Raw genomic sequence first — 140,000 nt, forward strand, 5'->3', positions numbered from 1 at the left:
ACCTCTGGTTTTCTTTCAATTTGCATTTTTTGCAAATTTGCAAATTTTGCAAATTTCTTTCAATTTGCATTTCTCTTATAGTGATTTAGAAGATTTTTTCACATGACTATAGATAACTTTGATTTCTCCTTCTAAAATGTCTGTTCATATCCTTTGACCATGTATCAATTGAAGAATAAATAGCATTTTTATAAATTTTATTCAGTGCTCTATATGTTTAAGAAATGAAGCCTTTGTTAGTGATGTTTGTTATTAAAAAATGTTTTCCCAGTTTTCTAGTTTCCTTCTGATCTTGGTCACATTGGTTTTGTTTCCTTATCATAATTATTTAAACCATACCAAAGAAACAGTATTTTCTCTATCAGTTAATGTATGGTTGTTAGATTTCCAGTTAATCTTTCAAAATCTCATTAAATTTCTTTTGTAATATTATATTGATTGGAGAAGGGAGACATGCACTATTTGTTAGAGGCATTTCTTTAAAATGTTTTAGAGGCATCAAAACTCTTCCTTTTTTGAACTTGCTTAATTCCTCTAGTGTTATTTCCCATTCATATCCAAGATCTCTACAGACAATGTTCATCTTAGTTAATTTTCCTTTATACTTTAGTGAAAGTTGGGGGGGGGGTTGTTTTTGTTTTTTTTACACAAAATTAATTAGTTGCAGTGCTGTCACATTTGGAAGCTCTTAAAGACTTTCAAATGTGCAGTTCATTACAATTTCTTTGAGGCCTTTTGGACAGTTAGAATTGGTTACAATCATGTCATTTTTATTACTAATAGTCAAATAAACTCAAATACAACTCACTCAGCAGAATTGTAAAGGTTAAGACTTCTAGTTCCTCATTGTAGAATATCACAGATTTTAAGAAGCAGGAGGACTCTGGAGAAGTCATCTATCTGTTCAAAGTTATCCTCTTCTGTGTTAAAAAAGTATTATCAACCTGTTTCAGAAAGGAGTTTACTTGACAATGACAAGGGGGATAGGCTGGATCCTAAATATAGTTTCACAATTAATAGTATCCTATATAAAAGCAACTTTCATTTTGATGCTGGTATTTGAATGTGTACAAAAACTTGTAAGTACTTTTTCTTTGACTGTGAAAGATCTTCATTTTTAATTGCCTCCTTTTACAAAGGTTGTAATATTTTCCAGTACTGTGGGTTACTAAGTTATTATATCTAACTGAACAGTTAAGAGTCTTAGGTTTGTCCCTCATCAAAAGGGGAGTTAATTTCTAATGATTTTAAATTAACAGAAATCTTAATCATATTATTAGTTTTTTTATTCAAACAAATAAAATACTTCAGTAAGACACTAATATTAAAAAATTTAAATCTCAATTTTCACAAAAACCATTTATTGCCAGGATTGCAAGTTTCTGAGCCCACTGTTACCAATCAGTTTATGCTTTATTTTTTTAATCAACTCAAATTGAAAAATGATGGTGAGACTATTGGTGAAATACAATCATGAACATCACTTTGGTTCAATTAAATGTAAATTAAACAACAATAAATTTTATTTGACTGACGTAGAATTATATACATGCATATATCAAATTCTTGATATATAAAAGACTGTTATGGCTTTGACAAATCCTTCCCTAATGACTGTGCCACTTTCACTCTCTTAAAGGTAGATTATTATCTTTTATTATATATAATAAAATTTGCCTCAGTGTCAAATGAGCAACAGTTTGCATTAGAATTATTCTTTGATTTGTATTATAATTTCTTGATTACAAATATCTGCTTTTATTAAAAACAGTAATAGGAATGTTAGATAGAAATGACATGAATTGTACTACTGTTAAAATGTAAAAAACACAGAACTATTAAATGGTCAGAAAAACCACATTTTTAATCAGGAAAGGGATAGTCCATAATATCTAGGCCTCCACACAGAGTCAGGAGCTCAAAACCGCAAGGAAGGTCCTGGCACTCTGGCTACACCATCCCTGGAAGTGCCCACCGCACTAGATTGACAGCTCCAGAGAATAAAAGAAATTGGGAAACATATTTTGGGGAACTGAGGAACTGAGTATAGTTGATTGGCTTTACAAAAGCTACAAAGAAGATGAAGAGTACTAGACAGTATAGTCAGGGAGAAGCTGATGTTTTCAATGGACACAAAAGGGAAAGACCCAGTCAAGGGCTAGGCTACTTTCCAATCTCTCTTCCACAGCTACCTTGGAAAAGGGATTTGACACAAGAGAGAAACTACAGGGACAAAAAGGGTACTTAACACATGATTGAACTACTTTAAGGTCTATTGTTAATCCAAACTTGTAAAGTTAGGCTTTCCCTAAGAGAAATTCTTATGTGACAAGATCAACCTTGAGGTTTTCAACTTTCAAGCTAACTGAATGGGGGAGGGAGGGAGGCTTTCAGATCCCACTTGGCAGCAATTTTGGGGTTTTCTAGATTCCACATTGATATTACTAAAGTAATTTTTTTCTGGTGAGAATTCCAAATTTCTGAAGGTATAACTTTCTATTTCCTTTCAAATTACTCAAAGGCTGTCCATTTCCTCTGCTTTCTTAACCTACACTACTATCTATACTCTTGTTAAATTCTGTCCTCAGTAACTCTTACCATAATTTTTCATAGCCTGCACTGAAAATGATTATGTATCACTTATTGTTTCAGTTGCTTTCTGATTTTAAAACAAACTTTTCTCTTTCTGGGATTCACCTTCAATCTCAGAATCCCAATGTAGAGAGCTTGCTTGATGTCTTCAGGTTGGTTGTCTAAAAATAGTAAGCAACTGAAGGGTAAATAAATCCCAATTTTATTTATTTTTATTCCTTTGGTGACTGAATGTGTTCTAAAATTTACCTGTTCTGCTTTAAAAAAACAAACATTTCCATTCTGCCATAAATTCTGTCATTCCTTTGAAGTGTCATCTTTAAGTATTATATAATTAGAAAATCTTGAACCCTTGGACTTTATCTCCCAGCATTCCTTTCCTCTTTAATCTCTACCTTTTGTGCTTGCATACTGTATACATAGTTGGATGTTTTTCCCATCCTCTCTCTCTTTTCCCATGACCAAAGCTCTAGCTTTTATTTCCTTTACTTCAAGTTATTATTATTAATAAATCTTATTAAATATAATACTTGCGGTGTTTGGATATTAAATTTTAATATTGCAATATACTTTTTCAAGAATTTATAATATATATCAAAATTAAAACCAATTCCATAGAGTGGTACCCAAAAACTTCAGATTTGGTGACTTATAAACTGAAGTTACTTTGGAAGTATTGTGTTGATCAAAAATTGGAAATGTCTGGTTTTGTTAAGATTTGAGTAGTTAAAGAACTGATTTCAATCTTTAATTATCCAATCCAATCCAATTATCCAATTACTTTAATGGTAAATAGCAAACTTATTTAAGTTCTGAGTACTGTAATTATTTAAACTATTAGAATTTTACTCTAATTTCAGTAGAGAAAATTATTTCTTTTTCACAAATTTAGTGTTTAATTAATTTTTGATTCTGTCTTTCACCTTGTTGATCTCCAATGGGGCCAGTGTTGAACATATTGAAAGAAAATTAAGACTTATCTTTCCTGAAGACATTAAAGTTTTACCTTTTTACAATCTTCTCCTGGCTGATAAGGTTAAGATAAGCTAGGTTGAGTTATCAAAACCAGATAAATGCTTGAAAACCCAGGCTAGTACTGATTAGCACAAGGCCCAAATAAGAGACATATCCCTGGAATTTTTTTTTTGGTGGTAGATTAATAATTAATATTGTTCAGTGACTATTCTTAAATTCTCTAATATGAAAAGAAGTTACAATTTATGAGCTGTACTGGGTTTTTGGTCAGAAGCTACTATAAAGTGGAAATTGCTGATATTACAAAACTTTCTTGTCTTTATAAATTTTGTTTCTCTTTTAAAATTTTTGCTAAAAAGTCTAGGGGCCATAATCAATTTAAAAACCCACACAGAAACAAAGATAGTTTAGCAAAATCTTCCTCCCTAGTTTCCACTAAAGAAATGAAAGTTAAGTCTCTATTAGATAACCGAGCTGGTGAAATCCATTCTTCTAGTCTTTTTACTAAAGGTAATTCCCTTGTAAATATAGGGGGTAAGGACTTAGCTTTTTCCCAGACAAGTGGAGGTTCACCTCTGCTTGTAGAAAATTTAGTTTGAGGCCCAAGAAGGAGTCCAGCCTCCAGCACAATTCCACAAAATGAGTTCTGAGAAAAAAACAGTCTCAGGGGCTGGAGGCCCTCACTTGTGTCCCATCTAAGTCACCTCCTGTGGAAAGGAAACTAGACTAACAGTTGATGGGGGAAGGGGCAATAAATATTACAGTCCCGTTTGTAACATTACACTATGAGGTAAATATGACAAATGTAGGTGTGAAAACAGGTTTCTTACTTGACATAGTTTTTGTTCCCAATGGCAGTTTCTGGCACTCTAATATAATATTACTCAGTTGTTGTTTTTTTTATTGTTACAAAAATAAGCTCACCAGGGAAGAGATTTTAGCACATTTCTACTTGACTTGTTGTGGGGTTAACATGTAGCAACAGAAACAAACATTATCCTTTCCAACTTTCAAAGCATGTTGAGATTCATTTTTGTGGATGTTTTTTTCATCTAAACTCATTTTTTTAATAGTAAAAAGAAAAGTAAAATAAAATACTCAAACACATGGAAGACAGAAATATACTTAGGGTAGGTTTTGTAGCAACAACTTGAATATCAGACCATTTTAATTGTTTGAACTTTCTCTTTGAATATTTGAATGATTAAAAATTTAAGTAATCAATTATGTATGATTAAAATAGAGATCCATGTAATGCCATGTCTTTGTATCTTAATGCATTTCATAGTTTGTGGCTATATTTGTGCTTACACGGATATTAAGAAAAAAGCTTTAAGGTTGTGGTTTGGAGCTGGTTGCACAGAGAAAGCTAAATGTTAAAAGAAAAAGAACTGGGCAAAGATATAAGTAAAACTGATTTTATTGTAAGAGCTGCAGGTCACAAAATCCTGGGATTACAGATCTTATATCAGGAATGGTGAACCTTTTTTTTTTAATATATTTTATTTGATCATTTCCAAGCATTATTCGTTAAAGACATAGATCATTTTCTTTTCCTCCCCCCCCCACCCCCCATAGCCGACGCGTAAGTCCACTGGGCATTAGATGTTTTCTTGATTTGAACCCATTGCTTTGTTGATAGTATTTGCATTAGAGTCTCTCCTCTGTCATGTCCCCTCAACCTCTGTATTCAGGCAGCTGCCCCTTCTCGGTGCTTCCACTCCCATAGTCTATCCTCTGCTTATGAATGGTGTTTTTTTCTCCTGGATCCCTGCAAGTTGTTCAGGGACATTACAAATGGTGAACCTTTTTAAACCTATTAGGGATCCCATGCCATGCCCCCCCTCCCCACTGAGTACAGTGTCCTACCCACTCCTGAATTGGGAGTTGGGATAGGGCAAGGCCAGGGATAGGGTCTGGCTTCTGGCTGGCCAAGTCAGGTCTGCACACTGTGGGGAGGCTCTAGTGCCCCATATCCTCCCCTTGTAATTGTGGGGCAGGGCAGGCTACAGGCCCTGGGCTGCCCAGGCTCCCTGACAGGAAGGTGGAGGGAGTCTCTAGTGCCCCACACATCCCTCTTTCTGTGTTCAGAGGCGGGGCCAGGCTCCCAGCCAACCAGTAAAGGGCCTGCATGTGCCCACAGAGAGGTCTCTTCATGCGTTTCATAGGTTAGCCATCACAGCCCTGTATGGTCTGAGACTCTTTTATAACACAAATATAAGCGTAGACAGTACTGAGATGAGCAAGTCTCAGGCCAACACTTCTCAGGGAAGCCCATAGTGGGGATTTCCCCTTTTGGGAACCAGATAGTCAGCAAACCACAAGATAATCTCTCTATGACTCCCCTGTGCTATGACACAATTCTCAGTGTTTACGGTCAAAATTTCATGGAGAGTTAATCTTAATTATTGGCACAGCACTCTATGATTTTTTCTTGATTATTCTTATTACTATATTATCATATATATTACATAAGAGATAACATATGAGATAGTTCATTATTAATTTCTTACTGATAATCAGTTACCACTTATCACATTGATTAACAAAATATTATAAGCTAATTACATTTCTCCTTATATAAAGTATTTGTAAGTAGGCACTCCCTGCCCCCAATAACTCCCTTCCAGCATTTCACATAAGACTGTGATTAGTTCTCCATCACACTTGAATACTCTTAGGAAAGACACAATGGTAGCTGGTTATAAACATTGAGAAGACTAACATTTTAATTTTGGTTAAGCATGTGATGTTTCTGTTTGAAACCACTTCTATTTAAAATCTCTCCACAGTAAGCAGAGCCAAAGCTTGGTTGGAGATATTTCAAAGACATAGTAAAAAACACCAGACATTTATGTATAGGACCTAAATTCTACCCTCATATTTATCTTTTTACTTTTAAGCCACTCAAAGAACCCCATGCTGTGGTTCCATGTTCTCCTCAAATCCCACATGGTCTTCTGTCTCTTCAATTTCAATATAAATATTTTGTATAATTCTCCATTGCTTTGCATAGATGCCTGAACATATTTACTAGATCTGGAGATCATTTTTCCTTCTTGTTTTCTCTTTTGAGTTTTTCATGGTTGTTGAGCTTTCTTCTTGAAATCTTTTATACTTTCAGTCCTTCTCTCCATTTACTTTCTGACTCCCTTCTCTCCAATTGTAGTTTTCCTAAGAGCTGGATTGCAAAGTATCTTAGCCTCTTTCAAAGGAGACAATTCATGGTTCAATAGCCTAGGACTCTGTCCCAGTTGACTTTTGGGTCTAGTGAGCACTCATTGTTTTTCAGTTCTCAGGTGTGGCATTGACAATTCAGAGCTTTACAGAATTATTTTCCCTGGTTGCATTGTTGGTATTAGGTTATAGGCACTGTCAAGTTTTTGTTCCTAAAGGGTTGAGGCCAAGCTAGCCGTTGAGGTCAGAAGAAACTTCCACAGCCTAAATCTGGAGTCTCCCCAATACTAGGAAGAGGAAGGGGAGACAGGTATGTCCTTAAGGGTAAAAGTTTTAGTCTGAGACGGGTCCTTAGGTTTTCTAGTGCAGTCTTGATGCCAGTTCCACAGAAAAAGGGAAGAGCCCTTAGTGCACTAAGGATTAGTGTCAGTTGATGTATTTTAGGTTTTGTTTTTTTGTTTTTTCCTTTTATTCTGGGTGTCCCAGATCATAGAGACAGCTGAAATTGATTTATCTTTGGTACATACTTTATTTTGGAGAGATTTAGAGGGCATGGGAATCAGTGAAAAAGTCTCCATCTTGCTCTTGCAGCATAGAAGTCTAAAGTTGAGAATCCTGTGAATTGATGAGACTCCCCCCCCCCCCCCGCCCCCTTTGGAGGTTCCTTTAAATAGATCCATTTTCTTTGCTAAGATTGGGTCATTTAAGATTGGGTCTTCTAATAGTTTTGTCAACTTGAAATCTGGAGACCCCAATTCTGCCCCTATCCCCAAAGAACTCACCCCAGGGAAGTCCAAGTCTTGGCCATTTCAGAGTGAATAGACCTTTTAGTCTTGGAAATTTCCACTATTTTATCAAAGATCCATTTCCAAGAAGACCAAGTTCCCAAGAAGACCAACAACTGTGCAGGAATCATCTTTTTAGTATTTATAGTAAGTAGGTCACTTCCTGATACCCCAGGCTCTGCCTATGATTTCTTTCCCAAGCTGTTTGTATCCTGTCAGTGTAGTTTGGACTCCCATTTCCTTGTAGCCATGATAATGGCCATCAAGCATACTTCCCTGTCCTTAGTTGCCCAAATGAAATAATATAAACCCCCCAAATTCTGTTGTTCAGAGAATCATCTAGCATGATGATCCTCTCAGAGTTTTTTTTTTAAGAAAATTTTTTCATGGTTACACGATTCATGTTCTTTCCCTCCCCTCCCGTAGCCAAATGCTCAATTCCACTGGGTTTTACATGTCCCATTGATCAAGACCTATTTTCATATTATTGATAACTGCACTAGGGTGATCATTTGGTCCCCAAACTATTTACACAGGGCAGGGGAGGGGGGTCAGTTCACTAACCTTCAGACCATTGGAGGGCCGGACTATAAAAATAAAATGAGCAAATCTGTATACGTCTGTCTGGGATAGCGGCGACTGCAGCGCTGGCTGGGATGGGCCTGTCACACCTTGCACAGGCCCATCACCGCCACCACTATACCAGGCAGCAGAATATACAGTGCGGAATCCCCTCCCCAGATCACCACTCACCATGCTGACATCTTCCATTGGGAAGCCACATGATCCTTTGCACCGCGCCTCATTCTCAGAACAAGATGCCAAGCAAAGGATTGTCACTGGAAATAGTACTGTGACATGAGCGACGGATGCTGCACTTTGCAGTGCCACCACATAAAGTGCTCCTCTCACTGACCATCAAATCCAACCACCTCTTTCAAGGTACCCCTTCCGGAAGTGTGGTGGGAGCTGGATAAATGGCCTCAGGGGGCTACATGTAGCCTGTGGGCCATAGTTTGGGGACCTCTGATTTAGAGTCTACATCCCCAATCATTTCCCCATAGAACCATGTGATCAAGCAGTTATTTTTGTTTCTACTCCCACAGTTCTCTTTCAGAGATACTGTTGCCAGAGTGCAAGAGCCTTTGGCTCTGTGTGGTTTTTAGGTGCTTGACTCTGGGTAGTGCTGAATATTGAACACTATCTCTTTCCTGATTAAAGACTTGGTTTTTCTGACTACTTTAATAGTTTTTTTTATCCCCAGGTTTAACAGTTTGGACTTATTTTTAAAGATATTCCTCTTTATCTTTAGGGTTCTCAGTTTTGTGAAGATAAAATTCTGCATAACTTTCTTAATTTCTTTTATTAGTTTCATTTTGATTAGATTAGCTAAAAGTTTATCAATTTTTTTTTTAAACCCTTACCTTACACCTTAGAATTGTAAGAATTGTATCTATGTATTGGTTTCAAGGCAGAAGTGCAGTAAGGGCTAAGCAATGGGGATGAAGTGACTTGCCTAGGGTCACAGAGTTAGTGTCCGAGGCCAGATTTTAACATAGGACCTCCCGTCTCTAGGCCTGGCTCTCAATCCACTGAGCCACCCAGCTGCCCCCTCAATCTTGTCTTTTCAAAGAACCAGTTTTAGTTTTGTTTCTAAGGGATTTTTTTGTTTCCTCTCTAATCTTTAAAATCTCATTCTTGCCAATGTTAGGTGATTTTATAATATAAAATGTATATTTTAAATGTAACGACTTTTCGTGCCAATGGACCCAGGCTTCCAATGCCGAGGGAGTGGGACTGTCTCTGTGCATCAATTTTTCCACTTAAATCTCCTTCACCACGCACAAGTGTCTTTGTGCACACTCATCTATCATAGATGAAAACACACAAAGACAATCGTCATCCTCGGTTACCGAGAGACTACTACTAAAATGTATATTCAATTCATTAATCTACTTTTTCAATTTTGTTAATGTATGTTTATAGGTACATTATTTTTCTTCTAGACTGTTTTAGCTTCATCACAAAAATTTTGGTATATTGTTTCATCATTGCCTATTTCTGTGATTTGTTCTTTGACCCTCTCATTAGGATTTCATTGTTAAGGCTCCATTTGGGTCTTTTTGTGGTCCCTGAACCAACAGACATTTTTATTATGTTATATATGAAGTGCGACACTTCATAAAGCTAGTCCAGACATCCAGAAGTTCAAATTAATGGAACCAATATTAATCTTATTAATAAACATACCTACTGGGCAGGGCAGATTTTCCTAGTGAATGCCGCTCCAAACTGAAGTTACAGTTTTTATAGGTTATACGATACAAGCCTATTTCCTTTCCCTTACAGGTTCTTATTTGTCAAACAAGCAAACCTTATCACAAACACCTATGTGTGTGGTCAGTGATAAATGGATAGCACACTGTTCACTCAGGGGTTATTTTCACATACACTTAATCACTTATCCATAGTTAGCTATGTGTTACTTTGCATTCTATTCCAACATATTTATCCTGATTTTCCTTTGTTTCCTGGGTCTTTTCCCAGCCATAGGATAATTGCATCCTAGCCTAGTGCTGTAAAGATTAAAAATTTAGGGGATACTGAGGTAGGTAGAAATTTTCTCTCTGCAAGAAGTATTATATTTTTTAGAGGTTTATTAAAGGTTAAGGATTAAAGAAAATACAGAATAAGAAAAACACGTGCCTAGGCCAGAGGCCTAGACAAGATAACTTCACACTCAAAACACAGAAGTCCAAAAAAAAGACAAAAGCCTTTCCAATCAGGTTAAATACCTTCTCGATCTCAGCCCACGTGAGAATTCAGTGAGATTACAAAGCATTTTGGGGAAGTGGAGCAAGGAATTGTGGGGATTGAAGTCCTGGATTCGAGTCTATTTTTACACCGCCTACATAAATTTCCTGACCTCCTGGAGGGACTGGGTCAGTTTCCTAAAAAATGCAGGAATGGATTAATCTGCTTTATCTACTTCAAATCGACTCTATTTTCCACTTCACTTATTCAGACTACTTCAATATATCAATAAATTTCTGACTTTTTTCACATTTTTATAATATCTCTGTGCTTAAAAGCAGTAAATTTTTAAAAAGTTTTTAAAACTTTTTTAACATTGGTGCTGAGAAATATGTATATTCTTTTGCAGTCTCATTTAGAAAATACCATGTCTTTTAAATCTAGTTCCTCCAACAATTTGTTCAGTTCCTTTTTTTTTTATACTTACCCAATATTTGGAGGATATTGAAGATTATTACTATGGTGTTACTATGACTTCTGGCAGCTCACAAAATGCTTCCTTTATGGGTTAAGGCATTTGGAACATACAATTTTATTGTCAATACTGGCATGTAGATGGTCCTTTTGGGCAGAACAAAATTTACTTGTTTCTCTTTTGTTTGAGTGTTTTTGGCAGATAGCATGATAACCCATTGGTGGCAATTTCCTGGGGAAGCAGGAAGCTTATAGTTTCCATGCTAGTGTTTAGTAATGGGTTGGAACCATCATAATTAGAAAGCACTGAAAAACAGGAACAGGAACAAGGCAACGAGTTTTCTTCTGTTGTCCCTGTTATAGTCAGGCTGCTTGCAAAAAATATGGATGGCAAGCTTCAGACTAGGAAGACGCAACTAAAGTTACAGGCTAAAGGGAGACAAATCATATAATAAAGAGGAACTACAGATACTTCTGATTAAGCAAAATGAGTGGAAATTTTATGAAGACTCAGCTGACTTTGCATTATTGCTCAATCAGGGCTAATGATGAATCAATTTTTAATACATTCCTTCTCCCCATTTTATTCCTCCCCCTTCCTTCTTCCATACCCCAGGTTCTTTTCTTACTGAGATAACAGAGTTTTGACCACTCAGAGTCCTCAATTTGGTCTAGGAATATCATACATTCCTCTCTTTTCCCTCCCACAGGGCCATGTGCCTTGTATTCTCACAAAAACATTGCTTCACCTTTAGACAAGGTTCAATTCCTAAGGCCCCAGCCCCACCTTTTCATGGTTACCTTCAGGGTACTTAACCTCCTAGCCAGCAGCATTTAATCCCTCCCCCTGAATTTCTTTTGTTTGACTGGAGTGCAAGAGGTTGCAAAACATCTCTCCTGGTTTTGGTTTCTACCTCAAAACGCTTCAAATAGCTGTTTTTGAAAGCCCAGCCTTTTTTCCAGTATAGTTAAGTTCTGATTTGCAGGGTAGGTTACCTTGAACTACAACCTAATCGCCAATGCTTTCTGCATTCTTTTGTTATTCCAATTTCCTTTCCTTTGTGTTTGAAGGTCTTTCTCCCGGAACTTGTTTCTGAGTTAAATTGTTAAATTTAGCCTTTATGTTTCTTAAAGTTTGCAACTTTGAGTGTTTTTTGTTTTTAAGGCAATCTGAATTCTTTCAGTTGGTATTTTGCTTTCTGCGTTCAAAAGTTCTGAGCAGTTCTCTTGTATGAGGTCTTCCATTATGGTGTTCAGGTTTTTTAAAATCACATTCTTCTGTATCTTTTAGGATTAGTATGTTTTGTTTATATAGCATAATTTCCCTTTAATGTTATTGGGTTTTGCTTCTACGCTTTTAGGTTGTCCACTTTAACATATTTTCCCCCAATCTAGTATTCGCTTTTCTTTGGTGAGGCTTGTTGCAGATTCTACTTCTATTCCACTCTTTCTGTTCAGGACACAAATTCTGCTCTCATCATGTTCTTTTGAAACACTGAGGAATATCAGGTTGAAGTGCTTGGCCATTAGGTTCAAACATGAAAAATTCACAGAGGCTCTTACAGAGAAAAGCTTTATTATTGCAAAAGTGAGTGGGCTTGTCTCAGGGAAGATCTAGCCCCTTGCTGGAAGGTTGGGAGAGCTTTTATTGGGTGTTAGCATATAGGAAACTGGGGCATGATCATTGAGGGTTTCTCAATACTCTAGAACACAGGAAGAGGATTTCCTGGAACAGTTAGAAAAACAGGATGCTTGTGGTTGCCCTAGGTGTCAGAGCAAAGGCTGAAATGGCCGTCAGGCAAGAGGGCAGTCGTATCAATGTTATGGTTCCAAATTCTCAGATCCAAAGGATCCTCTGTTTCATTACTTAATGTTGAGATCATTTCCCCTTGTTTTGCAATTTGTTCATAGATACCTACTCATTTAATAAATTTGGAGGTAATATTTCCCTTCCATTATTTTTTCACAATGATTTGCTTATGTTTTTATCTTTTGTCTTCTTTCTGGAATCTTTAGTAATTTCAGTCTTCCTCTTATTCCCCCCATTGCTCTTTCTGACTCCTCACTGATGGCCATATTCTTGCAGGTTGGCCCAGGTAATCCACCGTTCATCAGCCTGTGCCACAAGTGACTTTTGGGTAGACTGAACCAGCTTCAGTTGGATATTGAATTTTTCCCTTCAGGTTCAGAGTACTTCACATACTCCTCTACCACCTTCCCCACACCTGGTATCCTGCCTTATTCCTTTTGTTTTTTAGTTATCTTCCAGGAAAGGCAAATTAGAGATTTACAGTCCTGGTGTTATGGAGTTGTCTGTCTCAGAGCAGTCTTGACCCTCAGCAAGCTTCTATTTTTTAAAAATACTTGTTTTTTTCTTTTTTCTTTATTTAGAATATTTTTCCAAGGTTACACAATTCATGTTTTCCCCCACCCCCTCTTCCCTCCCAATTCCCAGAGCTGACAAGCAATTCCAGTGGGTTATACATCATCATTGTTCATAACCTATTTCCACGTTACTCATATTTGCAATAGAGTGATCTTTTAACACCAAAACCCCAATCATATCTCTGTCAAACCATAATATGTTTTTCTTCTGCATTTCTACTCCCACAGTTCTTTCTCTGGATCTGGATAACCTTTTTTCTCATGATTGTCCTGGATCATGGCTTTGCTGCTAGTAGAAGTCTAGTATGTTCAATTGTGAAAGCTTCCATTTCTAAAGGGCTGCTGCATACTGGCTGGGCAAAATTCCACAGCCTGGAGTCAGGGTCTCCATAATTTTAAGGCCTAGAAGGCAGGGTTGGGTTGAAGTGACATAAGAGTCCCTGATCATTGGTTAAGGTATTAATCATAAAACCTGCTTTTCCTTGTAGAAAGCAAACATCAGGAACGTGCCTTCTCATAGGAAAGTCAGTCTGCTAAGAGACTAGAATCCAAAGCAATATATGGTCAACGTACCCTAGAGGATGACCCCAGTATTAGTATAAGATATATAATGGAATGTCCTGAACACCCATGCTAATGTCACATCTGCCTTCTGTACGATAAGGCTTGCTTGCTTGGTCATTCTGCCCTGGTCATTAAGGCTATATCTCATTAATGGTATGATTTACAGCAATATATCATTTTCGACATTGTATGAGCTTGCTTTACATTTTGCATGTATGTAACCCTATAAAAACTGTAACTTGGAAAGTCTGCCCTGGCTAGTAAATGCATTTATTAATCAATAGAGTGATAAACACCGGTTCTAATAATTGAATTTCTGGGTGTTTGGACTCACTTTATGAAGTACCCCACTTCAAGGTTTTGTTGCAAGTCATTATGTTGGATTTTAGATCAACTAATGAAGTCTCACTGCCAGTAGTAATTTGAGGGTTGGCGTTTAGACATCATTTCGTAGGTTTGAGGGTTTTATTTTTCATCTTTCATCATTCATTCTAGGTATCCTAGACCATGTTGACAGCCGAAGTTGCTTTGTCTTTTGAGCATCATTTGGAAAAGTCTTAGAGGTCATAGGGATCAGAGAAAATGTTTTGAAGTGGTGCACTTCATAAAGTGAATCTGGACACCCAGAAGTTCAATTAATGGAACCAATATTTATTTATTACTGGCCAGGGGAAACCTTTATAATGAAAGTTGCACCAGACTGAAATTGCAATGAAGTTTTTATAGGGTGCAAGGTACAAAGCAAACAATGTTCATTATGAAACATAACCTTGATGGAGCAAGCAACCCTTATCACCTAGAAGCTATATTGGTCAGTGGTGTGGGGAAAAGGACATTCCATTGTATATCTTATCCTAGCCTGGGAGTTACTTTTCTCATGGATCCTGACTATTGTTTTTGTTTGGAGCTGATTGACCTTCACAGGAAAGCTCAATTCTGATTTCTACTTTCCCCAGGGAAAAACAGGTTTTCGGGTAAATGATTTGAGTTTACCTCACTTCAGTTTAGTCTTTCATCTTGTTGTCCATGTAACCCAGAATCCTTCTAGGATAAGTTATTTACAGCTGTAAACTTTTTGAAATTCTGTTGTTTTTAGAAGAAGTTGGCAGGTCTTTTATACTGTTGTTTTCTTACATCTTTAGTTTCTGAACTAGGGCATTGTACCAGGGCCAGGCTCAGTTTTCTGCTGTGCTCTTGGGTAGAAGAGTCGGCCATTATTAGTGTCACCCTGGGTCTCCTGGGGTTTTTGTCTTGACCCCATCTTTGTCCAACATCAGGAGGTCTACAGTAAGTTCTACAAGCAAGGTCAAAGAAAAGCGAAACTTGGCCATAGGGTCAACAAGAGTTAATTCTAATAGAAGAATCAAATATCCTCTCAGACCCTTAAGGTGCCATCCTTGACTCTTCATTCTTCTTCATTTTCTGTATTCAGTTATTTCTTGCTGACTGTTCTCATTCATTCTCATTCTGGCTTTCATCACCACTCTTCAGGACTATTACATCAACTTCCTAAATGATGTTGTGAGGCACAAGGAGAAATAAAGTGGCTTCTGTCTGGCTCAATAATTCTACCCTATGTCCAACTGAGGGCCTAAGTTTCTCTTACCAAAGTGTCCTACTTCCCTTGAATTGCCTAATACTCCATTTCTCAACTTCCCAAACAAAGCAAGTAGAAAAAAGGCTTCCACTTCTTTGCCTATGTCACCCTACAGCTGGAAAAAAAATTCTGCATATCTGTATCTCCTAAGCTTGTGTAAGATCCTATGTATCTGTACCTCTTTTTGTGGAGTTCTTGTTCTTTCCCACTTAGTATGAAAAGTCCCTAATAGTCTCTCTGGTTCCATTCCTCTCCCCTCCCCAACATAGCTAGCAACTCTTAATGCCTAGTTTGATAGTTGCCTCACTACTGCCTCTAGAATCAAATACAAGATCTTCCGTTTGGCATTTAAAGCCCATCACTCCAGTTTACCTATGAAGATTCCTTTTTTGTAGCTGTTAGGTTCCAGGCTTCTTCTGGTTTTTTATACTTAATAGTTTTTCTACAAGTCTGACAAAGACTGTCCTCCAAGCCTGAAATGCATTTCAGTCCCACCTCTAACTCTTAGAATTCCTTTGAATTAAAGACTTAGACCAAGTACTATTTCCTTCATTTTTCTTATTCTCTCTCCCTCCCACCCCTTCCCCCAAGCAGCTAATGCCTTTCTTTCCCTATTATCTTAATTTGTTTTGTAAAGGATTGTAAATGTGAAATTTGAATTATCAAGAATATCTTGATTTGGTGGAGATTCCTTTTTATCCAGGAAATAAAATTATCTGGGAAAGAGTCAGTTGAAAAAAGCAGATAGTGCCCCAGCACAGGCCTGATATACTGAGGTCATCTTGCCCTTTCTAAGACAAGCAAGTCAGGGGCCTCCCCACAACTGGAACCTCCAACTAACCAACAGTCCTGAAGACCCACTTTGGGCCTCTGCTTCCCACCCTGAGAACTTTAATAGCCCTTCCTGCCATCTGTTTCCCTATTTTGTTTGGATGACGCAATTGTCACCTGCTCCATTTGAATGCTCCAATCCACACGTGTTCCAATGTTAACGTATTACTCAACCACACAGAAGGTCTAAGGTCCTCTTCAAGCAACATAGTGCTGCAAATGTATGCTCCTTTTCTCCATAAAAGGATTTTTGCCTGACTCCTTTCATTTTTTGTGCCTCAGTTTACTTAAGTGACTCAATGGCAGAGCTCCTTATTTGAAATCATAGTACCACATCCAGCACCTAGATGCCTAAATAGATACTAAAGATAATGCATTTTTCTCAACAACTTCATATCAAGACTTTGATAATGTAGGAGCAGATAAGCAGTTACAGTAAGGGCTTCATTTCCATGGTGACTCAGAGAAGAGTGAGCTCCAACTGGGACAATAGAGTTTGTAGAAATTCTATTGTTGAAATTCTATTGTCCCATTTGATGCTGTGATGTGGCAACACAAACTCCCCTAACACATAACACACAGTTGTTTCCACTGTACCACTTGGGCTGTGTACCCACATACCCACCCACACCAATAATAATCATGCTAGTTGGATCCATCGATGGATACACTGAAAAGTTCTGCCTTCCAGTTGGCGTCCCTTTTGTCCGCACACAACACACGCTTCTATTGTCCAGCTTGAAGCTGTGTTCTCTGGCACACAAATTCTCCTTATACATAAGCCACACAAAATATGCAGTTATTTCTATTGAACCACTTGGGCTGTGCACTCACACAGTACCCACAACTCATAATTGTCCTAGTTGGAGCCGCGCATATATACAGAAAAGTTCTATGTTCCATTAGAGTCACTTGCTTGCACACACAACGTATGCATGTTTCTACCGTCCCAGTTGGAGCTGTGCCCACACTTACCTATACACACAACACACAATTGTCCCAGTTGGAGCCGCACATGCATACACACATATGAATTCTATATTCCAGTTGGAGCCCAGTTCGCACACGCCCACAAAGTTCTACTGTCCTAGGCGGAGCTGTGTACACACACATGACCATACACATACACAGAAGCCCTGAGCATGTACCTGTCCTCTTTACACACACACACAGATTTACACTTCTCAGGTAATTTCCTATTGGCTGGATGCCAAAAAACCTTTTCGGGAAAGTCTCCCCATTGGCTTGGAACCGTGGGCGGGCCAGGTGGAGGCTGCCGGAGGATGCCCCCGGAGGCGTGCTTTTATCCCAGTAGCTCCTCAGAGTTAAGTGATTTCTACTTGCGGAGGTCCTCAGCTTGCCGAGGAAGAAAGAATTAAGATTCCGAAGGAGTTGGAGAAGGAGGGCTTAGGGGCGGCTCCGACAGCGTTACCGTTCAGCTTGGTACGTTGGGGCTTCCCGACAGAACAGATCCTCGCGCCGTCTGGCCGTTTAGAACGGCGAGTTCGGTGCGACGGTTGGAAGTTGGTCAGCCTCTGGCCGCTGGCGGTTAGCGGCACTGGGGGTGTTCCGGGCGCGGGTGGGGACGGAGAGGCGGAGGGGTGGGCGTGCGTGCGTCCTGGCGTCCTGGCGCGCGCTGCCCCGTCCCGTCCTTTGATTCCTCGATTTTGTTCTCTTCGGCTGAGGGGCCCCAAGGGAGTCGGGAAAATCTCCACCAGCACCTGTAGAAATAGATTTTGGAGGGGAGAAAGAGGAATGGCCGCCCTCGCCGGCCCGCCGACTCCCTGACGGCCGGGTCAGGTGCTGCGCTTCCTCTGCCCGCTTCTGGTCCTTGGATGAGCTTCCCCCCGTAAGGGAACCTAAAATTGGGGGCGGCCGAGACGCCTCCTGGGCAGCTTTTGGACTCCGACTTTGAATATCCTTTCTAGGTAGGCGAGAGCCCTGATGGGCGTATTTAGAACTCATCTGTGGTTTCTCGAACACACCCTCACCCCCACCCCCTCTTTTCGGTTCAGACTTGGAGGGGGGGGGGGACCACGTGTGTGAGGTTTAAGTTAACCTAATCATGGGCTGGAATAGACCTCCGTCTGTTTAAACTTGTATGTGACACCTAACCTTGAGTGCTTCTGAAATCTGAACTTTGGCTGTGGAGGGAGGGAAATATAGAGGGAACTACCTGTATCTTTTCAAATGGTAATAAGTAAAAGTTGAATTTTTCAAGAACGTCTCTTATTAGGTAAAATGGACTCTGTCTTTTTCTCGAGAATGTTTTCAAAACAGTTTTCCTGGAATTTTAGGTACTTTCTTACTGAAGAAGGCAGGGTTCAGTAATACAATCGCGGAATTTCAAAATTGGAAGGGAACCTCAGTGGCCATCTAAGCCAACTAGTACTTGAAAAAGAATTCTCTACAACATCCCCAAACAAATAGTCTGAAGGGCTTGAACAGCCCTTTTGAAGACCTTCAGGAGGGGAAACCAGTTTTCTTCAAGGTGGCCCATTTCAATTTTGGTAATCTGATGGTTAGAAAATAAGTGAACACTTTCCCTTGCTCTAATCGTAAATTTTGCAATTTCTACCTATTCTTCCTTTTTCTGAATGCCAGAGCCAAAGAGAGCAAGTCTAGTAACTATTTTTTCCAAATCTTTTCTACAGACAGAATATCCCAGACCTTAATATTGATCCTTGACCCTAAAAGACCTTTCACAGAAAGAATTAGGAAGTTCAGAGAACCCTTCACGTCTACAGGATCCCAGTTAGGAAACCCTGTTCGAGTCTGTCTTAGTACCAGGCTGTGATCAAGCATTTTTTGAAATCAGTATTTCCCAAATTTGTCTCCACTATCAAAGTGTTTTGTTTGTTTTGTTAAGGTACTACAGATTCTGGAAACTTAAATATAATTCTCCATAATACAAATAGTAAAAGTTGAAATAACAGCAAGAATCAAATATTTCACCTTCTGTGTGTAAAGAAAGAACTAAGGACTGGGGTATGCGAAAGAAAAAAGTTAAGGCCTTATCCTCCAGTAACTTTGCAAGAAATCTAGATAAGGAAATAAAAGCCACATTTTTGTTTTTAATAAACATTGTCAGAAACAATATTTCTATTACTGCTTACTTTGGTCATAGTACAAAAAGAGGGTATCAAAAGGCTTATCAAGAAAAATATGCAGATTTATGTTGTCATGTCCATTTTTCCAGTAATAATTTTTCTATTTTAATTTTTCTTAGAAAAAATTCTGCATTTCTTATCTACATTGCTCTGCATAGCACCATTATTTTACCTAGCTCAAGTATGTACTATAATGTATTAAATATTTTTTTCTTGGTCTGTAGACCAGCAAAAACAATACTTTATAATATTGGTTTTTTATAAGATAATTTTTCCATAACTAGGTACTTATATGTAAAATTAATAACTGGAGTTGAGAAATACTTTACTTAACTTTTTTTTCTGTTATGCTTAATTGGCATTAATGTGTAGTAGAAAAAGAACTAGCTCTGAGAGTTACAGAATCTAAACTCAATTTCTGGTTCCAGTGGTTACAGTTTTGGTGATCTCAGGCAAGTCAATTTCCTTGGACCTCAGTTTCCTCATTTGCAAAATAAAGTGTGTAAAATATTTGACTTTTGAGGTCCCTTACTGCTCTAGACCTATTAACTTTTGATAGATGATGATCTATAAAAATCGTGAAAGTTAAAACTTAGGACTAGATCTTGAAAACCCAAGATGAAAGCTTACATCAAGAAAACTTTGAAATGTGATGTCTAGGCTTGGAATGGAGGAGTAACAGTTGATCTCCAATTTTAAAAATAGATTTATTTTTCATGTACTTCAGTAGACAATTAAAAGAACATTTTTCTATTCCATTCAGTAATCTTTTATAGATCCTTTTTTCCATGCCAAGTCTCAGGGGTTTATTTTTGACTTGGACCCACATGGCCTATTCTAGTCAGTTCAACATATTTAGCCACTTCTGTAGGTCTTTGGGTTAGCTCCCATCCCAAGAACAACAAGATTACACCTCCTATTCATTTGCTTGATTTCTCTGACAATACTTTATTCCATAACTTCAAACTGTTTTCCTAAATTCAGATCACCAATTTCTGGACATTCCCTAGGTTTGATGATGACCTACATTTCTTATTGATCTCTCCAGACCCAGTGGATTGCTTTTATTTTTGCCATTTATTTGCCTGTTGTCCCAGTGTGAAGAAAATGAGTTGAAATCTGCAAAAATTGTGTTCCATATTGGTCTAAATACAAAGCTACAGATGAATACAAAGTATATCCATGAGATATCTTAAAATGCAAAAAGAAAAAAGTAATTGAAATACTATTGAAAATTACTCCAATTAGAGCATGGCTTTTTTTTTTTCAATGTTACTGGAGAGGGAGAGAATGGCCTATATTTGGACTGATAAACAGCCACAAATATTTATATAGCACTTTTAAATGTTTCAAAATACTTTACATGTATTTAATCCTCACAACAACTTTGTAATGAAGTACTATTATTATTCCCATTTACAGACAAACTGAGATCCGTTAAGTGACTTAACAGGCTCTGAAGGTCTGATCCAGGTTTGGAACTAATGTTTTCTTTATAAGCAACAAATATTTATTGAAAACTTTGTGTGCATTGTCTTTTAAGTTACTGCAGAAGAAAATGATAGGGCCCTATCCTCAAGAAGTTAAAAAAGACAGAATGAGAACTTGAACTGATTGATAATTCAAGATCAGAACATTCTTAAAATGAGAAAAAGCTCTAATAAACTCTGACACATCTTAGTACCTTTTCCTAAACCTTTAAAACCAGAGACTCTCCTTCAGTAAGTTTCAAGTATTATTAAGAAGTATTCATTGTATATCTTCCTAGGGAATTTCATTTCAGAAAGAAAAGAAGGTGGTTTAGAGAGGTAGAAAACAGTTTTTCTCCTCATTCATGAATATTTTTTATTATTTTGATAACAATTTCAACATAACTAGTTTCCTTTTTAATCTTATGTATTTTTTTAGTGTATTCAGAAACATGAGTGCATAGACTTTATGAAACCACCAGAAGGGCCCATGAAACAAAAAATTAAGTCCCCCTGCCTTAAAGGAAAAAAGTGATATGGATTATATTTTGGAAGCTAGCCATTTCATTAATGAATGTTTAATTATATATAATAAAGAATCAAGCATATAAACAAGAAATGATTGAATTGAATCCGAGATCATAGCATGAGAGTTCACTTTCATCTGGTGCTAAATAGATGTTCTGTTGAAAAATTTCAGGTTTATCAAATTGTATTTTTAAAAATTTACTCATTACATTTTGAATTCCAAGTTGACTGCCATTTCTCCCTCCTTCCCAACCCTGCACTTGAAGCCAGTATGCTCAAATACACATACACAGAACCATACAGTACATAACTTCCATATGTCAAATTCTTTCTTTGGAGGTAGATAACATTTTCCTTCAATAAGTCCCTTGTAGTTTAATTAACCTATTACTCAGAATAGCTTAGTCATTCATGGGTATTCTCAAACAATATTGCTGTTAATATATACAACATTCTCTTGGTTCTACTTGTTTCATTTTGCATTATTCCATAAAATCTTTACATATTTTTCTGAAACCATTCCCCTTGACATTTCTTAAAAACACAATAGTAGGGGGCAGCTGAGTAGCTCAGTGTATTGAGAGCCAGACCTAGAGACGGGAGGTCCTAGGTTCAAATCTGGCCTCAGACACTTCCCAGCTGTGTGACCCTGGGCAAGTCACTTGACCCCCCTTGGCTAGCCCTTACCACTTTTCTGCCTTGGAGCCAATACACAGTATTGACTCCAAGACTGAAGGTAAGGGTTTAATAAAAAAAAACACACACACACACAATAGTATTCTTTCACAATCATATACAACAGTTTATTTAACCATTCCCCAATTGATGGTCATCCCCTCAGTTTCCAGTTCTTTGCCACCACAAAGAGAGCAGCTATAAATATTTTTGCATGGTCATCTTGGGAAATAGACCTAATATTAGTATTGCATAATTCCAAATTGCTCTCAAATGGTTAGATCAGTTCACAGTTAAATCAATAGTGTATTAGTGTCCCAGTTTTTCTGCATCCTAATTGTCATTTTCCCTTTTGATCTTTTTAGCCAGTCTAAAGGTGTGAGATATAGTACCTCAGAGTTGTTTTAATTTCATTTCTCTTGACATTTATATGACTATATAGCTTTGATTTCTTCTCCCCAAAACTGTCTATTCATATTTTTTGACCATTTGTCAATTGGGGAATGACTCATTCTAAGTTTAATTCAGTTCTCTATTTGAGATCTCAGACCTTTATTCAAGAAACTGGCTATAAAAATATTTTCCCAATTTCCTGGCTTCTAATCTTGGTTACATTGGTTTTTATTTGTATAAACCCTTTTTAACTTAGTATAATCAAAATTATTCATTTTATATCCCACAATGTTCTCTACCTTTATTCGTAAATTCTCACCTATAAATCTGATAGGAATATGCACCTCTAATTTACTTACATGCCATGTATCCATTTTGATGGTGTCTTGATAAATGGTATAAGGATTTGGTCTATACCTAGTTTCTACCAGACTGCTTTCCATTAAGTGGCTTGTCAGGGTCTAGGAATTTTCTGGGTTTTTTTCCCAGCAATTTAACAAATAGTGCTTATCCCAAATTCTACATCTTCGCATTTATCAAACATGAGGTTATTACAATAATTTACTGATGTTTATTGTATACTTCTATTCTTTTGATCCACCATTCTATTTCTTAGCCCCAGTACTTAAATAGGTTTGAAAAATACTGTTATATAATACAGTTTCAGATGTAGTACTGCTAGACATCTCTTTCCCTTACATTTTAAAAATTAATTTCTTTGAGATTCCTGAACTTTCTTCCAAATGAATTTTGTTATTTTTTTCTAGCTCACTAAAATAATTTTTTGGTAATTTAATTGGGATGGTACTGAATTGGGATTGGGTAGAATTGTCATATTAAAAATATTAGCTCTATCTATCCATGATCCAATGGTTTACTATTTCTCCAATTATTTAAACCTTATCTTATTTGTATAAAAGTCTTTTTATAATTAGAGTCATTTAGTTCTGGGGTTTGTGTAGGCAGGTATAAACTCCTGGGTAATTTATATGGTCTGGGTATTTTAAATTCAATATTTCTTACTAGCTCTTCTTGCAGGGGTTTTTTGATGGTATATATAGAAATGCTGCTGATTTATGTGGTTTTATTTCATATCCTTGGCTAAAATTATAGATTGTTTCAACGAATTTTTCCTATTATTCCAAATAACATTGGAATTAGTTGATCTTTAAATGTTCGGTAGAATTCACTTGTGAATCCATCTGGTCTTAATGCTTCTTTCTTAAGAAGCTTGTTTTTGGCCTGTTCAATTTTTTTTCCTAAAAAAGGTTTATTTAAATATTTTTTCCTCCTATTAATATGGGTAATTTATATTTTTATTAAATTTATTGACACATATGTAATTAGGTAAAATAACTCCTGATAATTACTTTAATTTCATCTTTGTTAATACATTCACCCTTTTTATTTTTGATAATAGTGATTTGGTTTTCTTCACTTTTAAAAAATCATCTTAACCAAAGCTTATTTTTTAAATGTCTAGACTTTTTGAAGAAATAATAATAATTACTATTTCTGTAAGATTAAGATTTTACAAAGTACATTACATATGATACTTCATTTGATTCTTATAACTTGATGAGGTACATTCTGTTATATGTATTTAACAGATTAGGAGAGATTTAGTGACTTTGCTCAAATTCAAATAGCTAATAAATATGTTAAAATTTAAATTCAGGTCTTCCTTTTATTTTTATTTTTAAATTTTTTTTTCAGTTACAGAAATCTATTTTCTCTCCCTTCCACATTTGGAAAAAGGAAAAAAATCAAATCAAATCAAAATCCTTGTTAACATTTAGCCAAGCAAAACAAAATTCCCACATTTGCCATGTCAAAAATTCTACACATTGAAGCTATCATCTTTTTGTGAGGAAGTTTCTGAATTTCCTGAATGGCCCTATGAAATTATTGTTCATTATATTTGTCATAGACCTTCAGTCTTTCAAAGTTGCTTTTCTTTACAAAATCATTTTTATTTTTTATATTTTATACTTATTTTATAATTTTTATTTTTTATATTTTATATTTAACTTATTTTGTTTGTTAAATTTAAATCTTCATGGGGGCAGCTGAATGGCTCGCTGGATTGAGATCCAGACCTAGAGACAGGAGGTCCTAGTGGCTCAAATACTACTTCCCAGCTGTGTGACCTGGGCAAGTCACTTGACCTTCATTGCCTAGCCCTTACCACTCTTCTTCCTTAAACCAATACATAGTATTGACTCTAAGATGGAAGGTAAGAGGTTTTTTTTTTTAAAATCAAGTCTTCATGATTGTGGGCCTTATTGGGTCTTACCTACTCTACCACCTACTAATGTTAGAGTTACAGAAGGCTGGAGATGAGTTTTGAGAATTATGCCCAGATTTGAAGGGATTTCTTGTGAAACTTGTTTTTAATTTGTGGAGTCATACGTTTGGTATGAGCAAAACTTTTTTGCCACTTTTTTTTGGGGGGGGGTAAAAATGTATTCCTTTTGCAACCTTCATAATGGGCTTTGTTGTAGTATTCTGAAGGTCACTGGGAGATAGTCCCTTGTAGACCAGAAACAGAACATTGTATTGGTTATAAAATGAGTTCTGAGTCTAGGCTAGCTGTGTTGAAGGTGACAAAGAGTTTCCATTGTATTTATGCTTTAGAAATAGACAAATACTACAAATCATGGTTTGATCGTTTTGTTTATTGTGTAGACTTAAAATGATGGAGAAAAAGTTAATACAGATTAAATTTTAAAGTGTCATATGTACTTTTTCCAGAGAGCCCCCATCAATTCAAAGGGAACATCCCCATTGGACTGGATTCAAGAGCCACTGGTATGTGTATTGGAAGCCCTGATCAGTTTGGCAGTATTTGGTCATTGAGTAGCAAGACTTTAAATAGTTGATTTATATCTACACAAATGGATTGTTAATAATGCAAAAATTTGTTCTAGTTAATTTTTAAAGTTCACTTTGGTTTTTAGTTTTTAGGATAGAATTATGGTATTTGAAGGCTACTAGGTCACCTGCACTAAAGGAATTTCTCTTTAGATTTCTCTTTTCCATTTCTAACTCTTCTCCAAGGTGAGGATACTGCCAGAGAAACATAGACTTATGAGACTGGTTATTATTGGAATAATTGTTGGGAACCCCAGTCTTGGTTACTCATGAGTTGGCTTACTTTCAGTTTCAGTGGGGTGCTTTGATGAATCATAGTCACAATTATCTACTTAGCAGTTTAAGGACTCCTCTAAGGTCATTCTCATTTCCTGGGGCCCTTGGGATAGTGTGTTATAGGAAAGAATGCTGACTACAGCTGGGAAGTCAGAGCAGTTGGAATCCAAAGGTCCAAAAGATTCTCATTTCATAAAGTAGAAGCCATAGAATTTGGGTGAGGGGGCGGTGCTATGCATAGTTGGAACCAATATTAAAGGGGATTGGAATTTGGGGATCTTAGCTTGTAATTGTTTTAATCTTGAAGGTTAGAATGGATGCTTTGCTGTTGCTTTTTTTTTCATTTCCACCTTCCCCAGAAACCACAAAGTCTTATCTATCACCAAATTCTCACAGAAGTGTTTCAGGATTTCAAAATGAAAAGATTCACTAGAGCAGCAATTCTGAAAGCTTTTCGTTTTCAGGACCTCTCACTCTTAAAAATTACTGAAGGCTGTAGGCATTAGGTTCAAATGTGGCCTTAAGATACTTCCTAGCTGTTTTAAGTTAATCATAATTGCCTAGCCCTTACTGCTCTGCCTTAGAACCATTGATTAATATTAATTCTAAGATGAAGGTTAGGGTTAAAAAATATCTATAATTGAGAATTCCCCCCAAAGAGTTTTCTTTATGTGGGTTAAATATATTGATATTTACTATATTTCAAATGAAAATATCTTAATATTGTTATGAAATGTTTTCATCTTGAAGACCAGGGTCCCTGGATCACAATTTGAGATAAACTTCATTAGAGAAAAGCCTTCAGAAGTAGGGATAATCTCAAGCATACAAATTCTATTTAGTAATGTAGTGAATTTTGAAGCCCCTAATGATTACACATAAAGTTTACTAAAGTCTTCTCTGGAGAAATATGGACATAAAGACTCAGACAGAAAAACTCTTTATTTTTTAAATTAAATTAAATGTATTTAATTTTTTTCATATCGTTCATTTTTTTGTGAGTAGTCTTATAAAAACAAAACACACAAACAATAGAAAAATCACATTCATTCATCTGCATTCTGTCTCCCCCAAAAAGTTCTTTCTCTGGAGGTGGATAGCATTCTTTGTCCTTAGTTCCTTAGTGTAGTCTTGCACTCACAGGTTTGGCCGGTCCTGTGCGATCCTACTTGGGGTAACAAAAGAGAATGGACACTATATGAAAAGCATGCTTCACACAAAGTATATATAGGCAAAAACCACAGGAATTTATGACTTTACATTCCAGGAACCCAACCTTGGTCCTGGGATAGGTAGGTGTTCAAAGGTTAATCCACATCTTCTTTTAATGCAAATCCAAACTAGGGGAAGAGAAGGCCCACCTTACCACAATTTGCTTTTCACAGATGTTATCATACTTCCTTTGTGTTTACTGTTCCAACCTTGGTCCTGGGATGGGTAAAGGTTAATCCACATCTTTGTCTGATGCAAAAGAGGAGGCCCACTTCACTGCACCTTAGGATCTTTGTATTGCTGAGAGTAGCTAAGTCTATCAGAGCTGATCATTCCATAATTTTGCTATTACTGTGTATAATGCTTTTCTGGTTCTGTTTATTTCCCTCTACATCAGTCTATCAAGGTCTTTCCAGCTCTTTCTGAAATTCTCCAGTTCATCATTCCTTACATGATAATGGTATTCCATCACCATCATATACCACAATTTGATTAGCCATTCCTCATTTGATGGACATCCCTTCAATTTCCAGTTCTTTGCCACCACAAAAAGAGCAGCTATAAATATTTTTGTACACGTAGGTCTTTTTTCCTTTATGTTCTCTCTTTGGGATATCTAGTAGTAGTAGTATTGGATCAAAGGGTACTACTATGCATTGTTTTATAGCCCTTTGGACATAGTTCCAAATTGTCCTCCAAATTGATTGGATCAATTCACAGCTCCAACAGCAATGCATTAGTGTCCCAATTTTGCCACAACCCCTCCAACATTTATTTCTTTACTATTATATTGGCCAGTCTGTTAGGTTTGAGGTGGTACCTTAGAGTTGTTTTCATTTGCATTTCTCTAATCAAGAGGGATTTAGAACATTTTTAATATGGTTATTGATAGCTTTGGTTTCTTCATTTGAAAATTGCCTATTTATATCCTTTGACCATTTGATTGTGTTCTTTGAAATTTGATTTAGTTCTTTATATATTTGAGAAATGAGACTTTTATCATAGAAATTTGTTATAAAATTGTTTTCACAGTTTCCCTTCTAATCTTGGTTGCGTTGGACATGTTTGTAATTGTGTTCATATAATTCCTTTGTCTTGGCAAATAGATTCCCCAGGTATTTTATATTGTTTAGAGTGATTTTAAATGGAATTTCTTCAACTCTTGCTGCTGGACTTTATTGAAAAAATATAGAAATGCTGATCATTTATGTGAGTTTATTTTGTATCTTGCTACTTTGCTAAAATTAATTATTTCAACTAATTTTTTTAGTAGATTCTTTAGGGTTCTCTAAATACATCATCATGTCATCTGCAAAGAGTGATAGCTTAGTTTCCTCTTTGCCTTTAACCCCTTCAATTTCTTTTTCTTCTCTTATTGCTAAAGCTAACATTTCTAGTATAATATTAAATAATAGTGGTGGTAATAATGAGCATCCTTATTTCATTTCAGATCTTATTGGGAAGACTTCTAATTTATTCCCATTGCAGATGATACTTGTTGATGGTTTTAGGTAGATACTACTTATTATTTTAAGGAAAGGCCCTTCTATTCCTATACTTTTCCTAGTGTTCTTAATAGAAATGGGTGTGTATTTTGTTGAAGACTTATTCTGCATCTATTGAGATAATCATGTGATTTCTGTTAGCTTGGTTATAGATATGGTCAATTATGCTGATAGTTTTCCTAATATTAAACCAGCCTTGCATTCTTGTTATAAATCCTACCTGGTCATAGTGAATCTCCTTATTCTCTTAATGAGAACTCAACAGAAAGGGGCTTAACCATATAGTGCTGCCAGATTCTTTCTTATAGATTCAACTGATTGGGGTCTTGACAGGACACAGCTATGGGAAAGTACTAGGGTAGGAGAAATTTACAAAAGCTATATTCACCGGTGTTCTGCCTCCTGGAGTCCCTGGCTACATGTTATCAATTCTATTTCTGATAATAGGATGTTAGAGAAAAAGGTTTCAGCACCAGGGGTCAAGATAGCAGACATAATGAATCATTGTATATATGTTTTATTATATATGAGAGAACAGAGCAGTAAACTCAACTTTCCCCTCATTCATTAAATGTATTACATTCTTATAGGCGATTATTTATATAACTGTATATGTACAGAAAATTTGATGGTTTGGTAAAAATGTGTTTGTTCATCAGCTCTTTGTGTAAATGTAGTTTCCTAGGACACTGTAATCTGTTTGAATTGCTTAAGGACAATGTAATTTGTAGCTTCATAACAAAAATTTAAAAAGAAAGCATTTTAGCAAAACTAATGTATCAGATGATTCTGATTTTACATTAGCACTATCAAAATGACTGAATCACTTAGTGAATATTCTTTTTGACCCCAGTGGCCCTGTAGGCCACTTAGAAGATAATGATATGGCAGCTGCAGAAAAGGATAAAAAGTATACATGCATCTTATTAAAAGCAGCTTGTTTTACAAGCTGGTTGGCAATCTGCAGGTTTTTAAAATGCTAAAACACATATTTCATTTTCCTAATCTTTACATTTTGATTGCCAGAAACTCTATAGAAAAAGTACACATTTGTAGTAGGGAAGGACCATCTATCCTCATTGAATGTACCTACTGCAGCCAGGATCACCCACCTGAACATATCATCTGCTAACCATACATTCTATAAGAATTAGCATTTATATAGCACTCTAAGGTTTGCAGAGTGCTCTACCTTTATTATCTCATTTAAATGCTATGATATTTCCTTTTAATGAGTGAAAAATACCTTTAGTAAATAGTTCATCTTTTACAGTTCTTTTCAGAATTACGTCTTATCAAAAACATTGCTGCTCCAGAGCCACAGCAATGTTATTGATGATACTTTTAGAATTCAGTTTATTAGAAAAGACTATGTTGCCAACCTTGTTCATATACAAATAAATGGAGGTAGACCAAGCCTGTTGGCGTTGGAGATAAATAAGGCAGCCAAAACTCATTAAGTTACTACCTACTTCCCAAGGAGCAGATGCTATTGCAAATAATTTTGGAAGTGAGAATAACATTAGAGCAATAGCTTTAGAGATGGTGTTTGTTCTTGAAGCCATGACTGACAGTCAGTAGAAGATTAACTAGATACTATATTTGTCTACCCCAGTAACTATAAACTGGAGATGTGTCTATTGTTGACACTCTCCCCAAAAAGAAGCCATGAGTATTGACCCTAGAGAATCTTCCTAATATTCTAACTGCTCTCAAGCACCAGCCCTACATCCCAGCACTGAAAGTAGAAGTAACTAAGCTAGAAGCTGCTGGTAAGAAAAATATATCACTTAGCAAAAGTAATAGCCATGAAAGGAACTAGCTGCAAAAATGTCAGCCATCAAGAGCCAAGGGCCACATTTAGTACTAAATCTTTGGGCAGTTTTCCTGTTACTGCTTATAACAAGCTAAGAATAGATGGCATCTGGAATGTTGAATGTTAACTTCTTTAGGGCAGGGACCATCTCATTTTTATCCTCAGGACCTAACATTGTGCCTGGCATATACTAGATACTTAATGACACTTGTTGATTCTAAGCCATATAAATATTTACTATCTTGTGGGGAATTTGGCAGCTTGATGTAGTGCTCTGACAAGATACCAGTAATTTTTATGTTGGTGATAGCAGCTACCCTGCCTAAGGATGTATAACAATATCTTTTTTTTTTCTTTACCTCTTTCATTTACTCCCAGATATCTTCGGATGCCCTTGAGAAGAAGAACTTTTGGCAGAAGGTTTGCAGAAAACAGCATCAATTGCAGGATTGAGTTGAAGGCGTGTGATGCAATGGAAAGAGCACTGGATTTAGAATCAGAGAGCTGCGGTTCAAATTTCAGATTTATCTTTTATTAATACTTGTGTAAACTTGGGGAATCTACTTAATCTCAGTGATCCTTGGTTTTCTCATCTACAAAATGACAGAGTTTAACTAAATAGATGGATCTATCCTAGAAAAATCTAATTCTAGATATCGGAGCAGGGCAGCATCTGAAAGTCTATACTATAAAGAATCTATAGCATTTCCTCCCATAGCACTAGTGAAACAGATTCTCTTTTGGTTCCCACCAAAATTAAAAGCTATTCAGTTTGATTCTGTAAACTTAGTTTATCAAATGCCTGTTACTGAAAAGGATACTACTATCCTCCCAATTAGGCTTACAACTTAGATGTCATCTTACCTCCAATTTCTTAACCCCTTCATATCCAATTCCTATCATATCCATTTTCATAACAATTTTTCTATATGCTTACTTCTCTTGACACTATACCATCCTGATGCAGGTCTCATCACCTGAACCATTACCATAACCTTCTATTTGGTCTCCCTCCCTTAAGTTTTTTCTGCTCCATTCAAGCCTCTACTTAGCTGTTAGATTGATTTCTAAAGTGCCAATTGTACCATAAATATTATTCCTATCATTCAATAAATTTTAATAGTTTCCTATTATCTCCAGAATCAAATGTAAAAATCTCCATTTGGCTTTCACTGCCCTTCTAAATCTGATCCCTTGCTTATTTTTCTAGTCTTATATCTTGCCCCACTCTATGTACTCTGGTACTTAATCCTTGTGCAAGATACTTCATCTCTTGACTGCTTGTCTTTACATTTGCTAATTCCCTGTGCTTGGAATCCTCCCCCCTCACTCCCCTTTCCATCCTCTTGACCTCAGCTAAAGTCTCACCTTCTACAAGAAGCTTTTCCCCATCTTCCTTAAATCATAGTGCCTTTCCTCTGAGATTACCCCAATTTCTCCTGTATATGTCTTGTTTGTACATATTGTCTCCCTATTTGTGAACTTGAGAGCAGGGTCTGTTTTTTGCTTTTCCTTGTATTCTACCATTTAGAATTAGTGCCTGCCTGTAGTAGATGCTTTAAAAATGCTAGTTGATTGACAGTCTATGTAAGACATATTGCTAGATGTTAGAGAGAAAAACCAAAAGAAAAATGATCCCTTAGGGATTTTGATCTACTGAGAAAGGGATATAACATATACAGTTATTATATTAATGTAGCTAATACAATGAGTGAGAATCTTGAAATATGGTATGATAAAGGAAAGTTTTACCAAAGAGGCAATACCAAAGGGAATTATATATATGTACATATATATTATAAAGACTTTTGAGAGGTGATAGTGTAGAAGTGAAATCCAAAGGGGACAGTTTATACAAATACCAAATAGAGATAGGATATTACATTTAGAAGAAGAGCAGTTTGACTGGAACAGAGATATTGTGAATGGGAGTTTATTAAATCTTCCTTACAGAGATCTTTAAACACTAAACTAAGAAATATGTATTTATCCTAAAGGCATAGGGAGCCATTGAAAGATTTGGAAAGAAGGGAGTGAAATGATTAGACTTATATTTTAAGAAGATTATTTGAGCAGATGTATAGAAAATGGATTGGAGAGAAGAGGGATTGGAAGTCCAGGAGATTAAAGCTACTGTAGTCTAGGCAAGAGTTGATGAAGACCTGACCTAAAGTAATGGCTGTGTGTGGAAACATGAAGGTAGAATTGACAAGATTAATCAGCTTTTAGATAAATAAGTAAAAGAAAGTCTAGGACTAACCTTAATGTCTAAGAAGATAATACTATCGAAGAAGGATCATCAAGTTGAACTACCTTATTTTATAGTTAAGAAAACTGAGCCTTAAGATAAGATTAAGCAACTTGGTCAAGGTCACTTTGTAATAAATGGTAAAGCCAAAATTCCAACATAGGTTAACAGATTTCCAAATCTAGTACTCCTTCCACAACATCATTTTCTGTTATGCAGCATATTACCTCAAAAGGGGATGAGATACTCTCAAGAGAAATTGCAACGTTTAGAGGAGGGAAGGCATGAAAGTTCAATTTTTGGACAGAGATGTTAATGGCATCTGGGAGGAAATGCCCATTAGGCAATTGACCATAGTATGGTGAAGATCAAAAGAAAGATTGGAACTAGATACATAGGTTTGGTAGTCATCCTGAATAGATGTTATATTTGAACCCATATGAAAAGATGAGAAGATAAAGGAAGAGAATCAGTCAAGTATAGAGAATTCTTGCATTTGTAAATTTGCGTTACACAAATTTGGCTTTATGTAAAGAATTCCAAAAGAAATCTGTATTCCCAAAAAACATTAACTTTATTGTATATTATTGTGCTCTCACTCTTCGCTCCTGCCCCTTGACTTGGTGTCCTCTGGCCTCCCCCAAAAACCCCCTAAGTAAAAGCTGAACAACAGATATGTAGATAGACTGCTGCCAGCAGGATCCAGGCTACCTAAAGGGGAGGTTTTTGTCCCATTCCACCCACTCACTATTATGTCCTGCTCCTATGTATTCACCTTCCCTCCATCTATGTTTGGTTACTATATGTCCTCTTCTGTCTGCATCCATATTCAGCCCCCATGTGCCAGCACCCTGCCCCTCTGTGTTCTTCTCTGTTTTAGCCAGGCTACCAGGTGGCAAGCCTTGGCTACTCTTCACAATAGTCCATTTATATAAAGCAAGAGCCATCTGTATTTATCTGTTATCTGCTATGTGCTAGCATATATGAAAATACAAAGAATGAAACATTTCTCACTCACAGTGGTTGTCACAACATTTGTGGTTAAATGGAAGTAGACAACACTACTAAAAGAGTAAAAAGAAGAAAAGAATTATGACAACATTAGATTACGCCTACACTTGAGAGTTTTTATATGGGTAATGAGTTAGCAAAGAATACTGAGAAAAAAATCTAGGAGGCAAATGTAGAGCAGTATCAAGAAAACCTAGCAAAGAGAATATTCAGGAGTTAAAGGTAGTTATCATTGTCAACTGTAGAAGGTAATTGAGATGGAGTAGGACTGAGAAAAGACAATCAAACCTGGAAATTAAGAGATCATTAGTAACTTTGGAGGGAGCAGTTTTAGTGGAGTGATGAGGTTAAACCCAGATAAAAGGTTGAGTGGGAGAAGAGGAAGTGAAGGCATTGAGTGTAGAGAACTTTTTCCAAAGACTGGTAGAAAAATGGAGAAATCTTGATAGGAGGTTGAAGAAATGGAATTAGAATGTTTGGGTGAGTATTTACATGAACATTAAAGTTCTGTAGTTTAAGGTCATGAATTAAGGAGGAGAGATTATGAAGTAGAGTTGGTATAAAGATTAGGGCTACAGATTGGAATAAAGGAAAAGATATTTTTGAGATATGGGGTGGAGCAATAAGGGAGTTCAAGATGGCTGCCCTCTTTTCTCAGGAAAATTAAAGTCAAGGACAATTTATATATGTAGAGGACATTTCTAGATTAGGGAAATATGCAACAGCCTCTGAGGGGAGAGATTCAAGGAAGTGTAAAAGGATTATTCACTGTGAGTGCAGTTGAAAATGAATACCATGGCAGACTTCTGCCAGTTAAACTAGATGAACAGAGAGGTAAAAATAATAAGGATGATCCAATATTGGCAGATCATGAGTAGTCAAATAGGAGGGTAAGAGAGTGAAGGGAGGGGATAGTTGAATTAGCCATGAATTTGTTGGCTACATGGAGAAGATAGTTAAGCCACAGTAAGGCTAGTGAACTGAGATCCGAGGTTGAAAGATGGAAGTTTTAAGATAAATAGAAGGATGAGAGATCAGAAAGAAAAATTGTACCATTCAAAATTATGGAGGTAATAAAATTCTGAGTAATAGAAATAAGATTTGACCATCCCTTTGAGAGCCTGAGATTATATCAAGATATATACTTGTTCACAATACCCTCTTAGCCTCCACCCAAGGTCTGTACTGTGCAGACATGGTGTTAGATCTTTTGAACCCACTGCTAGGACAATCCCTGGTTCTATTTTGGGAGCATAGAATAAAGACTGGGAAAAATAATGAGATTTAATCACAAATTGGCCCAATTAAAAGTTTCCAGGATTCCTTTAACCAAACATTTGAAGCATGTCTGAAACTCAGAACTCTCATCCTTAGCACTTTTCTCCAATAAGGATAAAGTAGTTTTCCATACTGATCTTGAATACGAATATGGAATCTTAACAATTGAACTCAGTCCCTTGGAAAAAAGTAGAAATGAAAGTAGAACTTGGCCTCATTTTATATTTGAGGACAGGAAAGGAATTGACCAAGTGATAGAATTGGCCTCATTTTATATTTGAGGACAGGAAAGGAATTGACCAAGTGATAGAAATTAATAAATCATTCTAGTTCTTATTCCTTTTTATTCTTCAAGTCAAGTATTCTTACTACTCTTATTTCATGATCCCTTTCCTATTCACTCTTCAAGCTAAAATTCCCTCATACTTTCTTAGATCACTTTGGATTTCTTTATCCATTCCATCTTATATAGTTATCTGTACACATATCATGCTTCTTCAGTATACTGTAATCTCTTTGAAGACAGGAGTTGTATTTTTTTTAATGTGTAGACATTTTTTTTTAAACCCTTACCTTCCGTCTTGGAGTCAATATTGTGTATTGGCTCCAAGGCAGAAGAGTGGTAAGGTCTATGCAATGGGGGTCAAGTGACTTGCCCAGGGTCACACAGCTAGGAAGCACCTGAGGCCAGATCTGAACCCACGACCTCCCATCTCTAGGCCTGGCTCTCAATCCACTGAGCTACCCAGCTGCCCCCTTCATTTTAATAGTAATCTAATTTCATTATCACAAAGGAACCAACACATCAGGATCCTAACATCTGAATCACTCAGAAAGATAGATTTGGGAACTGTAACTGAAATGGCACAAGTATCTGTCATTGAAATCTCTGCTTTTTTGCCCCTAATGCTATGTTTAATTTTTTTAAAAAAGAAGATATTTTACTTTTTCCCTAATTATATGTAAAAATAATTTTTAGCATTCTTCTAAAAAAAAACATTCTTTTAAAAAAAGTTGAGTCTCCCTCCTTCCTCCACCTTCCCTTGCTGAAACAGTAAGCAATCTGATACAGATTTTACATATGGAACATTTTATTGGTCCCTTTGTGGAAGAAAACTTGAACAAAAGAAAAAAAAATGAAGCAAGAGTTAAGTAGAGTAAACTTTGGTCTGGATTGATATTCTATCAGTTCTTTCTCTGGAAGCAGATAGTATTTTTCATTATGAGTCTTTTGGTATTATCAGGGACCATTGTATTGCTTCAGAAAGCAAAGTTATTCAGAGTTTTTCATAGTATAATATTGCTGATATTATTATTGCTGTGATCCCATTTCTGTTTACTTCACTCTACGTCATTTCGTGTAAATCTATCCAGGTTTTTCCAAAATCATCCTACTCATCATTTCTTACAGCAAATTAGTATTTCATTACAATCACATAGTACAAATTACTCAGCCATTTCCCAATTGATGAAAATCTCACTTTTCTCCTTCATTGTCACCTCAAAAAGAGCTGCTATAAATTTTTATCCATAAATCCTTTTTTATTTTTTATCTCTGGCTTTTGTGATGACCATTCCTGTTCCTGGTGATGGAGACAATGGATGTCTCTTCTGATAACTGAAAATTATAAATAATGTCAAAAGAAGTAAATTATGAAGTCTGAATTGTTTTTTTGTTTTTTAATTTTTTTTTAAACCCTTACCTTCTGCTTGGAGTCAATACTGTGTATCGGCTCCAAGACAGAAAAATGGTAAGGACTAGGCAAAGGGGGTCAAGTGACTTGTCCAGGGTCACACAGCTGGGAAGTGTTTTGAGGCCACATTTGAAACCAGGACCTCCTGTCTCTGGGCCTGGCTCTCAATCCACTGAAGCACCCAACTGCCCCCTGAAGTCTGAATTGTTTTAAAGAAGTGTTATTAGTGCTATTGCTGGATCAAAGGGTTATGTACAGTTTTATAGTCCTTTAGGCTTAGTTCCAAATTGCTCTCCAGAATGGCTGAATCAGTTCACAATTATTTCAACAGTGCATTAGTGTCTCAATTTTCCCAAATCTCCTAATGTTTGTCATTTTCTTTTACAGTCATAATAGCCAATATGAAAAGTGTAAGATGGTACCTTGGAGTGGTTTTAAATTTTCATTTCTCTAATAGTGATTTAATGATTAATAGTGATTTTTTTTTCACATAAATATGAATAGCTTTGATTATTTCATCTGAAAACTAACTTCATATCCTTTGAGTCTTTAATAATTGGGGAACTTATATTCTTATACATTTGACACATTTCACTATGTATTTGAGAAATAAGACCTTTATTAGAGAAACTTGTAAATTTTTCCCAAAGGTCAAGCATTCTCCTTACCACATTACCCCTTACTCCCTCCACTGTAAAAGTTCTTTTGTCCCTCTTCCATGTGGGATATTTTCTCACCTTCTACCAGTGCATTAATCTTTCTCATCCCTTAATTTTTTTTTAGGTATAATCCCATCATATTTAACTCATACCTTTGCCGTCTGTCTATATATACTCCTCATAACTTCCCTAATAATGATAAAGTTTTTAGGAGTTACAAGTATCTTCCCATATAGGGAAATTATAAATAGTTTAATTTCATTAAATCCCTTATGATATCACTTTTTTACCTTTGTATGCTTTTCTCAAGTTGTATTTGAAAGTCAATTTTTCTATTCAACTCTGGCCTTTTCATTAGGAATGCTTAAAAATCCTCTTTTTCATTGAGTGCTCATTTTTTCTCCTAAAGGAAAGGATTATGCTCAATTTTGTTGGGTAAATTATTCTTGATTGTAATCCTATCTTCTTTGCCCTCTGGAATATCATTCAAGGTCATCTAATCCTTTAATGTAGAAGCTACTAAATCTTTTGGTATCTTGACTGTGGCTCCACAATATTTGAATTATTTGTTGGGGGGGAGGGGGTGACTACTTGCAATATTTTCTCCTTTACCTGGGACTTCCGAAATTTGGTTATAATATTCCTTAGAATTTTCATTTGGGTATCTTTCAGAAAGTGATTGATAGATCATTTCAATTTCTATTTAACCACCAATTCTAGAATATAAGGGCAGTTTTTCTTGATAATTTCTTGAAAGATAATGTCTAGACTTTTATTTATTATAACTTTCAGGTAGTCCAAATTCTTAAATTATTTCCACTTGATCTGTTTTCCATGTCAGTTCTTTTTCCAATGAGATATTTCACATTTTCTTCTATTTTTTTATGCATTTGATTTTGTTTTATTGTTTCTGTCTCATGGAGTCATTAGTTTCTACTACTGAATTCTAATTTTAAATAATTTTTTTCTAAAGAGAGATTTTGTGTCTCTTTTCCCATGGGGCCAATTCTCTTTTTTTAAAGGATTATTTTCTTTAGGTTTTTATTTTGTTCCTTTACCAAATTGTTGACATTTTTCCTTGAGGCTTTGAATGCAGCAGTATTGACTTTATTTTCTTCTGAGCTTTTATTTTGATCTTCCCTGTCACTAAAATATCCAAGTTATTTCTTTTTTGTTGTTGTTGTTTGCTCAAGATTTCCAGCCTTTTTTTTTGTCTTTTAACTTAAAAAAACTCTTGAAGTTGAACTCTGTTCCTATGATTAATGGGGCTCTTTCCCAAGAATTAGGGTTTTTTTGCACAGCTGCTTTATGAACTAGCCCTAAGGATCTATAAGTTTTTAGTTCCTCCAAGGTGGTATAATCAAAAGAGAGATGTTTGCTATTCTGGCCAGTACTCTGATCTATGAGTGACCACCAGCACTCTTTTCTACCCTGGAACTATGACCAGGATACCCTGCTCCCCTGTAGCCACAAGCTACTGGGATGCAAACTGGGACTACAACTCCATGTATGGGCAGTACAACAGAGTCTGGCACCTAGTCCCAGCAAAGGGACCCTCGTAATCTCCTTCTGACCTATTGTCTGACCCCCTTATTATTCATGGGCTGAGAACTCAAGAAGCCATTGCTGCTGATTGACCTGCTCCCAAGGCCTATGCTGGCTTGCCAAGGTGGGACCTTGCACTAGTGCACTGGCTTGCATTCCACTCCTACCTTGGTACAACAGATCTTTCATGCCAACTTTCAAAGTTGTCTTGAGCTGGAAAATGGTTTCACTGCCCTTTTTATGGGTTCTACTACTCCAAAATTCAATGCAGAATATCCTGAGATAATTCAAAATTTGCAAACATCACAATCACAGAAATTAAGAACTGCTTAGAAGTCTCAAGAGTTTGAAAATAAAAATTCATGAGAAAAGCAAATAAGCATTAAAATACTTTAAAAAAAACAAGGGAAAATACTGTTTAAAATGCCCAATATGGAGACTACATCAGAAAAATTCCAAAATCCATTGAATGTTAACTGAAGTAAAAAAATCCACATATACTATGAAATTTAGATTAGAATTGATGGTTGATTATTGATTTTTTTTAAAACCCTTACCTTCAGTTTTAGACTTAGTACTTTGTATTGGTTCCAAGGGAGGACTGGTAAAGGCTAAGCAACAGGGATTAAGTGGCTTGCCTGGGATCACCCAGTTAGGAAATGTCTGAGGTGAGATTTGAACTCGGGACTTACCATCTCAAAACCTGATTTTCAGTATACTAAACCATCTAAGTTGCCCCATAATTACTGATTAAGAATTCCATCTAATCACTAACTTCAAATTTGTGAATCAAATTCAGACTTGATTGCATAGGCCTCATTGGTAAAAATGTAATGATTTATAGTGCTTTTGCTGACCATGGAGAGATGGAGGAAAGGTGAATCAACCTATGAATAAGATGTTTGCTCACTATGGGACCTTTCAGGGGATGTGAGCCAATTCTGTGATAAGCGATAACTACTATGGAACATACTAAAAGAACTATCTTTTTCATCTCTAAAACTCTTTTTTTAGTCATCTCTAAAACTTTTTTCCCCATTGCTATGGATTATGGAAATCTCTTCTCTGGATCAAATCCACCCTTTATATCTGTGTTACACCAATCACAGTTTTAGTAATTATTTTTGTTTTTGCTACCTTTCAACTATATAAAAGAGCTGCTGTCAAGTACATCCTTGACTACTCAGAGGCTTGGATCCTTTTTTATTGGTATCTGCTAGCCATACACATAAATTGATCATGCTCAGTTTTTTGTCTTAATTTCTCTATCAGATTTCTATTGCAAAAATACCATACAAGCAGTACAAAATATGTATTTAAAATTATTGAATTAAACTATTAGGAAAACATTTTGACTCATTTGAAAACCTAAATCATAATGCACCAGTTTCAGGATTACTCATATATCACACAACTTAGGGGGGAAAACCCTAAAGGGTGAAGATGTTCTATTTGAAGAAATTGTGAGGGGCATCTAAATGACTCAGTAGATCGAGCCAGGCCAGGAGTCAGGAGGTCCTGGGTTCAGATCTAGCCTTAGGACATTTCCTAGCTGTGTGACTATGGGCAAGTCACTTAACCCCAATTGCCTCATCCTCACCCATTCTTCTGTCTTGGAACCCACATTTAGTATTGATTCTAAGATGGGAGGTAAATATTGAAAGAAAGAAATCGTAATAGAAATTTAATTGGCTTGGTGAAAACAAACTGAAATATAAATGACAAAATACCAGCTAGCAAGAAAGTTCTCAAGATTTAATATGTCTAAAGACATAATTAAACTCATTTCTCTAGGTAATATGATGATATGTCTAAAGATGGAATTAATAAGACCTAGTTTTGAGTTCCACTTCTATGAATCACACTCCTGATATTTCTTAGCTGTGTGACTGAGTTACCTTTTCTCCATATTCAGAGTAAGGATAATGCCCAACAATTCTGCCTCTTATTATGAAGCTTAGATAAAAAATAAATATAGTGTTTTGTTAACCTTAAAATGCCTTGTAGAGTTCAACTTATTAATGTTATTATACCAATAAAGAAAAATGAGATGATATCATGTAGTGAAAAAGGGTGTTGGAGTTTGAGTCAGGAAAGCCTGGGTTAAAATTTTGCCTTTGACATTTGTTACTTGTAATAAGTAAATCACTTCACCTGTCTAAGCCTCAAGTAGCTCTAAAATTATTAAAACTAAATTGTAATTTGCCTTAGGGAGAGGGATTCCATCAGCTATAATTCTCATTCTAGCAGAAAATAGTAGTGATTATTTAAGAGAAGGGAAAATCTTTTGATAAGTGAGCCTTGGTGAAATATTTCTGGGGTGTTCTTTAGACTAGCAGTAAGCTATTCCAAAATGTAAATCATAAAAATGTGGATGTGGTTGTCAGGCAAAACTGATTTTTTAAAAACTATATATTAGTTGCATAAATAGTTATTTACTCAGGAAAGAGTCCTTTTGGCTTGTTTTACAACAGCAAAAGTAGATGAACTGAAGTAGACAGTTTTTATGAGATCTTTTATCCCCTCAAAGTGGTCCATTAGTGAAAAAGTTGGAAAATAATCAGAGCATAGTGCCCTTTGGCCTTTAGGTTACTTTTCAGCCCCTAAGGAATAATTCAAATTACCAAATTGAGTGATTGTCCTATGAGTCTATCAATAGACTGAAAATCTAGTGTACATTTTTACTACTTTGTTTCTTCTATAGATACTTAAGATTGCTTGCCCCTATTTAGGAGGTAATTGATATTGCACAGAGATTGAGTTACCTGCTAAAAGTGGCATAATCAGGTAGATTAAAAATATGGAGTTTTACCAAACTTCTTCAACACTTTGGTTGGCATAATTGTGACTATATCCTTTCCTTAAATGCAGGGACCATGCTTTCCATTTCTTCTCTATCCTCATCATATATGTCTAGTACAAGTACCTTTTCTTTGCTGTCTGAAATGGATGGAGATAAATCAATGTTAAATGCTACTCATCTGTATGGGGAAAGGTGTAAAGGTAGAAAGAGCAATGGATGACTAAGCTGAATGGACTGGGTGAGTTCTGTGGGGAAGCTAGAAGTCATTGGAAGTCAAATATTTAAAAAGAATGCTTTCAATTTTAGGAGATGAAAAATGGCAAGTTCAGGTCCACCTGCCCAGAAGATACTAAAAGCTAAAAAGACCATGCCTACAAGTTTCCAGAAACAAATACATATGCATAAATCAGGAAATATTGAGACACTGAAAGCAATAGATAGGAATAATGTACATAGTGGAAATCAGCAGTTAAGGATGGATGTTATACATAAGAAAAGTGAAAATTCTGATATGAAGAATTTCTTACTGGACTCAAGGAGAAATACCATACTCCCTCAGGAAAATGAAACATTTCCTCAGACTTTAGCACTATCACTAAAAGCAGTAAAGAGCAACTCAGAGATGAACTTTGTCAATGAACAAGTTATTGATCCAACAACCAGGCCCAGTGAAACAGAAGATTCTTGCAAGAAACTTTTTATACAAGATTCAAGTGACTTACAGAAAACTTCATGTGGTTCTGAACACAAAGCAAATGAAAAAAAAATTTCATTTGAGCAAGCTAAAGTTGATTTGAATCCAAAACCAAGCAGCAGCCCATCTATTTTGTTGAATGGTTTAATTAACAAGCCAGCTTATATATTAGGCAGTCATATAGAAAAAACTTTTAATGGTATTTGGAATGGTAAAGGAAATCACGTACGTCCCAGGTTAGAAGTGACCTCACATTTGGATTCACCCGTCTCACAGCAGAATGAAGCCATTTCAGTTATACATTCAAACATTCATCTTAAGGCTAACAAGACATCTAATTTGAAAAGACCAGTTGAGGTCAGGAAAGATACAAGTGATTTTTTGAAGACACAAGAATACAATCAAATCAATTGTTCAAGTAGAATAGACTATGGAAATACAGTCTCTACATGGCATTCGTCATTTGAAACAAATAGTAAGTATTTTATTCACAATATAAGAAAGTCCCATTCATTTAGACTTAAGTTAACCCTGACATAGACAAATATAAAAAATATGTCAGTATAATAAAAAGCATTTTATTCTTTATACTCAAGAGTCAGTGGGATATAGTGCATAGAAGCAAATCTTAGAGTTAAGAAGATCCATGTTCAGGTTCTACCTCTGATAAATATTGGCTTTGTGACCATATGGAAGTCAGTTGAACTTTTCATTTCCCCAAACAGTTCTCCAGGACCATTAAAGTAGATAAGATGGTACACTGCAAAAGCACACAGAATTTAGAGTTAGAGAATCTGGGTTCAAATCCTAGCTCAACCAATCACTGTATGACATTTAACCTCTCTCGGTCTTAGGTTTTAAAATAAGGGGATTAAAATGAATAACTTTTAAGATGCTTTACATTTCTAAATATATAACCTTATGATCCTAAATTTCAGGCAAACTTTGTTACATACCTAGAATTTCCAACACTGATCAACTCACAGGCTCAGATCTGGCAGAAAATTCTATATAGAACTGGATATATGTATACAATTCAAGGATAAGTATATTTTGAAGTAGTGAACAAGAAGATAAATGTGGGAACAGTATAGAGTGAAAATCTAGTAATTAGGACTAAGGTTTCTTATTTCAAAAATCAGAAAAATAGGGGTGGTATCTGCTCTAAGGAAGATTTTTATTTTGAATTATTTTGTTTTTGCAAGTCCCCTTCTTCATCCTCCAAGTCAGTCAGTGAAGCTCAAAAGAAAACTTAAGAGGTACTATAGCAGCATGATTCAGTTCTCCAAACATTTAATCATATCTTGCTTACATGATACGATTTGCCTTTAAACGGCTTATTAAAAACATCTCGCCCATATTTTTATAGCTTTTAAATATCACTTGTAAGAGAGAGAATGAAGAGTTTATTTAATTATGTTATGAATATTATCTTTTCCCAGAAAATACATCTCCAATTCAGCAGCAAGTTGAATGTGGATGTACAGTTACATAATTGCAACAACCAGGCCAAATATTTATTTCATGAATTTCTTTGGGCCAACTTTCTTCAATCCTTAAGCAAGATAGCAAAGCAGTAATTCACAAGAGACTGCTTTTGTGTGTGTGTGGAGTAAATTTTATTTATCTGCATCTTGTCAAGAATTTGAGTAATTTCTTAGTAACACAAATTTAAACTTAAGTGGCCCTTACTTATATGATTGACTTAATTTTTCTCTTGTTATTATTAACCTTCAGTAGCAGTCAAAATCTTGGAAGAAGTTTAATGTCAGTAATACCTAAACTTTAAAGATTAACTTGTAAAGTATTTTCCCTAAACAATTCTTTTGGAAGAAAAAACTTTTAAATATTTCTGTTTTGTTATTTTTCTCTCTGTTGATTTCTGTAATTCTAAATGTCTAATCTGTAGACGATTCCAATTGGTCCCTTCATAAAGGGAAACGTTAATTTCATTTCCTTTCTTTCTCCCTCTCTCAAAAGATAACACCTCAAAGAAACGGGCTCTTTCAGGAAACAAAGAGAATATTAAGCGCATGAAAACTTCAAATGAAATTAATGAGAACATTTGTATAGTTGTGGAAGAAGAAAACTCACTGTTTGAACAGGTAAAATTGTTATTTGTAATCTATACCATTTACTTATGAGTCAGAAAATTTTCACTTGACATCCCCAAAGAGTAAAATCTTTGAGATTGCAGCTGTGTATTTCACTTTGTGCAAACTTGATTTAAGGAAATATGAAACATAAGTTACTGTACACATTAAATGAGGGAGACAGAAGATGTGTTCACTTTACCAAAGGATTAGGCATTGGTTTTTTTTAATAACAAACTTTCCTACTACATTTAAACTAATTCTGTAAATGGTAATAACTTATCAATCATTGTCAAAGAATAGGGTGTTCTCCATAAATTAACTCTCTTGTAGCTCTAACTCTATAACCCATCTGATCTGTCTGTGGAAGGGAAGGAGAAGCTTCTTAATCTTTTAGTTATGGTAATTAATCACCTTCATCTTATTGATCTTTTTCTTCATGTTATAGTCATTGTTTATATTTTTTTTATTCTACTTATTTTACTATCAGTTCATAATCTTTCCTTGTTTCCCTGAATTTCACATATTCACTGTGAATATTATTGTAGATATGTTTACTTAGCAAAATTTGTTCTTTCCAGTTGGCATGTAGTTTGTTTCCAATTTTGGTAGAGGGAGAGGATTAGGTTGCTGCTACAAAAATGTATTACTATAAATATTATTTCATTTTCTTATAGTATATACCCAGTAGCAAATCTCAAGATCAAAAGTTACACAATATAATGAGTGACTTTTTATTACAACATAATACCAAATTGTTTTCTAAAACGGTTGGACTAATTTGTACAACCCAGTGGAATTGCTTATTGACTCTGGGAGGGGGTAGGAAAAAGAGGAGGGAAAGAAAATGAATCATGTAAACATAGGGAAATATTTTTAAAATATATAAAAATAAATAAAAAATAAAATGGTTGGACCAATCAACAGCTCCATTAAGAGTGTATCATTATTTCTGACTTTATATAGCTTATCTAGACCTTTACTAGTTGAGATTTTTTGTTTTCTTACTATTTTCATTTTCAAATTGTATTTTCTCATGCCATCTCCTTTCTATATGTCTTTGCATTGGCTATGCTCACAGGTCTGGATTCTTATTCTGCCTCCTAGAATTCCTCCTATTCTTGAGACACACAGCTCAGGAACCATCTTCTCAACATGAAGCTCTTCCTGATTTCCCTAGACAGTTAGTGCCTCCTTCCCATATTTTAATTTATTTTGAATTATTGTGTATTCCTTATATACGTATTTATTTTCTTGTCTTCCCCATCAGAATATATGCTTCTTGATAATGGAGATTATTTCATCCTTTATATTTGTGTCCCATCTAACACAGAGTCTGGTACATAGTAGGTACTTAACAAATGCTTGTTGACTAATAACTGGTATGAGGAAGCAGCAATTTGCTTCTGCATTGCAATATTAATCTGGAGTACTTTTTTAATGGCTGCTTGATATTTATAGTCTTTCTTTTCAAAACTTGATTTCCTTTATGTATCTACTAGGGAATGACTTCTATGATTACATATTTGCATTAATTCCACATATATGTGTACTGTATATGTGTGTTTGATAGCAGATTTCATTCAGAAATACTTAATGCAATGGTATTTTTCCCAAGCGAGAGTTTCCTTTCTCAGCTGCAAGAATTTTATTTGTTTAAAATCATTTAATTTTATATAGTTGAAAATGTGGGATTTAGGGGAGGTTTTTGCAATTATCTTTATTTTATTGTTTGATTTAGCAGTCTAGTTATAGTCTGAAAGATACTTCTTTCCATTCTCCAATTTATTTTGATGAAGTTGTTACATAGTTGTTTTAGTTGTACCCAACTCTTAGTAACTCCATTTGGGGTTTTCTTGGTAAAGATACTGGAATGATTTGCCATTTCCTTTTCCAGCTCATTTTACAGATGAGGAAATGAGGCAAACAAGGTCAAGTGACTTGCCCAGGGTCAAATAACTAATGTCTCCAGCCAGATTTGAATTTACATAGATAAGTCTTCCTCACCTAAGGCTCTGCACAGTTCATCCAACTGCTTCATTGTGAAGTAATCTTTTCTATTAATATTTGGTGTCCATTTGAAACTTAATTTGGCAAGTAGTATAACATGTTGCTCCAATTTTTTTTTCCACAAAAGGAATTTTCTCCCTTTCTCTTCTCCCACTCATAGTTTTTTGGTATTTTTTAAAATTTGTTTTTATTTTTTTAATGTATAAAGGAAAATATATAGGAATACAAAAGAAGCCAGTTATGTCAAAATACAATTATCACATCCTAGGGACAAGAGTTCCATGATTTAGATAAAGAATTTTGGTTAGCTGCTATGAGAGAATGGATAATTACTGTCAACCAAAGGATTTAGTTTATAACCAAATTCTGTCACTTATAAGCTCTATTACTGTTTATTTTAATAACTTAAATTTTTTTTCAATTACACATAGAAATAATTGATAATTGTTACCTGGCATTTTGTGATTCAGATTCTTCCCCTCCCTTTTCCCCCTCTTCCTGAGGTGGTAATAGTCTAATATAGGTTATACTAGTGCTTTTTTGCAATATACATTTCCATATTATTCATGCCATTAAAAAGTGTAATAAAAAACTCAGGAAGGAAAAAAAATGAGAAATGAATGCTTTGATCTGTGATCAGGCTCTAAGAGTTCCTTCTTTGTCTGTGGATAGCATTTTTCATCATGAATCCTTGCATTTGTCTTAGAACCTTGCTTTGCTGATAATAATTTAGTCCTTCAGAGTTGATCATGGAATATTATTTCTATTACTGTATATGATATTCTTTTGGTTCTGCTCACAAGTTGTTCAGCGATTCACCAATTGATGGGCATTTCTTCTTGTTTTCAGTTCTTTGCCACTATAAAAAGAACTGCTAAAAATATTTTTATACAGACAGTAACTTTCCCTTTCTAATCTCTTTGAGATACAGATCTAGCAATGTTATTGCTGGATCAGAAGGCCTGTCTACTTTTATGGCCCTTTGGGTGTGGTTCTACATTGCTTTTCAAAATGATTATTATGAGAGTCAAGATAGTGGCTTACTAGCAGCAATAGCTGAAGTTGCTCTGACTATCCTTCCATACTAATATTTTTGAAGTCAAAAAGACAGGAATCCAAATCCAGTGGTAAGACTGAGTCATAGGGTTCTTCTGCTGAACACAACTTGAAAGGTAGACAGAAAGAATGGATTTTCATAGGATAAGGGAGAACCAGAGGCATAAGTGCACACAGAGGAGTGCTAGGAGACCCCCTTCCCCACTCCCCCCCTACCTACCATGCTAAGTTCTAAAATAGAGTGTAGGCTAAGTTTAGGATCCCAGGAGAGGAGCTACACCAGCAAAAGAGCACCTCATACCCCTCACTTGAAGTCCCAGGCCCTGGCACCAGCCTGCAAGTGGGTTCCAGAAGTGCATCTGGCAGGGCCGTTCCAAGCCTCTAAAGCTGGCCCCAGAGCAATTTAGCTCACCCTGACTAATCCTGTAAACCAACAGAGAAAAGACAGAATTGTTGAGCAGCTTGCAGAATTGCCAGCCCCAAGACAAAAAAAGGCTGGGAAAATTAGCAAATGGCAACAACAACAACAACAAAAAACACGTAATCTTCAAACTTTTATGGGAAAAAGAACAAAGAAAAGAACCAATAGAGGATGATGAAATCCAAGAAAATCTTTTTTAAAAAATGGGAATTGATCTCACACTGAAAGCACTCAAAAAATTCAAAAATCAAGTAGGACATGTTGAAGAAAAATGGAGAAAAGATGAAATAATGCAAAAAGACAACAGCTTAAAAAGCAATATTGGTCAATTGAAAAAGGAGATACAAAAAAATCTAATGGAAAAAAATTCCTTAGAAAACAGAACTGACCTACTGGAAAAAGAGGCAAAAAAATCCAGTGAAAAAAAGAGTGCCATGAAAAATAGAATGAGCCAAATGGAAAAGGAGGATCAAAAAGTCTTGAAAGAAATTCATTCTTTAAAAATTAGAATTTGACAAATGGATTCTAATAACTTCACAAGACTTATCCAGAAACAACAAAGCAAGATCAAAAGAATGAAAAAATAGACAAAAATATGAAATATCTCATTGAAAATATAACTGACTTGGAAAATAAATCCAGGAGAGAGATTATTTTAAAATTATTCGACTACCTGAAAGTCATGACCATAGAAAAATCCTAGAAATCATATTATAAGAAATTATCCAAGAACATTGTTCTGGTGTTCTTGAACAAGAAAGTAAGATATTGAAAGAATCCACAGATCACCTCCTGCAATAAGTTCCCAAATGACAACTCCCAAATCAAGTTCAAGAGCTCTGAGGTCAAGGAGGAAATACTGTACGCAGACAGAAACAATTCAACTTTCAAAATGGCTGTCATCAGTTCACACTTCCTCCCATTGTGTATTCGTTTCCCAAATTCCCACATCACCTCTAACATTTGTCATTTTCCTTTAATTTGCATTTCTGTAATCATTGGTGATTTGGAGCATTTTTTCATATGACTAAAGATAAATTCTTCCTTTGAGAATTGTCTGTTTACATACTTTGATCTTTTGTCAGTTATGGAACCATTTATAGTTTATTTTCTTGGATTCCTCAAACATGAAGCAAGAGAGTTTATTTAATTTTTTTGATTTATTGTGATAAAAATCAGATAAAGAGAAACTGAGGTAAAAGAAATCCAAACATAACCAAATTTATAAGCAAGGCTAGTAGTTGCCATTAAAAAAAGTAATCTGAAGTCTTGGAAAGTCTATGATAATTCTGACAGCCAGAGAAGTCCTTTTTATATAGTAAAAAGATATATAATATGAGGTGCTAAAAATAGTTTTGTGATGGAAAATCAACTAAATATATATGTAATTGTTCAATGGCAAAGGTAAGAGTGTGCTTACATAGAGATTTATTTATAAGAGGAGATTTTTAGAGCCTAGGACAGCAGGGAAAGCAGAGTTCATTATTATCCTCTGGAAAATCCTGTATTAAGCAACCCATGACTTATTACCAGGTAGTCACATGACAATGCCTGATAATTGAATGTCTGATGACTCGATCACCCCTTCCAAATAAGCTACAGCTCAGAAAAATGGGGAAGTTATCCTTTTTATTAAGTCAAAGTAGTCAAACTGTCTTTTAAATCAAACTAATAAGTATTTTTTCTAGTAATTAAGACAACTGCACTCTTAATTATTAATCTAATTTCATAATTTTTGATTGTACAAACTAGTGGTGTTGAAATCAAATAAAAACAGGGGAACTGAACCATATAAGGATCCTTGTAGGCATGTATTATTAAAATGACATATTAATATTATCTATTTTAATTGTACTTTTATTTCTTTTATAAAATATTTTTATATTTTAGTATGTAAAATACATTTTAATTTGGTCCTTCTGCATTCAGGAGTACAAGCTAAAAACTGTATTTGACACTTCTGGTCTAAGCTGCTCTATTTTTTTTTCCTTACCAAAGTACCAAATAGCTTTGTTGTATATTGATTTTTTAACAAAAGTTTGAGCTCTGGAAGTCATATACACTCCTTTATTCTTACTCTATGAAAACGGTTTCCTTGAGATATATTGTTCTCAAGAACCTATTGCTCCTCCAAATACATCATATAATTTTCCTTGTAAAGCATTACATCTATAAATTATTTTAGGTAATTATCTTTCTAATTTTAGTGGTTTGGTTGAATCAAGGGACATTACTATTTTTGCAGTTATTTAAGTATTATTCCATTTCTTCAGGAAAAATGGAGACAAGGAATGTTTTGTAATTGTGCTTATTTAATAACTAAAATTCATTTTAGTTTTAAAGTTTGCTTTTAGGTAAGGAATCTAAACTGCAACTTTTTTTCTTGCTATAGTCTTTTTTTTTTTAATGGAACCAAGATAGAGGAAAAAATACTGAGACCTATCTAAGCTCTCCAAAATTCCCTTCCAAACACTTTCAAATAATACCTTACAAGAAAATCTGTAGTGGCAGAACCCACAAAAGGACAAGGTGAAACAATTTTCTAGTTCCAAACCACTTAAAAGGGTGGCAGGAAAGGTCTGTCTCCCCAGGGTGGGAATGGAGTGTAGTTCAGTACAGATGTTGTACCTCCATGATAGCAGCAAAGCTGCCAGCCCAGATTGTCAGAAGCAGGTCTCAAAGGGCAACTAAATCAGCAGCAGAAGCTTCTCAGCTCACAAAAGGTAATTGGTTCAGATTGCTGGTTAGAAGGAGATTTTGGGGTTCCCTTTGTAGCACTGGGTGTGGGACCTGTTTAATTGCCCATATGCAAATTGAGGTCACAGCCTCAATAAGGACGAACACTAAACATTTCAGTTTGTGGCTACAAGGAAGCAGGATGCAGTCCCAGCTCCAGAGTGGAAAAGAATGCTTGTGGTCACTCACAAATCAGACCACAGGCCAGAAGAGAAGCAAACACACCTCTCCTTATATCATGCCATCTTGAAAGAACTAAAAACTTAAGAGACCCCCAGAACTATCTCTGAAAACAAACAAAAAAAAAAGTGAACTTGGAGTCAGTGCTCTCTCTACCCCAGGAGCAGAAACAAATTTTCACATGAGGTTAAAAGCATAGAAATAGATTTATAATGAGCAAATGACCTCAACAAAAATCTAACCATAGAAAGTGTGATGACAAAGAATGTAAAAAAAATAAAATGATAACAGAATCAAAATAGCTACATCCAAACCCTCAACAGAAAATATGAATTGGTTTCAGTCCCCCAAGGGATTTTTGGTGTCCGCCTGGGCAAGTCACTTACATTTCTTGCTATAAAGCTCAAAAAGGATTTTCAGAATTAGGTAAGAGTCGAGGAGGAAAAATTAGGGAAAGAAATGAGAGTGATGCAAGACAATTCATAAAAGGAGAATCAACAGCTTGGTAAAGGAGGCACAAAAATCCACTAAAGGAAAGAACTTTTTTAAAAACAGAATTGACCAAATGGAAAAAGTGGTACAAAAATTTATTGCAGAAAATGACTCTTTAAAGAGTAGAATGCACTAAGGAAAGGAGATACAAAAGCTCACTGAAAAAGATAATTCCTTAAAATTAGAATTGTGCAAGTTGAAGCTAATGACTCCATAAGATGTCAAGAAATAAAACAAAACCATCAAAAGTGTTAAAAGATAGAAGAAAATGTGAACTATCTCATCATGATCAAAATTTTTGAGAAAACTTTTTTTTGGAGAAATTCTCATTTTTTTTGAGAAATTATTATTTTTTGAGATTCAGCTTTTGTGAAATTAACAAAGAAAACTGCTCTGATATTCTAGAACCAAATATTAAATAGAAATTGAAAGAATCCACCAATCACCTCCTGAAAGATCTCAAAATGAAATTCCAGAGCTTCCAGGTCAAAGAAAACATTACAAGTAGCCAGAAAAAAAAAAAAACTTACATTTCATGGACCTTATTATGCTTCAGCTAAAGTTAAAAACCAGGTAGAAGTTATGATTTCTGACAAAGTAAAAGTGAAAATTGATCTAATTAAAAGAAATGAAAGAAATTACATCTTGATAAAAGGTACCATAGACAGTGAAGCAATATCAATATTTAACATGTTCACCAGGGCAGCTTGGTGGCTCAGTGGATAAAGAATCAGACCTAGAAATGGGAGATCACTTCTAGTTGTATGACTCTAGGCAGGTCACTTAACCGCATTACCTAGGTATAGTATCTAATAGTATCATATAGTAGTTAAGAGAAATTAAGGAGGTGAATACAATTTTTGAAAACTTAGATTTGATAGTCCTGTATAGAAAACTGAATGGGAATAGAAAGGAATATTGTATTAGAAAAGAATTGAAGACTGACATAATGTTCATCATTTGAGGAATGACCAAACAAGTTGTGGTATGTGATTGTAGTGGAATACTATTGCGCCATGAAAAATGACAAGCAAGATGGTCACAAAAGAAAAATCTGGAAAGTGATTATGAAAGGGAATACTTTATTCTCTTTGTCTATTTTGAGTTAATCAAGAAACCCTTTTTTAACCCCTACTTTACACTTTTTTAGCCATCAAGTAAGTGAATTCACAAGTCACTTACTTGGAGAGCTCCACTCTTTTAACCCAATCAATCAGGAACTTGTGAATCCTTTGATAAGAGATGACACCTTCAGAGGATGAGAGGTAGATCCTGTAGACACTGCCCCCCTGGGCAATGCTAGACAATTTTGAAGCTGTGATTGGCCCCTATGAAGAGGGGAAGGGACAGAAAGTGACATGGAAAAAGAACTATAAAAAGTCCTGAAAGTCTTTGGTTTGGAGCTTCGGCTAGTGACCTGCTCCTTGGAGGTGACTTTGGACTTGGATCTCAGCTTTAACTTGGGACCTTGGTTCTTGGGTGAGTGGGCTGGCCTTCCTTTCCTGGCTTCTGGAGAGAGATTAGTTCTGGAGAGGCCTTCACATTTCGGAGGAGGCTGTGTGGATAGAATACCAGGTCCTCAGGTCGATGGTTAACAAGCCCTGTCAGACGGAGCTGAGCACTAGAACAATATTTACAAAGTTTGATAGCCTAGACATCTTCTCTATCCCCTTTTTACATTTCTCTACTTTCATTCTTTCTAACTCTTTGTAAATAAAGCTATTAAAGTCATTTTGACTTGAGCTATAATATCTTAAATCAGCAACCACCATATTTTAGAATTCTTATATATTTAGTCAAACCCATAAATTTAATTCCTTACATGATGCAGAGTAAAGTGAGCAGAACTAGAACATTATACACAATAAAAGTAATAATGTATGATGATCATTTATTATCACAAGTGCATGGATCTGAGAGAATCATAACAAGGAAGGAACTGATGGAGTCTAAATGCAGAGCGAAGCAAACCATTTATCACTTCATTTCCTTCATGAATTTTTTCTTTAGATAAATAATTTGGGTCTTTTGCAATATGTTAAAAAATATGTTTTGTGTCATAGCACCTATATAACCTCAATCACATTACCTGTTCTCTCTGGAAAGGAAACCAGGGAAGGAGAGAACATGGATCCAAAATGTCAGAAAATGATTATTTAAATTGTGTCTCTATGTAATTGGGGAAAAAATATTTTTTTAATTAAAAAAACTGTAAAAAACAAACTTCATGGAGCTATGGTCAGGATAACACAAGATTTAGTAGCTTCTACATTAAAGAATCAGTGGACTTAGAAATCAGATATACTAGAAGGAGAAGGAAGTAGGATTGCAACCAAGAATCACCCAACCCAGCAAAACTGAGTATGGGGAGGGGGTATATATAGCATTCACTGAAATGGAATTTTAAAGCTCTTGGTGAAAAAATAAGAGCTCAATAGAAAATTTCACCTTCAAATATAAGACTCAAGAAGCATAAAAAGGTAAATAGGAAAGAAATGTCATAAGGGATCCAGTAAGGTTGGGAAGATGATATTTGTAACTTTCTAGAACTTTATTGTTATTAGGGCAGTTGGAAGAAGTATATATATAGAGAGAGAGCATAGGTGTGATGAAGTGATTTCTAAAAAAATAAAATGAAGAGGAATGGAGAAGTAGAATGGGTTAGATTATCTTACCCAAAAGAGGTGTGAAAAAGCTATTACAGTGGAAGAGGACGTTGGAGGAAGTTGGAGATAGGTAGTGTTTGAAACTTAAATCTGATTGGAATTGGCTCAAAAAGGGAGTAATTCTCAGTCAGTTTGATCTGTTTTACTGTACAAAGAAGTAAGGGGAACAAGATGAGTGACAGGTTAGGGGAGACAGATTGAAGGAAAACATTGGGACAGAGGGGCATTCTATCTTTTTTTAGTTTTCTTCAATAATATTATTTCTCCCCAATTGCTTGTAGAAACAATTTGAACATTTTTTCCCTGACATTTTGCCATCCAAATTCTCTCCCTTCTCATCCCCCTCCTTCAAATGGCAGGCAATATGATATATGTTGTATTTGTTGTATCAATCAATAGATATTTCCATATTTGTCAATTTGTGAAAGACACATCACACATACAAGAAAAAAACTCAGGATGAAAATCAATTGAAAAATGGTGTGCTTTGATCAGCATTTATATTCCATCAATTTTTTCTCCAGAGGTAGAGATTATTTTTCATCATGAATCCTTTGGAATCTTTTTGGATCATTTTTGTTGATATAAAGCTAAGTCATTGGCAGTTGATCGTCATACAGCATTGCTATTACTTTGTCCAATATTCTGATTCTACTTGCTACACTTTGTATCAGTTCACATAAACCTTTGCAGGTATTTTTTAAATCATCCTGCTTGTCTTGTCTTATGGTCAATAGTAATCTATTCCAATCATATACCATAACTTGTTTAGCCATTTACCAAATGAAGGATTTCCCCTCAGTTTTCAGGATAGACTGGATGAAGGGAAAGAGAGGATAGGCTAAATGGAGGAGGGGAGTAGAGAAAAATACACAGTAATCTTAGCTGAAAACATTTTACAGCAAATTTCTCTGATAAAGACTTCAATTCTCAAATATATAGAAAATCTTAGTCAAATTTATAAGAACACAAGTCATTCCCCATTTGATGAATGCCAGTGAACATGAATAGGCAGTTTTTAGATGAAGTAATCAAAGATATAGTCATAAAAATGCTGTAAATCATTATTGATTAGAAAAATGCTAATTGAAGCAACCCTAAGCACACCTAACAGATTAGCTAGTATTTTAGAAAAGAGAAATGTGTTAGAGGGGATGTAGGAAAATCAAGACACTAATGCACTGGTGAAGTTGTGAATCATTCTAGAGAACAATATGAAACTATGCCAAAAGGCAATTAAACTTCGTCTACCCTATGACTCATCGCTACTAGGTCTGTATCCAAAAGAGATTTTTTTTTAAAAAAGGACCTATATATTAAAAAAATATGGCAGTTCTTTTGTGGTGGCAAAGATTTGGAAATTGAGAGGATACCTATTAACTAGGGAATGGCGGAACAAGTTGTATATGATTGTAATGGAAATGACGAGCAGAATGCTTCAGAAAAACCTGGAAAGACTTATGTGAACAGAATCAGGAAAACATTGTACATGGTAACAATAATATTATACAACAATTGACTATTAATGACTTGGCTATTCTCAATAAACACCTAAGACAATTCCAAAGCACTGGTAATGAAAAATGCTCTCCACTTCCAGAGAAAAAAACTGTTGGAGGCTGAATGCATTTCAAAGCATACTTTTTAATTTTTTCTTTATTTTTCTTGTCTGTGTTTTTCCTTTCACAGTATGACTTAACATGGAAATATATTTTGCATAGACTATTCCTGAATAACTTGCTTGCCATCTCAGTGAGACATGGAGCAGAGTGGAGGAACAAAGAAAATAAAAACTGTTAAGTTTAAAAAAATGTTAAAAATTATTTTTACATATAATTGGGAAAAAATAAAATCTTATTTTGTAAAAGAAATATATGGATAGAGTTTTGGGTTTAGAAAAAGGCCTTTTATTTTTACTTCACATTCATTCCCAGTTAAATCCCTGCACCCACCAAACCAGTAAATCTTAGAACAAAAAGGTTTTAAATGATCTTGGAAAAGTTGCTTAGCCTTCCTGGACTTCTGTTTTCTCATTTGCTGAAATTAGGAAGTTTTTCTAGGTTGCCTCTGAGCACCCTTTCAACTGTAGATTCATGATTCTTTGAACAGTTCAGTAAAACCAAGCACTACTTTGACTATATTGGATTAGTATGCAATATTCTACACATTAAGTGTTTGTCATCTTTGCCAATTTGCTAAGTGTGAAATGAAACCTGTGTTGTATGAGCTTGCATTTTTCTTATTAGTAACTTGGAATATTATTTTATATTATGGTTAATAGTTTAAAATTCTCATTTTGAGAACTCTTTGGTACCATATATATTGGCCTTTTTTCAGTCTTTATCCTTGATCTTCCTGTAGTGTTTGACTAGATACTATTCACTAAGTTTTCCTGATACTGCTCACTGTGTCTTTATGTCCAAACACTCCTTCTCAGTCACTTTTGTTGGTTCTTCATCCATATCACATCCATTAATCTTGACTGCCCCCCCCAAGATGCTAATAATAGTTTAGTCCTTCACAGTTGATCATCAAACAATATTTTTTGATATATATATATAATATTAGATTTTTTATGTATATATAGTATACATTGTTCTTTTGTTCTGCTCACTTAACTGTGCATGAGTTCATATAAGTTTTTCCAGGTTTTTATGAACTCATGTTATTCATCATTTCTTAAGGGGCAATAGTAAAGCATTACAAATATATACTACAACTTGTTCAGCCATTCTCCAACTGATGGATATCCCATTAGTTTTGCAACTACAAAAAGTGATGCTAAAAATATTTCCTTTGTCAGACATTTGCTAAAAACCTTTTTTCCAGATTTGTTTTTTCTTTTCTAACCTTGGCTGCATTGGTTTTATTTGTATAAACCCTTTTTAATTTAATGTAATTAAAATTATCCATTTTTTTGTTATGTTCTCAGTGGCTTATTTAGTCATAAATTCTTCCATAAGTCTGACAGGTAAACTTTTCCATTTTCCCCTAATTTATTTATAGCCTCATCCTTTGTTTCTTGATGAGTGTCCATTTCGGTTTTATCATGGTAAAGTGAGATGTTGGTCTGTGCCTAGTTTCTTCCATAACTGTTTTCTAGTTTGCCCAGCAGTTTTTATCAGATGGTGAGTTCTTTCCTCAAAAGGCTGGATCTTTAGGTTTGTCAAACACTAAGCTAATAGGGAAATTAACTCTGCCATGTGTTAATTACCTAATCTCTTCCATTGATACACTACTCTGTTTCCTAGCCAGAGTGGTTTAATGATTACGACTTTAGTTTGAAATTTGGTATAGCTAGGCCTCCTTCCTTCATATTTTTTTTCATTGATTCCCATGATATTCTTGGTCTTTGGTTATTGTGTAATTGATTGGTATGACACTGAATAGGTATCATTTGCAAAGAGTAATAACTTTGTTTCCACATTGCCTATTATAATTCCTTCAATTTCTTTTTCTTCTCTTATTGCTATAGCTAGCATCTCTAGTACAGTATTAAATAATAGTGATAATAAGAATACTTGCTTCACCTCAGATATTACTGCAAAGGGTTTTAGTTTATCCCCAGTATAGATAATACTTGCAGATGGTTTTAGATGAGTGGCATTGATCACTTTAAGGAAGGTTCCATTTATTCCACTGCTTTCTAATGTTTTTTATAAGGAATAGGTATTAGTAGTTTTTCAGAAGCCTTTTCTGAACAATGGCCTTCAGAATAATATGGTACTGGCTAAGAGACAGAAGGGTGGATAAGTGCAATAAACTAGGGGTAAATGACCTCAGCAAGTTAGTGTTTGATAAATCTAAAGATCCCAGCTTTTGGGACAAGAAATCACTATTTGACAAAAACTGCTGGGAAAATTAGAAAACAGTATGGGGAAAATTAGGTTTAGATCAACATCTTGCACCCTATACCAAGATAAATTCAAAATGGGTAAATGATTTAAATATAAAGAGTGAAATCATAAATAAATTAGGTGAACCTAGAATAGTATACTTGTTAGATCTGTGGGAAAGGAAGGAATTTCAGACCAAGCAAATGATAGAGAACATTGCAAAATGTAAAATGAATGACTTTGATTATATCAAATTTTAAAAGTTTTGTACAAATAAAACCAATGCAACCAAAATTAGAAGGAAAACAACAAACTGGGAGAACATTTTTATAACAAAATTCTCTGACAAAGGTTTAACCTCCCAACTATATAAGGAACTAATAAGTCAATTGCATAAAAAAAAAATCAAGCCTTCCCCAATTGAATAATGGGCAAGGGACATGAATAGACAATTTTCAGATAAAGAAATCAAAACTATCAATAAGGACATGAAAAAGTGTTCTAAATCTCTAAATTAGAGAAATGCAAATCAAAACAACTGAGGGTACCACCTCACACATAGCAGACTGGCCAATATAACAGTAAAGGAAAATAATAAATGTTGGAGGGGATGTGGCAAAATTGGGACACTAATGCATTGCTGATGGAGTTGTGAATTGGTCCAACCATTCTGAAAGGCAATTGAAACGATGCCCAAAGGGTTTTAAAAGAATGCCTACCCTTTGTTCCAGCCATAGCACTGCTGGGCTTATATCTCAAAGAGATACTATATGTGTACAAAAATATTCATAGCTGTAGTCTTTGTGGTTGCAAAAAAACTGGAAAATGCTTGTCAGCTCTGGGAGGGGGTAGGAAATGGGAGCGTGGAGAGTCATGAATCGGGTATATCCATGGAAAAATATTGTAAATAATTAGATTTTTTAAAAAGAAGCCTTTTCTGCATCTATGGAAATAATCATGATTTCTGTTGGTTTTGCTATTGACATGACCAATTAAATGCTGATAGTTTTCCTACTCTTCAAATATCCCTGCATTTCTGGCATAAAACACACCTGATCATGGTGTGTGGTCTTTGTGATATAATACTATACTTTCCTTGCTAGTATTTTATTTAAAATTTTTATATCAGTGTTCTTTAGGGAGAAGTTTGAAAAGATTCTCTCTTCCCCTATTTTTCTAAATAGTTGATATAGTATTGGTGCTAGTTGTTCTTTGAATGTTTGGGAGAATTTGTTTCTGAATCCGTTTGGTCCTGTGCCCTTTGTCTAAGGCAGTTATTTAATGGTTTATTCAATTTCTTTTTCTGTCATTGTATTGTTTAAGTAGTCTATATTCTCATTTGTTCATCTGAGTAGTGTGTAAATGGAATTATCCACTGTTTATTTTAAGTTGAGAACTTTTGGAGTGCCCCTCCTCTCACACTTAGTTAGTCAAACACTTTTAAGAACCTTTTACTAGAAAAGAAAGTTCATACCCTCAAAGACTGGAAGTGGATCCCACAAGGTTTCACCTCCCCCCTAGCAGTGTCAGGCAAATTAAGAAACTATGATTGTTGTTAAGGTTAAAATTTAGGGTTGACATGAATATATTATATTTGTGGTCGCCAGGGATTTAAATTCAATCCCAATGAAATACTCAAGTCTGTATGGGATTTTATGGTGATTTATTTACAATAGAAGGAAGAAATTAAGAAGAAGGAGAAGAGGGAAAGGGTAGAAGATCTGTTCCAACCTGGCCTAAGCCAAGGGGAGTTCAGAGGCCTCAGCCAAGGGGCCTTCTCAGAAGATTTTAAATCTAGCTCGGCTTCCAGCCGCAAGGCCTCCTCCAAGATGAGGGGCTTCCTTGGAGGATAGTGCCTTCAGAAGATCAAGGAAAAGCTGAGCTTCTCACTCACCAAGTCTGATTCAGGGAAATCTCACCTAGTCCACGCTATAGAGCTCCTCCCAGTAAACTCCCAACACCAAGTCCGCCAAGCTGCAAGCATTCCAAACGCTGCTAAACACTCCCAACACCTCTGAAAGAGCCTCACAGGAAGTGACGCAAAATATATAGGCAGTTCTTTACATCACTTCCAGTGTCTTACATATATCTACCGGTGGTGGCTTAAGCTTGGCTTAGGACTGCCCAGGGGGTCGGAGTCAGTTGTTTCTGATTTGTCACTTGCTAGCACGTGTCAGGCATAGACCATCCTCCTCTACAGTTAATCCTTAAGTGGGGGTGTATACATTCCTGGTTGCTAAAATTCTAAAGACTAAGCAGGTTGGAATAAATCTAAAATTCACATTGGTTCCTGAGATGTGATAGACCTGCCCACAATGAAAGGAAATAGAAACCAGAGAGACCGGAAGTGACGGTAATGTTGGAGGGATTCTGCTGTGTTGGATTTCATTCAGTTAGAGATTCTGCTTTGGTGGTTCAAGTAGTTCGGCTTCGGTGACTCACTTGGGTTGAAGAGTCTCTTATCTTTGGTGGAATGCTCTCTTTGGTGAGACACTTGAATCCAGATTTAGGCTAGGCAATATTTTCTACCTCCTTCCTACATTTCCTCCTTTAGTATCTCTACTTTGTTGTAATAAAACTACTAACAGCCTCGTGACTTAAGAATTAATTTTTATAAACGGTAACCACAGCAATCTCTTATAACTCTTAATTTGAACAAAACCAATTTTAATGAACTCTTACAGTAGTTTATATTTTTGTAAGTTTTCATCTATTTGACTTAGGTTGTCAGATTTATTGATAGTGTTGGGCAAAGTAACTTTCAATAATTGCTTTATTTTCTTCTTCATTGGTTATAATTTCATCTTTTTCATTTTTGTTACTGGTAGTTTGGTTTTCTTTTTTTTTTCAATGAAGTTAACCAAAGGTTTATCTATTACTTATTTTTTTATAGAACCAACCCCTCATCTTATTTATTAGTTCAATGGTTTTCTTTCACTTTTATTAATCTCTCCCTTGATTTTCAGGATTTCCTATTGTGTTTAATTGGGGAGGGGGCTAATTTGTTCTTGTTATGGTTTTTTAGTTGCATACCCAATTCATTGATCTACTCTTTTATTGATGTAAGTTTTTAGAGATAAAAATTTTCCCCTATACTAGCTTTCAATCTTTGGACCATCCTTGACTCTTTACTCACCTAACCTAACCAATCTTTTGCCAAATCTTGTCATTTATATCTTTATATATTCTCTTATGTCTCCTTTCTACTTACAACCACAACCCTAGTTGTGGTCATTATTCACTTGAACTGTTGCAGTAGCCTTCTAACTGGTTTATAGCCTTCAAGCCTCACTCTAATATATCCTCCATTTTGAAAAAAAAAATTCTTTTTTTAAATTATAACCATGTCACCATTCTGCTGCTCAAATTCCAGTGGCATCCTAGGGTCAAATGTAAAGTTGTCTTTACCATTTATGGCTTTTTATAATCTGTTTGTTTCTGCCCTTTTCCATCTTTTTCTCTTTACTCCTCTCTACAGACTATGATATAGCCACACTCTCCTACTTGAAATTCCTTGAGCATTATATTCCATCTCCTAGCTTTTAACCATTCTGATTATTCTTGATTTCTAGAATGTTCTGCTCCTTCACCCCCAACTATTAGTTTCCCTGACTTCTTTCAAGTCTCAATTCAGGTCTCATCTTTTACAGGTCTTTCTCTAGACTTAAATTATTTCCTTTCTAAGATTTCACTTCCATCTGTTCTGTCTTTCTTTTTTTAATATATTTTTAATAATTTACATGTCACTGCCTCCATTTGAATGTATGTTCCTTAAGAGCATGGGCTGTTGCTTTTCTTGTCTCCTCATTGTGTAAGCACAGTATCTGGCACATAATCTTCAAAGACTGACTCCTAATTTTATGTATTTTGTGATAATTATGAATGTGGTTTTTCTATCATTTCATCCTGTTTTTAGGCATTATAATATAGAAATGCTAATGATTATATCTATTACTGTACTAGAACTATTAATTGACTTATTAATTTCTTTACTTGTTCCTTGAGGCTTTTTAAGTAAATGATAACATTTCATTTTAAAAATAGTAATGTTTTTCTTCTCACTGTCAGTGTTTATGCTTTTAATTTCTTTCTCGTTTTGTTTCTTATAAATGTTGTTTTAAACATTTATAAAATGTCAAATACTAAGGAGATATGAGTGGGTTTTTGCCTTACCCCTGTGGATACTATAATGGATAACCTACACATGAATGATCTAAAGTTGTCACCCTGAGGTCAGTGCAAAAGTATTGGTCCAGCCATGGAAAGTTAAGGAACATACCTGAGTTGAGGATCTATCTATGGGTTAAGATTTCATAAATAGTTAATTCTGTACAATCAACCTATGAAGCATAGATCCAGGATGAACCTAGATGTCCTCAGACATACTCATGAATAAGAAGAAAATGTACTTATGAATAAACCTGAAGTAGTGATCCAGGAAGGAACAAGATATCCTTGCCAAAAGCAATTCCTTGTCCAGGAAGTGTCCTGAATTAATTATTCTAAGTACAGATAAATGTTTTTTGTATACATTTTAAAACTATAACTTGAAAGGAAAATTCGGCAAGTCCTTACATAATCCATGCACTTGTTAATTTTGGAATTCTTTTGAAGTAGCCACCTGCCTACTTGTATCACGTATTGTACTTTTTGTCATGTACCCCTGTACCCTAAGATTTCAATAAAAGGCTCTGCTCTTGGTACCCAGGAGCAGACACCCTGAATATCAGTTCTGCTCCAGTCACTCTCCTTTCCATGCCAATCACATCCCTCTCCAGTCCTACTCTTAGTGCTCAGTGCCTTTGCTGGCCATAGTAATCCCTGTATTTACTAGGGTAGCATATATTTCTCCAATTGGCTAAAGTTAGCTTTTGATTTTAAATATTCACATCCTATCATTCTATTTTTAAAAGGATGCTTTTTTAAAAAATTGGTGATGGGTCAAGATTTACTTAGGTACATTACTTTATTCTCTAATGTTTCTGGATAAATGAAGCATAACATAATTTTTAACTTATTAAAATTATATTGGATTAGTTCTATTAATAATCCTTTAGGAAAGATTTGACTCTAAAGATATCTATTAGGATTAAGTTTAGTTAGGATTAACTTAATGAAGTTGCATTGAATTTTTTATCAAGTATTAAATGGAATATTTTGAATTTTAATAAATTCAAACTAAAACTTGGCTCAGTAACTAGATAAAAAATTGCATACATACCCTAATGAGTGCATGTAATTTAGAAGGGGAAAATGGTCTTTTTTTTTTAATTTAACGTATTAAGATGACCTTTTTATTATTATGACTCTCGCCAGAAGAGAGTAAATTTGAGGAATTAGAGGGAGATAGATAATCTGTTTTTGTTTCAAGAAGTAGAAAATAATCCTCAATACATGAGCTTTTAACTTGAAATGTAGCATTTTTATTTTTAATTTCTAGGTTAAGTGTTTGATTCGACAGGAGGTCTGCATTGTAAATTACAAAATATTTGACAGTAAGCTGAAGGAACTAAATGAACGAGTTGACAAGACCCAGTGCAGAAAAAAGCATGAAGCAATAGCTATCCAACTTCTTGTAAGTTTGCTTCTGGAAAGAATGATATTGTGACCTCAATCGAATGTTTTAGGGAGTCTATCTATTTGAGTAGTAGGTCTGGATGTTGAATTTTCAATCTCTCAACATGCATTTACCAGAATACTTTGCAAAACACAGGAAATACATAGAAAAAACTAAACAAACAAAAAATCTGTGTTTACTTTGTAAACTATCCTACCTACCTATATCCAAGATTCATACATTGTAGATGGATGAGAACTGTAGAGCGAAGAGATTAGCAATTTAGGAGCCTAAGAAAGACTTCGTTCATTAGGTAGATTTTGAGCTAATCTTGCAGGGAATATTTTAAGCATAGAGGACAACCATTGCAAAGGCACAGAGATGGGAAGTGGAGCATTGTGTTTAAGGACTGGCAAGAGGCTAGTAAAGAGCATAGTATTTGTGAAGGAAAGTAATGCAAAAGACCAGAAAGATTAGGAAGAGGCTAAGTTGTGAAGAGTTTTAAATGCCCAATAGAAGAGTTTTTATTTGATATAAGCAATGAGGAGTGGCGAGAGTGTATTGAGAGGGTTAGGAATAACACACTCATACATATATTTTAGAAAAATCACCTTGGCATTTTAGTGGTGGTTAGATTGGAATAGAGAAAAACATGATGGAGAACAATGTAGGGGCTTTTGCAATAGTCCAGGAGAGAGGTGATCATGATGCCTGTGGGAATACAAAGGAGGAGATGTATTTGAGAAATATAATGGAGGTAGAAATTAGATTTGGCAACTTACTGGGTAAGTGAGAAGAAGGAGTTGTGGAGGAAACCAGGTTGCTAACCTAGATGACTGAGAGGATAGTGGTGCCCTTGCCAGTACTTTAGAAGTTCAGAAGAGAGAAGAATTTTCAAGGAAAGGTATACTGGATTCTGTTTTTAATGTATTGAGTTTGACATGTCTAAACATTTACATCATTGTGTCCCACAGGCAAGTTGGCTGTGTGAGACTCAAGCTCAGGAGAAAAAGTAGGACGTAAGCTTTAAATCTGGGAATCATCAACATAGTAATGATAATTGAATTTGATGATATCAACAAGTGAAAGAATATATAAAGACAGATCAAATGGGTGTACTTATAATTAGTGGTCATGAGATCAATGAAAATCTAGCAGAAAAAGCAGTATCAAGAATATCAGAAGGGAGATGATTAGCAATACCAAAGTCTATTTAGAGGTCTAGGAGAATGAGGACTAAGAAAGAGCCATTAGGTTTGTTAAGAGATCAATTAATTATAACTTTGGAAAAACCAGCATTAGTTGAATGATGAGTTCAGAAATCAGATTTCAGGGGGTTTATGAGAGAAAAGAAAAAACATGAAAGCACTGAACATTGATAGCTTTTTCTAAGAGTTTAACTAAGAAAGAGAAAGATTGGATGACAGCTAGCTAGGATGATAGACTCTAGAAAGGATATTTTTAAGTTTGAGTGATGGGGCACAGGTATATTTGTAGGCAGTGTAGTACAGATAAGAGAAATCTAGAGAAGATGAGAGGAGGAATGGCTCTTCATCTGAGACTAGAGAATGAGAAACTAGTGAGAGATAATATCAAGAGGGCATTCTTTGGTAATAGATACTTTTTTTAAAAACCCTTACTTTCAGTCTTAGAATCAATATTGTGTATTGGTTCCAAGGCAGAAGAGAGGTAAGGGCTAGGCAATGGGGGTTAAGTGACTTGTTCAAGGTTACACAATTAGGAAGTATCTGCGACCAGATTTGAACCTAAGACTTCCCGTCTCTAGGCCTGACTCTGAATCCACTGAGCCACCCAGCTGCCCCCGATATGTTTTTTTTGGGTGAAGAATGAGACAAGGTTCTTGGTTGTACTGTTGGTGAAAGCTTGAAGAGAGAAGGTTTGGAACAGCATCTTTAGTGAGCTGGATAGAGAACTTTTAAGGGAGGGTAAGAAGACTACCATGCTAGAGTGAGGGGCCAGTAAAGGTAAGATGTCATACACTTTCTAACTTTTTAGCAATAGATGAGTAGGAGGATGAGAAATAGATGATGGAATTAACCCATATTTGAGGGTTGACAAGCTGCCTTTAGGAAGAAGAAAAGGGAGACAAAAATGTTTGAGAAGAGGGTAGTGTAGAGTTCATGGAAGGGTAAATATTGGTAAGGGAGAGGAACAAAACCAGAGCAACAGAAATGACCTGAGAAAGTATTAAAGTATGGAGGTGTTAAAGGTGATGGTTAGAACTAAGAGTAGAGTTAGCATGGGGAGAGATGGTGTGATAAAAGATTTCGATCAGATAAAGGAATTTTGGAGTTCATGAAAATGAAGTATAATATTTGTGAACGATAGCAAGATAAACAGGGTGTGAATCATCCTATGTAAATAAAGTGGAATGGAGGGAGAAACTCATGGAAGATGATTGAATACAGAAGTCAGAATATATGAGACATTAACATGTATGATGAAGTAAGTCCCCTCTTAGGAAGTTTGTATAAGAGTTTGTGTGGAGATATGCCTTCATGTTCACTCTTCTAGTCCACAGCAAGAAATTGTAGCATATCAACAATAGAATGAGACAAATCCACAATATTAATCATCTCATTTGGATTTTTTAAAAATAAATATTCTAAGATATTTTCTCAAGCCATGAGAATAGGGGAAAAAATTGAAGGATAGAGTAAAATCTTAATGCCAAACCAAAAAACATCCTAGAAAAAAATAAACTTCTTGTTAGCCATCAAATCTACTAATTCCTTGATATTTGAGCAGTCACCGTTTTGATTCAAAATGTACATCAGTTTAATGTTTTAACCCTTGACAGAATTTTACAGCATCCAGGAGGAAAGAGTAATGTATTATTATTTTGCTTTCATTTTCTAGTTCATCTGACATGTTTTGAGAGTTTAAAACATCATTATAAGAGTTTCCTTTGCTTTCCTTTGCATACTTAAACATTAATTGGTAATGTTCCCTTGATATTTATTTCTCTTGGGTCTGGCTTATCAAACCTAGTTTAATGGTTTTGTCTTCCATTCCGAAATACCCCATCTGATTAAACCTTATAGGTAAAATTTCTCTACTAGCTCAGATCAGAATTTTCTGATGTGATTTCATTTTTTTAGGTATATGCTCTAGTTTTCAGAACAGTTTCAACAAGCAGATCATCTTTCCTCCAACAAAACAAGGTTAAGTAAAAAATACTTATGCTTTATTCAATATTTCATTTTGATAATAATTTCTTTTCTTTTTTTCTTGTCAGAGAAAAATATCAAGACTCGATAGACGTATTAAAGCTGCATTAGCAGCAGTTCAAAAGAATGGATTAGAGTTAAAAACCCCAACCCAAAATATGGCTTATAAGGTACCGTATGATCTTTGGACTAAAATCAACCAATTATGGGTAGGTAATTTAGAACATTTATGCAGATAAGGAGTCAGAATTTTACTTTTGTTCCCTTAGTACAGTGTCATGACAAATATCAGAAAAGTAAAAGGTATAAATGACTATAAACCAGAATAGTGGGCAGAAATGCAAAGATATTTTACACTTTTCTTCTTAACTGTGTCTTGCTCAAATATGTGTTCATGTTATCTTTCTATTTTGCTAAATTTCCATGTATTACTCTAGGACCCAAGAGTTGGAAGACTTAAAGTTACCACTTAGCAGTTAGAGTTTCTTCAAGCATTATCTTAGTGCTTTGCAATATGCCTACCCTTTTCCTCCAAAATTACTTTGAAAGTAACATCTGAATTAGATCCTTAAGAAATCACAATTTTCTCTTTCCTTCCATCCCTTATTTTAGCAGGTCACAAATTCAAAGACTATCCTATTAAATAAGAATCAAGGGGCTGAGAGGGACCGACCAAATATAAAATTGGCTTCTTTAAACAATAAATCATCTGGATCTTCAGAAATACCTATTCCTGAAGCAAAGCAAAAGAAAAATTTGACTTCAGATTGTGTTGAAGTTGTGTCTGAAAGGTAGGTATTACTACTTATTAAAAAGCTTAGCTATAGAAATTGATGTAGAATTGTAAATGCCTTTTCTCTATTAAAATAATGGAAATAAGAGGTTATTGTTTATAGAAATTAATATATTTTTTCAATGATAAGAAATTGATTTGGAATTCTAAAAGAACTTTTCTGTAGTGGCTATTTTGGCAGTGCTGTTTTCTGAAATTAGGTGATCCACTTTCTCATTCTGTTGCTTCCATTTTTAGGTTAGAACTCAAGTTTTAAATTTTAAGAAAAGATCTGAAATCTTGGAGTGAAAATTGTACTAATGAGCTTCCCAATCTCTCCAACTTGGAATCATTGATTTTTGGTCTAGAAGAGACAAGAGACTCATTTTACAAAGGTGCAAAGTGAGTCACAGAGAAGTGAAATTACAAGAGGAGCATTTGAGTCAGAATTAAAGCCTTTTAACAAGTCCTCACTCTTAAGTCTGCTGCTCTTTCCACTGCCTTTTGTGGACCACAGATTTTTCCAGTCGGCAGCAACAGGCAACTGAGGTCTAAGCAATAATCAGTTTACTGGAGAGATAATTCCTAAGCAGTAGAGAATTTTCCTCTTGGCCAAAGATCCCCCTGCCTGAAGATGGAAAATATTTATATGGAATGAGTGAACACTAAAAATTGATTGAGATGGTACAATTCAGATTTGTTAACTCAAGAAGTGGAGGAGGCAATGTTTGGATAAGGGACATGTATGTCAATCATAAGTACTTTGTCATCAGTTTTAGGCCATCTCAAAAGAGACTTTCCACCTGCCACCTTGGCAGAGGTTTTACAGGTCATCAAACATCAAGGGAGTTGTGTTTAAAGGAAAGATTAAGGGCACCAAGGAGAGGTAGCAGTGATTTATAGGGATGAGGGTGTTACTAAGGCACACAAATCTTATTTCAAGCATCAAATACCTAGGAATGGGGGAGTAAAAGCCTAATATAGCAACACAAGCTAAAATAAATCCTTATAAAGGTCTAACTAATATAGTGTAAATATGTCTAATAAATAAAATACAATTAATACAACAATTGCTACATGAAAAGTATCACCAATATGTGATGAGTTAATTCTAACCTATATAACTCTTATAGTATGCTTTTCAATCTTAATTTTATTCAACTCAGTTCATCAGCATAATCTCTTGATGCCCATTAAATCACAATAAACTTAGTAAAATCAATTAAAATTAGTTGGAATATCAAAATTATTTTCACACTTTATAGTAGATAGATTGATTTTGTGTTCAATTGATGCATAAAACAGCTGAAACCACCAATCACATCTTGGGGGTCTAAAATTGTTGGCAAGAGGAAGAGTTGCATTTTAATGAAGGAAACCAATCAGCATGGACTGGAAAGTTTAGGAAGTTCTTTTAAATGAATAAATAGCTCTAGAAGCTCCAGTGATTCTCAGTAGGTTCAAATTTTAGTACCCCATTAGTTTATTGATTATTATGACCAAATCCTACTAAAAATACCACATGGCACATAGATGCAAATTTCTAACTACTCATTTAGAAGATAAATACTGCTGGGAAGCATTTATCTGAGCCATACAAATATTTTATTGTAAAAAGTTATAAATTAGCAAATATCGGGATCCAGGCTCCTCTCGGCTGGGCCAAAAACTTGAGATTTGAACTGCTCAAGCTTTTTAGTCTACACAAACAAGTCAAATTATACAAACTCACTGCAAAGGGGGGATGGTCAGCTGAATGTTGCTTCAGAAGGGGAAACCCAGTTTTTCTTTTTAGGAAGTTTCTTTCTTCCAGAAGGCCAGGTTGTTTCCTTAACTAATTATGAAGGGACGAATCATGTGGTCCCCCTGTCCCAATATAGTAACAGCCAAGTATATTCCATAAGAGCAAAGCCAAAAGAGATATCACTGTTTTAAGAAGTTTGGTTACATTCCATGACCTTAAAGATATGTACAAATTCCTCTTGGCATAGTATTTTTGCAAGGCACTTACTTTGGCTTTGTCAGATATCATGATTGCGACTCCTGCCTTCTTTTTATCAGTTGATGCCCAATAGATTTGCCTCCATCCTCTTACTTTCACCCTATGCATATCTACCTTCCTCATGTGTGTTTCTTGAAGAAAGCATATGGTAGAGTTTTGGATTCTAATCCACTCTGCTATTTGCTTGCGTCTTATGGGTAAGTTCATTCCATTCACATTCAGCGTTATGATTACCAGCTGTGTATTTCCCAGCATTTTGATTTCTACTCCTAGTCCTGCCTTTTCTTCTTCAATTATTTCCTTCTACACCAATGTTTTTTTTTAATCAGTCCCCCTAGTTCCCATCCTTATTTTACTTCCCTTTCTATCCCACCCCCTTCTTATTCCCCCCTCTTTATTTTCTTTGCAGTCTTTTTAAAACTACCCCCCCCACCTCCCTTGTACTGCTTCCCTCCCCACCAATCTGTTTGTTACCCTTCTACTACCCTGTAGGGCGCAAATCTATTCTCTGCCCCAATGGATTGGATTGTTCTTCCCTCTTTGGGTCAATTTCAATGCATGTGAGAGTTGAGTATTTCCTATCTCTAATCTCTTTACCCTTCTAGTGTATCTATGTTCTCGCTCCTCCCGCTATGAGCTTCTTTATGACATATAAATTTACCCCCTTTTGTTTCTTTTCCCATTCCTTTTAGTATTAACCTCTTTTATTAGCTCTAGTTGTATATATATATATATATATATATATATATATATATATATATATATATATATATATATATATATATATACACACACATGTATGTGTATTTATGCATACATATATCTATATACCTATTTATGTCTTATCATTTCTTCCTATACAGTTTGTCACTGTTCCCTCTAAATGTAATTCTTCTAGCTGCCTAGGTGATAACAATTTTTAAGAGTTATCAATGATCACTTTTCTTATAGGGATACATATCATTTTAACTTATTGAGTCTCTTAAAAAAAAGGTTTTTTTGTTTTGCTTTTTTCCCTTTTTTAATTACCTTTTGATGATTCTCTTGAGTTCTATGCTTGGGCATCAAATATTCTGTTCAGGTCTGGTCTTTTCTTTACAAATTCTTGCAATTCTTCTATTTTGTTAAATGACCATACTTTCCCCTGTAAGAATATAGTCAGTTTTGCTGGGTAGTTGATTCTTGGTTGTAGACCTAGTTCTCTTGCTTTCCGGAATGTCATATTCCATGCCTTCCGGTCCTTCAGTGTAGATACATCCAGATCCTGTGTTATCCTCACTGTGGTTCCATGGTATCTGAATGACTTCTTCTTGGCAGCTTGTAATATTTTTTCTTTGATCTGATAGTTCTTGAATTTGGCTATAACATTCCTGGGTGTTGTCAGTTGGGGATTAAGTACAGGAGGTGATCTGTGGATTCTTTCAATCTCCACTTTTCCCTCTTGATCTAGAATATCGGGGCAGTTTTCTTGGATAATTTCCTGTAGTATTATGTCCAAGCTTTTTCTTTTGTCATGGTCTTCTAGTACACCAATGATTCTTAAATTGTCTTTCCTAGAATGATTTTCTAAATCTTCTGTTTTGTGAATGAGATGCTTCATATTTTCCTCAATTTTTTCATTCTTTTGGTTTTGTTTTACAGTGTCCTGCTGCCTTGTGAGGTCACTTAATTCTAGTTGTTGTACTCTGGTTCTTAAAGCCTGGATTTCATCCCTGGCTTTTTGGTCATCCTTCTCCTTCTGGTCTGATTTTCTTTGGAGTTTGTCTTTCATTCTCTTTACCTCATCTTTCATCTCCTTTGCCTCATTTTCAAGCTGGTTGATTTTGGTTTTCAAGACACTATTTTCTGTTTCCAGATGACTTATCTTAGTTTTTAAGTTCTTTTCCCAATTGTCTTCAGCCTCTCTTAATTGTGTTTTGAATTGCATTTTGAATTCTTCCAAAGCCTTTATCCAATTCGCTGGGATTTCTGATTTATTGTTTGATGATTCCTCCTCCTCTGTTCCGTTTGCTCTTTGTTTGTTGCCTATATAGAAGCTGTCGCTTGTAATTTTCTTTTTCTGTTGTTTGCTCATATTTAGCCCCTTCTTTACTCCCTGGATTAAAGTCCAGCAATCTGTGAGGGAGGGGTTGGAGCTTAGGCTTCCCTGACTTCTGAAGACTTCTGATGGGATTAAGTTCAATTGGGTTGGGCTGGATGTGCTCTGAGTCCAAAACCTCTTGGAAAGCTGGAGCAATATGGAGGGTCTCCGCCACTGTGACCAGGCTTCCTGATCTGTGCTCCCTCTCCAGCTCCTTCCCCACCACCTGTGTTCGACACTCTAAGCCTGGTAAGGCTCTGCCCGCAAGGTACACCCTCCAGACCAGTGCCTTTACCCGCCCAGAGGTTCCCACTGCTGCTGGAGGGTTAGAGCTCTAGGTGAGGGATGGGGGGAGGGGTCCTGGGACATTCCTTCTGCCTCCCCCTTAAACCCGAGTATCCTCCAATTCTGACTGTTGAGGGGCATACCTTTTGATTTGAGTCCAGCAGGAGGGTTCCTTGGCCCCGTCTTGTTGTTAGGTTTGATTTTCAGACCCCTAGGAGCATTTAGTTTGTAATTGGTAAGGAAGGGTATTCAGAGGTCTGAACTTCTGCATCTTCTGTGCCACCATCTTGACTCCACCCCCCTGCTGGCAGCGTTAAAGAAGAAAAGGGATATATATAAGAGATGATGAGAAGGTAGAATCAATAGGACTTGACAGTACATTTGATATAAAGTGTGAGTGCAAGAAAGGATTTGAAGATGATTCCTAGGTCGTGAGCTGGATGATTGGGACAATGATGACTCAATAGTAATAGGGAAGTTTGAAAGAGGAGAGGATTTTTGAGGACTAGGGGAGATATAATGAAGTTTTGGATATTTTGACTTTAAGATATCTGTGGGATGTAACCTATTTTAGAAAGATGAATGATATTCTGTAATATTCCACATGTCAATTATACTTATTTTGCATAGCTCAAGAAAATCATCCCTAAAACTAATACAGGTCAATTAAAAGAACATTTGTGCTATACTACTTGCATATTACAGAAAACAGTATAGTGCAGGCCCTGTGCCCTTGAAGAACTTAGGGAATAGACAAGTCTTGTAAAAGAAAATAAGGTACAACTAGGATTTGAAATCAAGAATTACAAATTTATATTTTATTTGGCAGGAAATGTGGAGTCACTGGAAATTTTTTTAAAGAGAGCAATTACATGTTTGGAACATATTGCATTACATTAGAAAGATGACTTGGCTAGCTTGGAGAGGGACTAGACTGAAGTCAAGAAGACCAAGTTGGAGGAGAGGGGTTTACAAAAGTTATGGTGAGAAAAGATTAGAGTAGTTGCACTGGGAATGGAAAATCAAGGAAAAATGTGATAGATGTTAGTAAAATTAAAAGTTGCAATTTGACAAATTATTTCATGTGTGGCATGAGGGAAAGGGAATGGGTCTCCTAATTTCTGATTTCTAGTCTACATGACTAGTGGTTGGTTGTGTCACAAATCAAAGTAGAGAAATCAGGGGAAAGGGTGAAGGTTTGGGAAAGAACTCCTTAGTTTTGAATTTGCTGGTTTTGAGGTTCTCCTGTTACATTCAGATAGAGCTCTCCAGCCAACAGTTGGAGATATGGGCCTGGAACTCTAAGGAGAAATTGGGAATGGAGAGTAGAGATTTGGGAGTTATCTACATAGCATTGTTAATTTTTTTCCTTAGGAGCCAACAGCTAAAGAAAAAGAAAAGAAAAATTTTAAGTAAACAGAAGAGAAAAAAATGACAGAATAAACATCCTTTCTGATATAATGATAACACCTGGGGGAGAAAGGAAGAGGGTAGAAGAAATAACAGTAAAGGAGGGTGACTGAGTAGAAGGGAGAAATTCATACCTGTGCCATATTTTTATGTTGTAAACTAATAAGTTTTAGATTATTTTTGTTTTAAGAATTTCATGACACACCTGTGAAAGACCTACTGTTGCAAAACCAAAATTGAGAATCACTGACTTTATTTTCAAAGCCACTTTTCTTCATGTTCTTGACTTGTAAATCATGGTATTTTGTAAAGGGTTTTTTCTTCACCCATGATATTTTTCAATCATCATATTAAGCTTGCTGAGAAAAACTATTAGAGTAGTACAAATCGTTGCATGGTGATGCCTGAAACTGCATGTTCAGTTTGTATTCTTTTTCTTTTTTATCATTTTAGTAACAATGCTGATGTTATGATGATTTCTGAGGAAAATGTTCGTTTGAAAGCTCCAGTAACAGGTACCCCAAGCTAACTAGAAAGTTCTTTATTTTTACACTTTCGTATTTATTAAATAGTGCTATTATTGATAGGCATTCTCAATTAAACGGATGATACATTCTACTCATATAAAAGACCATGTTAATTAACAGTTTAGATTAAAAGCAACTTGATCTACATTTATCCAAATATTTACTGATCAAAAAGTGATACCTGAATATAATATAGAAAGACCTTGTGGTCAATCAAGTTAAAGCTTCACAAGCTTTTCATCATGTTATACATTATACTTTTTTTTGCTACTTTAACTTATTGTTTATTATTATTTTTTTATTATTAGTTATTACTTATTAACTAAATACCTTAGAAATGCAAATTCTAAATAGGAGTAAAGAAATATATTTTTGAATTTATAAGAATACGAAAGGCTATTGATCCCTTAAAAAAATACTCATTTTGAAATGGAATCAGTCTTTTCGTTAAGCAGTTTCTAGGCTCCTTGGAGCTTAGAAACCCTGAATTCTAAGTGAACTCGTCCACGTAATTTTGGAGCTTGGAATCCAAGTGTATTCCCTCCATTTGTATAAACATACATATATCTTTGAGGTAGCAAAATGTCTTGTCTAATTATTTATTGAATCCTGCTCACAACACTAAACTACAGATTTCCAAAATACAGTTTTTAGATTAGGCACTCAAATTCTTCATTGTTCAGAACCTGTATGTAAGCGCTAGAAATTCTAGAGAACTTTGTAGACGCTTTAAAGCCTATGTTCACATACTGTAGTTAATTGATATTGCAGAAATCTTTAATAAAACTTCAACTTTTCTCTTCAAACATTTGTAGTGTCAAATTTATGAACCTCGGATACCTATACTCTTTTTTTAGTTAACAATTTGTCATTTTTTAGAGAAGAAAATTTTCCTTTGAGCATGGTGTATCTCCTTTTTAGCATTAATTTCATTAATTTTCTTGTATTCTTTTTGCTAACTTTTTTCTATTTTATCATCCATAGCTAATTTTATTTTTTAAAAATCAGTCTCTTCCTAATATATACCTTTTCCCTTTCCTTGCTATATTAAAGAAACTTTACAAATCAACTTATTTAAACTGAAGGTTGTCCATATACTTTTTAACCTCTAACATGAGTTGTAAGGCAAGTACAACATTTCTCACCCAATCTTGTCAATATTTAAAAGCTTTAATTGAATGTATTTTGTAGCATTTTCCTTATTAGTTTCAAAACTCTTTGTATTATATATAGCTACTATAGTCTTACATGCCTGTAGCTATAGAAATTGAGTTTCTAGTTACCACAAATATAGATTTAAAGAATATTTTAAGACTTTATTCCTTCCTCTTGGTCCTAGACAAGGTTAGACCAAAACTATTTTACACAGTCCATCCTTCATCAGTAGTGTGATGCAGTTTTGATGAGTGCCTTAAATTTTTTCAGATACCTTAAAAGAAAAAAATCTCAAGTTTGAAAATTATGCTCCCAAGTACTTTGAGCTTTGATGGAATATGTGTTTTATTACCCTGTGATAATTGTATATATGAAACAGAATCCTTCCAACCAATCGGTATATTTGAAGAAGAGAAATTATTTTTTCTTTCATCTTCTGTGAGGGGTGAAGCACAGTTCAATTCAAGCACTCTTATTTTAGAGTTCACTTGCATACATATGTATAGCATAATGTAGCATAGTTTATTTATGCCAGTAAAACGGCTTTTTTTTTTTAACAGATTAGGGGCAGCTAGGATAGAGCACCAGGCCTGGAATCAGGAGGACTTGGGTTCAAATGTGGTCTCAGACACTTTCTATTTATATCACCCTTTGCAAGTCACTTAAACCAGTTTGTCTAGCTTTTTGCCATTCTGCCCTAGAGTTGTCACTGGAACAGAAGACAAGGGTTTAAAAAAAAGCTCTACCTGCTTATCCAGAATTGTTACATTCTGTGTCTCTGGACATGGAAAATACATGGAAGATTCAGGAATTGCTTATCTTCTATAAGAGTTGATCAAAAAAGGAACCTATCTAAAAATTTGGGGCAGTCGGAGAAGATAAACATTATTGATCTCTTTATATGATAGAAATTATTTTCTCCTAGTTTCCAAGTTTGATCCTGCTCAAATTCTAGGCCTATTTTCAGGTGACATTTTTGAAGCCCTAAGATCATTTGAATGGATGAAAAATGCCTTGAGTAGGGTGATCTGTATTAAACTTTATTATAATGAATTGGGAACAAGATACAATTGTTAACTTTTTATTTAGAAAGTCCATGACTTTGTTTTATCATTCTGATGTCAGTGTTTCCAAATGTTGACATTTTAACAATCTGTTGTTTTCTCTTTCAGATGTTGAAAAAACAGTACTGGCAAAATCAAATGATTCACTTGGTTCTAAAACTAAGTTTAAGGTAAGTAATAATAAATTTCCTTTTTTTCTTTTTTGAATTTTAAACAAGAAGTTTATTTAAACAGCAAGATGTTTGACTTGATGGGAAAACTATCTAGGATCATTTTCTTTATAGTAATTTATTCCTACTGAGAGATAGAGATTGTCCTACATGTAACAGCTATAAACAAAAAAGTTATAAAAATCGTCCTTGCTTTTACAGTGTTTAAAAGAAAAACATTGAAATTATCCAATCAAATAAGATATGCAAGGATTTTTTTTTTGTGGGCTTTTTTTGTTGTTAAACAATGAGAACAAAATAACTTACTGCAATATAAAGATAAAGGTTGAATGAACATGCCACTAATGGAGAAAAGGGATATTTTCACAGAACCACTGTTTTTTTTCCCCTTCCCATCTCCATTTGATGTTGATCAAAACATACCATTAAAAAAAAACCCATACATTATGCTTGTACATGTACAATAAAGGAATGGGGGAAGGGAATCAAAGAAGAAAGAAAACTATACTGCAGTAGTCAGGATGTGGAGGAACCAAATCTTGGTTTTCTAATTGTGAATGTATTGTTTTCCTTGGGAGCACAGTTCTGGAGTAGAGTTGCAGGTTCTCTTTTTAGTGAATGCCTCCTGTCTGCTACTGGAATATATCAGTTGTATCTTCATCCTTCATTTCCAGCTGTGCAGATGTATCTGTTTCATTGATTGGCTGCCCATCAAATCAGAATCTTATCTGCCTCATTGACAATTCCTGTTGTTCACATTATGCATTCATTAGTTTACTAAGTGGTGTGTGCCTCTTAATCTTAAACTGCACCAGCAAACCATCTTGCCCTGCCACCTTTAAATTAATGTGGTCGTTTTCAGTTTTGACTCCTTCCTTCGGCTTCTCAGCAGCTATGGTGAGTTTGAGGGTCTCCTCAGCCACCACTTCCCAAAAGAGGCACCAGGATGGTCCACTCCAAGGGAATCTAAATTTTTCATAGATATATAGATAGGTATATCACACATATGTGTAAATTAGTGGAAGATAAATTATAGGATTCTGAGATCATCATAGAATCAGCTGGGTTTTGTTTGCATAGTTCCATTGAATCTTTGGAAAATGCAGATGACAATAATCTTAACACCTATCCAGTCTTCAATACAACCCATAGTTATTAGTCATTAATAATTAGTTATTAATAAGTTGTCTTTACTTGCATCAAGATAAATATAGTATCTTATGTTTTTTTCTCCATATCCATAACTTAAATTAGCCACAGAAACCTAGGATATTAAATTTTAGTAGTTTCCAAGTTATCTAAAACAAAGAATTTTGGATCGTTAAAATTATCTTATTATAGGAATTGTCACCTTTACCATTAGATCAGGCAGGGAATAGTCTTATGTGGAAATTTGTGATAGGCTGTGGTGGTTGACAAGACTGACAAACTAGCATAGTGTTTTAGCAGCTCCAGGCAAGGTTGAAAAAAGACAACTGGGTCTTCTGGCCATTGGGGAAGTGGGATGCAGGGAAGAGAGAAATTAATGAAGGCTAAGTGAATTAGTCAGCAAAGTTGGACCAAATCCAAACCTTTTGTGAAGGAGAAAAGCAAAACAGAAAAAGTTGATTACTCACTAAAAATCTACTTCTTTCAAACAACAAGATATTAGAGCCAGCCCCTTTGCTAGTTTAGACTTTCCCCTACTATATACCACTGGTTTTAATGCATTTGGAGAATTCATAGAAATGGGACAGTTGAAAGACTATTACCACATGGAATTTGTGAGTAATGATGAAGAAAGGGTGATGTAGGCCCTTGTATTCAGCCTAGTGCAGGAAGTTCCTGGTTGAAGAAGTACTCCAACCTCTTAAGAGGTCTGATTGAAACAAAATTTCCTGATGGATAATGTAAATGTTTCATCTAGCAGCAGATCCAAAAGAGACCAGAGGTCTAATAAAATGAAAGGAAAAGAAATTTATTAGTGCTCTAATGAACTGCCAACTGATAGTAGTTTTCCCCTTTCTAGTGTACAGGTTTGTATACTTTTTAGACCCACTTAGGGCATACAGCCAGTCAACAGCATCCTATGACAGGTAAATGAAGCTTGACTAACCCCTGAGATACAGCAAGTCTTCATATTCAAAAAGGCCATTATTGGAACTTACAGCCCTTCCCATATTTGGTGGTCACGGGAATATAGAAAAAGAGCAGATAAGCCTTTGGTTGTAGAACTTGATTATTTGAGGTGGGTGAGGAACCTTGTCTACATGTCACAGAATCTCCATTTTGATTTAGTCACAGATAGTATTTCTAGAATGGCATTATTCTTCCTCCACAATAAACAATAATAAGTTGTCAGATTGGCAGCCAGTTGCTCAATTATAAAAATTGGGGGAAATAGCTATATATGTATAGGAGGCAAATAGGGCATTCACTTGCTCATATCTGCCATTCATCTTCAGTTTGAAAAATACAAATTCTACTTTGTAACTGACACTATGCTTCATTGATTTCCTGTTATAATTGATTCTGCATCTAACCTAAGTTACTTGTCTATGTCCTTTAACTAAACTTTCCCCTCTGAGCCAATTTAAAATTTAGCATATCCATAAGTCACTGGGAAAAGACTTTCTATCTATTATTCCTGGGAAAATCCAGGATATCTTTTGTTATCTTTAAAGGCTACAAACTGGTCTGAAATATTTACATAAGATATATTGTCCATCTTTGCCTTTTGTTTTAATTAAAAAACTGTAATTAATTTAGAATATTTTTCCATGGTTACATGATTCATGTTCTTTCCCTCCCCTCCCCCCCATAACCGATGTTCAGTTCCACTGGGTTTTACATGTCTCATTAATCAAGACCTATTTCCATATTATTGATAATTGCACTAGGGTGATCGTTTAGAGTCTACATCCCCAGCCATAACCCCATCAAACCCATGTGATCAAGCAGTCATTTTTCTTCTGCATTTCTACTTCCACAGTTCTTTCTCTGGATGTGGATAGCAGTCTTTCTCATAAGTCCCTCGTAATTGCTTTGGATCATTGCATTGCCACTATTGCAGAAGTCCATTACATTCTATTGTATTTACCCATGTGATCAGATTCCATGGCAGGATAAAAGAAGGCACAACACCTAGTGTGTGTCCTCTTGCAGTCCATATTTATGGATCTGTAATTATAGATCATAATACGAAAAACACATGCCTCACTTCCCCCACATAGTACAGTGACCCCCATAATCCCCCAGATGCACAACACAATGGCCCCTATAACCTCCCTTTGCCCAAAAGTTTCTCTCCACATTACTACACAGTACAATGGCCCCCATACCCCTATAATAGGGGCCATTATGTTGTGCATCTGGGGGTGTATGGTGGCCATTGTACTACCATGTTTCCCCAAAAATAAGACATTGTCTTATTAATTTGACCCAAAAAAACAGGGGGTGTCTTATAAAATACCCAGTGGCAGTGGTGGACTTCTCACAGTAGAGGCCCATCGCTGATGTCTCAGGCCAGATCACTGCTATCCAATACTTGTATATAGTACTGGAGGTGGTGCTGGGCCTGTGACACTGTAAAAGGCTGTCTGGGATAGCGGAGGCTGCAGCGCTGGCTGGGATGGGCCTGTCACACCTTGCACAGGCCCATCACTGCCACCACTATACCGGGCAGCAGTATATACAGTGCAGCAGCACCTTATTCTCCTTCAGTTACTCTCAGAACAAGGCGCCACGCAAAGGATTATGTCACCGGAAGTCGTACTGTATGTGAGTGATGCTGCCACACACAGTGCTCCTCTCACTGACCACCAGTGAAAGAGGTGCTCTTTCTGGAAGTGTGGTGATCTAGGGAATGGGAATGGTGCCTTAGATTTCAGGGCTTTTTTGTGTGTTTGTTATTTTTTGGTCCCTATTTAGTTATTTCAGTTTCAGTAGTCTAGGGTCTGATATACTTCTGGTCCCTGGCTTAAGCCTCAGTCCATGATTGATCTCGGGTGCTTCAACCAGAGCTCTTGGGAAATTCTGCCACTGCAACTGCAAGCAGATAGTCCACAGCCTCTAGGACCCCAGTTTCTCAGCAAGCACACATCCAATATATACTCCTTCTTCACACCTCCTCTCCTACTGCTACAGCCAGGGATCAAGCAAGTGTTTAGTTCATGTTACTTAGGCTCCCAAAGTCCCTTCTTGGATCTCTTTGGGGCCTTGTTTGTTCTTTGTAATTTAGTAACATTCACTTTTGATTGTTTTGTGGTGGTTCTTTCCATTTACATTTTTATAATCATATATATTAGTTTTTCATCTCTGCCTTTACTATGCATCAGTTTGTTTAAATCCTTCTATCACTTTCAATTATCTATGTTCATCATATTCATCATTTATTATAACAGTATTATCCCATTATATTAATGCACAACAATTTGTTTAGCCATTCCCCAGTTCAATAGATTTATCTTTATTATTTCCATTTAATCATTTCCCCAGTAGATCAGTATCTACTTTGATTCCAGTTCTTTTTTATCACAAAAGTGCCATTAATATTTATCTATATATGGAATTTCTTCTTATCAATGACCTCCATTGGATATATGCCTCGTAATTTAATATCTGAGTCAGAAGGTATAGACTTTTCTATTCACTTTATTTGTATAATTCAGATTAAACCATTAAAAATGGTTTTACTCTTTCACAATTATACCTGAAATGTATTGATGTACCTATCCTCCCATGATTTCTCCATGACTGTTACCACATTTTGTCATCTTATAAAATTGGCTGTGCTTCATAGTTTGCAGTTCTTTAAAGAATTATTTCTTCATATCCTTTGATTATGTATTTGATTATTATTATTCATTAGAGAATATCTTTTGGTATCCATGTGTATGTTTTATCTGTACCTGCATACATAGAACATATATCTAAATATACACACACAAACATACTCCTACCCTATATCTATCTGTTGATTTTATATCCTAGAAACTAAATGCTTGACTGAAAAATTTTGATGCAAAGACTTTTTTTTCCCATTCCACTACTTCCCTTCTTATCTTTGTATGGGGGGAAACATTGTAATAGTCTCACCCTGCACAGCTAAAGAAGAATCAGCAGTGTGGAAAGCCTTGTTTCCACATAGAAATTGCACATCTTATTTGGAGAGCACTTTGTTAATATGTAGAGACTGATAAGATTCATTTCCCCATCTTCCCTGTAATCTGAGCTCAGATTTTAATGTGTACCTATAAAAGCTCAGGGGATTTGCCGCCCCCCCCCTTTTCAGATCTTCCCTCTATTGGATGAAAATAAATTTTTTCTTGAAATTTTCTTAGCTTATAATTAATTTTTTTAACCCTTACCTTCCTCCATCTTAGAATTGATACAAAAAAAAAACAGAGAAAGAAAACTATATACTAAGCTCCTTAATGAACATAGATACAAAAATCTTAAATGGAATACTAGCAAAAAGACTCCAACAAGTGATCATGAGAGTCATTCATTATGATCATGTGGGATTTATGCCAGGAATGCAAGGATGGTTCAATATTAAGAAAACCATCCACATAATTGACCATATCAACAAGAAAACCAAAAAAAATCACATGATGATCTCAGTAAATGTAGAAAAAGCCCTTGACAAAATACAACACTCATTTCTATTGAAAACACTAGAAAGTATAGCAATAGACGGGCCTTTTCTAAAAATAATAAACAGCCATCAACAAGCATCATCTGCAATGGGGTTAAATTAGAAGCATTCCCAATAAGATCAGGAGTGAAACAAAGATAGATGCTCATTATCACCTTTATTATTTAACATTGTACTAGAAACACTAGTAATCTTGTCAGATCTTTGGGAAAGGAAAGATTTTAAGACCAAGAAAGAGTTAGAAAAAATTACAAAATGCAAAATAAATAATTTTTATTAAATTAAGTTTTTGAACAAAAAAACCCAATGGCATCAAAATTTGAAGGGAAGCAACAAATTTAGAAACAGTCTTTATAACAAAAGCCTCTGACAAAGGTCTAATCACTCAAATTTATAAGGAACTAAATCAGTTGTACAAAAAATCCAGTCATTTCCCAATTGATAAATGTGCAAAGGTCATGAATAGGTGATTCTCAGTTAAAGAAATCAAAACTATTAATAAGCACATGAAAAAGTATTCTAAATCTCTTATAATCAGAGAAATGCAAATCAAAACAACTCTGAGGTATCACCTCACACCTAGCAGATTGGCTAACATGACAGCAAAGGAAAGTAATGAATGCTGGAGGAGATGTGGCAAAGTTGGGACACTAATTCACAGCTGGTGGAGTTGTGAATTGATCCAACCATTCTGGAGAGCAATTTGGAACTATGCCCAAAGGGTGCTAAAAGACCGTCTGCCCTTTGATTCAACCATAGCACTGCTGGGTTTTTACCCCAGAGAGATAATAAGGAAAAAGACATGAACAAAGATATTCTCTTTGTTCTGCACTCTTTGTGGTAGTAAAAAGTTGGAAAATGAGGGGATGCCCTTCAATTGGGGAATGGCTGAAAAAATTGTGGTATATGTTGGTGATGGAACACTATTCTCAAAGAAATAATGAACTGGAGGAATTCCATGGGGACTGGAACAACCTCCAGGAATTGATGCAGAGTGAGAGAAGCAGAACCAGGAAAACATTGTACACAGAGACTGATACATTGTGGTATAATCAAACGTAATGGACTTCTCCATTAGTGTTAATCTGAACAACTAGGAGGAATCTATGAGAAAAACCACTATCCACATCCAGAGGAAAAACTATGGGAGTAGAAACACCGAAGAAAAACAACTGCTTGAATACATGGATCGAAGGGTTGATGTAGACTCTTAATGAACATCCTAGTGCAAACATCAACAACATGGAAATAGGTTCTGATCAAGGACACAAGTAATACGCAATGAAATTGCACATGGGCTGTGGGAAGGGTGGGGGGATGAGAGGGAGGGAAATAATGTGATTATTGTAACCAAGGAATAATGTTCTAAATTGACTAAATAATTCAAATGGAAAAAAAATTTTTTTAATTAAAAAAAAATACCCAATATACCATTGCCCCACGTTTGTGGACAATCACCAAGATAGCAACTTTATCTGGAACAGTAGCATTCATTGGGGAAATTACTTTTTTTAATTCATGATAATCTACCACTATTCTCCAAATCCTATCAGGTTTTTTCACAAGTCACACTAAACTATTGAGTTTACCACATGACATTTCCTTTAGCCACTTCCAAAATTCTTTCTAACAATTGTTTCTAAGACTTTAAAAGGTCACCCTGGTGCAAATATTCATAATATGGAAATGGGTCTTGATCAATGACACATGTTAAACCCAGTGGAATTGCGCATCAGATATGGGAAGGGGGTGGGGGCAGGGAAAGGAAAGAACATGAGTCTTGTAACCATGGGAAAATATTATAAATCATTAATTAAATTTTTAAAAAAGTAAAGAAAAATAAAGAATTGATACTGTCAGTTCGAAAGCAGATGATCAGTAAGGTCTGGGCAATAGAGGTTAAATGACTTGCCCAAAGTTATACAGTTAGGAATTACCTGGGGTCAAATTTGAACATAGGACCTTCCCATCTCTTAACCCATCTCTTAATTTACTGAACCACCTAACTGCTCCCCACCCCATAATTCATTTTCAACAAAGAAAAGAAGTGATCACCAAAACAATCAAATTCAATACCTGGTAAGTAGAATCTGGACCTGAGGACTAAGTGGTGTGATAAAAATTTTGTTAGATAATTGTTTATTTCCTGTGCAACAAGTCAGTTTCATGATAGCAACAAAGCATTATTGTGTAATCATTTTTAGGCTTCAGGGGGAAAAATAAAACTTGATGATTTGGTGATTGACCTGACAGAAGAGGCCAACTTAAATTGTAAAACAGGTAAGGAATTAATTTTTTACACACATGTACACAGATAAGGAGAAAGAGAAGGGTGAAACCTTTAAGATGCCTTTAACCTAGTAATACAGCTGTTGCTGTGTTTAGAGGAAGCTAAGAAATATCAATTTACCTATTGAAGGAACTGTGATTGTCCTAGATCCATACAGAGAAGGGGGAAAAACCACTTTACTTCAGCTTTTAAAACCATTTATTTTGGCTTCTTTTGGGTAGGGCACTATTTTAGGTACCAAAGGATATAAAGATGGGTCGTGAAAGTCCTTTCCCTCAGAGATGCTCAAATAGAGGGAATGAGACATGTGCACAAGTAACAATCATACATTTACCTAAGTGTAAGGTGCAACCTCACTAGTTTGATCAAGGCTGTGTGTGGCGATCTAGTGGTTTAAAGCTTCCCTCCTTTTTTGCTTTGCATACATGGGAAGGCTCATAGCAAGGCTAGTAGGCCTTATGTTCAAACAAAAGAAGTAATCTTTTTTAAGTGAAGTAATAAAAGTCAAGGAATATTTATATTTTATGTTTGAAAAACAACTTTTATCCATTGATTTTCCTTCTGCCCTTAGACAAGTTTGACAATTGCCATTGGGTTTTTTTTTAAACCCTTACCTTCCACCTTAGAATTAATACTGCATATTGGTTCCAAGGCAGAAAAGTGGTAAGGGCTAGGCAATGGGCATGAAGTGATTCACCCAGGGTCATACAACTGGGAAGTGTCTGAGGTCAGATTTGAACCCAGGACCTCCTATCTCTAGGCCTGGCTCTCAATCCACTGAGCTATCCAGCTGCCCCCATCATTCTTTTTCTGATGGCTTTTCATATACTTAAAAGGCAAAACTATTATGCTCGCCTGAAGTTTTCTTTTCTTCGGGAAAAACAATAAAGGTTCCTTCAACTAACTCTTTTAGCTAAGTCCTCCACCATTCTTTGTTTTTCCTTTTGGTTGTCTTGTCCCAATTTCACAAGAAGATGCTTCAGATTTGCTTTGACCATGGCAGAGTACAATGGAAATTCTGATCTTCTATTCTGGACACTCTGCTTCTCCAAAGTCTCTAAAGTTTGCATTTGCTTTTGTGGAGCTATATAACATTATTGATTAATATTGAGCATATACACTAGAATTCTATAGCTTTTTAAAATAGCAATCTCATGGGAATTAGCCATGTTCCCCACTATCCCATATCTATGCAATTGTTTATTTTTTCTCAAGAATAGGACTTTATATTTAAAGGAACAAAAAGTTTGTATTCTTCTGAAGCTTAGATTCTACATTAAGCAGCAACAAAAACAAAACTAAAAAAAACAGCAAAACTTTAAAAGATAATCATAATTTTATACATTAAATTTTTAGTCAAAAAAAAAAAAGCAAAAATTTATGAGATTTTTTTTTGGTTACCACTTCTGTTCATTCCTGGAGAACTTATTGAAGCTTCAGTTCTAAGTATGGCTTGGGCCAAAACGTTGGAGAGTTCTTTACCTTAACCAAGAAAAATTTATCAGGAAAACAAGGGTAAGATAAATATGGTCCTTGAACCATTCATCCTTCTGGAGCATGTTCCCTTGTGTTTTCATGGTTTTCTCTATAGCTGTACTAGTTGGGTTATTGTTGCATTTGCCCTCATTTGATCTTTCATGTGCAGTGAATTAAGAGCAAGTTTGAGATAAGACACCTGGGGTGTGTGCATCCAGATAGGTGATAGGCAAGGTAGTTTTGGAAACTAGATGCTGTTGGGAGCAACTATGCTCCATAAAATTAGTAAGCTGTGGAATTTTTTGCTCAGTTTAAGGAGTCCACAACAAAAAACTTAAGGATCTTCTGCCTTTACAATTTACAAACACATTAATGAAATACTGATCACTTGGTACAGTATTTAGAAATTGAACAGTTAATAAGCAGATCACTCAAGAAAAACCTACTTGGAAAGGACCCTTGAATAATAATAGCATTTATATAGTGCTTTGAGGTTTATGAAGCACTTTACAAATATTATCTCATTTTGTCTTCACAAAAGTAAATTGAGGCTGTGGGAGGTTAAGTGATTTGCCTAAGTAATATAGATAGTATCTGAGGATGGATTTGAACCTACATCTTATGACTCCAAGTTCTCTTCTATTCATTGCTCTGCCTAACTACCTCAGAAATATGGAATCAATTAACATACATCTTCAAACTGTTTCCACCTCATATGACAGCTTCTTGGGAATTCAGAACATTAAAATAAGTACTTTATTTAAATTTTGGGTTTTTGAATAATTACGTTGCTCTTTTATCGTAATGACATTTTTTTTCTTTAAGCACATTCATTTATATCCACTTTTTTTAAGTGCAAGATATTCTTTTTTTTTAAATCAGGTTTTCAAGCTCTTTTTTTCACTCAACACATTACTTCCATGAAAATATAAATCAAGGATCCTTAGCAGTTCATTTCTTGTATTTTCTTGTTTGGTCTTCTGGTCTTTCATCTACCTTGTATGTACTTTGTTGTCAAATTAATTTTCTTAAACATCTCTCTTTTATCATTTACTATCTCTGCATAAGAAATTATGCTGACCATTGCTTATTGCAATATTTTCAAACCCTTGCATTCATAGACCATGATCATCTAGCTCTAACTTATCCATTCAACCTTTTCTGCTCCCCCATCATGAACCTATTTCGTAATGCCAGTCTTCTTTCCAAAAGGAGGTAGCTGTGTAAACCACTCCTCTCTGCCACGTACACATTCACACACCCTATTCAACCAAGTTATGAATAACTTTGTTCCATTTGTCATTTTTGGCATATGGTTCTTTTCCAATATAATATTGGAACTTTCTCAAGGGCACAAATTTTCATGTCATCCTCTAATGCTTCTAGCACAGTGCTAGGGCTACTCTAATAAGGAAAATGTTAATCCTTCCACAGAAAATATATCCTGAATAATTTTCAATTTCTTCCGTTTTATTTGTTCTTGAATTCTCATATGCAACTTAGTTTCTTTTGAGATGTGTTATAATAGATACTTTACCTTTAGAAGGATTATGTTGATAGACACTAAAAATATTATACCATTGAAACTATATTTTCAGCCTCTTTGGTGCAAGTCCTGGAATTGCCTGTGGCGGCCAATGAAAATTTAAAGGAGAAGAAGCAACCGATACAAGATTCAGCACAGGTACTAGTTAAAGAGTATCTAGTCAACATAAATTTTTAAAATTCAATAGAGTAATTCGTCATGTATAGAATTAATACTGTAGTGCTTAACTATTGAAAAAATTGGACTATTGGAGAGAAATTCAAATTCAGAAGTTTTTAAAGATTTTGATACATGAACTAAGTATGAAATGGTTGCCACAAAGGAAGGTGAGAATGAATAGCTAAACACTGGATACAGGAAAATATATAAGCTGATGCTTACTGAATTATTAGCTAGACAAGGATTTGAATCTTAGTCCTTTAGGCAGTTTTTGAAAAACTGTAATGCATATTGTTATTATTTTTGTGTATTACACCAAGTGTTGTGAGTAGAGTAAGTATTCATTGCTTGCTAAAGGATGCTGGGAATGTAGCTCGGGTGTTGCAAATTTTCCATCTGCACAGTAACAACTCTACAATAGAATGACAGTGTTCATACAACTAAGAAGTGTGTGTGTGACCGGATTTGAACCCAGGTCCTCCCGATTCCAGGTCTGCTGCTCTGTCCACGGTGTTAGCTAGTTGCCCTTCACATTCACTTTTGGTGGAAGAAGTTGATTCAATAGAATAAATATACTAACATTCTTGAAAACAGCATGGCTTCACTTGCTGTGCAAACTAAGATATATTTCCAGAGATAAGACTTGTTGATGAGACAGAAGTGATATACAAAACAGTCATATCCCTGTTCCTGTTTCAACTTGGACATCTATATATTCTGTCCACCTTTGGGTCATAAAGTAGGTTAGAAAATGCTGATTGGTCATGTGCACTGGAAACTCATTCAGGTCACTCTACCAAGAATATCAGAGTCATTCTGTATCATGGCTATCACACTATAGAAAGCAGCTTGAAGAAGTATATCCTAATGTATTGGAAAGGAAATGGTAGCCAAGAGTCTGGGTTCCAAATCCTTCTATGCTTCTGGCTCATTTTGCATCTTTGGACTTGACTCTTCATTCTGTAGATCTTAGTTATTTAGATTATTTGTAAAATGAAGTTTTGGAATAGATGATCTGTAAGATTTCCTGCTAGCTCAAAGATTCTATGATTGTACTTGTGGTTTTATCATTTCTTCTCTTAATAAAAAGCTAAAAGAAGGAGTCTTATAATTTTTCAGAGATAATTGTGTTTTGTTTTGAAGTTGAATGAAGGGAGCAATTAGGTGGCTTGGTAGATTGAGAGTCAGGCCTAGAGATGGTAGGTCTTGGGTTCAAATCTGGCCTCAGACACTTCTTAGCTGTGAGGTTTTGATCAAGTCATTTAACCCCCACTGCCTAGCCCTTACCACTCTTCTGCCTTGAAACCAATACACAGTATTAATTTTAAGGCTAAAGGTAAAGGTTAAAAAAAGGAAAAGAAATTGAATGAAGAAAAAGTTTCAATAAATGTCCACTGTGGTTGAAATTTAATCTGATCAGTTCAGGTTAATTTATCTTAATTTCTTTAAAGTAAAAAAGGATTATGGAAACTGTAAACAAGATAAAATACTTGGGAATCTGACCGCCAAGACAAACCCAGGAACAATAGGAAAACAATTATAAAACACTTTGCATACAAATGAAGTCAGAAAAATAATAATTGCTCATGGATAGACCAAAGCCATACAATTGATGTGACAGTCTGTATCAATTAATTTATTTATTCAGTTTCATACCAGTCAAACTACAAAAAACTATTTCATAGTTACAAAAAATAACAAAGTTCATTGGGAAGAACAAAGAGTTGAGACTATCTAGGGAATTAATGAAAAAAAATGTGAAGAAAGGTGGCCCTAGCCATACCAGATCTCAAACTATATCATAAAGTGATAATCATCAAAATAGTCTGGTATTGACTAAAAAAATAGAAAGCTGGGTCAGTGGAATAGATTAAGTACACAACACACAATAGTAAATGACTATAGTAATCTAGTGTTTGATAAACCCCAGATTCAAGCTTTTGGGACAAGAATTCACAATTTGACCAAAACTTCTGGGGAAACTGGGAAAGTTTGGCCGAACCTAGGTATAGGCTAACATTTCACAACATATATAAGGTCAAAATGGGTACATGAACTGAGTCAAATTTATAAGAATACTAGGCATTCCCCAACCAAAAACTGGTCAAAGGATGTAAACAAAATAGTTTTCAAACAAAAAAATCAAGTCACTATTGATTAGAGAAATTAAGATTAAAACAACTTTGAAGTTCCATCCTTACCTATCAGATTGGCTAATTTGACAGTAAAAGAAAAATGATAAATGTTGGCAGGAATATGAGAAAATGGGGACACACACTGATACACTATTGATGGAGTTGTGAACTGATTCAGCCATTCTGGAGAACAATTTGGAACTCTTTACAAAAGGTTATAAAACTGCATACCCTTGAGACAGCAATAGCACTACTAGGTCTGTATCCCAAAGAGATCCAAAAAATGGGGAAAAGACCTATTTATACAAAAAGTATTTACAGTTGTTCTTTTTTTGGTGGCAAAGAATTGGAAATTGATGATGCCCATCAGTTGGGGTGTGACTGAATAAGTTAAAGTCTATGATTATAAAGGAATACTATTGTCCTGTAAGAAATGACAAGCAGGAGGATTTCAGAAAACTAAAACTGATGAAAAGTGAATTGAGCAGAACCAGAAGAACATTCTCCACACTAATAGCTATATTGTTTGATGATGGACTGCACATGACATAAGAGTTAGCAATTTTCAGCAATATATTGAACCAAGACAATTCAAAGGATTCATCATGGGGGCAAATGAATGCAGATCAAAGATGTTATTTTTCACTTTCTTTATTTTTTCATCTGTAGGGGCTTTTTTGGGGTGGCTAGAGCCGGGGGCGGGGGGGTGTCTGTGTTTTCTTTCACAAGAAATATGTTTTACATGATTGCTCATGTATAATGTGTATCAAATAACCTACCATTTCATAAAAAGAATGGGAGTGGAGAAAAAATTTGGAACTCAAATTTTTTTAATGAATGTTAGAAATTTTACATGCAGATAGGGGAAAATAAAATAAAGACATACCTGGAAAATAGCAACTTTCCCCCTAAAATTGGAAAATTACCTGATAAACTAAAAATATTTCATACATGTTCACAAGTTTCTTTATATCACCTCTCCCCCACTAAATACAACTTAACCTTTTGTGTATTTTTAGGTCCTGGAATCATTTGAGCACCTTCCTTCACTACCAGACATACCTCAACATCCTGTACTTGCAGGCTTCAATGACTCTCTTCCTCCCCAGAAGTTTGAGCTAAAACTGAAACAGGTTCTTAAGCCAAAAGGCATAGCATTGACATGGAACATTTCTCAAATTAATCCCAGGTGTGCCCCTGTGGAAAGCTATCACCTCTTCATTTGTCATGAAAACACTACAAGCAATAGCAAAACAGCTTGGAAGAAAATCGGGGAAATTAAAGCTTTACCCCTCCCGATGGCATGTACTTTATCTCAGTTCGTGTCTTCTAGCACATATTATTTTACTCTACAAGCAAAAGATATTTATGGAAGATATGGACCTTTCTGTGATATCAAATATACCCATGGGTTCTCTGAAGATACTAAAGAGTCACAAATTCTTCCTACGTAAAATATCTGAGCTGTTCATTCTTACACATCAGCAACCTAAAAGTACATGTGGAATTTAACTGGCCAGTTCTTAATTGCGAACCTCTGTATGGAGAATTGTCTTAGCTCAGTCTATGACTGATATTCAATAGGGCATCTTCTAAGAGGAGAAATGACACATGTGAAGTATATGTTAAATAAAATGGTTTTCTACTTGTTGATAGCTTTTGGTGATGTGTATATGTTGGAGTCACCTAATCCAGAAAAATGTTGAGTCGTATAATTAAAAGAGTTTCCTATAATGTATTTCCATTAAAGTTTTCTTAAAATGCATTTGTTAATCGAGTGCTACTTTTTTGTTTTATATCCTGGATATTTTTTTTCTGTTATAAATCATATTGGAAAATTGTCTGGAAGGATTTTGTAAATGTCTGAAGTCTGGTACGATGCAAATTATTAAACTTTGTGCTGTATGAACAAAATATAATGTATTTTTATAAGACCTTTTTAAAAAATAAGCTTGAGACATCAAATTTATTCTTGTCTTTTCCTAAATTTGGTTCCAGATTTAGAATTCTAGGATTATTTGGGCCCTAACTTTAAATCTTAAAAGACTATATTTTTTCCCTGTAACCATTTAATAAGTACTATTCCAATTTTTTAGCCAACATCCATGCTGAATATAAGGAAACGAAATGTGACTGAAAGCATGACCACAACCCTAAAAGGTCATGGTTATGAGCAACAGGTTTTTAAGGCCAATAAATTTGAGGAGGATCTTAGATACTTTGGTTGTTCTGAGAATTTGGAGTAAAATATGCAAATTATAGTTGTTTCAACAAACATTACTAAGAGGAAATTTTACCATCTTGCTTTTATTATAATCTCCAATAAAGATAGTCTACCATTATTTGTTTCTAAACCTTATCAAGTAAATTGTGCCTTTACAACAAATAGGGCTTCATTGGAGAAAGTGGACTTAAATCTAAACAATTCACATTTTTATGCCTCTGAATAGTTAATAAGCAGTTTTATTATTTAAATTATTTTAGTATTATTTTAATTATGTGAATATTATTTATATTATTTCAATTAATATTCACAAACTGTAGATAAATAGTTCAGAATTTTTCACACATGAAGAAGACAGGGCCTGGTGAGGTGAGATGACTTGCCCTAGGAGCAGAGCTCATGAGTGTAACCAGTAAAAATTCTGAGAGACTTGCTTCTGTATAAAAACAATTTATCAAGATTCTCAAACTCTTCCCCACCTTTGACAGTTACATATTTAGAGGAAGAGTTTCATTATCTCTTTGATCTATTAATCTAGTTATGCATGGGGGACAATAATAGATATTTTTTATAGTTCCTAAGAACAAAGGAATGTATACAAAGGTCAACTGATTGGAGTCTCTAATTCAAAACTCACATAGGAATAATTCAGTATATATTAAAATAAATCTTTTCAATCCACCCTCTGATTCTTGGGGAACCTGAGAAAGTTTCCCCACTGAAGTACTTCAGGTACAATAGTCTCAAATTTCAGGATTAACTCACCAGGACACAATCTGAAGGTACCATATATTTCACGGAGGGCCTCACTATGATGCTTGGGTATTTCTTAGCATGATGTTAAAAAGTGACAAAGCTTCTGGCACAAGTAAAATGGGTGCATGGGGGAGACATGGAAGGGATAGGTGACCCAACTCCTACTGTGCAATGATGTAGATATCTGATGCTGTCCCCTTAATCTTCTTTGATTTTCTGGAATCATGCTAGATCTGCTTTTCCCATTCCAGGTCACTAGTAACATTTTTCTCTAAAATTGCTTGAAAAATAGTTCTTACCACAATATAACGATCACTAACGTTTTGCTTTTCACACAGCGAGGTCACATAGTGAGTGCTAATTCAAACCCTCCGATTGACATCCAAAACTATGAACCTTTGCACTAGCAATTTTACACTTCCCATACTTTTCTCTGAATCAGGTTCTTGCTTTGGGAACTGCCACTAACAGAAAGAAAATTAAAGAATCTATGAGGATCTAACCTTTAGACAGCTTTTTTAGTTAGAAATTTTGAATATATGCCCGATTGTCAACATGCTCAATGCCTTTCTATCTCATTAGAAATGATTATATAAGACATGTAATCTTATGATCATTCTCCAAAAAAAATTTTTTTACTTCCAATTATTTACTCGTTATTTTCATTTTCTCAAACTTGAATATTCTTATTCCCCCTCTCAGAAGAGTGAGATTCTGCTAGGGGTCTAATTCTATACATGAGCCATAGCTGACGATACCTCTTGTAAACATGGCTTCTATGCCTGAACTTGAAATGGGATGTATAAAAGGCTAGGAAAATTAAGTTATCTACAGCAAAATGCATTCAGTTTCTAACCAATTCAATACAATACTTGAAAATTACAATGCATGATCAACAGGGCTAAAAGAATTACATCACAATTTTCTAAATGTATATGTATAATTTCTGTTCAACTATGTTAACTGGAAAAAGCACAGAACTATTAAAGGGCAAAGGGGGTTCAGCACTAGGAGGCCTCGACAACAGAGCTGCTGCACACAGTCTGAGGATTGAACTCTGGCCGCTCTGGTCACTGACCCCTGAGAGTGCCACTGCTCAAGATGGACTCCAGGGAATAAAAGGATTTGGGGAACCTCGATACCATTTGGGGAGTCCAGGGGCAGGGAAAGATGATTGACATCACTATAGCTACAAGGAAAATCGGAGTGTTCAAACTACACTGACAGGATACAATCAAGCTTGGGAAAGGAATCATAGCTAGAGGCTAGGTGTAAGGGAAGGGGCTACTTACAATGGATACTAAAAGATGGTTCCTTCCCAGGTGTGGATCTTCTTGGGAAAGGTTGATACAATAGGGGAGACTCCCTATGACAAAGAGGGTCCTTAGCATGTGCTTAGTCTCACCCAACTAGGATTGTCCTTTCCCTGAGGGTCTCCCACTCAGTCTGAAACTGCCAGCCTGGGATTCCCTTCAGGGTTGATTCCCATGGGAAAAGGGAACAAGAACAAACTTTGGGGTCTCCAACCTATAAGCTAGTCCTGAAACTTGGGGTTCATCAAATCTCACTAGGTCACAAGTTTAGGATTCCTAGATTCCATGTTGACACAAACCCCTGTATAAATGGAGATTTTGAACCCTAGACTTCAATCCCCAGAAGTCCTTGGTATTGAGAATTCCCTATAATCTCACCTGAGTCTCCACCTGGGTGAGATCACAATTAGTATTTAACTGGCAGTAACGCCTCCCCACAAGCTCTTCCCTTCCTTTGCAAGATGTAGAAAGTATAGTGGTAAGCTAAGCAAGGGGATTTTGAATGGGCTAATCAGCCATGGGCACATGATTTTATTCTTTATTCCTTGATTTCTAATAATCCTTAATAAACCTCATAAAATATAATATTTTTATTACTAGATAATAATTTAATTTTTACACCCCTTTTGGTCAAGACCAAATGCCTCTGACCAAACAAATGGACAAATAGGTAATGCTATCACTAATGGTGGGAAAGTCTAAGAATAAAGGTTTGGACAATTGGCATTTGGGGGCATTCCCCAATGCCTCCAGTGCATTGACTATTGAGCCAGAAAGGCAGGCAGTCCGCCTTTGGCAAAAACTAACAATCAAAACATGATCCCATTTCCCAAAGTCTTAAGTCTTTCACATCTGGTGATGTGATGTGATGGTCCTGATATGATGCCTTCAGCCTCCTCTCTCCCAGACTTCTGTCTTCCTGCAGATTCCTCCTTTTGTACCAGACAGCTTCTTTGCTGCTGCAAGAGAAAACTAAGAGAAATCCATAAACACATTCTTTAACAGGTCTTGATCAACTCCATATTGTAAACCTTAAAATTTCTTAGACTTATAAATGTTGGAAATTTCACCATTGGGAAATTTCATACTTGGAAAATTGCATACTGATAGTGGGAACTCTATTGGAATGTGAACCCCATTGGCAAGGGAGGTTCCTCCTCCTCCCTTCTTAAGATTACTTTAGGACAGAAGCCTTTTGCTGAACAATGGAAAGGGCTTTGACCTATGCTTAAGCATAGAACAGGAAGTTCTTTGAGTCATGATTGATTTTAGAATTGATACAATAGAGATACTTGGAATGACAGAACCAGGTCTTAGAAATTACAATCTACACCCTACTCAGTCCTAACAGGATTTAGGAAGGGCTGCAGCATAGATCAAAATTTAATTATTCCAATCTCCACCCTACTCAGGGTAACAGGATTTAGGAAGGGCTGTAGCAAAGGATCAAGATTTAATTATTTGAGAATATGACCTTCAACAGACATATGCAAAGCCACAGACCTCTGGGCGGTCCTGGGTTAAGCTAGAGCCACCATTGGCACAGGGAAGACATGGACAGTGATTGGTAGATGTGAGAACTGAGGGGAGGGAACTTGGATGGTTTCCTTAAAGATAGAGGGGTCTGAGGACTGAGAGGGGTGGTTGGAGAGGTTGTGCTCTGAGAAGCTTGCTCTGAAGGAAGCTGGAGGTGGAGGCCCCTGAGACTGTTTCTCCATTTTGGTCACGTGAGTAATAGGGACTGATCTCTTTTCTTTGCCTCAGCTATCTAAGGGCTTGGGCCTTTTGGCCCAGCCTAAACAGAGGGGGTATTTAAGCCTTATTCCCTTCTCTCCCCTTTCTCTCTCTCCCTCTCTCTCTCTATCTCTAATACCTTTCTTCCTCCTGTTTGTAATTAAACTCCATAAAAGGTTGACTGCTGACTTAAGTTTTCATTTAGGAATTACATAGCTGAATTCCTTGGCGACCTTAAATTAATATATATCAGTCTTTTAAAGTGATTTCCTTGTCACAATATATGCTTACTCACTACAAAGATTATCGATGCTGCTAACCTTAAATCCACAATCCCATCTCATTAATTTTAACAATGTCTTTTCCTCCATTATAAAACTATGTAATTTACATGCTTAATCAGAAAGATTGCCTTACTTTACCTAAATAATAATATAAAAACCCTACAAACTATAGAAGTATAAAAGCAAAACAAAATCCATATCACAGGTTACTCAGGACTTTGTAAATCTGGAAGTGGCCCTACCTCCTGTTTGTGGCCCAAAAATCAAAATATTGTCTAGCACCAAGTAATCTTCTACCTAGATATCCTATCACCCCAAAATCCAAAACCACATTAAAATGACTGCATGGCAATTTCAGCTTCAAAACTATTTTAAAAGTCAAATTTAAGTTTCAATATTGAAATGAACCCCCAAAATTCTCAAGATTAAAAATGCTTCTAATTTTCCTTAATTTAAAAACCTCTCACACACCTTACACACTCCTCTTTGGGGAGGTTGAGATGCTAGGAATTTTGAAACTATTTTCATTCACCTTTAACTACTTAACAACCATAACCATGCTTAAATAGCTTAGGCTTTTTACTTCTATTAACTAGTATGAAAAAAATAATGTTGCAACTGAGTCAGCTAATGTAAAGTCTGTAGATAAAATTTGTTAAAAATAATTCTTCTGATTTGACTGAGTTGTAGCCTTAAATTAGTTTTGGGTACATGTTCCAATTTCCTGAGTATCTATTCTTCCACAATAAGGACTCATTTACCATTGAACTTCTGCCTAAATGTATAGGTGAATGGATTAGCATTTCTAGTCACAAAGGCTTTCTTCTTATCTCCCTGTTTCCTGCCTTGAGGCTTCAATATGTATAAACTTTACTGGTACTAGGGAGCAACTCAGTGTTCTATCTGAACATTGTATATTAAAACAGCTGCTTAGACTCTATTATTTATGTGCAAGACTTCCCCCCTTTTTGGCACTGATATTTTGCCAGGTTTTCCTTATGACCTAAACTCTTCCTTTTAAGAATAAGGGACCTCTTTGAAAAATTTCTATCTGCCTCCACAGTTTCCATATTCTGTGCCTTGCCTTCCTCATACGATTACAGAAAATTTGCTATTAACAGGAGAAAAGTGGGGAGTAACTTAAAATGAGGGAGAAAAGCTCCTGTAATTTGGAATATTAATGCCACGCATAAATTGGCAATGATCAGCCATCTGTAGAACTTGACAGAAACTTAGCCCTTCCATTCACCCTTGTGACTGTAACCCATTTCCTCCATAGCACTTCTTTTCCCAATTATCTTCCCATACAATTCACCTTAGATGGCAATTCTCTCTAACCAGGCTCCAGATTTAAAATAAATTTATCTTCTGTTACTAACAATTATTTCTAGGCTCCGTCATTCTTCCTAACTTCTTCTGATACTACTTTGAGACAAACTAGCACTCTGGAATCTTTGCTGCGACTTCTCCAATGAACAGATGATACTTTCAATCCTCTTAACCAGGGGAAATGCTCCTATTTAAACTTTCCCACTTCAATTAAATCTGGGGACTAGCTCTGTCCTTTCTAGGTTCACTACATAAAAGGACTTTGCTCCGGGGTAATAAAATTCTCACAGGAAATAGAATGGCCAGTTTTATGTCTGCTACATTTCTAAGTCAATGAACATGATGAGAAACAATACTCACCCAACTAGGATTGTCCTTCCCCTGAGGGTCTCCCACTCAGTCTGAAACTGCCAGCCTGGGATTCCCTTCAGGGTAGATTCCCATGGGAAAAGGGAACAAGAACAAACTTTGGGGTCTCCAACCTATAAGCTAGTCCTGAAACTTGGGGTTCATCAGATCCCACTAAATCACAAGTTTAGGATTCCTTGATTCCATGTTGACATTTAAAAGTTTAGTTCATTATCTAACAACATCCAGATTAAATAGAAGCTCCTTTTCTACAGTATATCTTTGCAATAGTTGACCAAATTTCATCTTATCATAAACAATGAGTTTAAAAATAAAATAAAACATTTTCTCATTGTTGTACACATTTGCTTTAGCTTATCATTTTTTTTTTGCATTTTTAGTCACTTCTAAAATTCTGTAAAAAGCCATCTAATGTGAAGGAATCACATTTGATGAAATAGTAATGACAAGAAGTTAACATTTACATAGTATTTGCCATATACCAAGCAGAGTATTAAGCCTTTTTAGATGCTAACGTTTTCATTTTACTCCTTAGATGGAGGTGAAGTGGATTTTAACTCAGGCCTTTTCAGAATCCATGCATTTCTTAGAATCATCTTTTTCTTTAAATGCCAACTAACAAAAGTATTATTGTTTATACTGATTTAGCAAAATTATAATCCAAGTAGAAAATGTACTTCACTGTTAAGGAGAATTTAGTTTCAGTACCAAATCAAATCTGGATGTATAGTCACTAATAAACATTTAAATTTCAATTTATCTAAAAACTGTTAGCACTGCAAAAAGAAAGAAGAGATTCCATTTTATCAATACTCAATTTTGCATTTCCAGGTTCCTATAATTTGATTCCTATTGTCTTTCAAAGACCTGGGTCAATCTTTGTCCCCACCTAAACAGCCTGATCAATTGGGTGAATTTAAATAACCTCTAAATCTCATTGGACATATCAGGCATTTCCCATAAACACCCTCATATTCCCCTCCCTCAAGCTTCAGGAGTCAAGAATTGAAAGCTGCAATTTTACAAAGAATGCCCACATAAAGTTTGCCACATAAAAACTTCATCTGTCTTCATTTGTCTCCAGATCTGACCATTCTCTTAACAACCACATCCCAACATGTCTACAGAAATAACCTTTTTATTCCACTCGTCCTTGATTAAATTTTATCTGTGTTTCTCATCTATCTTCTCACCCATGGAAAGGGAAAGGAGACTCTTGACAACTTTTGAAGTTCTACCCCAAGCCTCTCATTCTAGCCATCTAGTTCAGTTAACCTTTCCATGGAACACTTTTTCCTATCCCACAAGATCAGAAACTCAAAACATCAGATAAGAGAGTAAAGAAACATTATTTAACCACTGTGAGGAAACTATCTTGTTAGAATTGCCTTATTTGCTAGGTTTTATGAGGATCACCAGAATGGCCTGGAAGTGACAATTAAACCAGCCCTAAAGCTCCCTCTTCTACATCCTAGCCTTTGAATTTCCAAGGAAGCTGCCACATCCTTGCATATCAAAGGGAGACTCTCCTAAGATCAATATCCTGAATCCTATTTTCCCAAACTATTGATCATGATTTACAGAGCCAGTTTGGGATTCTCTTCAATACAACATCTGGCTAGCACATCTGGACCCATCTGGCCCTGACACCTGGTCAGTGTGTTTGTATATTGGCACCAAACAGTTCAGGCTGTCAAATCTTCAAAGAGGGAGATTTGAAGACTTTAGAATTCAAAAGAGAAGATTTGGAGTTCTTTAATTAGCATATCTGTTCAGGGTGTCTTGGTTGGGCTTTTTCTGGCATTGGTTCAACTGGTCTTATTGGAGGCTGTTGGCTGTTCAACAGAAACCCTGGGTAGGATCCTGCCCCTGGAATTTAGCAAAGATGTTATTCCTTGAGTGTCACATTCTATTTCATTACAATTAAACTCTATACAGTGATGTCTGTTATCTATCTATCTATCTATCTATCTATCTATCTATATGCATTTTCAATAAATTGATATTTAATATATAATTTTAATACCTAACGTCCACAGTCTTATATTTAAATATCCAAGTTCATTCCTGAATTAAATGATATCAAATAATTTCTAGAATTTAACACTATTTTTGCAATATCTAACTACATTAAGGCTTACAAATTTCAGCTAATCTTTAGACAAATTTAAAATGACTATTCCTTAGTTTTTTTACTATAATTTTCCTAGTAAAGGTAAATCATATCTAAGTTTTATAACTGCTATTATAACTGTCTCCTTTACTTACTTTGGAATCACTCATCCCATTCTACCTATTTCAGACAACTTCCTCAAACCCCACTCCTTTAATTTCAATATCATTAAAAAATGTGATTCTATACCTGTTGTCAACATGGAAATCTAGAGATCCCCAGTTTATTTAGTTTGAGTGTAGAAACCCCAGGTTTTGACCTTGTCACAGGAGAGGTTTCCCCCTGAGGGAAGGTCCCTCTTCACCAGACAGTGAACTTCCTGGTAGTTTGGGTGGGAACAGCTAATCCCATCCAATATTGAACATCCCTTTTGTCCCAATGGTTTCTCCCCCTAGGCTAAGGTCCATGACCAAGGTGACCCAGCCCTGGGCTGAGTCTTTCCCTTTTGTGTCCATTGTAGGGCATCAGCCCCTCACTGTTATTCCTGTCTGGAACTCCTCATTTTCCTTTCTCACCATTGTAAAGTCAATCAACTGTCCCTCTAATCCTAAACCCCCCAGGTCATCTAGAGTGGTATATAGGTTCCCCAAGTTCATTTGTTCCTTGGAGTCCATCCTGAGTGGGTGGCACTCCCAGGGGCTGGTGACCAGGGCGTCCAGACTCTGCAGTCATGGGAAGCAGCTCTGTTGGCACATTAGTAGTGCTAACCCCTTTTCCCTTGATTAAAGAATGATTTCGACTATTTAATAGTTCTGCGTTTTTTCTAGTTGACACTGTCTTAATTCTTTCACTATTTTTCTCTTAAACTTTCCTTTGCTTCCTCAAATTTGATAGTCTTCACATTCTATTCACATCACAGACTTTATAGATTCCTCTGTTATCATTTTAGCACATAACTGATGTTAAACAGAAGTCAATAACTTACCAAAAATTCCGTAGATTACCATTCGGGCTACACTTTGTCACTCGTTTTCCTGCTAACTATTATATTATTTGCACAAGGAATGTGACCAAATCCTCACTCTCTTACTTGTTCCCAGGGTTTCCAAGAACAAAGGAAGGTGCACAAAGATCAAAGAACTGATTGGAGCCTCTAATTCAAAACTCAGATATAAGAACAATTCAGCATATATGAAAAATAAATCCTCTCATGGGAGAGCTGGGACTTAGTCTGGCCTTTCCATTGCCCTATAGCATCCTGAACAGACCTGGGCAAGCAGTGAGCTAAAAATAAGAGGTCTGGCACTGGGCTTAACTCTCTTTGGTAAGGAGAAACATAAAGGGAGCACAGTAAAACCATACTTACTCTGTTCCTTAACCTCAGAGTTGAGATACCTGGTTTTAGAAGAAATTTAATTAGCTTCTCATTATTTTGCGAATTTATATTGTTATGGGGGTTGATGTGTACCCCTGGGGTTCCCCTCTTTCTTCTGGGAGCCAAAATGTTATTGGCTCTGGAAGGATACCCTTGGGTTCAGGAAGGATACTTTTTGCAAGCATGCAAGACTCCAAAACTTAGCTTAAAAACAAAAAAGATTTATTAATTTAGAAAGTAATGTTGAAACACATGTGATACCCAGTGGATTCACGCTTCAGCTATGGGGGGTAGGGGAGGAGGAAAAAAAATGATCTTTGTCTTTAATGAATAATGCTTGGAAATGATCAAATAAAATATTATTAAAAAAAAAGAAAGAAAGTAATGTTGAGAGTGGCCAGGAGGATAGCAAGGTGGAACAGCAAGATGGGGAGCAGTTCCCTGGGAGGACAGCATGAAAGGAAAGGCTGTTCCCCCTTGGGGACAGCGTGGATGGAGAGGCTGTTCCCCAGATGACATCAGTTCTGGGGATTTTATACATTTTTTTCAAGAGAGTTAGTCACTCAGGCATGAGGTGGGGTGATCATACTGGGGTCTGCCTGGGGCCATAAAGATTCCAGGGGACAAACAGATGTCCGATAGGATGGAGGTGTGGCTTGAAGGTGCATCTTTCTGTCCATCTAGAGGAGGATCAAAGGAAGATAGTCATCTCAGGACCCTAGAGGGGTCATTGGATGTTTTTAGGCTCAGAGTCAGGAGGAGGCAAAACAAGGGAGTTCCCCTGATAATAGTTTGCCTGCGTTTCTGGGGTACAGTGCCCATGTCAATATGTTAAAGTTATAACAGTGTGATTAGTTGTGTGATCAGCCCCAGTGGTTAGCTGATTTGAAAAATTGTGTATGGGATATGTTAATCATAAGAGTAGATAAAAATACATTATGGTGGTTTAAAAATATATATATATAATCTATAATTTAAAATATATGTAATAGTAATAAGAATAATATAATAGTAATAAGAACAATATTAAAAGCCTCTACAATGCTGAAAGTGCCTGCACACTTCCCCTTACCTTGCCATATTATAGGGTTTAAATTAATGTTCAAACTCCAAGTGTTATATTTTATAAAGTTTATTAATAATCCCTAGAAGTAAAGGAATAAAAAGGTAATTATCTAACAAGATCACGTGTCCAAGCTCTCCTTGGCTGTTTAAAAGGCCTGCTTCACCAAAGCCTTGTAAGGAAGAGAAGAGCAGAGAGGTGGGGCTATACCAAAATTTATATCCTTCCTAAGTCAGCACATAATGTGAGGAGAGTGGGGTGCTGGGAATAGTAGTTTTAGGGTACAGAAATTCTAATTTCACAATCTTCCCTGTGATTCCCATGGAAAATGAGCATGTAGAAATCTCCCCAATTTACGTGCCTAGTTTCCCCATAGAATCAGTACACATCACCAACTTATATCACTAAAGATCTTCAACTGGAGGTACAGACAATATTGCACATTCTAAGGGGAAATTACAATAATTTGGGGACAAAAGGGAAATAAAAGAGAAAGAGAACAAAACCAATGATTGCTAGGTGCTTTGACAAAAAGCCAATTAGGGGGCAGTCCCCTTTGGCATAAGAGTGTACATTCAAAATAAATATGTTTCAATCCCCCCACAGATTAATTTCACTACAGCCCAAAGTTCATTCTGTACCTTTTGGTGCAGTGTGAGGTTTCTGCAGGCATCTCCATGGCGCCTTCTCTAAACAGTTCACTTTCTGGATTCAGGGAAGTAGCAAGTTTCTTATCCTAAAATTATTCTCAGACAAGGAAAATTTTTAGCAATTTAGAGTTATATGACAATTATACAATCCCCCTGAGGAGGGTGTTGACAAACACAAGAATCACTCTGAGATACATGACTGAGTTATGAAGTATGTGAATCAATTGTAAAAAGGAAGTAAAAAAAAACAAATAGAAGAAAAAGAAAAAAATTAAATATATAAAAATTCTGAGTAGGCAAGAATAAGCCTATAAACAGCTCCTAGAATCAGGACCCAATAAAATGATTCATATCTCATAAGCCTGTAGGACCATTGCAGCAGTATGCACCTATGCAATTAGCAGCCAGGACTGTGATATTGAAATCACGTTAAAGACTGATATATATTAATTTAAGGTCGCCAAGAAATTCAGCTATGTAATTCCTAAATGAAACACTCAAGTCAGCTGCCAATTTTTTTTATGGTGTTTTAATTACAAACAGGAGGAAGAAAGTATTAGAGGGAGAGAGAGAGAAGGAAAGGGGAGAGAAGGAAAGAGGTTTAAATACCCACTCTGCTCAGGCTGAGCCAAAGCGGGACCAAGGCCCTGGATAGCCAAGGCAAGGAAAGAGATCAGTCCTAGTCACTCACGTGACCAAACTGGAAAAAAACAGTCCAGGGGCTCCTCCAACTCCAAGCACCAGCCTCCAACTCCCTCTAGCCCTCCTCACAGGAAGTCACGAGAACTCCAGAGGCTGTTCTCTACCTCACTTCCTGCGTCTCACATGTGCCAATGGTGGCTCTAGCTTGACCTAGGACCCCCCAGAGGTCTGTCCCTTTTTGCACATGTCTGTTGAAGGCCATATTCTCAAAATAATTAAATCTTGAGTTTTGCTGCAGCCCTTCCTAATCTTGTTACCCTGAGCAGGGTGGAGATTGTAGTTTCCAAGACCTGATTCTGTTATTCCAAGTATCTCTATTGTTATTGATCAGGAAATAGCAAAATCCGATCTTCTAAAGAATGGTCTGAATAGGGTGGAGTAGTTTTGAAATTCACAATAATCCCCCTGAGGCCCAAGGAAGACTAGTCTCTTCATGGGTCTTGTAAACATACTAGCTATGAAATTACAATAGTTAAAGATAAGGGAAAAATAATAGAGAGAGACAACAAAACCAATGTTTTGCTGGGCACATTGGCAAAAGCCAATTAGGGGGCAGTTCCCTTTGGCAGAAGAGTATACATTCAAAATGAATTCAATCAACCTTCAGTTCAAACAACCACACCCCAAGGTTCATTCTTGATCTTGATGCAATATAGGTTTTCTGGCATCTTTCTGCAACAGTTCATTCTCTGGATTAAGGACTTAGCAAGCTTCTGCCTTTAAGATCTTTCTCAAACAAAAAAAAATTTCAAAATCTTGGATTTTTATTAAAATACAGGACTACAGAAAATTGCCACACTTAGGAAAGACAGAAAAGGGATTAGATTTCAGCAGCAAATGGGAAATGGCGTTCCATGGTCTGATTTTACCTTTGCTCTCAGGGATATGGGAGCCAAAATGGTAGCTAAACTTAGGTACTTGTTGGAATGTGGCACAGGGAAGACCTATGTCTGCTGTAAGTCAAAAAGCCACAAACTCAGACCTCAAATAAGTCCTCTATCTTGGCGCAGATTCTCGTTAATCCCATTAGAATTGGTTGGTCTCTTTGACCTTATGCTTCTTGGCACTAACTCTATAATGACTCTTTTGTGGACCCTTCTCCTGGAATCAGACACAATCATTAATCAAAGTCCCATAATATTTGACAATCAATGGCAGTGTGTGTTTTAAAACAACTGTATGCTGGAGGACATCCCCCAGCATTCCCTGTTCTCCCCAGAGTTCCATTCTCTTTATGTCCTTGTATGGGATTGGTCTATAAATGGACCAATATGCCAGAGCTCACTATTTTTTTTTCTTATTGAATGCCCTTTTCCCTTCATAATAGCAGGCTTGCATAGTCTAAAGCTTTGGGTATGCATTAGTATTAGGGCTAATAAATATTTTAAACTTATATTAGCACGAAATCAAAAAACTATGAATACTGGTAACATGTGCGTTCAGTACAAATAATGAAAAAAAAAGAAAGATTAAATACTCTATTGGACATACAAGGAGAAACAATGATAATTTTTTTTAAAAATCAAAAATATATATTTCACAATCAGTGACACACTGTATTCGCCCAAGGAGAGGCACAATACAAAGGTTTCTCACCCAAAAATGAGATCCATTTCCTTTTTAACTTGACAATGATCCACAGTGTGAGTGCAAATGGTTTTCACTAAGAAAACAGCTTAATAAAACAGAAGTATAGCAGCTAATGCACATTCAAGAAGTACCAAAATCATAAGACCCCATTAATGACAACAGCAAACAAACCCACTATTATATAGGATTCACATGAGTTGCTGTGTGACATTTAAGAAAATACCTTTGAAGTTCATGGGTACTTGTCACAAGTTCTCCAGATCTAGCCAATCTTTCAACCTTGGCTGAGATATTTTTTAACAAAGTCTATTTCTGCCATAAATCCAAAATTTGGCAAAGGACCCCAGAAAAAAAGCTGATGATGAAAACCTTTTCGGTCTAAAACATCACCAAGAATCTAGATCCTTCTAGTGGAAGGGCTCCCAGTCACATTCCAAATGGAATCTTCATTTGACTGACAGATGATCAATCTCTAGCTTCTGTCCTTTGCATGCCCACCTCTTCCACAGAGTTAAGAGGGTAGAAGTATGCCCTCAGGAAAAAACCTTTAGGAGGCTTTTTGTTGCCTAAAAGAAATACCTGGGCTTCCAAATCACTCAGCTATTTGCAATATAAGAGAAATAGGAGTTTATGCCTTACCAGCCCTGTGGAAAGTGGCTCACAAGAACCCTCAGCTTGACTAGCAGCAGGCTCACAGCAGCAGCAGGAACAGAAACAGGAGCAGGAACAGGAACAGAAACAGCAACAACTTGTGGTAGAGGCTTCAGGCTCAGCAAGGACCACCTAGCCAGTTAGAGGGGGAGGCAGAAGCAGCAGTAGTTAGAGTTCCCCAGAGAGGGAGGACAAGAAGGCATGGCAGGAGAAATGTGGTTTTTAATTAAGAGTTCTAAATCCCACTTCTGGTTGCCATAAATGTAGGATTTAAATTAATGTTCAATACTATAAGTGTTATATTTTATAAAGTTTATTAATAATCACTAGAAGTAAAGGAATAAAAAGTTAATTATCTAACAAGTAAGATCATATGACCAAGCTCTCCTTGCCTGTTTAAAAGGCCTGCTCCACCAAAGCATGTCAGGAAGAAAAGATCTCGGGCAGAGGCGGGGTATACTCCTGCAATTTCATGACTAATTCACTCAAGAAAAGAAAGGGAGAATAGGAAGGAGGTAAGTGTCCTGTTCGAAGCTCTTGTTCAACACCTCTGATGTCACCCCTGTTCAGAACCCATAATCAGAATATTCTATTTGAACAGTACTGAATTACTGCCTATGCTTATAAAATCTGAAAGACCCAAGACTCAGGGTCTCAGACCATGCTGGGTTCCTGTAGACCCTCAATTCCGTGGCTTAGAACTCTTACAAAAAAGGCAGTTAGAATCAGAGGTTTCTCCCAGTTTTCTCTTTTCACATGGTGCAGATATCAAAATCTGGAGGCGATTATGGAGTGAATACAGCATTGCATTGTACAGTAAAGAGCATTAGACTTCGTTGGGAGGCTCAGGTGTTAGTCCTGATTCTGCTACTAAAGCATGATGTGGCAATAGATAAACGATTTCATATCTTTGATTCTCCAATACTAGTTTAGATGATCTCAAAGACTTCTCCCAGTACTTTGGGTTTTTTTTTAACTCTTAGTAAAATGAAACAGTTGGGTTTAATAACCACACCAGCTTTCAACCTAGACCTTTGATCTACTCTCTCTACAAACTCTCTGAGGAAAAGTCCTAATGTAAAATGGAGCTTCTTGGGGCTCAGTGGATGGAGAGCCAGGCCAAAAGAGAGGAGTTTTCAAATCTGGTCTCAGATACTTCCTAGCTCTGTGACCCTGGGCAAGTCACTTAACCCCCCACCCCCACCCCATTGTCTAGCCCTTACCCTTCTTCTGCCTTTGAATCAATAGATTCAAAGAAGGTAAGACTTAAAAAAAAAAAATAAAAGAAATTTAAAAGTAAAACAGAACCACTTGTCCTATTCCTCTATCATTTGAAATAGTCTTATACTCCTGAGAAGGACAGGTCCAATTGCTAGTTGTACTTCTAAGGAAACTAAGCAATTGAGGACTATCCTATCAGTAAGTCCAAATCCTGATAGCTAAGTTATTCCTCAGTTCTAACCGGCCTGTGTCTGAAGGACACCCTGTTTCTAGCTACAGTCATCCAGGGTTATTACATGAACAATAGTATCGCTCTTCCTTTGTTCCGTGAATGCTTTTGTTATAGGTCACTCTGTCATGAGTTTACAGTGTGTACTTTGCACCTAAGTATATGTAAAAAAAAAAAAGGTAGAGAACTACCTAAATACTTAGGATCAACATGTTTAGCTTGATCAAATGCCATTTGAATTGGTCAGGAGGGTTCCATTTTTTTATGAATGTCTAAATCTTTAATACTCCGAAATATATCAATAATGACATAAGCAAAGTTAGCCACTGGTTACATCCATTCAGTTTATTGATTGAATTCTCCCTGATTGTGAAAGTCTAGCCTGGTACCATAGGAAGATCTAGACTAAGCTCAGATGAAATAGGAGCAGGAAAGCCCACATCGCTCATTGCCAAAACCAAATTGAATCATGCTTCAGCTTCCTGGAGAGGACTCCCTTCAGCCTCAGCAAAAACCAGAAGGGCCAGTGCCCATCCACTCCAACCCCTGCTGCCCTCAGTTCCTGAGTCTGAATGCCTGAATGCGGCACCTTCAGACGCCTGCCTCATCCACCATTGCTTCTGCCTTCTTGAGGGTAGTAAGATTGTATGGAGTAGTTTAGATGGGCGTGAAATTCCCTATTATGTATATCAGGGGATTTGGGCGCTCTTTGTTGTCTGGTGCAGAAATATTGCTGATGAGAATGTTTAATGTGTAAAGGAACCCAGTGGGAGAGGGCAAAACACAGTGTACCCACAGGGCTGCCCCAATTCATATTCACATGTAACCTGGCTGATGTCCACCCCCCTTCCAAAATATTATTGAACTCTCTTTCCTTCAGCATCTCATTGGACAGGAGAATCATGGAGGCAGCTGGGTAGCTCAGTGGACTGATAGTCAGGCCCAGATATGAGAGGTCCTGGGTTCAAATCTGGCCTCAGACACTTCCTAGCTGTGTGACCCTGGGCAAGTCACTTCACCCCCATTGCCTAGCCCTTATTGCTCTTCTCCCTTAGAACTGTTAAACTGGAAAAAAAAAAACACAGAACTATTAAATAGTCAGAAAAACCACACTTTAATTAAGGAGAGGGGTTCAATGCTTTCCTCTAAGGCTTCCACACAGAGCTGCATACTACACACCCACACAGAGCCCCCAGATTTTTGCTGCTCTGGCCACTGACCCCTGGCAAAGCCAACCATGTGAGATTGGACAATGCTAAAGAGCCATGAAACTGGGGAAGCTTATATACCCTTTTAGGGGAACTGGGGACTGAGGATGGGAGAGTATAGCTGATTGGCTTTACAATGGCTACAAAGAAAATGAGGAGTCCTAGACAGAATTATCAGGGGGAGACTGATGCTTTACAATGGACACAAAAGGGAAAGATTCAGCCAAGGGCTGGGATACCTGGGACAGGACTTGGACACAATAGAAAAAGGGTACTTATCTGATTAGGTCTACCTTTAGGTCCATTGTGCTACCTGAAAGTGGGGTGAGTTCTTAGGGGACTGGGGCAGAAGGGGGCTCCAGATTTCAAGTTGACACAACTGAGGTTTAAAGATGGTAGTGGAGGAAAGCAGTGGTGAAGCAGAGTAAGGCCAGCTCAAGGACCCTCATCTGGCCATGGGATCTTTTTATCCTGCCTGGCTTGCATGGCAGCAAGGAGGTTTTTCTGGTGAGGTTGTCTCCACCAAAGCTGACTGAAGGAAAAGGTTGACATGTTCTGTTTGATCTAGTTTAAGGGTGATGCTCATTCTTTTTTAGGTGAATAGAGTCTCTCCTTTAATCTGTTGGTTGGGGTAGGATATGAATATGAAGAAAATTATCAGGGTAGCTCAGATGTTCACTTAGCCACTGCAAAGGTGTGTCCAACATTGGCTCAATTCCATGAATCATAATTTGATTCTTCTTCACATCATCTTCAAGAGTAATTGCGGGACAAACTTCTTTCAAGAGATCTCCTAGTGTATGCAATTGTCCATCTGCATCCAACTTCTGAATGAAAGGTCATTCCATTGTTGCCTGATATATTCTAAAAGGTATGTATAGAAATCCATTATCTTCTGCAGGATATTCCATGACTTTCTGACTAATGGCCCCAAACTGGTCAAATTTATCACTTTGTAATCCCATCCAGAGTTGTTTATGACCTTGCTTGACTTGCTTGATTCTGCTTGACTTTTCTGCTTTAAAGTATCAGCTTCTTTTATACAAGACATAAAATGGGCTTCAGTTGTATCCTTAGAAGGACAATGCAGAAGGTCTTTCTCTGGAAAACTCTTAAAATGTACTGTGATGTTTCATGGATGAGCTGTATTTGATGCACAAAGCTCAAAGAGCAAACCAATTGGATAATGCCATGTCAGTGGTGTGCCTTCATATTCAAACCATATCTCACTGTCTTCTTGTCTCATAACCTTCTAAAAGGCTTTTTCACTTTATCAGTAACCAACGACAAGTAACTTACTCTTGGTAAAAGCAAATAATAAGGTTCTGCTTCACTTTCAGTTATTTCATCCCGATAGAGTGTCAAACAGGCTTGTATTTGTCCAAACCACAGATACCGAAGCACATCTTTGTCATCTGTCATTCTTTCAGTGGATAAGGCAGCACATACAGGCTAATTTTTTTTTTTTTATTAAAGATACACTTGAGACCCTGCCCTGTGAGGGCTTGAACAGGCACAGGCGGTGGGGAGGCCCTCTTCCCACCATGTGCCCCACAGTATTGATTCTAAGGTGGAAGGTAAGGGTTATTTTTTTTAAAAGGGGAAGGAATCAAATCTAAAGATCAAGAAGCTCACTCCCAACTACCCTAGCCTCTGGCTATTGCATCTTGCCTAAACTTCTGTGAATTTATGTAACCTGGCTGGTGCCCACCCCCCTTCCAAAATATTATTGAACTCCCTCTCCTTTAGTTTCTCATTGGATAGTCCAGTGCTGTAGCTCAGACTATAATCTCCCTGCTCCAATGAAAGACATGTTATGATTCCTATTTTCATTGTACTGTTTTATGCAGGATATCAGTCATTTCTGTTCTTTCTAACTCTTTGGGACCTCATTTGAGGTTTTCTTGGCTAGAATACTAGAGTGGGTTGCCATTTCCTTCTCCAGCTCATTTTACAGATGAGGAAACTGAGGCAAACGGGATTAAATGACTTGCCCAGGGTCATAGAGTTAGAAGGTCTCAGGCCAGATTTTAACTCCAAGCCCAAGGCTTTATCTGACACATCCCCTACTTGCCCTTGGGCAGGTCTAAGGACTATAGGTCATAGATATAGAGTTAGAAGGAACTGCATAAGCTACCCAGACTAGTGATGGTGAACCTATGGCATGCATGCCAGAAAGGGCACATAGAAAGCTCTCTGTGGACCTGCCTGTAGTCACCTGCCAGATTTGGTTACTAGAAAGGCAAAGGGACTCAGTGGAGCTACTCTCCTCCCCCTCTCCACTGGCCTGAGGGCATTCCTTATATGACCCACCCGACCAGCAGCCAATGGGAGTGCTTGCTCCCTCCACTGTCTGCTGAAATGGGGTGGCTCACAGGTAGAAGAGTTGGAGGGAAGCAGAGTGCTTGGGCCTTCCCTAACCCTAACCTTAAATTTGTTTCTAATCCTAACTCTAACTTAGAACATTTCTCACTTCACCTGCCACCCTGCCCAGCAGCCCAATGGGAGCACTTTCTCCCTCCCCTGTCTGAGGGAAGTTCGGGGGAGGAGGACAGCAAGGCACTCATTCTTTGGGGGTGGGGCATGGCATGTGATCTCTTAAAGGTTCACCATCACTGACCTAGACCAACCCATTATTTTAATAATGAGGAAACTGAGGCCAAGAGAAGTTAAGTGACTTGCCTAAGATCACATAAGTCATAAAAATCAAAGGCAAGGTTTGGACTTCAGCCTTGAGACTCCAAAGTCAATGCTGTTTCCACTCTGCCATCTTAGCGGAGTGGGGCAGGGAGAAGGACAAGAGGCTCCGAGCTGGCAGAATAGCCTCTTGGTGGCCTCAGAAACCTACAAGACAGTCACATTCATTTATATGTGTATCATACACACACGGTGAGCAAATTAGAATTATTCTGTCTCATTTACTCATTGACTCTATTCTGAAATCAACCCTATTCCCCATTTTGTCAAAGCCTGCTGGGGGCCATCAGTCCATGACACCTTGACAGAGTCACACATGGTATCTGGGAAGACCACAGAGTGGTCCTTGGTGAGATGTGACTGCCCACTCTATCCCTCTTGCATGACTTCTTTCATCAATGCCCCTTACCTATGAATTGGCATGATTATTATTCCCCCTAGCCTCAAAAGAATAATGCAAGAGCAAAACACATGTACCCTTATTCCCCAAAACATCACCAAAAGATCAGACCTTCAAACCCAATCCCAAAAGACTATCATGGGTTAACTTTTACTTGGGTACATAATTCCCAGCAAAACCGCAGCTACAGGCCAAGCCCAAAACTTTCTCATGAAGCCAGCACACAAATCAATCATAGAGGCCCATATGATACATACAGGTACAGTACAGGTACACTAAGCTTCAATATGTCTCAGTGACTCAATTACACAAATCAGTAACTCAAACTCCCTAGTAAGCCACCTGTGACGAAATCATTTATCTTGTATTCTGTCTGTAGTAGTAGTAGTAGTAGTAGTAGTAGTAGTAGTAGTAGTAGTCTCTCGGTAACCGAGGATGACTATTGTCTTTGTGTGTTTTTGTGCACAAAGACACTTGTGCGTGAAGGAGATTTAAGTGGAAAAGTCGATGCACAGAGACAGTCCCACTCTCTCAGAGTTGGATGCCTGGGTCCAGTGGCACGAAAAATCGTTACACCTGGAGACTTCCTCAGCTGCATTGGATGGCCGTGTTGTCCTTTGTGCTCCAACACGCCCTAAGCACTCCACAGTGCTTTTCTGCGTCGCCATCTCAGCCGTTGAACCTTCTTATTAGTTTCTTCCGTCTATTCAGCCGAAGCAGTCTTCACATGCTGGGTGAGCAAGGCTCTGGTTCACCAGGGGTTGATGACCGGATGGCTTCCCTCACAAGGTTTAGCTGGCCTGTCGAAGCCGTTGCCCGGGGTGTGGCCGCTGCCGCATGCTAGCAGCTACTGGGAGCCACAAGTGAGGGCTGGGTGTCAGATGGGAGTCAGAGGCTGGAGAGCTGCCCTAGGAGGGCACGACAGGCCCTCCATACCAAAGATATTACTCCTCCCTGAGAACCCCATACACCCCTGTAATCACAATACAAAAGTATAGAATGTTAATCAAGTGATTTGTTAGAAGTTAATGTATCACTTTTCCAATTATCTCTCTTTGATTTTCTATACCTGCATACCAAGAAAATGGGTATAAAAATAAATCCCAGGCCTGGGAATGTCAGAACAGCTGAGATGCAAAGCAATCCCATGGCCATTATGATTAAGCTGTCTTCTGTTTGTTATTTATTTTATTTTATTTATTTTGACTGATCGTTCGCCACCTGTCAGGAATCCTGGAGTCGCGAGTGAGGCTGGACCCTGATCATGGCATTCTGGTGCCGGAACAAGACCACTCCCAGCTAGGTAAGACCCCTTCCCCTAAACCTAAAAGTTTTGAACGGATCAGGTTCTCTCCCCGGGGAAGAGGTCCCGGGCCCCCCTGAGGATAGAGCAGGGTTTGGGGGGGTAGTAATCCAGGGCCCCCACCATAAGAGGAGTGGGTTCCAAAGCAGAGCAGTTTCAGAACAGGTAAATTTAGGAGAAGAAAAGGGCCGCCATGGGACACAGTGAATTAAAAGAAAGCAAGCTATTCACTGAAATAATTGAACAGTTTTCAGAAAAGGGGAGTAAAGGAGAGAAAAGCAAGCAAGTCACAGCTGACTAAGTACTTGGAGTTTATTCAAAATTGCAGTCTGTGGTTCCCCAATGTAAGGAAGGTAGATTTAGACACAGAAGAAAAAATTAGCCCTGACTTAAAATCTTATAACATCCCCATTTGGGCTAAACAACCACCAGTAACCCCCCCACCTGAGGGAAGGAGGAGTGAATGGACGGGAGTGAGGGGTCCCCCTCCTCCTCCACCTCCATGACCCCCAGATCCTTGGCTTTAGCAGAGAAAAGCCCATTTTTCAACCCCTTGTCACCTGCCTTTTCGAATAAGGCGTGTGGAGCCAAAAACTTTTTTTTACCTCTCACAGTTTTAAAGGGATAGATAGTACCTTGGAAACATCAAGATGGATTTTTTCATTCTTTCTTCTTCCTTTTTCTTTCTTCCTCAAGATCTTGAGTAAACACCTTAACTCTTAAAAGCATGCTTCCCTTAGTATGTGTTTAACATATATTATGTGTGACTCCATTTGTGTCTGCGTCATAAGTTTTGTGTTCGTGTTTCCTTAGTTGGTCATTTACAAAAATTGCTTCAAAGCCCTCTGCTGAAAAGAGGTAATTTGTGTTCCATAAATTTTCTCTCCTTTTGTTTTGGAAAAGGCCCATCCAGAAAAAAAGGGGAAAACATGATTTGGTACACACAAAGGGAACTTTTATCCCCAAAATTGGCTATTCTCTTAGATTTGATATTAAAGATCTATATAGGCAACCTTGGAAAACTGCTAATTAGTCTGAAAATGTACTGTGATAAGTGGAATTTAGGGTGATAATTGTGTCTCAGTTATATGTCATATGTTAGCTAAATTCAATTCTGTTCAAGCCAGAGGACTGTTTATCAACACTAGGACTGATAAGAGATGATGATTACAATAAGTTCAGAACTGGTTGAAAGTAATTAATAGACAGCTTGACACCAAGAGGAATTTTCCTGTTTAAAAGGCAAAAATCTATACTGGATGCTTAGTAAAACCTGAGATATTTATGTGTAAAATTCAGTCAGTCAACAGTTATAGTGGAGAACTTTTTCTGAGAATTAAATGTTGGATTTCAAAATGGATTTCAAAACTTCAAAGACAGCAACAAGTGATTGCATGTTAGCATTGAGATTTTGGAAGTTCAGAACTGGTAATTAGCATAAGTGAATTTGCATAGTTGTTAAGTAAGGGATGTATGACTAAGGTAGAATGTTATACTTGATTGGGAATATATGTGCTATGAATAAGAAGAAACATTCAAATATAATTTGTTATAATGTCATAATAGATGTACACAAAATATGTATGAAATTGTGCTGTGAAGAAAATTAATTTTTATTCAGACTGTGTGTAGTGCAATTGGCAAAGGAAATTTGACCAGTCCAGAAGTCAAATGAGATTCATTATTAGGCTATTAAATATAGGTAAAAGGTAATCGCCTCTCCCCTATTTATAGTAAGAGTAATAGAAACAAAAACTGAAGGTTTTATTCTGCTTGGAGCAGAAGTTTGAAAGAAAAACTGGAATCTTAAGGAAATGTTAGGGAACTTTAAACAAAGTGAATTTGGAAGTTGTTAAGTTTTTAATTAATATATTGGGAGTGATTTAATATCAAGGTTTTAAAAACATGTAACTAAAGTGTTAAAAAAGGATTGGAAAGAAGGGAAAGATCTTCTCAGACTACAAGTGCAGTCAAGCATCTACTGTCCTGGATATGTTCCAAAAGTAACTTAGCCCCTTCCTCAGGTACAGGAAGGAGAACAAAAGTGCTTATAATTATTTTGCATTTATATTAAGGGACCAATACAACAAAATATTTTAAACAGATAAAAGTTTTCAGCTACCTTATCTAAACTTTAGAGATATAATTTGAAAAACCTGAGAGGTTAGCTAATACCTGTAATAAATCTTGATCTGATAATAAGACATATTACAACTAAGGTTTAAAGAAGTAACAGGAAATTTAAGAGTTTATTTGAGTATGCCTAAATATTATAATTTCTGTAAACTACTATTAAGTAAAAATATGAGCTTTTCTAGAATCAGACAGGAATAAAAGTTTTTTGTTTTTTATTTTTAATTGAAACTGCACAATTTGGCTATGTGATAGAATTGCAAAAGTCCAAACTATAAATCCATAATCCTAAAGAAGTTCAGGTTAGAGAACATGCCTTCCTTTTAATAACAACTATTGATATATTACAGTTAATTAAACAAAAATAAAAATGCAATGATTTATGAATAATTGGATTAACTGTTCAAGATGCTAATGTGAATACATTAGAGTTGAAAGCTTATGGTTCAAGTGATTAGGATAAATTTTCGAGAAAATATCTAGATTACCTTTTATACATCAACATGTCAATTTTTTCTATAAATGCTTCTGTGTGAACCATAATACATTCATGATATAAATTTAAGATCACATTTTGAAACGTTAAGTATATTAACCCCTCAAAGGAATTGTTTAGAATTGCTAGGATACAAACTTGATGACTCATTCTGAGTCCTTGCTACCCTTCCCTTCTTTCTCTCCATAGTAACCATTCACTAGCTGGCAAACAGAAGCAGTTTTTGATTACAAATAATTTCATTGATTATTGGAAAAGGGATTCCATTATCCACCTTTATGTATGGGGATCCACATATAATTTTGAAAACAATAATCCTATGACTTTAAAATAATACTATTAAAGATTTATTTTAATTTTTGGGTAAACCTGTTTCATCACACTCACCCCCCCCCCCCTTTCTCCTGTTACAGCAAGTTTACCTGTTACCCCTCCCTCTTCCTACTACCGTAAAGAGAATGCTTGGAGAGAACACTAAAAAGTTCTATTATACTAATTTTAAATAGACTTTAAGATAGAATAGAATAGTTTTTCATCACTATAGTGACATGCATATAAATAAAGCTTCTATGTAGCAAAGTTGGTGAGAACCTTACACCTATTTGAATTAAATATTCTAACAATTGCTAGGTTATGTAAACATGCAAGCAACCTGTTTCCAAATTATGATAATGATTGGAATTGTAGTATTATTGATTATGGGTGAAAATCTTTTTCTTTAAGAAAAAAAAAAAACAACCACATCCATTATACCTTGCTTTTATTGATTTTACTGCTTAGTCTATGCATGTATATTTTTAAACAAAATCTTTTCCCTTGAACTGCTGAGATTCTGATTGGCCTACAATTAAATGTTTCAAATATAATTTAATTATTTATAAGGGAAAGATAATCAAAATTTTGAAATTAAAGGTTAAGACCTCAGGAGTTTTTATATCTCTTGAAGTAAAAGAATTTATTTCACAATATGTTAGTTCTACCAGAATTTTTCTTAATAAGATAAATAAATAAAAAATAAATAAAATAAAATAAATAAAATAAAATAAAAATAAAATAAATATCCAAAGTAACATGGACCACATAGATCAGTGAGTCCAGACAAATAAGATCCATAAAGATGAGAAGAAAATTCAGCTAAAGTTTCATCAATATTACTAATTGCTATTTGGAATACATGTTAAATCCTGCCCATCTGTGTATCATTGGATAACTTTTCTAATCAAATTTTTACTTCTGTCCATACTATTGAAGCAGTATGCTCTCTGCATCTCCCAAACCTTCAAAACAGGTAATGGCCCAACACATACATTCAAAGGTCTTGCTAATTTCAAATTAATAAAAAAAAATAAAAAGACAAAAAGTCAATTGGAAAAGTATCATTATTAATCATTGGTAGTCCCAACCCTTGTTTGGGGGCAAGGATCTGTTTGTGTTTTCCCCCCAGGTACTCTCATACACATTTAGATTCCAGAAGGATTCACCCATCCCTGCCATGACTCCCATCCCAACAACAAGCCTGGGAGAATGAAGATACAGAGACTGCTAAAACAACAAGATGTTCTACCAACTTGGGGACAAATTGGGACACTTATAGCCCAAGCAAAACAAAGAATGGACAAGCAACAATTTACACCTCCTGATTATACTAATGCCTTAATTTTTGCCATGCTAGCCATTCATTTTTACCCCCTGGTATTTCTGCCATTGAAAGCCCCTTATCTCCCATTACTCATTTTTCTTTGTGGAAATTCATTGCTTCTCTCTCCCTCTGCTGTATTACTGCACCCTAGTGACAAGAAAAGTTCCAAACCCATTTAAGCCTCTGCATTGTTTATACAACATGTTTTCCCCACGCCTTACAGAAATAATTGCAATGTATTTTAACAAATTGTCTTAATCCCTCCATTCCTGCTACCATTGTATTTGTTGTTAAATAACCACCTTTTGTTGTGCTTCCTGTTAATATGACTATTGATTGGTATGATGGTCCAGGCATTTATGCCCTACAATTAATTTCCAACAGTTTAAACAATCCTAAACCCTTCCTTGAACCCCTTATTTTGGATAACACTGCACTCATTGCATCACTAGCAACTGTCAGAGACCATATTTGGGGACAACTTGACCAGAAACAAGATAAGGATCTTTTGGAATCAGAACAAACAAGTTACCTCCTGAAAACAGGCGTCGTTAAGACCAACGGCCACAAACCATAACAATTCTTCATGTTCCCTCCTGGTACAAACCATCCTTAATCACCCCCCCCCCCCTCTACCTCAAGCATATATATTCTTGCCTTGCACCTGCAATAAACGAGCCTTGACACTATTAGACAGACTCTGTCTTTCTTGCGTGCTTGGTCTCCCCTCTCTCCCCCTATGGTTTTTTAGGTGGCTGCTTCACGGACCCCACCGTTGCATCCGGCTGGAACCAGATAAGCAACCTTCCCTACAAGGAGTCCACATTACATAGGCAAATCATGGATATCAGTCACTCTGGTACCTCCCTTTATTCAGCCTCATCCATTGCTAATTCATTTTATGACAGCATCTCTTCCCTTATCTCCAACAGTGATTTGACCCATACCTTCATTGCTTGTGGATTTGCTCTTGCCTTATTTTTTCTTATTCTTTTTTGCTTTCCAGTCCTCATCCGATACTTGGGTCCACCATTCGGCAAGTCCAAATTGAACTAAAGTCTCTTCAGCTCAAAAAAAAAGGGGGGGGGGGGATATGCTAGGGGCCATCAGACCATGACGCCTTGACAGAGTCACACATGGTATCTGGGAAGACCACAGAGTGGTCCTTGGCGAGATGTGACTGCCCACTCTATCCCTCTTGCATGACTTCTTTCATCAATGCCCCTTACCTATGAATTGGCATGATTATTATTCCCCCTAGTCTCAAAAGAAATAATGCAAGAGCAAAACACATGTACCCTTATTCCCCAAAGCATCACCAAAAGATCAGACCCTCAAACCCAATCCCAAAAGACTATCATGGATTAACTTTTACTTAGGTACATAATTCCCAGCAAAACCACAGCTACAGGCCAAGCCCAAAACTTTCTCATGAAGCCAGCACACAAATCAATCATAGAGGCCCATATGATACATACAGGTACAGTACACGTACACTAAGCTTCAATATGTCTCAGTGACTCAATTACACAAATCAGTAACTCAAACTCCCTAGTAAGCCACCTGTGACGAAATCATTTATCTTGTATTCTGTCTGTAATCACAATACAAAAATATAGAATGTTAATCAAGTGATTTGTTAGAAGTTCATGTATCACTTTTCCAATTATCTCTCTTTGATTTTCTATACCTGCATGCCAAGAAAACGGGTATAAAAATAAATCCCAGGCCTGGGAATGTCGGAACAGTTAAGATGCAAAGCAATCCCATGGCCATTATGATTAAGCTGTCTTCCGTTTGTTATTTATTTTATTTTATTTATTTTGTCTGATTGTTGGCCACCAGTCGGAAACCCTGGAGTCGAGAGTGGGGCTAGACTCTGACTGTGGAAAAAACCCCATTTCTTGGGGAAGTTCAAAAAGGAGGTATCTCCTAGTCAACATGGGCTGAAAGTTGTGTTTGAGAGGGAAGGATATGCTCTTCACTCATGGTGTGTGTGCGTATGCCCTTTGCCCTGGCCTCCTTACCTCCCCTGTATTTGCTTGCTAGCCAGTCTAACCTGGGACCTGTGCTCTGTTTCCTATAAACATCAACCAGTTCAGGCTGAGCTGCTGTCCAATGAACAGTTCTTCTACCTTTGTCCCAACTTGTAGCTTATGGGTTGGTTAATCCTCCACTTCCACCCCAGGATGACTAACCAGGAGGTCCTGAACAGAGAAGTTCCCATTGTCTAACCACCATTACTTGAGGCATTTGAGGCCCATAAAGCAACCAGAAGGGCATGATCATCCACACTTAAAGGTCAATCCACCTTTCCCAACTATGGCCCATGGTGATATTTCCCAGCCACCCAGAACTCCCTTAGCCTCTGGAAAGGGTCTTTTCCCCTTCTCACCAGGAGTGGGGTTTGGTGGTGAAGCAGAGGAGGGTGAGCCAGTCTGATCACTGTTAAAAAAACACTTACCTTGCTTGGAGAAAGATGCCTCAGTTTCCCTGTTATTACTATTTTATGCACTACAACATATATATTCATATATGTACATATACACACATTGCAGATATATGTGTTAGAGAAGTTTTTACACATACATACAAATATATTTACAATTCATGCTAGAGAGGTGTGACGTATGAATCAGACTTTCTTTGTCTAGCATCAGCAACTTTTAAATTGACCAACCAAATAGAAGGGTCATTCCTAAAAATAATAAACAGTATATATCTAAAACCATCAGCTAATATCATCTGCAATGGGGATAAATTAGATGCATTCCCAATAAGATCAGGAGTGAAACAAGGATGCCCATTATCATCTCTACTATTTGACATTGTACTAGAAACACTAGCAGTAGCAATTAGAGAAGAAAAAGAAATTGAAGGCATCAAAATAGGCAAGGAGGAGACCAAGTTGTCACTCTTTGCAGATGACATGATGGTCTACTTAAAGAATCCTAGAGATTCAACCAAAAAGCTAATTGAAATAATCAACAACTTTAGCAAAGTTGCAGGATACAAAATAAACCCACATAAGTCATCAGCTTTTCTATATATCTCCAACATAGTTCAGCAGCAAAAACTAGAAAGAGAAATCCCATTCAAAATCACCTTAGACAAAATAAAATACCTAGGAATCTATCTCCTGAGACAAACACAGGAACTATATGAGCACAACTACAAAACACTCTCCACACAACTAAAACTAGACTTGAACAATTGGAAAAACATTAACTGCTCATGGATAGGACGAGCCAATATAATAAAAATGACCATCCTACCCAAACTTATTTATCTATTTAGTGCCATACCCATTGAACTCCCAAAATATTTCCTTACTGATTTAGAAAAAACCATAACAAAATTCATTTGGAATAACAAAAGATCAAGGATATCCAGGGAAACAATGAAAAAAAAACACATATGATGGGGGCCTTGCAGTCCCAGACCTTAAACTATATTACAAAGCAGCAGTCATCAAAACAATTTGGTACTGGCTAAGAAACAGAAAGGAAGATCAGTGGAATAGACTGGGGGAAAGCGACCTCAGCAAGACAGTATACGATAAACCCAAAGATCCCAGCTTTTGGGACAAAAATCCACTATTCGATAAAACCTGCTGGGAAAATTGGAAGACAGTATGGGAGAGATTAGTTTTGGATCAACACCTCACACCCTACACCAAGATAAATTCAAAATGGGTGAATGACTTAAACATAAAGAAGGAAACCATAAGTAAATTGGGTAAACACAGAATAGTATACATGTCAGACCTTTGGGAGGGGAAAGGCTTTAAAACCAAGCAAGACATAGAAAGAATCACAAAATGTAAAATAAATAATTTTGACTACATCAAATTAAAAAGCTTTTGTTCAAACAAAACCAATATAACTAAAATCAGAAGGGAAATAACAAATTGGGAAAAAATCTTCATAGAAACCTCTGACAAAGGTTTAATTGCTCAAATTTATAAAGAGCTAAATCAATTGTACAAAAAATCAAGCCAGTCTCCAATTGATAAATGGGCAAGGGACATGGATAGGCAGTTCTCAGATAAAGAAATCAAAACTATTAATAAGCACATGAAGAAGTGCTCTAAATCTCTTATAATCAGAGAGATGCAAATCAAAACAACTCTGAGGTATCACCTCACACCTAGCAGATTGGCTAACATGATAGCAAAGGAAAGTAATGAATGCTGGAGGGGATGTGGCAAAGTAGGGACATTAATTCATTGCTGGTGGAGTTGTGAACTGATCCAACCATTCTGGAGGGCAATTTGGAACTATGCCCAAAGGGCAATAAAAGAATATCTACCCTATGATCCAGCCATAGCACTGCTGGGTCTGTACCCCAAAGAGATAATGGACAAAAAGACTTGTACAAAAATATTCATAGCTGCGCTCTTTGTGGTGGCCAAAAATTGGAAAACGAGGGGATGCCCATCAATTGGGGAATGGCTGAGCAAATTGTGGTATATGTTGGTGATGGAATACTATTGTGCTAAAAGGAATTCCATGGAGACTGGAACAACCTCCAGGAAGTGATGCAGAGCGAGAGGAGCAGAACCAGGAGAACATTGTACATAGAGACAAACACACTGTGGTATAATCGTATGTAATGGACTTCTCCATTAGTGGCGGTGTAATGTCCCTGAACAATCTGCAGTGATCTAGGAGAAAAAAACACTATTCATAAGCAAAGGATAAACTATGGAAATAGAAACACCGAGGAAAAGCAACTGCCTGACTACAGAGGTTGAGGGGACATGACAGAGGAGAGACTCTAAACGAAACTCTAATGCAAATATTGACAACATGGAAATGGGTTCGAATCAAGAACACAGGTGATACCCAGTGGAATCATGCATCGGCTATGGGGGGTGGGGGGAGGAAAAGAAAATGATCTTTGTCTTTAATGAATAATGCTTGGAAATGATAAAATAAAATATTATTTAAAAATAAATAAATAAATTGACCAACCAAAACTGAAAACACCCCCACTTAACACTTTGTAAGCCATCAAGTAAGAGAATTCACAAGTTACTTGGAGAAGTAGGAGAATTCACAAGTCACAATGGTTGCAGAGCTCCATCCTTTTAACCCAATCAATCAGAAACTTGTGAATCCTCTCATAAGGGCTGACACCTTCAGAGGATAAGAGGTGTGAATCCCACAGACACTGCACCCCTGGGCAGCACTAGGCAGTTTGAAAACTGTGATTGGCCCCTATGAAGAGGGGAAGGGACAAAAAGGACTAAAAAAGTCCTGATCTTCTCTGGTAGTTGTCTTCGACCAGTGACCTGCCTCTTGGAGGTAACTTGGGACTTGGACTGCCTCTTGGGTGAATGAGTATCTGCCTTCCTTTCCTGGTGTCTGGAGAGAGAGTTTCAGAGAGGCTTTCCCTTCGTGGAGGAGGCTGTATGGGTAGAACTCTGGTCCTCTGGTTGAGGATTAACAAGCCCCACCAGGCTGAGCCAAGCACTGGAGCTATATTTAGTGTGATAGGGTAGACATTTTCTCTACCCTCTTTTTGTATTTATCTACTTTCACTCTTACCACCTCTGTGTAAATAAAAGCTATTAAAAGTTATTTTGACTTAAGCTATAATATTTTAAATTGATGATCACCATATTATTTTAGAATTCTCACATATTTACTCAAACCCTAAATTTAATTCCTTACAGAGGTTTAATACCTCAATATGCATTTTTTATTATTTTATTTTACCAATGAAAAGCCCAATTTAGAGCCAGGGACTCTGGTGATAGGGCCTCACCTTGAATATTTACTAAGTGTGTGTGACCTTGGATAAGTTACTTAGCTTATGTATGGGTTTAATTTCCTAGCTGGTTGGTCACTTCACACACCATATTGACAATACTTAGCCAGTTCAGACTTCTTTTATTTTCTTTTTCTGGTCAGCCGTATTTTTGAGCCACCCATTGACTTTATCGACTGAAGTAGTCCGAAGAGGGCGAGATAGAAAAATTGAAATAGATAAAACAAATAAAAAATCCTGACAGTATTTTTCGGGGAACAAACCTGGCTTCCCTCCCCCAGGAAGTCGAGCTGTTTATGCAGACAGCAGACCAGTCTTTACTTAGCTTGGGGGTGAGAATTAGAAAGGGCAGGAAGAGAAAGGAATTTCAGGAATATCAAAAAGGTCAGCAAGATTACATGGCCAGCTAGGGCTAAGTGACTTAATGGATGCAAAAGTAGTAGTAGTAGTAGTAGTAGTAGTAGTAGTAGTAGTCTCTCCGAGAATGATGATTGTATGTTTTTTCACAAAGACACTTGTGCGTGAAGGAGATTTAAGTGGAAAAGTCAATGCACAGAGACAGTCCCACTCTCTCTGTGTTGGAAGCCTGAGTCCAGTGGCACGTTACACCTGGAGACTTCCTCAGCTGCATTGGATGGGTGTGTAAATTGGATGCGAAAGTAAATAGCCCTAAATAACAACCCACACATAAATCTGAGGATTGTCTCCTCATCTCTGACCCTAGACCCCACATTCCTGTGTCAGTGATAAGGTTTGTTTGATTAAGAACCTATGCATAAAAAGAAATAACTCTGTATCTTGTAACCCTATATAAACTGTCTCTTAATGTTAACCCAACACAGCTTCCACTACGGAAGGCTGTCCCAGCTGGTAGATTCTTTTATTTGTTCTTTTATTAATAAATTGTGGTTCCAATAATTGAAATTCTGGGTGTTTGAACTCACTTGTGAAGTGCACCACTTCACGACCATTTTGGAGTTGGGGCTTTCTTTAGATGGGATAAATGTATCCAGCTTTCAATTCCTTTTAGTTTTGCTGCAGATGGGTTTACCAGCAACACCTGATGATGTCCATCCCACCTGACTTGTAGTGCATCCTTTAGTACGTGCCTCTTTCTGTATACACAATCTCCGGGCTTCAATTTAGATGTTGAGGATGTTTCTGAGGAAGAATTCCTTGAAACTGACTGAGATATAAGGTGGTTAAGGCTTTGAAGAGTTTTTGCTAGTCCCTGACAGTATGATAAGAGGGAAACCTTTGTGCTCAGAGTCAGTATAGGGCGGAAAGAGAGACAGATAACCTGTGGTTATCTCAAATGGTGAGAGTGAGAGCTTGCCAAAAGGTGTGGCTCTCAAGTTCAACAGAACTATTGGAAGGGCTTTGGGCCAAGGTATGTTTAAATCATCCATAAATTTGGCTAATTGTACTTTAATGATGCCATTCACACGTTCCACTAATCCTGAGGATTGTGGGTGATATGCACAGTGTAAATGATGTAATACAGGCCATGCTGTTAACAGTTGGGACACTCCTGAATAAGTGAAATGTGTTCCTCTATCACTGTGTATCTCCCTAGGAATTCCCGACACTGGAAATATCTTTTCCAGTAAGCATCTGGCTACTGCTGTTGTTATGGCCTGTCTGCATGGAAATGCTTCTATCCAGCAAGAAAACATACAAACCATTACTAAGACAAATTTGTACCCAGCATGAGGTGGTAACTGAATGAAATCAATTTGCCATACTTGAAAAGGAACCTCAGGCAATGTGAATTTACCTGGTGTAGGTTTTAAAGGTTTGCTGATATTATATTTAGGGCAAATTTGACATTGCAAATACATATTCTCTGCTGCTCACCTCATCCTCCCCCACCAATATTTGTGAGCTATGCTGACCAATTTGTCTGGTCTCCAGTGACTTATAGAATGTAAATACTCCATCATGGGATGGCATAGTGGGTCTGGTAGGACTACACACCCATTAGGTTCCTGCCACAATCTAGTATCCATATTTCTAACACATCCTTCCTTCTCTAGTTTTTCTTGAATGGGTCGAGACATGGTTTCTTGGGCTGAAACAATTTCTGCCTGCGTCAGTTTATCCTCAAAAATAGGTTCTTCCTTATCTGAAAGGGTCATCCCTATTGCAGCTGGGAGTTTCCTGGCAGCTTCTTTGGCATTTTGATCCGCTAGGGCATTTCCCTTTGCATGGGGAGAATTCTCTCATGAGTGCCCTGGGATTTTAATGATTGCTACTGCCTTTGGTAGTAAGAGGGCTTCTAGCAATCTCCAGACTTGTGATAGGGGTCCCAGAGGAAGTTAGGTATCCCCTATGCTGCCATAACATTCCAAAATCACGAGCTACCCTGAATGCATACCTGCTATCTGTGTATATATTTACCCATAGTTCTTTTGCTAACTCACAGGCTCTTGTTACTGTTTCCAATTCAGCTTGCTGAGCAGAAAATGCTGAAGGGAGATGTCCCGCTTCAATGACTTCTGTGGTGGTGGTGATGGCATATCTGGCCATTAAAATGCCAGAGTCATTTCGGAGACAAGAACCATCTGTATACCAGGAAAAATCTGGATTCTCCAGTTCTTTTTCCTGGAGATCTTCCTGTGGACTTAAAACAGAAATCAACAATGTTAACACATCATGACCTTCAGTACAATCTTTGTCACTTTCCTCCATGTCTGGCAGGAAGGTGGCTGGATTAAGGGTTTTACACCTAGAAATGGTAATGTTGGACTTAGCCAGGAGAGAGGCCTCCAACTTTGCAAGGTGGCTTGTGGAAAAATGTTGACTATGATAAGAGTTCAAAAGCACCTCTATTGCATGTGGGATGTATAGTGTTAAAGGAGATTCTAATGTCACTTCTGCTAGTTCCAGTAAATCAGAAACTGCCACTACTGCTCTTAGGCATGATGGCAGCCCCCTTGCCACTGAATCTAGGCTTTTACTGTAATATCCAAGTGGCCTAAAGGGGTCTCCATGTTTCTGGCTCAAAACTCCCAGGCTAATCCCATTTCTTTTTAAAAGGAAAAGGTGAAAAGTCAGTGAATAATTTGGACGCCCTAGGGCTGGGGAGCTAGAAAGAGCTGACTTCCCAAAGCAGAGGTTATGGGGCTGAGCCCTTGAGGAGATCAAAAAGGGGCTTTGCTACTAAAGAGAAAGATGGGACCCATAACCTATAGTAACCGGCTAATCCTATAAACTCCAGAAGCTGTCTTTTTTTTTTGGACCTGGGGAAATTCAATATTGCAGCTACTCTGTCAGGGTCCAGGCTACGCCTGTCAGCTGATATCAGATGTGCCAGGAACTTCACCTGTGAAGAAACAAACTGCATTTTTTCTTTAGATAGCTTATGGAGTCTTCCCTTGAGGACTGGGCTTCTGGGCTGTCTGGGGAAAGTCCAGAATTTGCCCTGAAGGTAGTTAAAAATCTATTATAAAAATCAAATACAGACTCTTCTTCTTTCTGAGTGCAAGTTTGGATTTTCCCCCAATTTATAGATTTTGGAAAAGCCTTGGGGATTGCTTCTAGCAAAGATTCTCCAATTTTCTTTGCCTCCTGGAGGTGAATTTCAGGTCCTTCCTTTCTGGCCATTAACTGATTAATATATTCTAAAGGGTTCTCCCAATTAGCAGTTTTAAACCAGTGATTGGTATCTCCCAGACCTACCAATATGTGAGCTAGCTAGTAAAGGTCTGATAGGCCAGGCTGATAAGTAGAAAGAGTCAACTCAATTTCCATGGCAAATTCTATGGGGTTTTCCTTGCCTCAGGGAATTCCTTGGCCATAGCTCTGAGCTCTGTTTTTGTCCAAGGAGTAAAAGACACCTGCACTGTTTTGGTTCCTTCCTTTCCCTTAATTTTAAAGAGGAATGCTGGGGTCAGGGTCCAGCTCCACTCAAGATTCCAGGGTTCCTGACAGGTGGAGAATGATCAGTCAAAATAAATAAAATAAAATAAATAACAAATGGAAGACAGCTTAATCATAATGGCCATGGGATTGCTTTGCATCTCAACTGTTCCAACATTCCTAGGCCTGGGATTTATTTTTATACCCGTTTTCTTGGCATGCAGGTATAGAAAATCAAAGAGAGATAATTGGAAAAGTGATACATTAACTTCTAACAAATCACTTGATTAACATTCTATATTTTTGTATTGTGATTATAGACAGAATACAAGATAAATGATTTCATCACAGCTGGCTTACTAAGGAGTTTACTGAAGCATATTGAAACTTAGTGTACCTGTACTGTATCTATACGTATCGTATGGGCCTCTATGATTGATTTGTGTGCTGGCTTCATGAGGAAGTTTTGGGCTTGGCCTGTAGCTGCAGTTTTGCTGGGAATTATGTGCTCAAGTAAAAGTTAACCCATGATAGTCTTTTGGGATTGGGTTTGAGGGTCTGATCTTTTGGTGATGTTTTAGGGAATAAGGGTACATGTGTTTTGCTCCTGCATTATTTCTTTTGAGACTAGGGGGAATAATAATCATGCCAATTCATAGGTAAGGGGTATTGATGAAAGAGGTCATGCAAGGGGGATAGAGTGGGCAGTCACATCTCACCAAGGACCACTCTGTGGTCTTCCCAGATGCCACGTGTGACTCTGTCAAGGTGTTGTGGTCTGATGGCCCCCAGCAGGGGAACTGAGGGATGGGTGCCTCAGGTGATCCTAGGGGCTCAGACATGCTATCTAAAGAGGTTGCTGGATTATTGGAGCTTTTCAGGAGTTCCTTAAGGCTCTCTACCTCCTTCTGTAAATTGGCTATTTGCTTTTTAGTGGTCTCCCTGCTCTGTTCCTCAGACTGTTCTCCTTGTTCACCTTGATTCTCCTCCTCCTCCCAGTTTATGGACCGTTCTGACCTGTTTTTTCTTCGGGTGCATTCCTCAAGCCATTGGTTAAAGACTTCTCTTTCGTCTTCTTCAATCGCTTGACCTGCTTCACTTAAAATAAACTGTAGAAACAATATCTTTTCCTCATTAAATGAATCCCATCTTGGCCAGCTTACCTTTGGATTGGCCTTTGTCACTGTTTGCCATTTATCTAAATACTTGCTTGCGTCAGGTCCATACTTTGAAATCATGTAACTTGCAGCTGTATTTCTAGGTGGTTCTTTGGGCTGCTGGCTGCCCCCACCTTTTTTTGGGACAACAGATAAGCTGTTACCCATGTCCAATAGTGCCAGGGTGGCTATGGACAATGCAGCTCAGTGTACCTCACAGACTCTCATTTAACAATTCCTTAATTAAAGAGCGAGTCACTGCCAAATACACGAGATGCGAGTCCTGCCTCTGAGAGCCACTTACCTGACCCTCTGCTAACCAGACTCCTGACCCAACCCCAAACAGGTTGTGTGAAATACTTCAAGTCTTGGGGTCCTCATTAGCAGGAAGGCTCAGGCAACCAGGACTTCAGATCTCAGTGGGACCTCCATTATGTCAATGAGAAAAAACACAGAACTATTAAATAGTCAAAATCACTCTTTAATCAAGGGCAAAAGGGGTTCAGTGCTAAAAGGCCTCAGTGCTAATAGGCTTCGACAACAGGGCTGCTGGCCCCACGTGACTGCACAGAGTCTGAGGATTGAACTCTGGCCACTCTAGTCACTGACTCCTGGGAGTGGCATTGCTCAAGATGGACTCCAAGGAATAAAAGAATTTGGGGAACCTCTCTACCATTCTAGATGACCTGGGGGCTTAGAGTGAGAGGGACAGTTGATTGACTTTACAATGGTAAGAAAGGAAAATGAGGAGTTCCAGACAGGAATAACAGTGAGGGGTGGATGCCCTACAATAGACACAAATGGAAAGACTTAGCCCAGGGCTGGGCCACCTTGGTCATGGACCTTGGCCTAGGGTGAGAAACTATTGGGACAAAAGAGACACTTAATATTGGATGAGATTAGCTACTCCCACCCAAACTACCAGGATGTCCATTGTCTTGGTGAAGTGGGACCTTCCCTCAGGGGGAAAACTCTCCTGTGACAAGGTCAAAACGTGGGGTTTCTAGTTCCCAACTAAATAAACTGGGGACTTCTAGATTTCCATTGTCAACTAGAAAAAATGCAGAACTATTAAATAGTCAAAAATCACTCTTTAATCAAGGGAAAAGGGGTTAGCGCTACTAATACGACAACAGAGCTGCTTTCCAAAACTGCACAGAGTCAAGATGCCCTGGTCACCAGCCCCTGGGAGTGCCACTCAGGATGGACTCCAAGGAACAAAAGAACTTGGGGAACCTATATACCACTCTAGATGACCTGGGGGGTTTAGGATTAGAGGGACAGTTGATTGACTTTACAATGGTAAGAAAGGAAAATGAAGAGTTCCAGACAGGAATAACAGTGAGGGGCTGATGCCCTACAATGGACATAAAGGGAAAGACTCAGCCCAGGGCTGGGTCACCTTGGTCATGGACCTTAGCCTAGGGGGAGAAACCATTGGGACAAAAGGGATGCTTAATATTGGGTGGGATTAGCTGTTCCCACCCAAACTACCAGGAAGTTCACTGTCTGGTGAAGAGGGACCTTCCCTCAGGGGGAAACCTCTCCTGTGACAAGGTCAAAACCTGGGGTTTCTATACTCCAATTAAATAAACTGGGGATCTCTAGATTTCCATGTTGACACCCCCCCCTTTTGGTCAAGACCAAACATCGCTGACCAAACAAATGGACAAATGAGTAATGCTACATGGGATTGGACTTCATCCCCTACTGGTGGGAAAGTCTAGGGACACAGGTATTGGTCATTGGCATTTGGGGGTCTCCAGAAAGGCAGGCAGTCTGCCTTTTGCAAAGAAAGTAACTAACAATCAAAACACTACCCCAATTCCCAAAGTCTTAAGTCTTTCACATCTGGTGGGTCCTGATGATGCCTTTAGCCTCCTCTCTCCCAGACTTCTGTCCTCTGGCAGGTTCCTCCTTTGGTATCAGCCAGCTTCCTTGCTGCTGCAAGAGAAATCCATAAACACATTCTTTAACAGGCCTGGATCAACTCCCTATGTGCTTACTCACTACAAGGATTATCCACGCTGCTAACCTTAAATCTGCAATCCCATCTTATTTCTAGTATTGCTTTTCCACACAAATTATAAAATCATGCAATTTACATGCTTAATCAGAAAGATTGCCTTACCTTACCAAAATATAAAAATCCTACAAACTGTAGAAATATAAAAGCAGAAACAAAATCCATATCACAGGTTACTCAGTACTTGGTAAATCTGGAAATGACTACCTCCCTGTTTTTGGTCAAAAATTAAAATATTGTTTAGCACCAAGTAAGCTTCTAACTAGATATTTTATCATCCAAAAATCCAACACCACATTAGAATGACAACTTCCATCTTCAAAACTATTTTTAAAGTCAAATTTAAGTTTCAATATTGAAATGGAATTCTCACTATTAAAACTGCTTCTAAATTTTCCTAAATTTAAAACCTTATACACTCAACTCACACCCCCCCCCCCCCTTTAGGGAGGTTGAGATGCTAGGGATTTTGAAATTGTTTTCCTTCACCTTTAACTTCTTAATAACCATAACCATGCTTAAATAACTTAGGCTTTTTACTTCTATTATTGAGTATGAAAAAAAATAACGTTGCAACTGAGTCAGCTAATGTAAAGTTTGTAGATAAAAATTTGTTAAATTCTCCTGATTTGACTGAGTTGTAGCCTTAAATTAGTTTGGGTACACATTTCATTTTCCTGAGTATTTATTCATTGGCAATAAGGACTCATTTACCATTGAACTTCTGCCTAAATCTATAGGCGAATAGATTAGCTTTCCTAGTCACAAAGGTTCTCTTCTTATCTCCAGGTTTCCTGCCATGAGGCTTCAAAATGTATAAACTTTACTGGCACTAGGGAGCAATTCAGTGTTCTATCAGAACCTTGTTTATTAAAACCGCTGCTTAGAATCTACTATGTATGTGCAAGGCCTCCCCCCTTTTGGCACTGATATTTTGCCAGATTTTCCTTATGACCTAAAACTCTTCCTTTTAAGAAAAGGGACATCTTTGAATTTGCTTACTTATTCATAATGGCTAATAATTTATATCTGCCTCCACAATTTCCCATATTCTACGCCTTGCCTTCCTGCGGCTCCTTTCATCATACAGAAAATTTGCTATTAACAGAAGAAAAGTGGGAAGTAAAATGAAGGAGAATTGGCCATGATCAGCAGTCACCTGTAGAACTTGACATTAACTTAGCCCTTCCATTCATCCTTGTGACTGTATCAATAACCAATTTCCCCCATAGCTTTTCTTTTTCCAATTATCTTCCCATACAATTCACCCTTAGATGGCAATTCTCTAACCATGCTCTAGATTTAAAATATTTATCTCATATTACTAACAATAAGTAGGCTCCATCATTTCTTCCTAACTTCTTCTGATACTACTTTGAGACAAACTAGCACTCTGGAATCTTTGCTGCGACTTCTCAAATGAACAGATGTTACTTTCAAACCTTAGTCAGGTAAAAATGTTCCCATTTTAAACGTTTCCTATTTCAACTAAGTTTGGGGAATAGCTCTGTCCTTTCCAGGTTCTCTACTTAATCAATGAAAATGATGAGAAACAATACTTTTCCGGATCCAATATCTTGGGGCTCCTTCGGATTTCTTGTAGGGATGTCTTCTTCAGGAATCCTTCAGATTCTAGGCTGCAGGAAAATCTGGTCCAGGCTTTTGGCTCCTAAGAAATGTCTTGAAATAAAATTTTAATAGGTTTTAATCACTTCAGCCACACTCCAGAACTGGGGTGGCAAATACATTCCTAGAAATTTTGGAGTTTCCCAGGTGAGAAATTCCCTTCTCTATTAGCAGTCACGTGCCAATGATCATCAGAAATAATGATCACAAAACCATTAGTTCTCTCCACTTTAAAAGTAAAATTAGTTATCAGTAATCACTGGTCTTTTAAAACAAAAAATCTATTGTAAGGGTTGCACTCTGGAAATTTAACTTAAAAACTCAAAAATCAGTTTATAGTTTATGATCCTTTTACTTTTTCAGAATCTAAAACCAGTAACATGTTTTTCCAAACACAAAATTTAGGATTACTAAGAAAGCTTAAAAATTATCTTTAACTCTGAATACCTCTACAATTCCTTTCTTCTTTATTTCTTACTTTTTTTTTTTGCTTTAATTTACTTTTGGCTCCAAGTTTCCCTTTCTCTTATCCTTGCCTCAAGCCACTTTGGCCTAAGGCTAAAGCTGCTCCCAGAGAGGAAATTTGTGGGGTCAGTTTAAAATGTTCGGGGTTTCCTTACCATTTAAAGCAATGCCTTTTCCCCATTATTTCTTGTCATTTACACCAATTCAATGGCCAGTCAGGTCTGTAGTTCACCATACTAAAATGAACTTTCTTCACTCCAGAACTCACACACACCTTGCTATTTGAAAACAATTAACAGCTTGGAAAAAAAAAAGTGAAATTATAGCACTCAAATAACCAAGTTAGTACCTAGAATAAAATGCACCTTGTTACTAATATTAACTGCGCTTGATACACAATATTTCACCCATTAACAAGACCAAAACTTTGGGAAGAAAAATTAGAACTTAAAGTTAAGAATTTCTGGAACTCCTTTTGCCTCCTGCTGGATCACCAGCTCTGGTCTCACCTCTTCAGTTTTTGGGAAGAATCCATTAACACAACTTACAGACATTATTTGCTAACATTTAAATCACAAACATTTGAGATTAGCGAAGTCTCAGCCTAAGAAATCCATTACACATATAATACAAGCAAAAGCCCACAGAAAAATTTGAGTAGAAATCCAGAACTTAAATTCTTAAGCTTCTATGAGAAACTTTTTGCAAAACTTTGTAACCATTTAAACCTCAAGCCATTGTATCTCAATTCATGAAGAAACTTTCTCTCTTTTAATCAACTTAAAGCAGTTACTCAGACTCTCAATTGAACACTCAGGCTCTCACACTCCAAACTTTCCCATTCAAAGCTTTCAGCCAACCATTCATGCCTCTGACCAGCTCTCCTGGCCCTCACCTCTCTCTTGTTCTTTATCTCAAGTCTAATGTAAATGCATCCAAAGCTTAGAGGTAGAGGATTCTATGTCTGTTCAGCTTCCAGCCCTACAAGGTGAATTCCCCATGTAATCTTTGACCTGTGGTGTCTCTAGGGATTTGGGGTATACTTAGGGTGGGGGGGGGGGGGGGGCGCACCACATAATGGTGTGACTTGCTCAAGAATGCAGCAGGGATCAGAGCTAGGATTCCTGAGTTCAGTCAGTCAATAAGCATTTATTAAGTGCCCATCTGCCAGATACTATGCTAAGTGCTAAAGAGCCAAAGAAAGACAAAAGGTAGCAGCTGCCCTTGATGAACTCATAATCTAGTGGGGAAAGGTGGGAGGGTACTCTGGGAAGGATGTGATGAAGCCCAGAGGAGTTCAGCCAATTGGGAAATTATAAGATGACTGCCTTTGGCACTCTCCTTAAGTGGAGAATTTGGGAGAGAAACTCTTACTGTTCACCCTCTGTCCTCTGTGAAGATGGGATTAACTCTCCCCTCAACCACTTTTAGATTTAATTGCCAGAAAGGTATACACCCCACTAATCCTTAAGTATGGGGTGGTCTGTGATCCACATGTGCTATAGTGAGTGACAAATAAAACCCACTGACTGCCCCCTGGGCAGTCCTAAGCAAAGCTATAGCTGTAATTGGTCCATGTAAAGTGGAAGGAAGGCACAGGAAGTGATGAAAGGAAGGGTCTTTAAAAAGTGGGAGAAACTTCCTGTGACCAGCTCTTTTGCTTCCAAACTTGACCTTGAAGGTCTGGATTGGGACCTTGGACTGCTCCTGGATTTTCCCTTAGAAATACCACGTGGGTGAGTGGAAAGGCGGACTCCTTTTCTTGGCTTTTCTGGAGGTACCAGCCTCTGGAGAGGCCTCTCATCTTGGAGGAGGTCTTGTGGCTAGAACTCTTGCTTAATTTACCTCTGGGCTTCCTTTGCTGGGGGCCTCTGAAGCCCTGCCTGGTTCAGATCAGACCAGAGTAATTACTCTCTCTCTTATTTCCTTACTTTCACTCTTTCTCCTTTTGTAAATAAACTACCATAAAAAGTCATCCTGACTTAAGTAATATAATTTTAGCAACCACATTTTTATACATTTAGTCCAACCTTCCTATTTTAACTCTTACCCCTCTCCAATGTGAGGGAGGAAGGGGCTCCAGAGGCAGGGAGAGCTGAGTGAGTTATAGAGTTGAAGTGATCTTGTCGGAAGAGAAGATCCCAGAGGCCATGATGAAATCTAAGAGTGTAACTCGGTGGCATCCAGATAGATGAACAAATCCAGGGTAGGGATCCCAAGAGCTAAAGAAGATGCCTAATACATTCGGAGTGTATGAAGTTCATTACCAGTTTTCCAAACAAAATGCCTGGCCTTTTTGGTTCACAATTTGTCTCTTCTTAGCAACTGGGTTCTTACTGTCTAGTAATTAAGTAGGGGCCATGCAGAAGTATAAAAGGACATTTGAGGGAGAACAGAGATGCTGGGAAATTGGAAATGAGCAATTTGCCTTGAGAGGATATGTGTGGAGTCTGGTTGACTGAGGATGAGGGTGGGGAGGTAGAGTGCACCCATGGAAGGGAAATGTGGAAAATCAGAGGAGGATCAGGCTGTGGAGAATCTCAGAGGCTTCCATGTGGGCTACACATGCCTCACCAACCAGCCTAAAACAACTCCTTCCATTCATTACGCTATCCAGTGTATCTGACTACTGTCAGGGTTACCTTGACTGCCGGCTGTTATCAAGTCAGTGAGTGAGTGATAATCTCGACCTGATAACCAAAGATATTTGCTTTTGATGAAAGTCAGACCGCTAAAAGCACAATGATCAAAGTCTGCAAGCAGCTCTATATCCTTTCAAATTAAAGCTGGGTTTTTGCCTAATCCAGAAAATGAAATAAAATAAAATAAAAATTCTCTATTATATGGTGGCCCAGACAAATAACTGGAAGCTTGGATTTTCTAGTACAAGTATCAACACTCCTGGGTAGATTCCTTTCAATAATACTTAACATTGTGATTTGATAAAAATGCCTCAAAAGCTTTTTTAAAAAGATCTATTTAGCCCCATTCCTCTCACAAAGTATTTGGTTACCAGTGTGGTATAGTTGTAAGAGCAGGAGATTTAGAATCCAGATGGCCTCTATTCTTTCAGAATGATACTGTTTCCGACAATTCTGCATTTTTTAGATTTCTAGATATTTATTTCTAGTGTTTAATTTCTAGGTGTTTATTTTTATTCTAGGTGTTTAATTTCTAGATCCTGGTGAGGAATATCAGGTTAAACCTGTTAAAACTACGATGTATGTCCTAGAAGTAACCCTGCAGATATTTGTGCATGAGAACGGTTCAAATCAGCCCTGAGTGGTTTCCTGAGTCCCTGTAGATAACTTCAACATGGTCTTCTTCCGTCATTATTGAAGTCATGTCTTGGTCTGCATTCCAAGTTCCTGATGAACATCTACTGTTCTTAAGCAGAAGTTTCTCTTTTGTTTCCCCCTCCCTCTTTCTTAAAATAATATAAAAATAGGAACACCTGAGTGGCTTGGTAGATTGAGAGTCAGACTAGAGGCCAGAGGTCCTGGGTTCAAATCTGTCCTGATACATTTCCCAGCTGTGTGACCCTGGGCAAGTCATTTAACCCCCATTGCCTATCCCCTACCACTCTTTTGCCTTAGAACCAATACACAATGTTGATTTAAGGTAAGAGTTTTTTAAAACAATACAATAGAAACCAGTTACTTCTTCTTTATGAACTTGGCCCTTGTTCCAAGTTCTGACACACATCTTGTTTTCACTCCCAAAGAATAAACATCTTTGCTGTAGAAGACTGCTCTTTGGTTTTATTTAAGGTTAATATGTATAAAATGATTGCTCTCTGCCTTCAGGGTTGATAATTCTAGTCTCTTCTCTGAGCCTTTCTGTGTGAACCTGGGCAGGTTACTCACTCTCTGAGCCTCAGGCTCCTTTTCTGTAAAACGGAGGGTTTGGACTAGTTGGCTTCCAAGGTTTCTTCCAGTTAGTTCAATCAAATGAGTCAAGGTCAGACGTTTTGTGTCCTACCGCTAGGTGGCAGAAATTCACGGGGAATGGGCTACTCACTGTAGGAACAGAAGGGGTCTTGCCTGTGCTGCAGAAGAATAACTCGCGTTTCTATAGGATCTAAGGTTCAGAATTGTTCACGAGGAAATGGGAGTATCCCCATGTTACAGATAAGAAGAATGGGGCCCAGAGAGGTACTGACCTCCGGGTAAGGGAAGGGAGTCAGATGTCCAAGAACAAAAACTTGGTCCTAATCAGATATTGAAGAATGCCAGTCCCAAAGCGGTACCCAGGGAGAGCTCACTGGGAAGCATCAGGAGGGCCAGTTTGGTGGGACAACTGGAAATGCAGCTGCGGGTCATCTGCGGGGTGGGGGAAGGCAACATATCCAATTGTGTCAGATTGGACGTAGAATCGAGCAGCCCCACATGTGAATCCTGCCTCAGACACTCGCTAGCTACGTGACTGGGCAAAGCACTTAGCTTCCTTCTGCCTCCGCTTCTGAATCAATAAAATGAGGGGTTGGGACCCAGTGACTTCCAAGTCTTTTAAAGTTCCCAAACTACTTCCTAATGGAGGGGCAGAGCTAATATCATTTAAATGAGCACCCTATCTAAGTTAATCTATTTATTCAATGCCATCCTAATTCAATTTCCAAGAAATCATTTAATGAGAAAAAACAATACCAAAATTCATCTGGAAGAACAAAAGAGCAAGAACTTTAAAAAATTAATTTAAAAATGTAAAGGAAGGAAGTCTAGCAGCGCCAGATCTGAAGTTGTATTATAAAACAGTAATTATCAAAACTATCTGGTACTCACTAAGAAATAAAAAAGGTAGATCAATGAACAGCACATACAACAAACAGTAGTAAAAGATTATAGTAACCTTGTATTAGACAAAACATAGACTCAGGTTTGGGGGATAAGAAATCACTATCTGGTAGCAATTGTCAGAACATCTGGAAAGTAGTGTGGCAGAAACTAAGTATAGACCAATATCTTTCACCATTCTCTAAGATCAGATCAAAATGGATACATGATCTAGACATTAAAGGAGATGTCATAAAGTCTAATAGAAGGATAAGGAAGAGATTACCTATCAAATTTATGGAGAGGAGAGGAATTTAGGAGTCAACAAGAGATGGAAAGCATTGTGAAATATAAAATGGATAATTTGGGGTATATTAAATTGAAAAGGTTTTGTTTGAATAAAACACATACTGCCAAGATTAGAAGGAAAGCAGACAATTGGGGGAAATTTTATAGACGGCCACTTGGATCTGAATATCTAAACTATTGTCAAATTTATAGGAATAAGAGCCATCCCCCAAATTATAAATGGGCAATAGATGTAAACAGGCAATTTTTGGATGAAGAAATCAAAGCCATATATAGGTTTATGAAAAGAAATGCTCTAAATCACTACTGATTAGAGAAATGCAAATGAAAACAACTCATCGGATTGGCTAAAATGACAAAAGGGCAAAATGACAGATGTTGGAGGGGACGTGGAAAAATGGGGACACTATTAAGTCATGAACTGATCCAACCATTTTGGATGACAATTTGGAATCACATGCAGAGAATTATAAAACTGTGTATATGTTTAGACCCAGCAATGTCATTGCAGAATCTGTTTCCCAAGGAAATCAGGGAAAAAGAAAAAAGAATCTATATGTTCCAAAACATTTAGAGTAGCTCCCTTGGTGGAAGCAAAGAACTGGAAGTTGAGGGGATGCCCACCAATTGGGAATGGCTAAACAAATATGATTGTGATGGAATACTACTGCGCCATAACAAAGAGCAGGCTAACTTTTTAAAAACTTGATAACTACATGAGATAATGAATAATGAAATGAAGAGAACATCATGCACAGCTAAAGATTTAATACTTGAAGATTATACATTTTCTCCAGAGTGAACTAAAAGGTAGAAACATGAAAGAAATAATTTGAATGAACATGTCTGTTCTTGGATGATGCTTCTCTGACTGGGGATGCAGGGGAGGTGGCAGAGGGGCTGGAATACTTGTGGATAAATTCTATTAATAATAACAATAAAAACCTACTTTCCTAGGAGATAAAGAAGCAGGAATCAAATGTGGAAGCCTATCAGGTATACGCAAAGGTTCAGTGGTCTTAAGGAAGTAGTATAAGTATATGATGCTATGTGCCTTTCCTTTAGAAGGGCAATGTGGTACAGCAAATAGAGAACTAAACTTAAGACCAGGAACTCTGGGGCTTGAATTCCACTTTGCATACTAAATAGTTGTGTGTGACTTTGGGCAAATCACTTAACTTGTAGGAGTCTCAGAGGTCTCTTCATCTATAAAATGGAAAAAAATCAAAACATTTACCTATATCAATGGTCCATATTGGGAAAAGAAATTCTTTATTCTCTGTCTATTTTAAATTTGATTAATTTAATTTGAATTTGATTAATAAATTAATGATTAATAAAAATTTGAATAAATTTTATTAATTTAAAATAGACAAAGAGAATAAAGAATTTCTTTTCACAATGGTAAGACTTAGCTGAAATAATATATGTGTAATTCCCCTCACATTTCAGTTTCCATTTCTTCCTGATATCATGAAGATTCAAGCTTCGAGCTAGTGGATGGAGAGAGAAAGTAGCAGGACACAACAGTGAAGGATTATGGTCAAGGTTAGAGGGATGGGGGATGGTGATATTGCTCCTGGCTCTAGAAGGGTGCCAAATTCCACCATCCTTCCCAGGGATGGCTTAGTGAAGTCAGAGACTGCTGTCCAAGCCCAGATGGAGAAGCACACAAGCCTCCTGAAGCCCCACTTATCCTGCATCCTGAGTTCCAGGCTCCCAATGGATGAACTTGACTTGAGTTTCTGCATCCATCACAGATGACCAGCTCTATGAGAAGTGTGAGTAAAACATCACTGAACACCTATATTATTGCATTCCTCTGTCTGCTCCAGGGAGGGCTCAAGTTGTATATATCCAATAACCTGGGTTGAGACTAGAGGTTCTTAACCATTAAGTTAGTAGTATGTCTAGGAGAGGGCAGCTGGGTGGCTCAGGGGATTGAGAGCCAGGACTAGAAATGGGAGATCTTGGGTTCAAATCTGGCCTCACACACTTCCTAGATATGTGACCCTGAGCAAGTCACTTAACTCCCATTGCTTAGTCCTTACTGCTCTTCCACCTCGGAACCAATACTTAGTATTGAATCTAAGACAGAAGTTCAGGTAAAGAAAAAAGAATGGTCCCAACTTCAGATCATATCTAGCAATGCTTCCTTCAAGCCTTGTTTAGACAATCCGTGTGGATGTCCATATACTGTACACAACAGGCTGGAAAGCATAGTGGAGGCTTACTGGAGATGTATATCTTGCATGAGGTGAGATTCCAAAGTTAGCATGATTTAAATGTAGTCCACATTATCCTTGAAAATTCCCTAAAGCACCCACACAGTGAACAATAGAACCCCAGAGCAGTCTCTTTAAAAGAAGGAAGTCCATACCAGAGAGCAGTGGAATCTAAAAGATGGTTGCTATGGAAATGGATAAATGCAAATTTAATTTTTTTCTCTCTCTATCCTACCAAGCTATTTTTCCCCCCAGGAAACTTTATTAGAGAGGAAAACAAAACAGATAAAGACTTCCCTGGCAGAATTGATGATTAGGAAAAACTACTTTCGAAAAGGCTTCACACAAAAGTGTGATTTTATACATAGTCTCTCATGTCTACCTCTTTGAGTGGAATGGAGAACAATTTAATTGTTATTTTTAATTTTTGCTTAACTTATATAATTGAATTTGGCAATTTAAATGGAAGTGTATGATTCCCTTGTGCCAGTATTTGAGATTTCTGGTTAATCTAATGTCACATAAATTCAATTTTACTTTATTTAGCATTGCATGTAGGTTTCCCCAATAGCCTTTTCCCTTTCTGACTAATAATGGTGTCCTATTGCATGGTTACATACTAGAATTTTATTCTAATGGCATCCCCGAAATAGGTATGACATATATTAAAGTGGGTAGCTAGGTGGTACAACGAATAGATCTCTGGGTCTAGAGTGAAGAAGACCCATCTTCTTGACTTTAAATCTGGCCTTGGACACTTACTAGCTGTGTGACCCTGGGTAAGTAACCTAAAACTGTTTGCCTCCGTTTCCTTATCTGTAAAACAAAGTAGAGAGAGAGAGAGAAATGGCAAACCACTCTAACATCTTTGCCAAGAAAACCCCAAACAGGATCACAAAGAGTCAGACACAACTAAAACAAGCAGACAACAAGTATTCATGTAAGTAATTGGTGTGGGAAGGGACAGGGTATAGATTATATAGGCTTATTTGTAAGTAGTTTTTATTTATTTCAGTTTAATTTAAACTGAAACATACCTCCCTTTTCTTAGTAGAGAAGTGGGGAATACAAAATGTGGACTGTGGTGTATATACTTTGCTTCATCTGTTGTTCCACATTGGGGTGGTTAAGGGTAAATCCAATAAGATTATATTTGTAAAGCATTTTGCAACAATAAAGCATGATATAAATGCTAGTGATTATGGCTAGTTATTAAATGATGGTGATGTAAAAAACAAAAAGCAACAGTAAAGTTTTAAAAAATTCAAATTAACCCAGCAACAGAAGTTTCTGACAGTGGATCTCCATAAGAACTAATCAGTTAATTTAAATCTCCCTATTATCCTAATAAGGGCTGGTAGGTTTCACAGTGGTTAGAGTTCTGGGCTTAGAGACAGTCTTCTTCCTGAGTTCAACTGGGTGATCCTGGACAAA

At 36.8% G+C, this 140,000-nt stretch overlaps 1 protein-coding gene and 2 pseudogenes across 13 annotated transcripts; 1 reads left to right on the forward strand and 2 right to left on the reverse strand.

Annotated features, from left to right (window-relative positions):
• The first annotated feature begins 17,207 nt into the window (after window positions 1-17,207).
• Window positions 17,208-90,785, forward strand: ATF7IP2 (activating transcription factor 7 interacting protein 2). Of its 13 annotated transcripts, none has more exons than XM_056806137.1 (14): window positions 17,208-17,322; window positions 20,667-20,717; window positions 25,064-25,120; window positions 30,371-30,501; window positions 41,537-42,399; window positions 43,905-44,029; window positions 62,855-62,989; window positions 66,231-66,332; window positions 66,775-66,953; window positions 73,165-73,226; window positions 75,566-75,627; window positions 83,470-83,545; window positions 86,630-86,715; window positions 89,891-90,636. In XM_056806137.1, exons 5-14 carry the CDS (start codon window positions 41,547-41,549, stop codon window positions 90,323-90,325), a joined length of 2,115 nt encoding a protein of 704 aa, XP_056662115.1. In that variant the 5' UTR covers window positions 17,208-17,322; window positions 20,667-20,717; window positions 25,064-25,120; window positions 30,371-30,501; window positions 41,537-41,546; the 3' UTR covers window positions 90,326-90,636. The 13 variants fall into 13 exon arrangements, with proteins under 13 accessions (XP_056662115.1, XP_016279491.1, XP_016279492.1 ...); XM_016424005.2 differs by lacking the exon at window positions 17,208-17,322 and adding an exon at window positions 17,403-17,577; XM_007498662.3 differs by lacking the exon at window positions 17,208-17,322 and adding an exon at window positions 17,705-18,062 and having other exon boundaries at window positions 66,778-66,953.
• LOC103091925 (small ubiquitin-related modifier 3-like) lies at window positions 76,239-77,761 on the reverse strand (annotated as a pseudogene).
• Window positions 90,786-107,576: 16,791 nt separating the features above from the next.
• Window positions 107,577-110,279, reverse strand: LOC103099354 (autophagy protein 5-like; annotated as a pseudogene).
• Between the last annotated feature and the right edge of the window lie 29,721 nt (window positions 110,280-140,000).

Source organism: Monodelphis domestica, chromosome 7 (assembly GCF_027887165.1).
Source record: "Monodelphis domestica isolate mMonDom1 chromosome 7, mMonDom1.pri, whole genome shotgun sequence".
Taxonomy (NCBI): domain Eukaryota; kingdom Metazoa; phylum Chordata; class Mammalia; order Didelphimorphia; family Didelphidae; genus Monodelphis; species Monodelphis domestica.

Excerpts from the sequence above, each read along its gene's own strand:
- ATF7IP2 (XM_056806137.1), top strand. The coding sequence starts at position 41,547 with ATGGCAAGTTCAGGTCCACCTGCCCAGAAGATACTAAAAGCTAAAAAG. Across the intron at positions 66,333-66,774 it reads CCCAAAATATGGCTTATAAG|CAGGTCACAAATTCAAAGAC; the intron begins GTACCGTATGAT and ends CCCTTATTTTAG. Across the intron at positions 73,227-75,565 it reads TTTGAAAGCTCCAGTAACAG|ATGTTGAAAAAACAGTACTG; the intron begins GTACCCCAAGCT and ends TTTCTCTTTCAG.